Here is a 124,279-nt window from a genome sequence, read left to right on the forward strand (position 1 = left end):
CACACCAAAGGCACCAAACGTGGTCTAGACCACACCAACTGTTGTGGTCAAAATGACACCCATTTGACCACACCAGTTGGTGCTGTCCAGACCACGTTTGATTTTTCAGTGCAGAAACATGCCTGATATCCTGATCAAATTTCACGCACCTCTACATGCTGAAATTCTGAAATTTGATTCTTAAATTGATGGTTAGAGTTCTGCAGAATGTCAGAATACGTTTTCAGCTTTCAGAGGTGTGCGAACTTTGATCAGGTGTTCAGACAGTTTCTGAGATTGTGACAAAATTTACACGAGTGATACGACTGCGAGGCGACTGAGGGAAAAACGCGTAAAATAATGGCATAAAAACTGGGCTCTTACCGGGCGTGCATTTTCTACGCTCTTGGAAAGGCATGAATGGGCTGATGCCCTTGGAGGGGGCTGGGCGAATGAGTAAGGGACCTGCTTGGCAAAATTGAAATCCCTTTTAATGGCATTATGTCGTTTAAGTGCGCGAAAGACTTGTTGTGCCCCTCGGGGCGTAGGTTTGATGCCGTTGTTTTACCACTGGAAGAGGGGAAAAGTACGGACTAGGTGTGGTCAACACTTTGCTTGGACCGTCTGTATTTACCAACAACCAAATATGCGTAGTTGTTTTCTGTACCGGTTTACTTGAGTTCGAACGGAGCAAGTACGGACGTACTCCACTTTTTCTTTCCGTACACTGTACAAATGAATCTCTGGAATATAGGAAGGTTCCTCTAGCAACAATATTGCTGAAGGCACCTTCGTTAATTCACGAAGAATCTTGGTAATTGGCGAAGGTTCTCAAAAACTTACAAGGATTCTCACTTGGATTTATCCAAGAACACTCATCGTGAATTCAGGAAACTTTTACCAGAGGTGCATTCGTTCATTTCCAATTTATTTCTTGTAGTGTTCTTTCGTACTCCCTTCTTTTGTATATTTTCCGCACCAAAGTAAGGCATAATTTTACAAAGTAAAATGTGATCGCTGCGAATGCCTGAGTCGTGCTGATCGCAACATTTTAGAGTGGGGCATGCTTTGATTTTTTGTGAGGAGGATTTATCCGGGCAATATCTTTCTCTCACCCATATTATGGGCGATTGTGGAGGAAAGCCACAATTTTTGACGTCCCCTCCTATCTCTGTCTCTGTGTCTCTCTCTCTCTCTCTCTCTCTCTCTCTCTCTCTCTCTCTCTCTCTCTCTCTCTCTCTCTCTCTCTCTTTCTCCCCCTAATTATGACCGAAATTCGGCCGTGGAGAAAAAAATCACGGCTCCAAAATGCACGCGAGATAAAGTCTAGCTCGACCAAATTTGAGCGATAAAAAGATGCCGCACTGAAAACTGAATGATGATCATGACTCCTTCATTCACTTGTATATGAGACTGGAAAAGCAGAGGATCAGCTTTGGTCCCAAGCTATATCAACAAATTAAGTCATACCTATTGAAAGGAACTTTTATGTTCACAAAAATGTGTTGTGAATGTGTAGCCTAATTAAGTGTTTCAGAAACGTCGGTTTACCTAAGTTCATTGTGTATTTTTGTAATCAATATAACATTATGATTGATTGATAAAGGGAGTCGCTTAACGTATTTCCCCTGCCTTAAGATACGATTGACTTCAGTTCATTTGTGATATAATTTATTCTGGTGTATGGTTCCAAGTTGTGTTTAAGTGATGCTCGGTTTTTCGAGCCAAATTGATTTGTTTTATTCATTGGCTGTGCCGTCTTTCCGTCAATTCACGCACATTTTATTTTAGGTTTTCTAAAATTGATGTATCTTGTCTTGGTAATTTGTCTCCCAATTATTGTTTCCTTCCTCATTCTTCGATTGTTTCAATGTATGACTATGAGGACAATGCCATCTTTCAGGATTCCATAACAGAACGGAAATTGTACTTGTGTTTCATTTTGTGACTGGTGTGTTAATTATCTGCGTGCAGAGCCGTGTGCTAAGCCTATCCTATATTTGTGTGTGTATGCTAATTTTAAGTCTTAAGTCTTAAGCTAAATGTTCAATGTTAGTTTTAACAGTCGAAAAATTAAGTGTGCCAAAGAAAATGAGGAGCATATAGAGTTGCAACTCGTTTACAATGCTGTGATGGGCCTGTGAAATTCGCCCTGCTTAGAGGGGTGAAATCGAAGGCAAAAAAGTGATCAACCTACTCGCTCTGACCAAATACCTCGTTTCGAACATACCTTACCAGTGTAAGCCCCTACTAAAAAAAAAGTGGCGGCTGTCGAGGAAGAAACAACTGGAAGTTCGGCGCACGATTGTGCTTGGAATAACATAATATAACGTAGAAACAACCTAGAAAGACGTGAAAAAAAGTTTAAAAACGTAGAAATCTCGTGAAATAATTTGAATTTAAATTTAACGGGTTACAAAATATTTCGAAGTTGTTTGCCCCTCGGTGGCTGCCGATTCTGATGTTCAAGGGAGACTGTTCCTTGGGTACACTGCGACTGTGCCCGGGCATTAAGTGTAGCGACCACACGGGTGCCCGCCCCCTGAATCCGCACTCCAAAACAGGAAAGCCACTATAGTCAAAACAGTAAATTTATTATTGCACGGATTTGTGGGTGGCCTTGCACAAGTTTGAACATGTGAAATTTTTCGTTCTAATTCCTGCGAAATAAGACGACGTGAAAAGAATTATTGAGCAAAGGAATTTAGTGTTCAGGAGGGGAAACACCAGTAAGGGACCAGTGTGGCAAAGAGTGACTTAAGAATTTAGCAGCACTAGTCTTTGGCATTTTTGGCGGTGTGGCGAGACGGGCCAAGGGACCATCTTTCCCCTAGCTCCTCTCACCGAACGGACATTGCGGTGTCCAGTTTTGTGTTATGTGTTTGTCTTAGTTAGGCAATATAGTACTTTAACGAAAACACTCCAGATCCATTGGCGGTACCCGTGGTGTGGCTTTGGCGGTAAAGTCTGAACCGACTTTTTATTGGCGATAAAAGCTGGAGCCTACCAATGGCATACAGGACATGAGCCCCGTCCCGTTTGAGCCCCGATGGTCTGAGCCCCGACCTGAGCCCCAACCTGAGCCCGGGTTGAGCCCCGACTTGAGCCCCGACCCAAGCCCCAATTTTCAGAGCCCGGATTGAGCCCCGACCTGAGCCCCGTTTGAGCACCATTTGAGCCCCACTTGAGCCTCGGGGCAATAAATCATGCAAAAATGCGTGGTTTCAGGTCGCGGGGCTCAAATGGGGCTCAAATGGGGCTCAAACGGGGCTCAGGTCGGGGCTCAGTCCGGGCTCTGAAAATTGGGGCTTGGGTCGGGGCTCAAGTCGGGGCTCAACCCGGGCTCAGGTTGGGGCTCAGGTCGGGGCTCAAACCATCGGGGCTCAAACGGGACGGGGCTCATGTCCTGTATGCCCTACCAATCACGCACCCTGCAAGCCATACGAAAGAGTGGGAATATTGCCGTCTTTGAATTTAGAGTGTATGGCATGTTTTTACAACGAAATGCGGTCATTCTTGAGCTGCAAGTGATTTACTATGAAGCTCGCGAACTAGAGCGAGCACGCACGCCTTACAAAGAAATTCTTTGTACGGTTCGTAAGAACTTCTCCGTACGACAGACTAAATTCATCGAAGCTTATTTCTGCTCACATTTCATTATGAAGTTTGTGCATTGAGTGTTTCTGTGTTTACCTTAATGTGAAGTTTAGTCTCTAGACAGAAAGTTGAAGCAAGGGAAGTGGATAACTCGGTGGAAAAAAAACCGTATTTAATGTTGTGAATTCGATCGGATTGCTTGGTTGGTTCGTGGTATGGTTGGTGAGGTGGGATTGATGTTGGTGTGTCTTAATGTTACTTGATGTGTCTTCTTCTTTTATTATCTTGGTAAAAAAATACAGTACTTAATGTTGTGCAATCGGTCGGAATGCAATTAGTTAATTCGTGGTATGGTTCGTGAGGTGAGGATGGTGTTGGTTTGTCTTAATGATACTTGATGTGTCCTTCTTCTTTGATGTACTAGATAAGAAAAAAAAATAGAATTAAATGTGATGAATTTGATTGGAATGCAATTGGTTGATTCGTGGTTCGGTTGGTGTGGTGGGGTTGATGTTGCTTTGTCTAAATGTTTCTTGATGTGTCTTTTCCTTTGATATCTGTCAAATAAAAGAGTTTAAAAAAGTACGCAACATTGCAACATTTTTGTCCTGTTAAAAAGACAGTGTTTCTAGAGGTGGTTGGGGGAATCAAGGGAACCTGGCATTGCCTAGCACCTAACGAGGCCGATGCAATTTTGGCAAGCTGGGGAGTATTTTCGGGCGAAGCTTGCCAATTTTTGGCATTCAAATGGCTTGCCAAATTTGTGGCAAGTAAACTTACCACTGGCTTTGCAGTGAGTTCATCGTGTATTTCTGAGACCTTTACATACTAAATGGCAAAGCAAAGCAAATAGTAAAATTCTCAAAAAGCAATAATATTCCTACGTTCCTATAACTACGTTGAGCACACACAAGATTGAACGGAGAAAATATTCGTGCATACACTGAAAAACCAAACGTGGTCTAGACCACACCCAACGTGGCCAAACGTGGTCTAGACCACACCAAAAGTTCCCAAACAAGGTGTAGACCACACCAACTGATGCGGTCAAAATGGCACCCATTTGACCACACCAGTGGTGTGGTCTAGACCACGTTGGTTTTTCAGTGTAAATACGGGCAAAAAGTATACACAAGCATTTCGTGCGTACAGCCATCGCTTGCGCTCGAAGTACGTTTTCCGACCTCAAAGGCTGGCAAGAGCGCTTTGCTCGGCGTCTTTCCCGACCCGAGTCGCGACCCCACACACAATGCACCGCGCTGCAGCGGCCAACAAAAAGCGGGCGAAGCCAGAGGACGGAGCCCGAGACGTTTCCGTCGCTCTGTCTCTCTCGCACTCATGGGGGGTCCGGTACGGGCGCGGGAGGGACGCAGCTGCGAAAGCGACTCTCGGAATCGGTCTGTTGTGTGAAAGAAACGAAACTTGGCCGCAACACTGGTGTAAATCAACTCAGAAATTTTCTGATACTTTTGCATATCAGAACATTTCTCATGTCTCAGTTCTGATGTTTTTTCGGACACCTATTTCTGATGTTTGTGTTTCTGATGCCTCAATTTTCTGATGACTTTAGTTCTGATAACATCGGCTGGACTCAAAGACATATATCAGAACAATCATTTTCCTTTGTAAATATATATTTTGATCTACATGAGACTCGGAAACGGGGAAAACGTCTTCAGGGGGTCGAAACCGAGTCCGATCCAAATCTGCGGTCCAAATTGAGCTAGCTCGCCATCAACTCTCAAAAAGACAGTAAATGTGATCCGATCTCATCGAGATAAAAACTGGCCTAGCCAAATCTTGCAAACAAGACACTCACCAAATTTGAAATTGAAATTACGTAAACTTTCTATTTTACAGGGATCTCATTTTTTTGAACATCAGACATCAGAAACATTTCTGACGATTATATTTCTGTTAACTAGCAGTTATCGGAAATCAGATCGACTTATCAGAAAGGCCTCTTTTTCTGATGTCTCTATTCTGATAACCTATGAAAGTATCAGAAAAAAACATTTCTGATGACCTCTTTCTGATAAATAATTGATGTTATCAGAAAATACTCGAAATCTGATGTTTTTTGTCAAGTTATCAGAAAATCCACCGTTTATCAGAAAATTTCTGAGTTGATTTACACCAGTGGGGGGGTCAAAACCGAGTCCGATCCAAATCTGCAGTCCAAATTGAGCTAGCTCGCCATCAACTCTCAAAAAGACAGTAAATGTGATCCGATCTCATTGAGATAAAAACTGGCCTAGCCAAATCTTGCAAATAAGACACTCACCAAATTTGAAACTGAAATTACGTAAACTTTCTATTTTACAGGGATCTTGTTTTTTGAACATCAGACATCTGAAACATTTCTGACGATTATATTTCTGTTAACTAGCAGTTATCAGAAATCAGATCGACTTATCAGAAAGGTCTCTTTTTCTGATGTCTCTATTCTGATAACCTATGAAAGTATCAGAAATAACCATTTCTGATGACCTCTTTCTGATAAATAATTGATGTTATCAGAAAATACTCGAAATCTGATGTTTTTTGGTCAAGTTATCAGAAAATCCACCGTTTATCAGAAAATTTCTGAGTTGATTTACACCAGTGAAGTGCAGCACGGCCAAGCCATGGCCAAGCGCAGCAGCCCGGCGTGTCGCGGCCAGATCGCAAGTTCAATCTGCGGCCCGGGCAAGAGTGGACGCGGGGCGGAGCGCGGAGCGGGGTGGAATTCACAGCACGTCTTGCGTACCGCCGCCCCCGCCCCGCCCCGCCCCGCCCTGGAGTGGCCAATGCCCCGACGGCGGTGGGTCGGCCGTGCCCCGCCGTGCCCCCACGCAGACCAGCTGATTGTTTTATCACGTCGCCTCGAGCACTTTCTTCACCCGAACCTTCCAGACTCATGTCACTCACTATACGCAGCAGGTCGGCAGCGTGATTCCGCCGCCAGGAGCTCTGTCTCTCTGTCTCTCTCTCTCTCTGTCTCTCTCTCTGTCTCCCTCTCTCTCTCTCTCTCTCTCTCTCTCTCTCTCTCTCTCTCTCTCTCTCTCTCTCTCTCTCTCTCTCTCTCTCTCTCGCAACCCCGTGAGATGCGGAGTGCGAGAGACAGACAGAGCGACAACAAGCGCGCCTCGACGGAATCAGTCTGCAGACGGCGGCGATGGCGGAGAGGAGGGGGAGGGGGCTTTCAGAGTGGATGGCGCGCCTCTTTGGCCTCAGGTGGTTGCAGTCGCAGTCTAAGAGCCGCTACCTTGTTTTCTTGGTGATTCAATCCAATCCACTCACGCCCCCCTGGTTCGCGTCACTGAGGCCTGACGACGCAAACTAATCACATCGGGATCGGCCAGCCCGGCTCGCTCCACCGCCCCGCCAGCGCCACCATTAAGAGCCTGCCCCCGAGCATCCGGACCTGGAGCTTGCTCCTTTGTCCCACGCCTCTGGCACGATTTTGGCATCCTCAGAGCCGCGCTTTCGCAGTGTGAGACTGTCTGGTTCTCTCTTTCTCTCCTCCTCTCTCTCACTCTTTGTGTACCTCTCTCCTCGCTCTCTGTGTTTTTTTATCTCTCTTCACCTCCCCCCCCCCCTCCTCTCTCTCTCTCTCTCTCTCTCTCTCTCTCTCTCTCTCTCTCGACGTTGTTGTCATCGTCATGAATACGGCACAGCCTTCCGCCGAATGGAATTTAGAGTGTGGCATTTGACTTTGGTTATTTCATTACTTCATTTCTCGTTCTGTTTGTTCCCCGTCTCTGGCTCCTGGCGTCCTGGAAAAACACTGCGATGCTGTCTCGTCGTTTTGGCGGCACGGTTTTAATCAGGGGGAAACAACAAAACTCATTGAATAAAAAGGAGGAAAAAATGTCAGTCCCATTAAATTTTTTCGAGCTGGTGAACGGCGAAGGCGCGCTTCTGGTCGAGGGACGTCGTTTGACTGTTTCGCACCAGAGGGCGGTAACACTACAAAGCAGGAGTGTGGCGAAGCTCTCGCTTCGTGCAGGGGTTACGTACTTCTTCGAGATTATTAAAACTAGGCCATTGTTTTCGAAACGCTTTGCACACAGATCGAAAGAGCATCAAATTTAGGGTGCATTAGACGCATTGACCTTCCCAAAACTCCCAATTAAACTCAGTACAAAAGAGAAAATCACGGAAATGTTTACACAAAGATGGCGCCCCCGAGGTGTTTTCCTAAATTATTAGACTTATGTATTTTTCGGTGTTTTCACTTTGTTTTTTTGAGGGCTGAAGTAGCAGTTAAGGGATTGCCAATGAGTCTAATGCACCCTTTATAAGATGCTCTTTCGATATGTGCAAAGCGATATGCAAACAATGGCCTAGTTTGAATAATCTCGAAGAAGTCCGTGACCTCTGTACGGAGCAAGATCGGAGCGACAGCTTCGCTTCACTGCCGCTTTAGGGTGTCACCGCCCGCTGCTCGCATCTAACCCCAACGAACGCGAGAGAGACCTATAGAATTGTGATGGCTGCAATAATTAAGGGATGTGCTTTCAAGTCCTCTTTTTTAGACAGCACATAACAAACGACTTCGTACAAATTTTGCACGAGACGTAACAGTATTTTGTAGAGATATCCTCTTCTTGACAATTAAATTACAATTTCCCATATTTGGAAATATGTTATTTTCCGCGTGAAATTCGTACGAAAAGTTCATCTCCACCAACGACTGTGACGTCTCGTATAAAATTGTGCCTCCACACTAAGAATGAATGGGTCACCACAATCACCCTTTAAATGGGTGATAAAACTTCATTGCCCAATCATTGCCCCAATGACGAAAAATTCATCATCCGAAATTTGGTAGCGTTACGTCACCCAAAGTTCAGGCGCGGATACAGCCCCCCCCCCCCCCCCCCCCCTACACTCTCATTCCAGGAACGTGACATCACGTTGAAACGAACGTGACAAAATGTCACGTTCATTTGAGCATTGTGTCACATTCGTTTGGGTGTGAATTGGCCAAAAATCAGCTTGTTCACATTCAAACGAACGTGACACAATGCTCAAACGAACGTGACACTTTGTCACGTTCGTTTCAACGTGATGTCACGTTCCTGGAGTGTAGATAGCCACCTGAAAGGTAGGTAAAAAGCGCTACTTTGCCCCTGTAAGTAGGCAAAAAGTGGGACTTTGCCCCCCCCCCCATAGGCCGTCTCTGGATCCGCCCTTGCCAAAGTTGGGTAACTAGAGATGCAAATTTTCCGGAAACTTTCAAAGGGTCGGAAAAAACCGGGAAAAGTTGAAAAAAAAAACCAGAAAATTTGGAAAAAAAGGAAAAATAGGAAAAATTAGTTTTTAAGCACTATGAACATGAAACCAACCACTTTTGTGCTTTTTTACAACTTTACCTATACTGACAACCCGAGATTAACAACAGCAAGCTCAAAAAACGCACGAGAAGGAGTTATAACAGGGTATAAGTAGTTTGAGTGCACTGAGAATCGTGTTCACAGTAGGGTTAAAGGTATGCTTTTAGCCTACTTTCAGGCGAAATGCCCGACTTTTTGCCTACTTTTCAGGCTGAATCTTTCCAATTTTTCCGAGGCCAGGGAAAAAAACGGAAAAAACACTGTTTTTTTCCAATGTTTCCGGAAACTTTCCGGGCATTTTCATCCCTATGGGTAACGTCGTCGGCACGCCGCCGTGAGGTCCCCGACGATGTCCTTCCGGGGCCACCACGATGACCGGAGGCCTCAACGCCACATGGCAGTCATCGCGGTGGCCCCGGAAGAACATCATCGGGGACCTCACGGCGTCGCCGACGACGTCACCCAAATTTGGGCGACGATTTTATGACTGCCCAAAATTTGGTCCCCACTGGCTCGTCACCCAAAATTGAGCGACGATGCGTGCGTCATCCAACGAAAGAGCGATAGTGGTGACTCTTTCATTCTGAGTGGCACCTGTCCCTGGCCCCCTGTGCGTCGCAGACAAGTCCTAGACCCAGGGGTGCCATGCTGGCTCCGCCGGCACCTCGCCGCTACACTGACCGGCCGTAACGTGGCGAGGGCGGAGGGCGTATCGATTGCTGGGAAATGGGTCGCGGAGGGACGCGTCCCAGGAGCAACGCGCCCCGCCGCGGCCCGCCGCCACCGAGCCCTTGGATGCCTTGGCCGGGCCGCAGGACAGTTTCCTTTTCGTGTGGCCGACCCACGGAACGCACTCGCTCTGCACACTCTAAATGTTCTACAGTGAAGATTCTCCATATTGTGGTGTGTTCCATATTATGGTGGTGCAGCTGACTTCGTAACATACCATTGAGAATTCACTGTACCTTACAGATATTTTGACGAATTTCGGTGGTATTATGGAGAAAATCTCCACCATAATTTGAAGGTGCAGCCTTTCACCGTAAGACATTTACTGTGCACACAGTCAAAAAAAAAAAAGTTCACTCTGCAAATCCAATGGTAAGTTCCCTTGCTCCTCTACTTGCACTTCCAATATTTCCTACTGACGCCGCTCTTTTACGCATATTATGCCAATTCCATGTATGCACAAATTGGCGAGCCGTCTTGAATTCCAAAAAAATTGGCAAGCCTGTCTCTAAAGTACTCCCCAGCTTGCCAACATTTGGCATTACAGGCAGCCGGGTTGCCAACTATTTGGAATCCTGATGATTTCAGAGGCTTGCTAATTTTTGGCACTCGAAACAGCTTGCCAATTTTCAGGGAGGTAAACCTGCCACCGGCTTTGCACTGGGTGTGTATTTACGCCGGACAACCCGTGCTCCCTTTTCCCATTCCGCGCAGTGGTCCGCCTCATTCAGAGAGTCTCTTGACCAGGGAACTCATATCAAGCTCGCTAGCGGCTGCGTGCGGTGTGTTTGCTTGTTTGTGTCCTGAACCCCCCACCCCCTCCCCCCCTCCCTTCCGCTCCCGCAGCCCGTCCCACTCCCACCAGTCGCCACTTAAACCTCCACACTTTAGCTTGCACTCTTCCCCCCCCCCCTTTTCCCCCGGCATCTTTCCACTTGCAGGTCCACGCCTTCCTTCTTGGGGCCAGAAACAAATACGCCTTTTCCTGGCGGCCTCCAACAGCGGGCCAGAAAACCAGTGCAGGCGGTCAAAATTCCGGACGGTTTTTGAGCCCCATAGTCGGTAAATGGGTCTCAAACTAAACGTGTTTCTCGCCAATAGATTTTGGTCTCCGAACGAGGAATCCATTGGCGGGATCACACGTTTGTTTTGAGCCCAGTGCTGGAGCTCAAAACTCGTCTAGGGTTTTGGCCATCTCCATCGGTCCTGTCCACAATGAGTCCAGGCCTTTGTTTGTGGGGGCTCCACACCGCGCTCCACACCGAGAGTTATGTAAAATTTTGTACAAGACGTTACGTTGTTTCGTGTGGATGAAATTTTGTTACAAATTTCGTCAGAAAACCTACACACATTTCTCTATTTTCGTGCAAAATCACATTCAAATCCAAAGGAAAAGTTGATCTGAATAAAAGAGAAACGGCAAGGTTGCGTACAAACTTTGTACAAAAACATTAAGTGTGAACGCCATTTCTGCAGGGATACGTCGCCCTGTCCGCAAATGAGTTACCGCTAAAGCACTCCAAAATTATTTTCCGACCTTGTGAAGTGTACCGCTCCCTGAATGGGGCTTGAATGGGCCCTCGTGGAACTGGAGCAGGGCTGGAGCAGGGCGCCGCGCCCGCGCTGGCGGCACGCAGTCTGACCCAGCCCCCCGTCAGCTGTGAGCGCCCTTCCTCCCCCTCCACCCCCTCAGGCTCTCCCCCATTCCGACCACCCCCTGAGACCCTCCCCCCCCTCCCCACGCCCCCCCTCCCCTCAGGCCCTTCCTCCACCCCCTCCGTCCCTTCCCCCACCCCTCCCCTCGGCGGCGCCACCCCCAGCGCGCCCTTCCTCTTGGCTGGGCGGCTCGGCTCCGGCTCGGCCCGCCTAATTGTTATAAAATGAATTTAATGCGTTTTCAGTTGGCGGCGCCTCGAGACACGCGACCAGCATCTCCTGTGCGCCGCTTCTCTCATTTAGGGGCTTCTCCGGGTGCCGTGCTTTGAGTGCCGAGGAGGAGGACGATGGGGAGTGGCGGAGGAGGGGAGGAGGAGGGGGAGGAGGAGGGGGAGGAGGAGGGGGAGGAGGAGGGGGAGGAGGAGGAGGAGGAGGAGAAGGAGAACACTGAAAATCTACCGGCGTGACTTCGTGCCGCTGCAGGGGCGTGAATAAAGTGTCCCGCCAATAAACGGCATGACACAAAAGTCACGCCAAAAATCGGCGTGACTCAAAAATTCACGCCAATTTTTGGTGTTAATTTCTTGTCATGCCGCTTTTTGGCATGACTTGTCTCATAAAACGCATTGTTATTCACGCCAAATGGCGGCGTGACTCACATGTCACGCCGTTCATCAGGGTGAATTTCGTGTCACGCCAATTTTGGCGTGACTTTTTGTCACGCCATAATTTGGCCATGTGTCCGACAATAACGTTTTCAGTGGAGGAGGAGAAGGAGGAGGAGGGGGGAGGGGGAGGGGGTGAAGAATGAGGTGGATGAGAGGGATGAGTGGGATGATAAGGAGGATAAGGACGAGTGGAGAGGAGTGAGTAGGAGAAAGGAGGAGAGAGGAGGAGAAAGAAGGAGGGAGGAGGGAAAAGGCGGAGAGGACGAAGGCGACGACACGGTGACGAGTGAGGAGGAGGAGACAAGGAGGTTTTTTTTTTGTTTCTATCTCAATATGGCAAGGTGTCCTCGAGATTCAGTTTAGGCTTTAGTGCTTTCCATTCAGGGGTTCTCCTGACCAGAGGTGCATAACGAACTAGAGCGGGGCGAAACGAACTGTGGGCTGGCGAAGAGGAGGCCGACTCAAAAGCAACCTGTGTCCGAGAATGTGCGGAGAACGCGCGGACGTGTGTGTGTTTGTGTGTGTGTGCGTGTGTGTGTGTGTGTAAGGGGGGGGTGTCCTTGCGAGGAATAATACTACGCGGGCGTGGCCGCGAGCACCGCCCAGACGAAAGGCGCCTGTGAAGTGGAGGGTAGGCAGTGCCGCCAAACAGGCAAGGATGGCGGGCTTGCCTACCCCGTGTTCCACAGGCGCCTGCGAAGTAGAGGGTAGGCAGTGCCGCCAAACAGGCAAGGATGGCGGGCTTGCCTACCCCGTGTTCCACAGGCGCCTGCGACGGAGGGGAGGTTTTTTTTTTTACAGCGTGCTGCAGCGCGTCTGCACCTTTCCACTGCTTGGAAAACACGAAAGGCGGCAAGGTATGGACAGTCAAGATAAATAACTGACCGGGCATGTTTCGTACTTTTTCTTTACTTTTTTTTGTACATTTTCTGTGCTTTGTCATTCTTTTTCTGCGCTGTTTCTACCTTTTCTGTCCTGTTTTATTCTTTTTCTGGACTGTTTCCTATCAGAGTGTCGTCAGCATTGCCGGCCTAGAGAGCGCGCAGCCACCCGGTGCATTTGTATAGAAGCTCTCCGCGTCGAATACTGAATCAGAGCGGACAAAGGAAATCCAATGCAACACGCAGAGGCCTACTCTTGTCTGCGCGGCTCAGTGCCCCGTCACCACTGCAGTGTAGTGTCCCCGCTTGACGTGTCCCTTTTCTCGTGTTGCAGCATGCGTCGGCCGGAGGGGCAGCGCGTGGCGTAGGCGACCACACCGCCAGGTGAGTGGAGCTGCCGCAGTCGGGCTTGTAGTGCGAAGCGCGACACCCACGCGACGAGCGCGAACCCAACGTGTGACCCCACAATGGATAGCTCTCCGAACGAGGAATCCATCGGTAGGGTCACACGTTCGGTTCGAGTCCCGTTCAGCGACTCTGGAGCTCGAAACGCGTCTGGCATTTCCGCCGCCTCCACACTCTCATTCCAGGAACGTGACATCGCGTTGAAACGATCGTGACAAAATGTCACGTTCTTTTGAGCATTGTGTCTCATTCGTTTGAAAGTGAACAAGCCAATTTATGGCCGATATCCACACTCTCATTTCAGGAACGTCACATCACGTTGAAACGAACGTGACAAAGTGTCACGTTCGTTTGAGCATTGTGTCACGTTCGTTTGAATGTGAACGAGCTGATTTTCGGCCAATTCACACCCGAACGAATGTGACACAATGCTCAAGCGAACGTGACAGTTTGTCACGTTCGTTTCTACGTGATGTCACGTTCCTGGGATGAGAGTCCGCCGGTCTTCTGGTCCACTGTTGCCCGCCCTGCCGCAGAGTCCGGGGCCGACACGCCGCGGGGCAGCACCGCCATGGCCAACACGGCGCACCTGGTGCGGCGCCAGTCGTCGCGCGACCTCAACCCGCAGCGCTCGCTGGACCGCCTCGAGATGAAGGAGATGCGGGGCCGCCTCGTCGTGGAGAACGGCGCCTCCAGCAGCCGCGCGTACGGCGCCACCAACGCCGCCTTCGACGACTCCAGCCCCGGCAGCAAGGTGGGCCACCGGCAGCGTCACACTTGACACCACTCGTGTAAATTTTGTCAGAATGTCAGAAACATGTCTGCAATCCTGGCCAAAATTCGAGCACCTCTAAAAGCTGAAATTCTGAAAAATTACTCTGAAATTGATGGTTTGAGTTCTACAGAATGTCAGGAGGTGTTTTCAGCTTTCAGTGGTGCGCGAATTTTGATCAGGTTTTCAGACAGGTTTCTGACATTCGGACAAGATTTACACGAGTGGCACACTCTACATACGATGGAATTTCCCACAATAGGAAGGAAATAGCGCAAGCAAAACGGAGGTCATTTTTCTTCGTATTACGAAGATTTTGCTTCGCACGGAAAAAAGGAATTCGTTGACCCAAGGAAAAAGTACGTTGTTGATGGTTCCGTGAGAGCCGAAAAAATTTTTTTCTGTGACGAAAAATTTGTTTGAGTTACGAAATTTTTGTTAGTAAAACTAAAACAATCTGTTAGCGCAACAAAAAAAACAGTCGAGGGAACAAATTCATGATTTTGTCTCTCCAACTAACTTTTTTGGCTCCGCCAACGGATTGTTTGTCGTAAACTTTCGTTACTCAGATAAATTTTTATTCGGTTATCACGGAACCAACGTCTTCGTTGGGTCAACGAATTCCTTTTTTCGTGCGTATCTTCCAATGAAAATCCATAAAAGATTCGCATCAAGGAGAAATTATCCTTAATATTATGCTTGCGCTGAATTCACTGTATCATATAGCTCAAATTTCATTGAGAGACACTTAGAGGTGCACTGATAGCGCGGAACAGGCGGGCTTTGGCGCCATTCTCGAACACACTAAATTCTTATGGACTTTTTAAATGCATAAAGACGCAGTTTTTATGCATAGTTATGCATGCTCAGAATCGTCCATATGTTATGTATAAAATATGCATCACTGTGTACATTTTATGCATCTTCCTGCATAAAATGTACACAGTGATGCATAATATTATGCATAACATATGGACGTTTCTGAGCATGCATAACTATGCATAAAAAAGTCCACAAGAATTTAGTGTGAAGCGTGGCAGTTGCTACGCTCGGCTTCAAGCACAAGTACAGTGTTACAAAAAGTCGTAATTTCACACCAGAAATCTCTACAAATACCATCGTAATTTTAAAAATTAAAATTCAGTAACGACAAGATCCGTGAAATTAACAAACGTCAATATTACGAGGGCCTTAACTCTTAATTTTAGAAACAAAAATAAAACGTCAATGTCCCGACAACCTAAACTCTTAATTTTAAAAACAGAATCGAAATTTTACGATAAAATTTTGCATTTCTGCTTCATATTTTACCAGTGTAGCAGTCGCAATCTCGCGCGCGATTCCTGCCCAAGCCCTGGAACGAGCGCCACCGCTAGGCGGGGCTAGGCGGAGGAGTACTCACGGCCGGATGATTCCGCACATTGGCGCTCTGTCTCTCTCGCACTCCAGGAGCATCTTTCTCCGTTGGGGTGCAAGAGTGACGGGGACCACCTGGAGTCATGACCAGGAGGGCGAGGGTGCACACTGTGGAATTCCCAGAGTGGGAGTTTTTCACCTTTTGCACAAGGCCAAGAGGGCCCTGTGGTGAGCTACTCCACTCGTCGAGGCTGCAAACTCCACTATAGCCCAAAGTGTGGAGAATCTTTTTGTACCAGGAAGTGCAGGAGTTCTCCTCTCGCCACACTTGGTTTGACAGTGCATGGTCACGGCATACAACACGTCCAGGGTTCGAGTGCGCGCCGAGGGGGTAACGACTTCGGGAATCCGGCTGACAGCAAATTGGTAATCCGTAATCCAGATGACCCGAAATTTTGAGGTAATCCGGGGTAAATCCTGCTCAATCCAAAGGTAATCCAGGATTTCTTTTTGTTGTAATCCGGAGGTAATTTGGGGGTAATCCGGGGTATTCCGCGGTAATCCGTAATCCGGCTGACACGAAATTTACCAGTCTTTACCCCCTCGGTGCACGCGCAGGCGCACACCAACGACAGCAGGCTGTTTCCAAACGGGAGCCTTTCAGGAGCTCTCGACAGCCTGTGTCGTCGCTTTGTTCTCTCTTGCACTTATGCGGGGCGCCGCACGAGTGCGAGAGAGACAGAGCGAATCGACCCTCGGAATCAGTGTGCCAGTTGACGGTACGCTCGTTGTTTTTGCATGGATCCTCAAGGTGACATCGGCCGGCAGCCGGCAGGCTGAGGCCGAGTTTGTCGCTCTGTCTCTCTCGCACCTGAGCGGGGAACCCGAGGGGGTAACGACTGCAAAATCTCGTGTCAGCAGGATTACGGATTACCCCGGATTACCCCCAACTTACCTCTGGATTACAACAAAAAAATCCCGGATTACCTTTGGATTTAGCAGGATTACCCCGGATTACCTCAAAATTTTCCCGGATTACCCCGGATTACCTCAAAATTTCGGATTATCCGGATTACGGATTTCCAATTTGCTGTCAGCCGGATTCCCGAAGTCGTTAACCCCTCGGGGTAACCCCATGAGTGCGAGAGAGATAGGCTGAGCGCGTTGTTGCAGATCGGCAAGGTGACGTCGGCCAGCAAGCTGGCGGGCTCGGCGGAGGGCAAGGCCATGTTCAAGCCGGAGGGCGGCGAGGAGGAGCGCGAGTCGTGGGACAGCAAGCTCACCTTCCTGCTGGCCACCATCGGCTACGCCGTCGGCCTCGGCAACGTCTGGCGCTTCCCCTACCTGGCGCAGAAGAACGGCGGCGGTGAGTACACCAGCAGTCGCCAATCGTCCAAGTCGACGCACAGTGGGCCAGAAGACCGGTGGAGGCGGCCAAAACCCTACTCGCGTTTTGGGCTCCAGAGTCGTTAAGCGGGACTCGAACCGGACGTGTAACCCCATCAATGGATTCCTCGTTCAGAGAGCAGTCCATTGGTGGGGTCACACGTTCGGCTCGAGTCCCATTTCAGCGACTGCGGAGCTCAAAACGCGTCCGGGATTTCGACCGCCTCCACCGGGCTTCTGGCCCACTGTGCGTAGCCTCTCGCTAAGGAGGCCATCCCCGCGGCGGCTTAGCCCTCCCCATTTTTGCCGTCGCGACACTTGGAGCGAGTTTCTCGGAAGAAAGTTGTCGTCTCGCCGTCTGGCCTGGGCAGGTCGCGACGTCTGCGTCCCGCCGGCCGAAGGAGAGCAGAGCTCCTTTTGTCCGGCGCGCTCGCCGTCCTGATATCTATAAATATATATTTTCTGCCGTCGGCCCCAATCGGGCGAGCGTCGGCGTGGCCGCCCGTAGTGAGTTTGTGTGTTCGGGGTTCCAGATCTGCCGGCGGGAGCGGACGGGGGTTGGGGGCGGCCTAGGGGGCGGCGGGGGTAACGTCGCAATATGCGCCCCATTCAGTATGAAAGGCAGCGCCAAGGGCGAGCCGGCGGGGGTAGACCCGGGGGAAGGGGGGGGAGGGGGGCTGCCCGCTGCAGCAGGCTGACTGTCGCTCTGTCTTTCTCCCACCCACGGGGCGTCTCGTGCAGGTGCGAGAGAGACGGCGCGGCGAAAACGCGGTCCTCGGACTCGGCCTGCGAACCGTATCGGCTCCGGTCGGCTTTCCCTCCCCGGCCGCGCTCAGGGCACGCCGGCAAAATGTGTAAACATGGAGATAATTATTTTTCACTTTATCGGCGCCGATGTGTCTGGAACGGCACGAGTCGAGTCAGCGCAACACTTTGAGCCCTGCTGCGAAAGCTGAGGTGAAGTAATTACGGGAAGTAATCAAAGCGCTCTTTGGGCGCAACAACAGAGAGTTAACATTGCCTCACTGTGAACCAAGGGTGGAATTTTCAGTCACCGCACTTGGAAGTGCAGAGCTTGCAGTGCACTGCACACGGCAGAAACGGTACCTGGTTTTCCCACGAAACCTGTGGTAAAGACAAAGGCGATTTCCAGGGAATTCCTGGGAAAATCAGGTACCGTTTTTACCGGGCAAACTCGAGAGTGTACTCAGTACACTCTCTTTAGCGTGCACTCACGAGAACACTAGCTTCAGCATGTGCTCACGAGCACTCTCCCACGAGCGTGTACTCTGCATGTATTTCCAGGATCTGAGCTCACCTCGTGAGAGTGTACGCATCCACCAGGCACACTCCCATCAGAGTGTACTCATCTAAGCACACTCTCGTTGGAGTGTACTCATCTGAGTACACTCTTGTCGGAGTGTACTTGTGAGTACACGCTGAACAGAGTGTGCTGAGCACACTGTTGAGTTTGCAGAGTAGCCACACCTTGAAGCGTGGACACTGCAAGCTCCACCACACGTCCAAGAGTGGAGAATTGCTCCGCACCAGTGGGTGTGGATCTCTCCACACTTGCTTTGACAGTGATGACAATAAAGTATTTTGAGCAGTACGCAAGCGTTCAAAGAGAAATTCTTCGGAAAGGTCTTAAGCGTGCGGAGAATTCCCCTCTCTTCCCCTCTCCTGACGCCGCAGCGCACAGGGGACGCGGGCACAGTGTACAAAGCACAAAGCAGGCATGGATCAGAGCCGAGAGCCGAGCCCTCCAGACCGAGGACGCTTATTTCCAGCAAGCCGGCTAGGCCGTCCTGCAGGGAAGTTCCGCCGTCCCCGCCGGGCCGCCGCCAAGCCCGACGACTCTCAAGGACTCATCGACGGACACATCAAGGGTCCCGTTTGTTGCTGCACGGACGGTGCAGCCTGGCGACGCAAGGCGAAAAGGCGAAGCATGGCGAAGCCCCGATCCCCGATCAGACGGTCTCGAAACGGCGGCGCTTTCTCTATCTCTCTTCTCTCTGTCTGTCTGTCAGTCTATCTGTCTGTCTGTCTGTCTATCTGTCTGTCTGTCTGTCAGTGCGTCTGTCGGTCTGTCTTTCTGTCCGTCCGTCTGTCCGTCCGTCTGTCTGTCTGTCAGTCTGTCAGTCTGTCTTTCTGTCCGTCCGTCTGTCTGTCTGCCTGTCTGTCAGTCTGTCAGTCTACCTGTCTGTCTGTCTGTCTGTCTGTTTGTCTGTCAGTCTGTCAGTCTGTCAGTCTGTCTGTCTGTTTGTCTGTCTGTCTGTCTGTCTGTCTGTTTGTCTGTCCGTCTGTCTGTGTCTCTGTCTGTCCACACTAAATGTTATGCACAATTTTGTACGAGACATCACAGTTTTTGGTGCACACGAAATTTTCGTACAATTTTTCAATGTAAAACTGCACATTTTTCGCAATTTTTGCACAAAATTTTACAAAATTTTGTACAAATTTGTACGAAAAGTGCGTGTGCACAAAAAAAAACTGTGATGTCTCGATCAAAATTTGTACAAAAATATTTAGTGTGTCTGTCTGTCTGCCTGTCTGTCTGTCTGTCTGTCTGTCTGTCTGTCTGTTTGTCTGTCTGTCTGTCTGTCTGTCTGTCTGTCTGCCTGTCTGTCTCTCTCTCTCTCTCTCTCTCTCTCTCTCTCTCTCTCTCTCTCTCTCTCTCTCTCTCTCTCTCTCTCTCTCTCTCTCTCTCTCTCTCTCCCATAGGTGGGGTCACACGTTCGGTTCGAGTTCCGCCGGTCTTCTTGCCCACTGTAAGGCCAGTCTTGCAGAGCGCTCAACGGGTGCCAGACGGGCCGGCCTGTTTCATACTCTCACTCCAGAAACGAGACATCGTCGGACATCGTGTTGAAACGAACGTGACAAGATGTCACGTGCCTTATTAAGCATCACGTCTCATTTGTTGGAGTGTGGCACAACGCTATAACTCATCGCTGTTTTACTTTAAAACGAATGTGGCATCCGTGGAAAGGACAGGTGACATTTCGCTACTTTCGTTTTAACGTGTTGTCACGTTTCTGAAATGAGAGTGCCCGGCCTGCAGCAGGCCCCCGCCGTCGGCCCGTCGGCCTGTCCGGCCGGCCGGGGGAAACGTCGGCCTCCACCGCTGGGCCGTCAGACGCAGTGCAGAGAACGTCATCTGCGCCTCCCCCGCCCTGCCGTTCAAAGAGTCCGGAAGACTGACAGGCCTCGCGAGGCGCCCCCGCCCGTCGGCCTGGCCAGGCATTCCTGCAGACTGATCAGTGGCGGATCCAGAGTCGGCCCAAAGGGGGGCGTCAAAGTAGCACTTTTTGCCTACTTACAGGGGCAATGTGGTGCTTTTTTCCTACCTTTCAGGCGGCTATCTAGGGGGGAGGGCAATTGTTCTTTCTCTCTCTCTCTCTCTCTTTCTCTCTCTCTCTCTCTCTCTCTCTCTCTCTCTCTCTCTCCTCTCTCTCTCTCTCTCTCTCTCTCTCTCTCTCTCTCTCCCCTCTCTCTTCTTATATATATATATAATCATATATATATATATATATTTTATATTATATATAATATATATATATATATATATATATATATATATATATATCCCCCCCCCCCGGACCCGCGCTTGAGACTGATTCCGAGAGGCGTTTTCGTCGGTCCGTACCTCTCACACTCGCGGGGCGTCCCGTGCAGGTGCAAGAGAGACAGGGCGGCGAAAACGACATCCGGAGTCCGTCCTGCCCGCACTGTCGAGGACCCCACACTTCCTGATGCACTGTTATTCAACGAATGTGACGTCACATTCGTTGAATAACAGTGAGCGCAATAATTCTCGACACTTAGGCGCGTGGAGTTCACAGCCTCCACTTCAAGTGTGGAGTGGCCAACAGAGCCCCTGTCTCTAGGCAAGGTGCAGACGCGGAGAACTCCCACACTGGAAGTGTGGAGACTGCAAAACTCTGCACTTCCAAGTGCGGCGACTGCGAAGTCCCCACTTTCGCATTTCACACTTCACAGTGCACACGGTAAAAAGGGTTTCCGGTTCCCTCAACGGATGTCGAAAGTAGAGCCGTACGTGATTTTTAGGAAGATCCTGGAAAAACCATTTGAGTGATCATCTGACAGGACAACGTATCTTCACAGGCTTCACAAGCAATCCCATGCTGTTGTGTACGAATGTCACAACTTTTTTACCCTGCATTCTTTCTGTTCCCAGGGGCCTTCCTCATCCCCTACTTCATCATGCTGTGCATCGAGGGCATCCCCATCTTCTACCTGGAGCTGGCCATCGGGCAGCGCCTCCGCAAGGGCGCCATCGGCGTGTGGAACCAGGTGAGCGATCATCTAACAGAACATAACCTATCTCCATTGGGAATCCCCACACTAACTGTTATGTACAATTTTGTACGAGACATCATAGTTTTTTGTGCACACGAAATTTTCGTACAATTTTCGTACGAAAATATGCACATTTTTCGCCATTTTTGTACAAAATTGTACAAAATTTTGTACAAATTTGTACGAAAAGTTCGTGTGCACAAAAAACTGTGATGTCTCGTACAAAATTTGTACAAAAATGTTTAGTGTGCCACGGTAGATACACTGTTACGAATGCCACACAGGTGTCTCCGCGCCTGGGCGGCATCGGCATCGCCTCGGCCGTCGTGTCCTTCAACGTGGCGTTGTACTACAACACCATCATCGCCTGGTGCCTCTTCTACTTCGCCCAGGTGACTGCACTGAGAAACCTAGGGCTCCGAGCTTATACGGCGCCAGTCGGTGTAATCGTTTTCCGTAAAAAGTTTTCGCAATCCATCCTTCAAAGTATCCCGACAATGAATAATTCCTTTTGTGTTTGTTTCCGCCAGAGTTTCCAATCCCAACTGCCGTGGGCAGAGTGCCCTCAAAAGTACTTCCCGAATGGATCCTACGTTCTGGAGCCGGAATGCGTGGTAAGTCCTGGCAGCCGATATGCCTTTCTCCCTCTCTCTCTGTTTGTCTGTCTGTCTCTGTCTGTCCGTCCGTCCGTCTCTCTCTTTCTCTACACTGAGAATGAAAGAGTCACCACCATCACCCTTTCATTGGGTAACGCACGCACCGTTGCCCAAATTTGGGTGACGAGCCCGCGGTGACCAAATTTTGGGCAGTCATAAAATCGTCGCCCAAATTTGGGTAACGCCGTCGGCGACGCCGTTAGGTCCCCGATGACGCTCTTCCGGGGCCACCACGATGACCCAATGTGGCGTTGAGGCCTCCGGCCATCGTGGTGGCCCCGGAAGGACGCCATCGGGAACCTCACGGCGTCGCCGACGGCGTTACCCAAATTTGGGCGACCAAACGCCTGTTACCAAATTTCGGGTGATGAATTTTTCGTCACCAAAATTTGGGCAACGAAGTTGCATCACCCATTTAAAGGGTGATGGTGGTGACCAATTCATTCTCAGTGTATCTATCTATCTCCCTCTCTCTCTCTCTCTCTCTCTCTCTCTCTCTCTCTCTCTCTCTTTCTCTCTCTCTCTCTCTCTCTCTCTCTCTCTCTCTCTCTCTCTCTCTCTCTCTCTCTCTCTCTCTCTCCTCCTCGCCGGCAACGAGTGGCGTGGCGTATTGGGACTGGTCGAGAGCAGACAGACTTGCTTGGCTCGTCGAGAGCAGACAGATTCCGAGAGTCGTCTTCGTCGCTACGTCTCTCTCGCACTCAGGGGGGCGTCGCGTGTAGGTGCGAGAGAGACAGAGCAGGCCGGCACGGACGCGACGGCCTGCCAGTTCATCGACACTAAAGCTTGCGATGGAAGCCCACGCGGCGGCGCCGCGTGCCGGGGGCCACCGGCGGCGAGCCGGCGAGCCTAGCCGGGGGCGTGCGCACGGGCAGGCGCGGGGAATGTGACTTCACATTGGTTTCAACGTGTATAGGGTGGGCTGAAAGGGAGTTGGAGGTGTCTATCTCGCTCTCGTGGGGCATCCCGTCTGGGCACCCCGTGAGAGAGACCAGGAGAGACAGACCCGGCGAGACCTCGCTCTGGACGTCAGGCTGCAGGGACTCCAATCGGCCAACGACGGGCAAGTGAATGGGCCGCTTGCGGTTTCGGGGGAAAGGGAGGTGGGGAGAGGTCTGGGCCGCGAGTTGAGCCCTGAAAGCAGCGTGTTCGCAGAGTGCTAGCTTTACCCGAAACCATCAATCCATTCTCCGACCATTGCGGTACGGGGCGGGCTCTCTAAGAAATGAACCATGATTGCCACCAGAATCCATGTTGGTCTTTTCACCGCATACTGCAAAAATAAATCTATGGCATTTACGAAGGTACCTCTGAAAAATATATTGCCGAGGGAACCTTCGTCCATTCGCAACGAATCTCGCCCTCTCTCTCTCTCTCTGTCTCTCTCTCTGTCTCTCTCTCTGTCTCTCTCTCTCTCTCTCCGCTCTCTCTCTCTCTCTCCCTCTCTCTCTCTCTCTCTCTCTCTCTCTCTCTCTCTCTCTCTCTCTCTCTCTCTCTCTCTCTCTCTCCGCTCTCTCTCTGTCTCTCTCTCTGTCTCTCTCTCTCTCCTCTCTCTCTCCTCCTCTCTCTCTCTCTCTCTCTCTCTCTCTCTCACTCACTCTCACACACCCTCTGTCCAACAGACGTCCACCCCCACGCAGTACTTCTGGTACCGCACGACGCTCATGGTGTCGGAGGACATCAACAGCCCCAACGCCTTCAACTGGAAGATCGGCATCGCACTGGTCATCGCCTGGATCCTGGTCTACATGTGCATGATCAAGGGCATCGCCTCGTCCGGGAAGGTGAGCTGCCCCGCCAAACAACCAAGAACGCCACACTTGAAATGCGGAGGTGTGGAATTTGTAGACTCTCCGCCTTTGGAAGATCTTCCAAGTGCGGAGTCCGCGAATTCTTCGCCTCCGTGTTTCGAGTGTGCTAGTCCGCCACACCTTGTTTCACAGTGAGGGTGCGCCAGAGTTTCGGCGCCAGAGATGCGAGCTCGCGTTGGCTCCGCGCCATTTTCAATACTGCCACGACAAACAGAGTCATATTTACTTTCAATCCGATGTAAACAAAGCGCATTGTCGCGGCCTGGCTCGTGCTCTGTGAAACGAGCTGCGGAGAGCTCCGCACTCCAAAATCTGCTCGAACGAGAACATAGTTTGCGGTCTCCACGTTTTCACCATGTCCAGAGACCGGGGCTTCATGACCTACTCCCAGTGGCGTGCGCAGAAATTTTGAAAAGAGGAGGGGGTGGGTCAGGCCATGCTTTTTGCCTACTTACTGGGGGAATGTGACGCGATTTGCCTACCTTCCAGGTGGCTGTCTAGTGGCCAAAGGGAACCCCATTTTCACACGCCACTGCCTACTCCTGACTCCAAGTCGTGGAGACTGCAAACGCCACACGTCCAGTGTAGAGAAAAACTCCGCAACAGGAAGTGCGGACTCCGCAACAGGAAGTGTGGAGTTGTCCAAACTTGGCTTCACAATAAAAGAACTGGCCGCCGCGGCGCGCCAATGGAAAATCCTTTCGTTCCAAAAAGACGGATTGCTAATTATTCGTGTTATGTCCGGGGCGCGGTGGCGGCGGTGCGGCGACGCCGCACAGTGGGTCAGAAGACCGGTGGAGGCGGCCAAAATCCCGGACACGTTTTGAGCTACAGTCACTAAATGGGGCTCCAACCGAACGTGTGACCCCACCAATGGATTGCTCTCCGCACGAGGAATCCATTGGTGGGGTCACACGTTTGGTTCGAGTCCCATTTAGCGACTCTGGAGCTCAAAACGCGTCTAGAATTTTGGCCGCCTCCACCAGTCTTCTGGCCCACTGTGCGCCGTTCTCTGTCTCTGTCCGCCCCCACACCCTCCCATTGGGCCTCTGTTTTTCCCGAGGGGGTAACGACTGGTAAATTTCGTGTCAGCTGGATTACGGATTACCCCGGATTACCCCGGACTATCCCCAAATTACCTCCGGATTACAACCAAAAAATTCCTGGATTACCCCGGATTACCCCGGATTATCCCCAAATTACCTCCGGATTACAACCAAAAAATTCCTGGATTACCCCGGATTACCCCGGACTACCTCCCACTTTGCTGTCAGCCGGATTCCCGAAGTCGTTATCCCCTCGGTTTTTCCCCGTCTCATCCCCGCGGGACGATTGAATCGCCGTCTGCGCGTTCCGCAAACAGGCGACGTGCCGACATGGCGCGGGTCCACGGTGACAGGGGGACGGCGGCGGCGCGGGAAATCCCCTCGCCCCTTTCCCCATGCCCCTCAGTGCCCCTCCCCTTCCCCCTCCCTCTTTTCTCTCTCCTTTTGCCCCTAGAGGCGAGCGCCGATGCTAGTCGTCGTCGAGTCTCGGTCATTCACATACTTTGCGACCGTACAAAGGCATTTTTTCACTATTTTGCACCCCCCCTGTCACCTCTCCCCTCTCTCCTCGTCGCCACGGGCTGATCTGGATACCGAAAGCGACAAGCATTCTTTCCTCCACGCGTGTGACATGTCCCAGGTGTGGTCTATAAGCTCGTGCGACGGTGATCTCCCTTTCCCTTCCCACGGAAAAAATATGTAAATAATCGACTAAACTCTAATTGATTCGCTTAAGTCGTTGGCTGTAACCGAAAGTGCGCCTCACTTCAACCAAAACTGGTAGCCACGACCGTAACACTGGTAAAAGGAAGGCACTGAAACAGGCCGTCAACGATTTACGCTTTTGGAACGGCGTGAATCGGCTCATGCCCTTGCGAGCGGGCGTGAGTAAGTAAGTATAGGACCTTCAGGCAAAGGCAAAATTTTAAAGCCCATCCGGAGGCATTCAGTCATTAAGCCCTTGGAGAGCGCCAAAGTCTGTTTAGTAAAGTTCTTTTTTTTTGTCATTAGAGTGTCTGGTCGTAGCAACCCACCTTCCAGTTGTTGCAGGCATCGAACTTTTCGATTCGAACGGATTCGATCCGCTCGACAAAGTCTTTCCCCAGAGTGCTCACCCTCCCCTCCTTTGCAGGTGGTGTACGTGACGGCGACCTTCCCCTACCTGGTGCTTATTATCTTCTTCTTCCGGGGCATCACGCTCAAGGGCTGCACGGACGGGCTGCGACACTTGTTCACCCCCAAGGTGAGAGGATACACTACAAACCTAACTGTCTACTAAGTACACACTTACAAATGCGTGCTTGCAAGTACACACTTACAAACGCATGCTTGGCCAAGTACACACTTACAAATGCATGCTTGCAAGTACACACTTACAAACGCATGCTTGACGCATGGAGTTATACGGCGTCAAGCATGCGTTTGTAAGTGTGTACTTGCAAGCATGCATTTGTAAGTGTGTACTTGGCCAAGCATGCGTTTGTAAGTGTGTACTTGCAAGCACGCATTTGTAAGTGTGTACTAAGTAGACAGTTAGGTTTGCAGTGTAAACAGCCTGCCTCCTCTTCTCGGTCCGGGAAGGTGAAACCGTGCCCACAAGATTTTTTGTTGACTTCGGTGTTGTTTAGTCGACTTTGATTTTAGTGTTTGGCTAATTTTGATAGTCTTGCATTAATTTTGACAGTTTTTAGTTGAATTTCAATAGTTTTTCGATGCTAATGGTAGTTCTTCAGTAATTTTGATGATAGTTCTTGTTTCATCTAGAAAAGTTTGTAGTTGATTAGGACAATTTCCTAGTTGATTTTGATGAAAGTTTTCAGTTGATTTTGATGAAAGTTTTCAGTCGATTTAAATGGTTTCTGGTAGGTTTTTATCATATTATTTCTTGATTTTGATGACAGTCTTTCCCTGGTCTTGATGACAGTTTGTAGTTGATTTTCATGATAGGTTTAAACCTTGATAACAATAACTTTGATAACAATGTTTGGGTGACTTTGATGACAGTTTTTAAATGACTTTCTTTCTACTTTTGAGTGAATTGTGGTGATGGTTTTAGTTGACTTTGATAGTTGGTGAAGTGAAACGACGTCTTCTCGGCTCGCAGTGGCACACGCTCTCGGACCCGGTGGTGTGGCTGGAGGCGGGCACTCAGATCTTCTTCTCGCTGGGGCTGGCCTTCGGCGGCCTCATCGCCTTCTCCTCCTACAACCCCGTCAACAACAACTGCTCGCGCGACGCCATCATGGTGTCGCTCACCAACTGCCTTACGTCCATGTTCGCCGGCATCGTCGTCTTCTCCGTCATCGGCTTCAAGGTATGCAGTGGATTTGCCAGAAGACCGGTGGAGGTGGTCAAAATCCCGGACGCGTTTTGAGCTCCAGAGTCGCCAAATGGGACTTGGACCGGACCGAACGTGTGACCCCACCAATGGATTGTGCTCTGAAAGGGGAATCCATTGGTGGGGTCACAAGCTCGGTCCGAGTCCTGTTTAGCGACTCTGGAGCTCAAAACGCGTCTAGAGTATCAGTCACCTGCCTCCACCGCTGGCAATGTAAAACCAAGTGTAGGGTAAACTATACAGTTACCGTCAGTTTAAGAGCATCGCTTTCTTTTCAAGGGCCTCTAGGGTAGGTTATGAAACTAAGACCCGTGCGACTTGTTTCAGACACCTCAGAAGGATCTAGACAACGAAGTGGCTGACAAAGATTTCACCAAAAACTTTTTGTGACGCTCTTATTTAACGTGAGAAAAAGGTTACCAAAAACACAGTTACCGGAAGCCAAAATACAGTTATCGGCACCCTTTAAGACAGTTATCGGCACCCCTTGTTAACTAGGGGTACGCGCCGTTTTGTTTGGGCGCGTAGTAGGCGAGCGATGCGTCTGTATTCTTGTAGAAGATGGTGAAGAATATATATGCAAAGTAAGGCCAATACAGGGTCAATGTGAAACTCAATTTTAAAAGTTTGGTCACAAATTGGTAAATTTTGGGGAAAGTAAAGGCCTGGGATGAAATTGGAAGTCATTTTCGTGATCAGCACACCAAAAACTGCAGGAAACTACTCTACAAATCAAAGAGTGTACATGGTATGCTCTAACTGGAGCATGCCTGCAAGCACGCTCTAGCTAGCGCATGCCTGCCAAGCATGCACTAACTAGTGCATACATGCCATGTACACGCTTCCTGATGCAGAAAACTCCCTATCCCTTATGCAGTAAATGTACGGTTCAGTTATCGTGTACATGGCATGTATGCACTAGTTAGTGCATGCTTGGCAGGCATGCGCTAGTTAGAGCGTGCTTGCAGGCATGCTCCAGTTAGAGCGTACCATGTACACTCTTTGATTTGTAGAGTATGTAAAACTCGATGTAAAAATTTTGGTCGGAAATTGGTAAATATTTGGAAAAGTAAAGGTCTGAGATGAAATTGGAAGTCATTTTCGTGATCAGCACACCAAAAACTGCAGGAAACTATGTAAAACTCGATGTAAAAATTTTGGTCCGAAATTGGTAAATATTTGGAAAAGTAAAGGTCTGAGATGAAATTGGAAGTCATTTTCGTGATCAGCACACCAAAAACTGCAGGAAACTATGTAAAACTCGATGCAAAAATTTTGGTCCAAAATTGGTAAATATTTGGAAAAGTAAAGGTCTGGGATGAAATTGGAAGTCATTTTTGTGATCAGCACACCAAATACTGCAGGAAGCAATGAAACACCGAGGAAATTTTGGTCCTAAATCATGTAATTCTAGTTGAAAGTATGGGTCTTCAGTTGTTAGGTTTTTTAAGAGCGTTTCCTGTTCATGGTGTCATGCCATGAACCCTGACCCTGTTACTCAGTCGAGTAACATTTAACAGCCAGCATTGAATTGCTTAATACGATTCACAAATATTTCATTTACCATTCGATATCTCCTTGTTACTGAACTTATGAATACGCAATAATATTAGTAATACCTAAAAAGCCTTTCTCCCTTTTAGTTTAAACTAGTGGATTAAACTATATTGATTTATCTGCATTAATTAAAAAGAGACATATTTACAGGCAGGCTGATTTCAACTACTTTACGGAGAAGACCTTCTGTCAGATCCAATGAATCGTTTCATAGAATCCAATGTCGAGGCCACTTATTGCTAAACGCAAGTTTAGCTTATTCATAATGATAGTCATGGTGTGTTATTTAATCTTTGAAACAGTTTAGCAAAAGTATTTACCTAACATTCTGAGTAAATAAAAAAAAAAGCCAACTCAAACCATGACCAACACAAATTACCAGTTGTCGCAGACAATGTATGATTAAGTTAAAAGAATCGTCACATGAAATCATATGACCAAGTCAGTGAATCGTCTCATTGAATCTGATGTCAATGTCAAACCTTGAATGCGCTACACTCACTCATCATATGGTTTTCTTTAAGGTTAGTACTATAGTAAACTCACAGCATTGCAATGAAGCCTTTTCCCAGAATCAGTGCCAGGAGTCAGCAAAGACTATTTATTTTGGCAAGATTAGCATCTGGTTTGTACTCATAGAATGTATTAATATATTTTCTAACTTGTAATTGAGGAAAGCAAACAACTAAAAAATATAGTGTCTGAGAATATAAATGGAAATACACTCACAAAGGTTAAAAAGACCAAATCATTCTTGCAATTATCAAACACACTCCACTGACTAAAACATTTCCCCTGTAGCTGGGGAGGGGAGGGGGTGGATGGACGGACGAAACGCGTAATAATTGTCACTTTCATTTTCCGTATTTCACTGAGTTGACACTCCGGAGGGGTTTCAATCATTCTAAAATATCGAAAAACTATGACCGTACTCACTTCTAAGCCCTTCTGCTCTTTAGTTTGTTTTATTTGCCAATGTTTTGCCAGGTCCCGTATTTGAGAGTCGCGGCCGCAAGTATGAAAAATTGCTACGAGCTGCCAACCACTGCCAACCTAACCACGCTAAGAACCTAATTCAAAAAGATGTTTTGAATATTTCAAACAATAGTAATCGTGAATATAAGATAAACTCCCCCTGGGGGAGATTTAGGAGCCTTCCGGTGCGAAATTTTGAAACTATTTGTGCGGTAGTTGCTGAGAAACGTGAGTGAGTTACAGACAGACAGACAGACAGACAGACGCACGACCAGTCACTTTTTGGTACCCCCAAACACGGCATGGGCTCGCCGAGGGGGAAATCACTCCTAAAACCTGCGACCCGACTATTACGCCTATAACGCTCCATTACGCCTCCAAATATAGCGATTTAGCTGAAAACAGACCAAAAAACCCCTAAAATAAATCAAATTTTGAGAATTTCAGCTATTACGCTACTATTACGCACACTATTACGCGTGCTATTACGGACAGAGTGACCCGACTATTACGCGAGTGCTTTCCCCCTCGGGGCTCGCTATCGCTCGCCAAAAAGGCAAAACATGACCGAAAGTGACGAAAATTTCTAACAGTCGTCACAGACACTCTATATCACCCCTCAGCATGTCACGAACCCCCTCTCCCTTCTGTTATGCCTCTTGCGCCCTTCATTTTAGACGAACGGACAACTAGCACCATGAGCTGCGAAAAAGACAACCTTTCAAAGCGCCGAGGAGGACATTTCCTAAATCACGTAGATCACTGGGAAAAAGTGGTCCGATTTCATTCAAATTTGGCAGGGGTCTTCCTACGGTCATAATGCATCAGAATATTAACTCCCGGACGACGCCGGAAACACCAGTGAAGTTTGAGGCCACCCTGACGATAACCGTGTTTGCGGTGATTTCTCTGGTGCAGTTATCGGCACCCCCCGAATGAGGGCAAGCAAGAGGAATTTCTGTGCACCAAGCACAGTATGCCCTCTTCAATAGATGAGGAGAAGGAACCTGGCAAAGAGAATAGTTTCTGCCGGCCCACATTCACGAATTTAACGAAAGATTGAACCCCTGTTCTTATCATAGAAGATAGGAACGGGTGGCCGAAGCGGCCTCATTCTGCACTTGACTAGAAACGTGGCTCTGTTGGCTGACATGCTCAATCAAACGCGATGCTGTCTCGGTCCTGCATGCTCAAAAGGTGTCTCTAGCGACCTGCATTGGCCGCATCACTAACGGACGCGTACTTGCAGAGCAGGACCCAATCATTCGCCGAGATGACGATAACTGTACCCCTGCCGATAACTGTATAGTTTACCCTACGGAGCTCCACGCTTGATATTCGGAGGCATAGAATGTGCAGTCCGCACCCTTGGAAGTGCAGAGTTTGCAAATCCCCACAAGAGCAGAGTTCTGCGCGTGTGCCTGATGCGTGGAGAGGCCGAGTGCCCTCGGGCCTCATCCTCCACTCCGCCGCGATTCCGCCGCTATCCAGACGGGGGTCCGTAGCGCTGCGAGATAAGCGGATTCGGATGTTGACGTAAGGGGCCACCGAGACATGGCCCGGCCAGGCAGAGGGAGGACACTGTCAAACTGGAGGGGTCCTGTTCAAAAGATCTTATCTGGGCGTTCCCCCCAAGAGAATCTTATCTTAAATTCAGGCGAGTTTCTCTCAGTTTGATTGTTGAGGATGGATACGAGAGGAAGCAGAATATATTTCTACATGCACTATTGGTTTCTTTGGTCTTTTATCTTCAGGTTTAAGTGCATTAAATCACAAATTACATTGATTGGTAGCCGTTGGTAGCTGTATCAAGTGATCAAACTGAGTGAAATTCACCTGCGTTTAAGATAAGATTCTCTTGGGGGGAACGCCCAGATAAGATCTTTTGAAGGGGACCCCTCGAACCCAAGTGTGGAGACCTCACTTCCTGGTGCGGATTACTTTTCCACTCCTGTACGCGTGGAGTTTGCAGTCTCCACACTCCAGGTGTGGAGCTCCTATCTCTTGGCATGTTGATAACGTGGAGAACTCCACACTTGAAGTGTTGATTGAGACTGCAAACTGCACTTCCAAGTGCGGAGACTGCAACTTCCACACCGGTGCATTTCAAGTGTGGAGTGTGGAGTGCACACTGCACAGTGTGTGTCCAGCAAGACCGCTAACTGAGCGTGTCCCCCAGGCCACCATGAGCTACGAGAAGTGCCTGGAGCTGCGCAACGCGACGGTGGCGGCGTGGAACGCGGCCTCCAGCGCGGCCTCCAGCGCGTCCTCCAGCTTCACCACCGCCATGAGCGCCGTGCTGCCGGACATGCCGGAGTGCGACCTGCAGAAGGAGCTGGACAACGTGAGGCTCTCCGTTCATACGTTACACTTCCCAGCCCTAGGCCCTAGCGGCTAGGGCCTAGCAAGGGATGGCTAGGGCCTAGCCTTCCAGTGGACCGACAATAATTCTGGGAGTCGTTTTGCTCTCTCTCTCTCTCTCTCTCTCTCTCTCTCTCTCTCTCCTCCTCTCCTCTCTCCTCTCTCTCTCCGCTCTCTCTCTCTCTCTCTCTCTCTCTCTCTCTCTCTCTCTCTCTCTCTCTCTCTCTCTCGCCCTCTCATACCTTTACGGGACACTCAATGATGAGTCTCAATCAGTGTGAGCGAGACAGAGTGACGAAAACGACTCTCGGAATCTGTCTGCACGCGAGGATTCGTGCATCAGTTATTCAATTGGCTTCACTGAGAATCGATGGCGTCGATTGGTCAGCGCCATGCTTTGTACCCCGTTTGCATCGCAACGATGATTGGTGCATTGCTTTTGCACCTTCCACCTGATGTGCGATGCCTTCCCATGCATCGGCATTGGAGTTATTCGGGACGCGTCGCACGTCAGGTGCGATGTCTCAAAGCATCGCACTGTACTCGAGACCGTACTGCATTGTTTTGAGCGCTTGGAATCACGGTTTTTGGAGCAGCGAACAAAAAGTTTCTCCAAAATACCACTTGTTTGCCATACCGTCGAAAGTTGACGAAGCTTCCGCTACGTAACGACGAAAAAAAGGCGGGCATTGTGGAACTGCTTCGTTTTGCGAAGGATTTTGCTTCATTATATGAAGTATGTTCACGCCTTCGTTTTTTTCATATTCCGAAGCGATCGCTTCGTTGTCTTTTTACCGCGTGCAACTCAACTTGATGTCGGATAAACAGCGCCCGGACAACAGCGACACGACCATCACGACAGCAAAGTCTTTTAAAACGAGAAAATCACAGCAGGGAGCAAAATTTTTTTTTTTTTTTTGCTTTTGTTTTGTCTTTTTGCTCCTCCGGAAGCAAAATCAATTCCCCCCGGCGACCGGAGGTTGTATTTTTGGCGGTGTTTCCGCCGCGTCTCGGGCGCCGCCACTGTTTCCCCGGCGAAGTCTTCCAACACGAGCAAAATGCCTTGCTTATACAGCGCAATCACTCTGGCGCGACAAGTTTGGCGAGTGCCGGTGAAACTTGCCGTGGCGACAGCAGCTGTGGGCGACGCGCCTTCAGACGCTGCGACCTTGGCGAGCAAAAAGTTGCGCCGCCGCCCGGGGGGCGGGTGCCGCACAGTGGGCCAGAAGCCCGGTGGAGGCGGCCGAAATGGTAGACGCGTTTTGAGCTGCAGAGTCCCTAAGTGGGACTCGAACCGAACGTGTGACCCCACCAACGGATTGCTCTCCGAACGAGTCATCCATTGGGTGGCGGTCACACGCTCAGTTTCCAAGTCCTGGCTAGCGATCCTGGGCTTAAAAACGCGACTAGAGTTTTGGCCGCCCCCTCCGGGCTTCTGGCCCACTGGGCGGCCGAAGAGCAGCGATCGCTGCCTCCTCAGGGTGCCCCTCGCGCGCAGGCAACCCAACGTACTGCACGACCCTCTCACTCTCGTTCCCGCCTACTTTCACTCAGCACGCTGTAGGTTGGGTTGCCTGCCTCGGAGGCGCGGCACTGCACTGGCGAGTAGGGCGTACAGACTGTACGCTTGATGGGCGTCGTGTTCGGCCCTCGTTTTACCATTGGAACTGCTCTGTAGCGCCTGCGAGGTAGGCCACGGACTCGTCCCGTAACACACCCGTGTGTTGCGGGACGGGTCTCGGCATACCAATCTGGCTTCGCTCACACTGGTGAAACTGAAGAGCTTAAGGGGCCAACCACGCGCAGTTTATACCACACGCTTAAAACCTGACGAAGTGTTGGAAACATTTATCAGGTACAAACTGTTTAGTTTAAAAGCACAATGTATGCTCAAAATACTTTGCCATAACAAGCTTCTGTTGTTTTTAAGGTTTTAAGAGTGCAATTATGCCGGTACCTCCTATCTACAAAAGCTCATCATGCAGGACTCGGCATGCTGAGCGTTTGTAGAGTGGAGGTACCGATGCATTTGTTAGTGCGTGGTAAGCATACATTTAGATTCGCAGTGTAGTGCAAAATCCATGAACGGTGGTCGATTTGTTTGCAGTCGGCCGCGGGCACGGGCCTGGCCTTCATCATCTTCACCGAGGCCATCAACCAGTTCCCCGGGGCGCAGTTCTGGTCCGTGCTCTTCTTCCTGATGCTCTTCACGCTCGGCATCGACTCGCAGTTCGGCACACTGGAAGGCGTCGTCACGTCCATCGTGGACATGAAGCTGTTCCCGAACCTGCGCAAGGAGGTTCTGACCGGTGAGTCGCGGGTTCGGGTACCGACTGACGTCATTTTCGCTATATTGTAAATTTTGTTACGTTCTTTCGATTTCGACGTGTCCTACATGAACTCACGTATCTCCACCAGACTGATAGAACTATCGTATCTCCCGGACGTCGGTAGAACTACCGTACTCCGGCGGCACCGATAGAAAAGACGTAATTCGGGAGATCTGGGAAGACTATTGCATCGCTTTTTCGGCCTGTTTTTAAGAGATTGAATTGAAAGGTTAAGTGTCACTAAAATTCGGAAAATGAAATGAGTTTGACGTCACTGTCAACTTATAATATTTCCTTTCATTTTTCAAAATTGTAACACACAGTTAACCTTTCAATTCAATCTCCTTGAAACATGCCTAAAAAGCGATACAATAGCCTTGCCAGATCTCCCGAATTACGTCTTTTCTATCGGCGCCGGCCGAGTACGGTAGTTCTACTGGCGCCCGGGAGATACGATAGTTCTATCAGTCTGGTGGAAATACGTGAGTTCATGTAAGACACGTCAATTTTGATGTGAGAGGTTGGCAACACTTGTAAATTTTGTCAGAATGTCAGAAACATGTCTGAAATCCTGATCAAAATTAATTCGCGCACCTCTGAAAAATGAAATTCTGAAAACTTGCTCTGATATTGACGGTTTGAGTTCTAGCGACTTTCGGGAGATGTGTTCAGCTTTCAGATGTGCGCGAATTTTGATCAGGTTTTCAGACAGGTTTTTGACATTCTGACCAGATTTACACGAGTGAACCCTTCTCTGTCAAACTAAGTGCAGGGATTTCGCACTGTCCTTCACAAACACTCCACTGAACAGTGGCGTTTCTCTGCTAAAACGCCACGGATCCATATTCCCTGTCGATGTCTGCGGTTTGGAGTCACAGAGCACCACGGACACGGATATTGCCATTTCAATTTTGGTCTGGCTTGATGGCGGTTGACAGATCGAACCACCTACACACGACAGGTCAGGGAGGTCAGCCCATGCGGTCAGTCTACGTCGCTGTAAAAGCGGAAAAGTGGAAAGCCGGAGAGACAGACAGACAGAAGCAATTATTATGCCTGACAGCATGCACGAGACGTGTCGTGTTTGTCTTTGGTGACATCTGGGGATTCCCACCCAATCAAATCTTCAATTATACATAGAGGTTGCACCGGCGTGCCACGAACGGTCTCTTTGTGTGTCCCTATGACGACTGTAACTACTATGCCGTCCTCGCGGGCCGCTTGGTACACTCTCAGGCTTGAATTGACATTTTACCTATTGCCAAAAAGTTTTTTGTGCCAACGTCACTGTTTCCTCTTTAGCTATGCACTGTTTTGTTCATTGTATAATGTATTTAGTTCATGAAACCTGAATTTTTGTCATTCGCTATCTACTTTTCATTTTCTACGTGATCTATTGACAATTTTACCTTTAAAGCGATCAAAATTCGAGGGGTCTTATTCAAAAGATCTTATCTAGGCGTTCCCCTAAAGACAATCTTATCCTAAACGCAGGCGAATTTCACTCAGTTTGACCATTAGGGACGGGTACGAGAGTAAGTAAGCGGAATATTTTTCCACATGCACTTTTGGTTTCTTTGATCTTTCATCTTCACACTTCAGTGAATTAATCAGAAATTATATTGATGTGTAGCTGTATCAAATAAACAAACAGAATGGAATTCACCTGCGTTTAAGATAAGATTGTCTTAGGGGGAACGCCCAGATAAGATCTTTTGATTAGGACCCCTCGAATTGTGCATACACTGGTGAAAGAAAGGCATTAAAATTATGCCCTTAAAGGGCGTAAACGATTTACGCCCTTAAAGGGCATAAATCGTTAATGCCTTTGGGAAGGGCATTAAAATTTTGCTTGAAATTCCTATACCATTTACGCCCTTCACAAGGGCATAAACGATTTATGCCCTTGCAAGGGCGTAAAAGAGTATTTATGCCCTTAAGGGCGTAATTTTTATGCCTTTGTTTTACCAGTGTAGTTAAAGAGATAATAGTACATTTTGCGTTTTTTCAAAAAACTTTATAAGCAAGAGAGAAAAATGTCCGTACAGGTCTGAAAGTGTACGCTGTAAAAATTTGTTGATACTTTGTAACAACAAGGTAGTGGAAGACAAATTCGCCACAGTCAATATAGTGACAATTGGTGACGACATTTTCAACACAGCTCCTAAACGTAGCCCATGGGGCATAACTTGCTTTGATGACACTCTCGTAGGGAAAATCGGCTTGGAAATTGTCGTCGACTGGGTGACCGAAAATTTTCCAGTGCACGACCATCCGTAAAACGGTCCATGGCGTGCAGCGCTGCGACCGGCGCGGCGGCGCCCTTTTCGTGCTGTTGAAACCACAAACTCGGCGCTGCAGCAGCAATCCACCTGCCTTGGACGCGGCCTCAGAAATGCTGTTTGAGGAGTGACTTGGTTCCGTTTCGGAATCAGTTATTCTTAAAGGGGGTAATTTTCCGGCCGAGGGGTTGGCAGCCCACTCCGAACACGCGGATGTAACCACTCTACAATCTCAAGTGTGTACATACGTAGTACACTCCGCCTGCAGTGTACATGCATGTACACTCCTACTATGTACACACTTGAGTTTGTAGAGCAGGGCGTGCTAACTTAACATTTATTGAGATTTTGAGTCCCGATATCTCGTAAACGACTAGAGACAAAAAAGTTATGCACAGGATAACTTAAATTTAAAATTTCATTTTGAATTGTAGTTATTCTATGCATAACTTTTTTATTTCCAGCCAATAGCGAAATAAATTGTCGAAAATCGCAAATAAATTTTAAGTAGCACGCCCTGGATGTAACCTTCTGCGCTGTGCAGTCAAAGGCACACGAAGAGAAGAAATATTTCGGGGAAATAACTTCAAATTCGTCATCAAAACATTTTATTGAAACCGAGGCGACCAAGCACCCCATGAAAAGCCTACGAAGCATTCGCTTCGTTGCTGCGAAGAAAATGAAGGCATTGTAGAATTGCTTCGTATTACGAAGACATGTTTCGTATTATGAAGGATTTTGCTTCATAATACGAAGCATACCTTCGCAGATTTTAAATTGCCTTCATTTTCTTCGTATTACAATGCGATTCTTCAAAGAGTTTTTACTGTGAGGACGTGGGGTTCCAAAAGACCTCAAAGGCCCTTGGCGACTGCACTTTGGACGCAAGTTTGCACCCCGGAGATGGTTTCCGCGTCGAGGATCTTGGCGCAGTGCTGGATGCTGAGGCAGGCTGCCACGGCGGCGGGGTCGTCGGCCGCCTTGCAGGCCAGGGCGTTCTGGAAGCTGTTGACTTCCGCCTTGGTGCAGTCGTACTGCGGGCACTTCGGGTAGGGGAAGCGGGTGGTTGGCAGATGTGCCACGCAAGCCCACAGCGACTTTTGCAGAGAAGCCACCTGGTCTTGCTCGCAATTGTATTGGTTGTTGGAAGCCTGTGGAGCAAAAGCATATTCAAATAATCACTCTCAGACTCATAGTGAGTTTTTGTTTGATAACATGTTGACGTTTGTGCGCATTAATAAGCGTATTAACCTTTTTGTTTGTTTTACAAACATTGTTATCAATTTCATCTTAATATATTCCAAAATGAATGCGCACAAACGTCAATGAATAACGATAAAATGAATTTCATCGTAAGCCACAGCAACGGTTTCTAACGGTTTCTACACTCTTTAGGGAAAATTTTTGGCTCAGCCGTAGCAAAGCTAGTAATGGGGAAGAAAAGTTGTGTCTGCCTGTGTGGGCGTGTGTATCAATTCTCCGAAAGGACTCGGTCTATCTGGCCGAAGTTTGCAGGGTTATTAAGTATGAGGTATGTCGACCTTATTAAAGTAGGTAAGGAAAGGGCTAGAAGGTTGCCAAAGGACCTCTATTGTTTTCGGTCTCAAACTTCTTTTGATGTTCAGTTTCCTGATAGCACGACGGTAACAACAGGAACAAGGTAGGATTACGCCAGACCGCGTCTTGTCGTAACAGGCTTCGCGATGTCTCGCTGCCTGTTCCTACAATCCGCGCCTGGCGTACCTACCTTGGCCTGCGGCGCTAGCCTGCCTTCGGCAGGCAATGGCTTGTCTGTCGTCGGTTACTTCTAACTTGTTTCTTTCTGGGGGGCTGGACCCCCCTTCATTCTAGATAGACTTGCTTCATCTTCAAATAACACGATCTTGACCCTTGGAACTTTTTAACTTGTTGGGGCTGGGGGGCTCCGCCCCCCAGGCCCCCCTTTTTTTAAGACAGAAGAGATCTGCCTACGGAAAACTCGATTTTTCGCCGTTTTTTATGTGTTTTTTGGCTATAAAAACTGAACCAGTTGAGCTAGGGTGGTGAAATTTCGCGTGTGCCGAGCCAAGGACATACCCAAAAAGTGTGCAAAATCTCACCGAGATCGGCCGAGCCGTTCAGGAGGAGTAGTGCGGACACACACGCACGCACGCACACACGCAGACAGGAAAAACTTTTCAAACCCACCTGAGTAACGGGCTTCGCTATCGCTCAGCCAATAATTGTAATAACTCTACACTGTCCGATATCCCCCAAATTTAAGTGGATATTATGGTTTGATGGCAAATTAGGTGACATTTTCGTGATCAGCAGGTTAAAACACCGGAAGCTTCAGGAAAAATTTTCAGACATTACGACGCCTCCTGTCAATAAGGCTCTATCTTTTCCGTACGTCTCTAAAAGGCTCTATCTTTTTCGTACGTCTCTAAAAGGCTCTATCTTTTTCGCACGTCTCTAAAAGGCTCTATCTTTTTCGTACGCCCAAAAGGTTCTATCTTTTCAGGCAGTCTTTTGAGATATTGAGAGTTAAAGATTTGATTAGTTATCAACATGATGGTTTATTTCGGTTCATGACGGTATGTGCTTTCACTCTCAACCATCAAAAGGTAGTAATATCCCAAACAGAGTTATAATAACTAATCAAATCCTGAATAAGATAGAACCTTTTAGGCGTACGAAAAAGATAGAGCCTTTTAGAGACGTGCGGAAAAGATAGAGCCTTTTAGAGACGTACGAAAAAGATAGAGAGCAACTCCACCCCAAGGTGGACCGAGATCTGGGATTGGGTCACGGATTCAGTTCAAACTTTGTGGGTTCAATAGGTAGCACTAGGACCTATTAACCCTAAAAGGAAAGTTGGCTAGCTCAAATAGAACCTGAGATATTTGCATTTTTCTAAATTGGACTAATTTAGCGGAAAAATGTCGCTTTCTGATTTTTTATTGGTAAAAGTTGTTCGCTTAGTTCTGGCTCATGTTTCTTCTTTCTAGTCATAAAAAAAGAAGAAAAATGGTGGTAGGCCAAGATTTGTACGATGCTTGGTTTGTCCTATTCGAGCAATTTTGTCGAATTCATCGAAACTCTCATGCCCAAAATACTCCACCTTGGATTTGACCCTGGTACGTCTCATTTCACTTCTTTTACTCTAATAAACAATTGCTATATAGTTCCTAGTACCAACAATTCCATATGAGCCAGAAAAATCCAAACACACATTTTTCAATTTTCTACTTTGACCTATTTTTGGCGCTTTTGTCAAGATTGGGGCTTCTACATGAGCTAGGGTCATAAGAAAGATCCTGCCTGCCCTCAATTAAGATAGTATCGACACAAACAAAGAGACCCAAACACAAGGTGCACTAAAAATTTATAATGAAATTGTTTCGAGCAAATTTTTAAAGTTTACGAGGGGTGTGAGGAATTTAAATCGGAGGAAAATGTAATGCTTCAGCCAAAAGTGGATTTGTGGTGCATTTGTTAGCTTTCTCTAGTAGGTATGGTTCCCTTTTAACCATGTGAGTGTTCCTCCTTGATAACCAGTGTTAAAACCCTGATATGGTATGGGGTTGTTGGACTTACGATTTCAACGTATTAACAAAGTAATGATCCATTTATTTAGGTTGTTTGCAACGTGTAAGCTGAGCCCCCTTAGTCTTAAGTCATCCGGTTGGTCTCAAATTTACAAACCAAATGGAACCAGGCTCAGTTATTGAGGCTAAGCGGTTGAAGTTATATATGTTGCAAACCTAAATAAATGGATCATTACTTTGCTTATGCGTTGAAATTGGAAGTCCAACAACCCCATACCAAATCAGGGTTGTAACACTGATTATCAAGGAGGAACACTCACATGGTTAAAAAGGGGGCCACACCCACTGGAGAAAGCTAACAAATGCACCACAAATCCACTTTTGGCTGAAGCATTACATTTTCCTCCGATTTAAACTCCTCACACCCCTCGTAAACTTTAAAAATTTGCTCGAAACAATTTCATTATAAAATTTTTTGTGCACCTTGTGTTTGGGTCTCTTTGTTTGTGTCGATACTATCTTAATTGAGGGCAGGCAGGATCTTTCTTATCACCCTAGCTCATGTAGAAGCCCCAATCTTGACAAAAGCGCCAAAAATAGGTCAAAGTAGAAAATTGAAAAATGTTTGTTTGATTTTTCTGGCTTATATGGAATTGTTGGTGCTAGGGACTATATAGCAATTGTTTACTAGAGTAAAAGAAGTGAAATGAGACGTACCAGGGTCAAATCCAAGGTGGAGTATTTTGGGGATGAGAGTTTCGATGAATTCGGAAAATTGCTCGAATAGGACAAAACCCAAACAACGTACAAATCTTGGCCTACCACCATTTTTCTTCTTTCTTTATGACTAGAAAGAAGAAACATAAGCCAGAACTAAGCGAACAACTTTTACCAATAAAAAATCAGAAAGCGACATTTTTCCGCTAAATTAGTCAAATTTAGAAAAATGCAAATATCTCAAGATCTAATTGAGCTAGCCAACTTTCCTTTTAGGGTTGATAGGTCCTAGTGGTACCTATTGAACCCACAAAGTTTGAACCGAATCCGTGACCCAATCCCAGATCTCGGTCCACCTTGGGGTGGAGTTACTCTAGAGCCTTATTGCCGGGAGGCGTCGATATCTTTATTTTAGCTGACCTTTGTAATGTCGGTTATGTAGAAGAGGTTATACCGAAAAAATGGCATTACAGAGCAGTCACGCCGAAAATTGGCGAGACTTCTTAGTCACGATTTGACATGACATTCATTCATAATTCGTCGCACGGATGACATCACGATGTACCGTTATCATTAACTCATTCAAGACTGTGTGGGGAATGGCATAGAGTTAAATTTATAAAGTAATGTTTTTTTTGTTGCTTTTTTTTTGTTGCTTTTTAAAATTTATGTCAAGTGCGAGTAGTTTTCTCCCTAAAAAACCAAGTGTCGACAACTCCACACGTGAAGGTACTGTGGAGTAGCTCACAGAGCCCCTGTCTCTGGGCACGTTGCAAATGTGGAGAACTCCACACATAAAGTGTCCAGACTGCAAACTCTGCACTTGCAAGTGCGGATACTGTAAATTCCACACCTCCGCAGTTCAAGTGTGCAGTCCTCCACACTTACACTGCAAAGCCAGTAGTAAGTTTGCTTGCCACAAATTTGGCCAGCCGTTTTGAATGCCAAAATTTGGCAAGCTTTGGCAATCTTCATAAGCTTGCCAAATTTTGGCAAGCTGGGTGGTATTTAGAGGCCAAGCGTGCCAATTTTTGGCATTCAAAACGGCTTGCCAAATCTGTGGCAAGTAAACTTACCACCGGCTTTGCAGTGTATGGTTTCACAGTGACGTCACTCCGTTCCATGACGCCTGTCGATTGGTTCGCAGGCGTGCTGTGCCTCACCTGCTGCATCATCTCCATGGCGTTCGCGCACGGCGCGGGCAGCTACGTGTTCGTGCTCTTCGACAACTTCAGCGGCAACTTCCCGCTGCTCATCATCGCCTTCTTCGAGTGCATCGCCGTGTCCTACGTGTACGGCCTCAAGAGGTAGGCGTGGTGCCTATGGTTTGTTTTTTGGTAACCGTACTAGACACAGATCGACTAGCCAGTCTGGTATTTCTGACTAGATACCTGGTTGGTTCCTATTCAATTAGACTGTCTGGTAATTGGCACCAAAATCCTGGTTGCTGTAACTAGACTTTTTTTTCACTGTGGGCGCTAAGGGGCGGGGGGATAAAGTAGCCCTTTTAGCAGCTGAAACATGATGCATATATAGAAAAATAAAAAACAACAAGAGTAGTATAGGTACCATGTCAGCATGCTAGTACTCTCAGGGAGTTAGAAGAATCTCTGGGAGGGGACCCGATTTCACTGCGTGCGCGTTCGCTCCGCTCGCTAGCGTTCCGTCGCTGCAACTGCAAGCCTGGCTGGCCGCCCGCCGCGGCTTGGCTTCGGCGACAATTTCTCTCCCCCCCCTCCCCCGCAACCCTCCCCGCTCTGCCCTACGCCGCAAGCAGGGTGCGTCGGCCGACTTGACTCACGCCCACCCCCTTCGTTGCGGTAACTTGGGCAATATAACAGTGGCAGACAACGAAACTTTTTGTTCATTTTTAATTACCTTGAAGTGCTCTTTAAGAACGGAACATTCTGCTTTGACGTCCTGGTCTTCCCTGAACTTTTTTGCCTACTTACAGGGGCAAAGTGTTGTTGTTTTTTTTTTCCTGCCTTTCAGACGGATATGGTGGGCGGTCCATTCGCAGTGTTTAATTAATAATTTGTCCTGGTGCACTAAAAAAATCTACGAATCATTTTTGCTTTATAACTTCGAAAAAGTTGAATGCGTTGTACAGTATAATTGCTTCGTATGGTGAAAAAAACGCTTCGCACTACGAAAGATTTTGCTTCAAAATACGCAGCATGTCTTCGTAGATTTTACAAAGCCAAAGCCTTCATTTTCTTCCTATCACGAAGCGGTTCTTCGTCGAGTTTTCACTGGTAGCCAAGGAATGTGTCGTCACGTTCGTTTTCACGTGAAAACAGCGATGTTAGTCTGAGCGTGACAAACGCTGAAAATTTACAATCAAACGACCGTACATGGATGTCACATTCGTTTGGATGTGACACGACAGGTGTACTTCGGTACAATGTGTCACATTCGTTTTAATGTGACAGTTCGACAACTGATTGCGTGTCACACCCGAAGTAGTGTGACAAAGCGGTGCGGTGTGTCACATTTGTTTGACTAAATTTTCACCGTTTGTCACGCTCAAACTAACATCGCCGTTTTCACGTGAAAACAAACGTGACGTCACAATCCTTGGCTACAAGTGTTCACTGTGTAAAAGGTTCTGCTAACAGTGTATCTTTGCTGTCTGCAGGTTCGCCGACGACATCGAGCTGATGACGGGCTCGCGGCCGCACCTGTACTGGCTCATCTGCTGGAAGTACCTGTCGCCGCTGGCCATGCTGTGCATCCTGGTGGCGTCCATCGTGCAGATCGTGGTGGACGGCTCCGGCTACGCGGCCTGGGTGGCCGAGAAGGGCGTGACGGAGCGCCACGAGTGGCCAGTGTGGGCGCTGGTGCTCATCGCCATCCTGATCCTCGTGTCCGTGCTCTGGATCCCCGTGGTGTGCGTCGCCAGGATGTTCGACCTGCACATCATCGAGGACAGCGAGAAGGCCTGGTTCCCGGCCGCCGACCTGCGCGAGTTCCACGGCATCCTGCCGCACGAGGTGACCACCGCCGAGACGCTGCTGTTCTGCATCCGCGAGGACGGCAGCGAGGGCCTGTGCTGCCCCACTGGCGGCGCCGCGTCCAGCGACGAGGAGGACGACGACGCCTAAGCGCGCTTCCCGCGTGACCGCCCTGCCCTGTCCCCGCCGCCCTGCACCGTCGAACCGAGTGTGGAGAACTCCTCGCTCCCTGGTGCGGAGTACTGCTCCTCTTTTGGACGTGAAGAGTACGGGTCACAGTTGAGTGGTCATCTGACAGAACAACGTATCTTCATAGGGAATCCCACGGTAAATGCGCTGTCATGTACGAATGCCAGACAGTTGAAGTGTGGAGACTGCAAACTCTGCACTTCCAGGTGCGGAGACCTCCGCATTCCGAGTTCTCCACACTCGGTTTCACGGTGTAGACGTGTGGCGTTGCAATGGCGGTAACATCTGAATCGCCGTTCAATTAGGGGTAGAACCCGAACACGGCCGAAACCAAATTACCACCAGTACAGGGTGCGAACAGTACCGTCTTTCGATTCGGAGTGACAAGAAGACCCGGGAAGATCAAGAAAGTCGTTTGCACGCAGCTCTGCCCCCGCTTCCTCTTGGAAACTCGAGACAATGCCGGAAACTTGGCAGCGCAGCGTGCGGGAGAAGGGCCTTCCCGGCAGTGAGGCGGCGACGTCTTTGTTTTGGTGCACTGCGAAAACGAGTTTGGAGACTGGGGGCGACTGGCGACCCTTGCGGGCGAGGGTTGCAACGTGATTGAACACATCCTAACCTACGGTAGAGATACGCACACCATCCGGTCCACCCGTGCCGAAAAGGGCACCGGGGGGGACTCGGGACTGAACTTGTCCATCGCGTAATATTTTTTTGGCACACCTCCCCCTCTTGTCTCTTCCCATTATGCCTCGGGGTTAAGCACACTGTTATTCATTTTGCGATACATTCAGTTCTACACTTTTTTTGCGAGACGCGAGATTGCGATTTCCTCAATTTCCTCGATTTGTCCCACCCCGAGGTGAAACACTTTTAGTGCTTGCAGTATCACTGAGAATGAAAAAGTCATGATCAATACCCAATTTTGGGCGAGGTTTACTTTCTCACCCAAATTTGGGCGAGGAACGTTTCCTCGCCCAATTTGGGCGAGAAAAGGTTCTTCGCCCAATTTTGGGTGAGGAAGGGTGTATCAGCTCCCTATCTAGCTCCATAGTATTATGACCCAAATTTGGGTGAGGAAACTTTCCTCACTCAAATTTGGGCGAGGAAAATTTCCTCACCCAAATTTGGGTAATAAAGAATTCCTCACCCAAAATTTTAGTCATGATCATGACTCTTTCATTCTCAGTGATCTGGCGAATTTTGGCGAGCCTTAAAAATTGGTGACAGAAAGGTCTTGGAAAGATGGTGGAAAATTTGACGTGCATGGGGACCCATCGAGTTTACTATATCAAAATTCTATTGGGCGGTAAAATAAAAAGCAACACTAAATTTGTATATTGCAAAAAAAAAGTATTGCAACTGAAATAACAGTGTCCATCGCAGGGCTGTTTTTATCAACCCGTTCCAGGCGTCACGTTGTGAAGGTAGCGCCTGTCGTGATCTGAAGGCGGTCAATGTTTCGGAGGCGATTGCAGCACATTGTCTAACGAGTGTGACGTCACACTAATACAAGGAGATGCTTGATTCAATGTACTCATCGACTAGTCATTGTGTGCGATGGTGTGCTTCATCAGATGAAAACGTTTGTGCGCCTCCCCAAGAAGACCAACGCAGGGTTGCAAACTGAAGCCTGCAAAAAAAAAACATTTTTAGAATGTACCCCCTAACGTAGAGGTTCTCTAGCGAGGTGCTTATGTTTCCACTCCCTTGACAAGTGCTGTCCTTTTTTATGATTGACGGTGGGTGCTAACGCGGAGTGTCCCTTTTCTGTCGCTTCAGTGAGACCATTAGAATGATGAAAGATCCATTCTCTGTAAAGAAAAAAAAAGAATCGTATCGAAGTAGGAATTTAGTCATTGTAAGACAATTGTGTCGTTGTTCTTGTTGTTGAATCTTTGTTCTTTTAGTTGAGTGTCGTTGCACGCACAAGGCTGAGTTGACTCTCGGGCTAGCTGGCTTCCCTGCAAGGCAGGATGCCTGCACCTCACTTCACTGGTAAAGCTGAGGCGTAGTTTTGCACTTGCCACGTTTGATGACTTTACACTTAAAGTCAAGCGTATAGAAGAAATTTTTAAATATGGATGGTCGGGCGGACCGGAGTGAGGAGCTAAGCGTAGCAACGACTATACGCTCGGAGATTGGCCTAAACTTATGCTTCAATTCCACCAGTGTGGGCGGTTCCCTGTCTGCCAAATTGTCTAAGCTGGATAGTGAAAGAAAGTATCACGGTTTTTTGAGAATCGCGTGGCAGCGGCGCGGCAATGTCGCTTTTGCACTGAGTGGGCCTTTACGTCAATTGAGTAACTTCGGTCAAGGGAGCCAGGGTGACCAACTATGTGCATCAATACGAGAGAAGGCACATGAAAGCAAAGACGTGTTTTGCAAAAAAAAAATGAGATTAGGTGAGCGGGTAGAAGCGAATTCGCACTTTAGATTCCTACAAGCCTCGGGAAAATAAATTTGATTCATCACATTTGCGATCGAGCACTGCCAAAGTAACACGTTCGATGACGTTCGGCAATTTTATTCCTTAACTGGTTCCACATGTACAAATAAACACCCGAGGACTTTCTCTCATGGAAGGGACTCTTAATCGGAGCTACACAGATTGAAATATTTTCGTGAGATTTTAAAGAATGACACGTAACTAAAATACTTAAATCTAAAGTTTATTATACTATCTGTGATACTTTTCATATAAACAAGAACTAAAGTGCAAATTCGTCTTATGAGAAAAACAAACAATTTACAGGTGCCAGTTCGTCGAGTTACTTGAGGTGACCTACAGTTGCGCATTATTATGTGGTTGAGGCGGATTAAAAGAAAATTGATCGGCGTGTGTGTTGGTTACATGCTAATTTGGGATACTGATTAGTTCCTCGATGCCGTCTGTTTGCAACTGAAATGTATATGTTGTTAGAGTTGTTTTTCTTCGAATATTCTATGTGCAGGACATGTGTTGTTCTTGTGCAATTATTTATATGTTAACCTATTGTATAATGTATACTTGTACCGTGAAATCGTTTTGCCTCGATGAGTACAATTCCATATTAGAAAGTGTTGTAGGGCAGTTGTTTGTTGTTATTGTATTAATAATGTTGAACAACAGAATGAGATTTTAATTTTGAAAGCATATCACGAGGCAATCTGAAGCAAGTGAAATGGGCCCGTTCTTTCACTGCGAATGGCCAGAGTACATAGAAACAGGGCATCAAAAGGTAAAGGGCCACCTTCTTTCAAAAATGTTACGTCAAATCAACAGAAAAATAGTTTTAGTCGTTTTGGCTGATGATTTAAAAGGTGCATATCAGGTCAATATAACAAAATACCATTAACTCTATTTGTTTAGGCTCTTTTATCAGTGTGCAGTCGCAGTACTAACATCTGCCTAACATGCCAGATGCCTTCATTCGTAGTAAAAGGACATACCCTTAAGCATTTAGACTTGCAATGAATCGAGATTATCATATTGTTATTGATGCTATTTGTGTGTAGATATATTGAATCTTCTATATAATGAAACGATTATTAAAACATGTTAATGGTTGTCCCTATTTTCTGAGATTAGTGGATTTTGTGGGTTTAAAGTTCTGAATGACAATAACTTGTTATTTTAAGATGGTTTCGATGAAGCGTTAGAATAAATTAGTTAGAATTCACCAGCTAGTCACCTCAGCAATATCCGCCAAGACTGTGTAGAAGTGCGCTTGCTGCCCTAGGGCGGGTCTAACAAGAGTCCAATAGATGAAGTGTGAAGAAGCACCATAGTCGCCCCGTGGTAAACTGATTTTCAAGACGAAGCTATGCGCGTTTGGAGAGTCCAATGCCCGCGCGTCGAATGGCGTGTTCGGTGTTGCTGCTTTGCTGTAGAAAATTTATTATCGTAACTGCGTATCTGGTTTGGCAACTAAACGGATTTCCCTCCGTGCCTATTTTACCCATTAGTGGCATATCACTTGCATCGAGCCATGTGGTGCTTCGCTGTGTAAATCATATCCCAGAATTACATCCCTCCATATCAGCAGCACGGAGACTCCGTACCATTTATCGGATACAAGAGACTTTCAAGTGCTTAGGGTCTGAACGCTGTTAATACGAATCCCTTGACAATAAGTTGGCTTAAAAATTTATTTCTACGCGTAGGAAGAAAATCGACTTCTATTTTCCCTCTCTTTTTGTGGGTTCCTTATCTCTGTACTTCCACGGAGCTGTTGCACGCCTAATTAATTGTTGACCCGCGAGAGCACGTTTTTCCCGGGCTGTTTAGAGCCCAGCAGCTTTGTTGTGAACACAGGTTAGTCGACAATACCCATCAACGCTTTCGCGTATGTGTTTCGTGTTAATTGTTTTAAGTGGACAATAAGTTGTGTGTGTGATATATTTGTTGTTTTCTCCTTAGTAATAATTAAGAACGATTTTGTTGATTTTTGTTGCGAATCAGTTGCCTATTGAGACAATAATATTGACCTTATGCGTTGCGCATCATTGCTTAAGACCCCATATATTGTTGATCTAGTATTTGAAATCGTTAAGACATTGTGTACTGAAAGTTAAATTTAATGTGATAATATTTCAAAGATACACATTTTTCTTTACCACTTGATGTTTTATTTTTGTTCACAGATGATCTCCCTTCAGAATATTTTATTTGTTCTCTATGCCTATTGGTAGAATATGTATGTCTTTCAATATTATTGTACAGTTTTGAATGTAATGAACTGTCAGTCCCAAAGAGAATCTACTGGTAGGAAAAGGAATTTTTAAACCGTGGTTATCCAGAAGGACGTAGCCAATTCCTAAGTAAATTACCTAAGTTCAAGAGTTAATTTGTTGGGTGTCCTTGGAGCATAAAAGCCGATGAGTCCTACGAACAAGGTTCGGTGTCCTCGAATGTCAATTAATATAGTCATCAGTCTCTTTTCAGGGCCACCACGTTTCTTTCCCTTAGTAAATGTTTACCGATAAAATGCTTGAAGACGTGTACGTTAGGCTCGAAAAACATGGAGTAATAGTGACAAAATACCAAAGTTGAGTCCTCAATTTGCTCCTAAAAATGCATTAAAGCGTTTACAGTTTCAAAGGGATCGTCTGCCCTAAATAGACTTAGGATTTTGTGAATTGGCTGCAAATGACATCGGGCTTTGTTCGTGGGACCTATCGAAGCACATTAAATCATAAAGAGTTGTTCTTTTGAGCGGGCGTGATGGTCTGATTGACTACGATGTCTTTTTTGGGTAAGTTTTCCTTCCCAGAAAACTGTATGGCATGCTGTTGCTGAGGGCATAAGAGAGTTTCAAAATGTAATTGGTGTATGTTTATGTCCAACGTGTGTTTGTTTTTTGTGTGTTTGTTTTAATTCACTGTGGGCTATACCAATAAACCGATAAACGAAATCCTTTTCGCCTTATCACATGAACGAGTATTAGTGTACTTTACTCCTATGGGGTTGGGTAAGGGTCTTCAGTCAAAGATAACAGTTGTGAAATACCGTTTAATTACACGATACACACGTACAAATTGTGGCAGTACAAAAAAATATAAATACATTTTACAGTTTCAATCGAGCTTACTTCGGTAATGCACATTATTCGGGCATATTTACAAACATGAGGTGGAAAGCCCAAATCATTCCCCTCCAACTATGATGATTCACAAACTGTACATATTTAACATCTTAATCTGAGTTCCAGCGGATACGCCATGAGATCCCTGGGTTTCCTAGGTCTGAAACCCGACAGCGTCAGCTGTGCAAACGTGTAAATCGATCTCCCAAAGACAACACCGACCACCTACGACGATTTTTGCATGAATATGCAGTACATTCGTTCCGGGCCTCGTGGTCAGGGCATTCTGACGAATGGTGTCACCGCGAGACCCGAATATTATTAAAACATTTATTTGGCACACGCCAAAAGGACATTTGCGACAACGTTGCCGGCAACGTATCAACTAAAAATACAAAAGAGAACAAGAAGATGAAGCTTTCACATGTAAACGTTTTCATAAGGAAATTCAGAGCGAGAAGAAATGATTTCATAATTAAATAAAAGATGAAATTAATAAATTAAATTAAATAAATCACCGAATGGGTAGCACATCACATATTTGTACTCTATTTAAGTAGAGTGTCGAATGAGGAAAAAATTAAACTAAAAAAGCGAGTATCGTCGATGAACGCCAGTATAAAAGATACAAGTGAGGAAGGAATGGCAACAGGCGGGAGGTGAAAGGGGAAGAAATCGGAAAAAGCGTTCGAAGGAGCTGGCGCTCTATCATTGCGATCTGTTGAGTCGGTTCGATGTCGAACCGGCGACACGGAGACCGTGGTTCGATCCCCGCTCGCGGCAGTCTTCTCGATGGCGGTCTAGTAGCGGTTCGTGACCTGCCGGATCCAGTCCAAGTAGTGCGCCACCTTGACGTAGACGCCGGGCACGCCGCTCTGGCCGCACCCCACTCCCCAGCTGACCACGCCGACGACGTGCCAGGAGCCGCCGCGCTCGCACACCATGGGGCCGCCGCCGTCGCCCTTGCAGGCGTCCTTGCCCTCCTCGCCGCCCGCGCACACGAATCCCTGGTGCAGCTTGAAGTCGTAGCCCAGGCGCGTCTGCTGCAGCTGGCGCTCGCACTGCTGGTGCGACTGCACGGGCACGTCCACCTCCTTGAGGATGTTCTGGTACTTGCCGAAGTCGCCGAACGCGTCCTTGCCCCAGCCGGTGGTCCAGCAGCGGCTGCCCGCGTACTCGGTGTACTGGTCGGGCAGGCAGGCGGGGGAGATGTGCGGCGACTGCGTCAGGTCCACGGCAGACGCGAGGCGGATGATGGCCAGGTCGTTGTACAGCGTGCCGGCGTAGAACTCGGGGTGCACCACCAGCGCGGCCACGTCGCGCTCCACGTGCGGGTAGAACTCCACGTCGTGGTTCACGTCCCACTCGCCCAGGCGCACGCGCAGGTCCTGCGCCGCGTAGCTGCAGCGAGAACGGAAGTTAGAACACGTGCAGACAAGCCGAGGGCCCAGTTCTCAAGGCCAAGTTCCAAGGAACAAGGGGGACTAAGTTACAAGGACCTAGTTCAAAGGGACTAAGTTACAAGGAGATAAGTTGTTAGGGACTAAGTTGTTAGGGACTAAGTTGTTAGGGACTAAGTTCAAGGGACTAAGTTCAAAGGGACTAAGTTCAAAGGGACTAAGTTCAAAGGGACTAAGTTCAAAGGGACTAAGTTCAAAGGGACTCAGTTCCAAGGGACTAATTTCAAAGGGACAAATTTCAAGGAGACTCAGTTCAAGAAAGGGACTAAGGTCCAAGGGCCAAGCTTAAGGGACAGATCCACAGGCAAGTTTAAGGGACATGAGTCTAAGAAGGAAAGGTCCAAGGGTAAGTTAGAGCCAAGATCCCCAGGGCAGTTAAGGGACAAGATTGAAGTGCAAAGGGCAAGTCCCAAGGGACAAGTTGAAAGGGCGGAGTGTCTCACCTCTTGACGCAGTGGGCCGCGGTGATGATGTGCACGCTGTCGATGAGGGTGCCTCCGCACACGTAGACGCTCTCGTTGGGGTCCTTCTTGAGGATGGCCACCTGCCAGGGGTACTCGCCGAACTCGGAGTCGCCGTCCACGTACACGGGGTTCTTGATGCGCCCGTTGATGCCCTGGGCTTGGCGGCGTCCACACTGCGCGCGCTGGGGCTGCGGCCGGTACACGGGGCTCTGGCGGGCGGGGCGGCGGCAGCACACGTGGCGCGGGCCGCACCGGGGGCCCTGCTGGCCGCCGTAGTACGCCTGGCGCTGCGGGAAGGAGAAGGAGAGCATTAGCACGCTGCCGGGCTGCCGAGCCGGAGTAAGAGAGACAGAGGGAGAGAGGCAGTGTGGTGGTGTCGGGTCGTCGTGGTGGTCAGTCCGTCAACGCGCTGCGGCTGGGCCTCGGGGACTCGGCCTCGGACACGCGGCCTCCGCCTTACCTTCTCGGGCTGCACCCCGGAGGCGCTCCTGCCCTCCTCACCGCCCTCATGCACTTCGTCTTGCGCTTCAACGGCCTCCCTGCGCCGGCGGTCGCTGCGGCGGTCGCTGGGGAAGACGACGGGCTTGTTGGCGGCGCTGGCGTCGCTCTTGGCCAGCGGCAGTGGCGGGTACAGTGGCGGCCGCGGGGGGTCGCTGGCGGAGCCGTCGCCGGGGAAGGACAGCGAGCGGTTGTAGTTGCTGCGGTAGATGCCGGCGTACTGGTCGTCGGCGTCTGACACGTAGCCGCCACTGGGGGGCCGGTAGGGCGCTGGTCCGACGGGGGGCTCGCCGAAGCCGCCGTAGCTGGGCGCGTACGTGTTGGGGTAGCCGCCGTCGTAGCTGGGGCCGACCAGCGGGCCGGGGCCGTGCGAGGGGTGCTCGGGGCCGTGGTAGTCCGGGCCCACCAGCGGGCCGGGGCCGTGGTAGTCCGGGCCGACGAGGGGCCCGTGGTGGTCGTGGTGGTCGTGCGGGTGGTAGTCGGGGGCCGGGCCGTTGCCGGGGTAGCCAGGTCCCACCAGGAGGCCGGGGCCGCCGGGGCCGCCGGGCCCGACCAGGATGTCATCGGTGCGGTAGCCGTGGTAGTCAGGCGCGTAGCCGGGGCCGTAACCAGGGCCGTGCACGAAGGGCGGCGGGTGTCCGAAGCCCGGCTTGTAGTAGTAGGGCCGCTGGTTGATTTTGTAGAAGTGCTTGTGGTAGTGGTTGATCTTGTTGTGCTTGTCGTGCAGGCTGTGCAGGAACTTGGTCACGAGGTACGGGTTGGGCGTGACGTGCAGGTTGACGAAGGGCTTGACCACCTTGCCGCCGTACTGGTCCTTGGTGACCTGCACGGACACGAGCGGGTTGACGGCGATGGGGCCGAGGTCGATGCCGCCGCCCTGCACAGCAGGGTTGCCGAGCGGGAAGGGACCGTGGCCGGCCAGCGGGTACAGCCCCGCGGCGCCCTGGTTGGGCAGCCCGAAGGACAGGCCGAACGTCGGCTGCACCTGGGCGTTCTGCATCACGCCGTTGACGCCTTGGAAGTTGTTCACCCCGAACAGGCGCTGCAAAGCAAGAGCATGGCCCACTGGCGTACTCGTCGCACTGGTCGTCGCCGCGCTGCGTCGCACAGGGCGCCTCCAGTGCCGGCGCGCGGGGAGGGAGGGGGTGGCTGGCGCGACTTTGAATGGCCCTTCATCGCTCCGTCTCTCTCCCACGTCGAGTGGCATTCCACAGTGGCGTGAGAGAGACGGAGCGAGAGCGACGGCCCTCTGCCGAACTTTGAATCTCAGGTGGCGGCGCCAGACACTCCCCCTCCGCGCGCCGCCGCCGTCGGCGCCGCGTTGTTACAGCGTTAGTTGCGCCACCCGACGACGGCCGCCGCGCCGGCATGGCCTGGCACTCGCTCTGGTTAGGGTTAGCCGTCGCCCCAAGTTGCAACTAGATGGTCCCACCAAGCCCACCGCGGCCACGCACCAGCTTCCACAGTTTTCCGCTTCCAGCTTCCAGTGTTTCCAGCTTTCCAGCTCCCAGCGTTTCCAGGGGTCCGGGATGGGTGGGCAGCCTCCCCGGCTGCAGCGGGTGGGGGAGGCGAGGGCGGGTGGTCTTCGGCCGCAGCCAGTCTTCGGGCAACGCCCCCGCGGCCGTCAAGTCGTCCAACGTGTGTGTGTGTGTGTGTGTGTCTGTGTGCGTGCGTGAGTGTCTGTGCGTGTGTGTGAGAGTGTGTGAGTCTGTGCGAGTGAGTTTGTCTGTCTGTGAGTGTTTGTGTGTGCGCGAGTGTCAGTCAGTGTGTGTGTCTGTGTCTGTCTGTGCGAGTGTGTCTGTCTGTGAGTGTGTGTGCGCGCGCTCGTGCAAGCGTATCGGGCGAATGTCTCGGCACCTGCCGACAGCGTCCGTCCGTGTCCGTCGGAGTGTGGAGAGGACGAAGAAAGAAAGCAAGAGAACGCGGAGAAAACCGGAAGAAGGCCAATCTACGCTACAGAGTCGTACAAGAAGAGGGCGGCGTGGCGCCAGAGAGGGCCGCGCGGTATCGCACAGCCCGGGGCTAGGCAGGGCCGCAGAGGCCGCACAGTGGGCCAGAAGACCGGTGGAGGCGGCCAAAACGCTTGGCACGTTTTGAGCTCCAGAGTCGCTAAATGGGACTCGAATCGACCGTGTGACCCCACCAATGGATCGCTCTCCGAACGAGGAATCCATTGGTGGGGTCACACGTTCGATTCGAGTCCTTTTTAGCGACTCTGGAGCTCAAAACGCGTCAAGAGTTTAGGCCGCCGGCGCACAGTGGGCCAGAAGACTAGGTGGAGGCGGCCAAAACTCTACAGGCGTTTTTGGCTCCAGAGTCGCTGAATGGGACTCGAATCGACCGTGTGACCCCACCAATGGATCGCTCTCCGAACGAGGAATCCATTGGTGGGGTCACACGTTCGATTCGAGTCCTGTTTAGTGACTCTGGGGCTCAAAACGCGTCTAGAGTTCAGGCCGCCTCCGCCGGTCTTCCGGCCACGGTTTGTGGGGCCTGCACTGCAAGGGGTGGCACTTACTCCGGAGACCTCGTCGTCGGACTCGTTGATGGCTCTGGGGCTAGCCGCGTGGTTCGCGTCGTCGCCGGACGCGGCCGGGCGCGAGTCGCTCTCGGCGTCCCCCTTGGTCCCCTGGGGCTACAAACCAAAGTGCACGGTGAGGGTGAGGCAAGCGGGGCGGTGAGAGGAGCGGGTGTTAGCACCTGGACCGTTCGGGTGCACCGGAACGCAACGGCGCCGGTCGTTAAAAAAGGATGCACTGTGAAACCAATAGTGGGAGAACTCCATCTACTTGAAATGCGGAGGAGTGGTATTTGCAGTCTCCGCATTTTGGAAGCGCAGAGTTTTGCAGTCTGTACACATAAAGTATGAAGTTCTCCACGTCAAGAGGCTCTGTGAGCAGCTCTACACACATGTAGACTGAATCTCCACTCGTCCAAATGAGGAGAAATCGAGGGGAATACGACTTGGTATTTCAGCATTGGTTATTATGGATACCGAATTTCGAAGTAATCGGTAATCGCGGAAATTCTGAGAATCTGGGGTAACTCGGCGTGAATCCAATGTTTATTGAATTTTTCGATAACCGAGTAATCGGGTACCGGAATCCATCTGTAACAAAATTTCTATGTTCTCGGAGAAATGCCCAAAGAGGAGACCACTTGGTTTGACATGATTTCGGGCGAAAAATATTAACGTAGGTTTCAATTAATGAAACAATTCCCTTTTAAATGACAGATGCCTGTCGAAAATTAAAACAAGGTTTTCATGGGCAATTTTGTTTTTAAATCAAAGGAGGTGAGCAATTTTGAATGGTTAGATGTTGCTGTTAAAGTGACCCGCGGAACGGAGGCACTATTAAGAAGCAATTTACGCTCCAAAATATTAAGCATTAAGCATAGCTATCATTAAATAGAAATACAGTTATGATTCAACCAATGACTTTGCCAATCACGCACAGAACATTGCTTCAATGCATCCCTTGTTTCTGTTGCTTTTTTGCTTGCTTTTAGTTCTGCTTTGACATTTTAGCATAATTCTAGTACATAACTGTTAGATCTGGATGTAAAGATTATACATGAGAGTTGATGCTGATAATTGGGCGGTCATCTGACATAACAACGTATGTCCATAGGGAATCCTATGGTAGATACGCTGTTATGTCCGATAGCTACAGAATTAATCATTTCACTTCCAGTGTGGTGATTGGCGCCGCCATTGTCTCGGCTTGTAACTACACTGTCTGACGGGAGAGGCCGGGAAAGCCGGGAAAGCGACTTACCCCGCTGTCGCTGCCGCTGTTGGTCTGCCTCTTCCTGCGCTCCTTCTTCTCCTCCTCCTTCTTCTCGTCGTCCTTCTTCTCCTCGGCCTGCTTCTCGTCCTTGCTGTCGTCGGCCTTCTCGCCCTGCGGTGGGGTGACCAGTGATGGAGTTAGTGAGTGACTACGGTGCGCTTGCCTAGGAAGCTAGTGGGGTGCGCACAGTGGGCCAGAAGACCGGTGGGGACGGCCAAACATCCCGGGCGCGTTTTGAGCTCCAGAGTCTCTAAATGGGACTCGAACTGAACGTGTGACCCCACCAATGGATTCCTCGTTCAGAGAGCATTCCATTGGTGGGGTCACACGGTCGATTCGAGGCCTGTTTAGCGACTCTGAGCTCTAAACGCTTCTAGAGTTTCAGCCGCCGGCGCCAGTCTTCTGGCCCACTGTGGTGCGTGTCCTCTTTGCGGACTCTCGAGATCGAAGCGCGCCGAGAGTTGTTGTGCCCAGCGAATCAGAACTTCCCAGACGACTACAGTGCGGGGTGCCGTGGCGTGCCGTGGCGTGTCAATGGCAACAACAAGCAGTGCGCGCTTACCTCTCTTAGAGAAGACTCCTCCCCCCTCCCCCTCCCCTCCCAGCCAAATTGGCGGCGCGATCGCCATTAGCATACAGTGGAGGTCCCAGAGAGAGCGGCGCCTTGTGGGAAGCCTTTGCCTAGGCATTGTGCCGCAACGGAGCAGCCGAGTGATTCGGAAGAGCGGTCCGTCGCTCCGTCTCTCTCGCACCCTTCCGGGGAGCGCCACGAGTGCGAGAGAGAGAGGGCGCACAGTGGGCCAGAAGACCGGCGGAGCGGCCAAAATTCTACACGCGTTTTGAGCTCCAGAGTCGCTAAACAGGACTCGAACCGAACGTGTGACCCTACCGATGGATTCCTCGTTCGGAGAGTATCCATTGGTGGGGTCACACGTTCGGTTCGAGTCCTGTTTAGCGACTCTGGAACTCAAAACGCGTGTAGAATTTTGGCCGCCCCACCGGTCTCCTGGCCCACTGTGCGGCGTCATGAGACACTCACCGCTTGTGCGACGGCGGACTCGGCGACGGGGGCGTTGACGATGGTGCCGTTCTCGTCGGTGACGACCACGTCGTCGGCCAGGATGTCGCTGCCGGGCGCGTTGCGGGGGTCGATGAAGCCGTTGCCGTCCTCCTTGCGCAGGATCTCGTGCGCGGGGCACTGCTCGACGGGCACGCAGAAGCAGTCCAGGCCGCCCTCGGCGCGCCCGGTCTCGTAGCCGGGCAGGCCGGCGTAGCGGTTGCCGTACGCGCCACCGCCGTTCAGGCTGTTGGCTGCAAAGTGAGGGGCGTCGTCAGGACCCTCGCACAGTGGGCCAGACGACCGGTGGAGGCGGCCGAAACTCTATGCGTTTTGAGCTCCAGAATCGCTGAACAGGGTTCAAACCGAGCGTGTGACCCCACCAACGAACTCCTTGTTCGGAGAGCAATCCATTGGTGGGGTCGCACGTTCCGTTCGAGTCCCATTTAGCGACTCTGGAGCTCAAAACGCGTCGAGCTGAGAGCTCTGCAACTCACCCACGGGCTGCTTGAGGTTGAGCTCCTTCTTGTAGAAGGCCTGGTTGGGCGGGTACGCGGGGCCGGGGGTGAAGCCGGTGGTGGTGGGGTTGTAGGAGCTGGCGGCGGGCGCGTACGAGCTGCCGTAGCCGCCGAGGCCGGCCTCGTACACGGGCCTGGCGCCGGCCACGCCGTTGACGCCGAGGCCGGAGGCGCCGGAGTTGACGCCGCCGATGCCGGCGGAGGCGCCGGCCAGGGAGGCGACGGTGTTGTCGGCGTGGTGGAAGTGGTGGTGGATGTGCTGCTGCGCGCCGGCCGCCTGCACGCCGCTGGCGGGCACGTGCTCAGGCACACTGTAAGAGCTCTTCTTCTTGTTGAAGCCGTGCGCGCCGTGGACGGACTCGAAGGCGTAGGGGCTGTCGACGGGGCCGTTGGCCTCGAAGGACGGCGGCGGCACCTTGTGGCCGGGGTAGTAGGGGCCGGGGGCGACGGGGCCGGGGGGCGGGGGCGGGGGGCCGTAGTGGGGGCGGGAGTGCGGCGCCGGGGGGCGGCCGTAGATGGGGCCGGGGGGCGGCGGGCCGTGGGGGCGGGGCGGCCCGTAGGGGCGGATGGCGTGCGGGTTGCGCACGGGCAGGGCGGCGATGGGTGCGCCCACGGGCTTGATGTGCACGGGCTGCGCGTAGATCAGGTCCTGGGGCTCCACCGCGCCGCGTGCAGGGTCCTCGTCGCACTGGGACACAGAGCAAGGCGTTGACTCGACACCGTCACGCGCACAAAGCAATACACTGCGAAACTAAGTGTGAGGAACGACACTTCAGGTGTGGATCTTGAAGTCCCCACACTTGGAAGTGCAGAGTTCTCCACGTCCGCACCATGCCAAGAGATGTGGGCAGTGTGAGCTACTCCACCGTACTCCACACTTGAAGTGTGAAGACTTCAAACTCCCCAAGTCCAGGTGCGGAGAATCACCAGGAAATGTAGAGTTCCCCGTCACTCGGTTTGACAGTGCACTCGCACCCGCACTCACCGAGCTGAGGCCCAGGTTGCACAGCCTGTCCTTGATGTAGTGCCTGGCCGAGGTCTCGTTGCCGTTCTCCAGGGCGTCGCGCACGTTGGGGTCGGCGTACACCTCGTCGTAGCCCTCCAGGTTGCGGCCCTGGCGCCCGGACCGCAGGATGTCGTCGATGACGTCGGCGTGGAGGTCGGTGGCGGCCGCGGACGGCCCGGCCACCTCCAGGATGCCGTCAGCGCCGGGCTGGGCCTCGGCCGCGGGGCCCTGGTCGGCGGTGGCCTCGGACACGGGGGCCGCACCGTCCTTGTCGCCCCAGGACCAGTCGGCCGAGGCCGCGGGCAGCAGGGCGGCGAGGAGCAGCGCCGCCAGGCCGGCCAGCACCACCACGCGCATGGCTGCAACGGAAGGAGGACTGGGTTAGACCAGGCAACGTTCAACAAGCGCGAAACGACACCGTAAAACCAAACGTGGACAACTCCACATTTGAAATGCAGAGGTGTGGAATTTGCAGTCTCCACACTTGGATGTGCAGAGTTTGCAGCCTCCACACTTCAAACGTGGAGTTGTCCACGTTTGCACCATGCTAAGAGACAGGCGACGATCTGACCTGATGGCCCACGAGGAGGGTCGTTTCGCCGCTCTGTCTCTCTCGCACCTCAGTGGGGAGCGAGGGGCGCCCCGTGAGTGGGAAAGAGTCAGAGCGACGGAGCGTTAATTGGGAATCGGTCGGGCTGCGTGGTGTTTCCGTACAAGCCCACGCCTCGTCCGCTCGCGGCACGCGACCGCCCGGCCGGCCGAGCGATTCAGAGAAGCCAGCGCGGTTCGTCGCTCCGTCTCTCTCGCACCCTCACGGAGAGCCCATTGAGTGCGACAGAGACAGAGCGACGACTCTAGACGCCAGTCCGGCGGCGGTGCCAACGCGGCGTGCCCAATCGGCAATGCTGCCAACGCGACGACATGACAGCGCGACATGCACGGACGGCATAATGTTGGCCACACTTTTCGCAACGCGCGGGCTTTGTGCCCAGTGGTGTCGGCAACGCCGTGGGGGAGAGAGAGAGAGAGAGAGAGAGAGAGAGAGAGAGAGAGAGAGAGAGAGAGAGAGAGAGACAGAGAGAGAGAGAGACAGAGACAGAGACAGACAGACAGACACAGAGAGAGACTGAGAGACAGAGACAGTGACAGAGAGAGAGAGAGAGAGAGAGAGAGAGAGAGAGAGAGAGAGAGAGAGAGAGAGAGAGAGAGAGAGAGAGAGAGAGAGAGAGAGACGGAAGTTCCGCCGAGGATGCGCCGAAAGGTCCCCCTTCAAGTTCGAGGGGACCTTTGCCTTCGTGACTGCGGCAGCAAGCGCCGCACTCGGAGTTTGGAGTGTCTTTGGCGCCGCGAAGAAAGCAGCAGGCTGCCTCCGCACAGCGCTCTCTGTCTCTCTCGCACTCCTGGGGCGTGCCGCCTCGGTGCGAGAGAGACAGAGCGACGGGGGGCACAGCGCCGGCGGTCGTTGCACAACGCTCGCCGTGTCACCCGGCCGGTCCGCGTCCGCGACACTGGCGACACCCACAGCGCCGCGGCGCCGCCGCGCCTCGCCGTGTAGGAGACTCGCCGATTTCGGGAAGCGCTTCGCCTTCTGGAGCGACAGGGTGGAGAAAGCGCTATGCCGCCTGACCCAACCCTCGGCACCTCGCTTTGGGGCCACCAGTCGCTGCCATCATTTCGGAACGCACTGTCAAAATTTGTTGTCACTTTTATGACCAAAATCATGGATGGCCGCTTTTCATCACTTTCGAACGATGACAATCACTAACTGATGACATTTTCATCAAAGCTCCTATACTTATTGCAATCGGAGTGACAATAACAATGTCATCAATTGTTTTCATGACACCCTTGTACACTGAGAATGAAAAAGTCATGATCAATACCCAATTTTGGGCGAGGTTTACTTTCTCACCCAAATTTGGGCGAGGAACGTTTCCTCGCCCAATTTGGGCGAGAAAAGGTTCCTCGCCCAATTTTGGGTGAGGAAGGGTGTATCAGCTCCCTATCTAGCTCCATAGTATTATGACCCAAATTTGGGTGAGGAAACTTTCCTCACTCAAATTTGGGCGAGGAAAATTTCCTCACCCAAATTTGGGTAATAAAGAACTCCTCACCCAAAATTTTAGTCATGATCATGACTCTTTCATTCTCAGTGTACGGAAAATTATCCTTGAAATCGCTAGCGGCAACTCCAATTTTCACAGAACCCTCGTGTTTGCGACGCTTGCCCAGTGGGTGAAGGTGAAGGCGCCGACCTGCTGCTCTCATGAGACGGACAGACAAGCAGACAGCCTCTTGCACCCACCCAGGCAGCGGATCGGCCTAATAGAGTTGTCGCGGGGAAAGAGTCGCGTGGGAACGACAAGCGAAGCCACTACACGACGCCGGTGTTCACTCAGCGTCTCTCTCTCTCTCTCTCTCTCTCTCTCTCTCTCTCTCTCTCTCTCTCTCTCTCTCTCGCGAAGAGGGGCACCGGATCCGGAGAAGGCGCCGGAACTGGTTCGCTTGGAGAGGGACGACACCGGAAGGCCCTGTCACGTGTGCGCAAGCATAGAAAGCGCAAGCATCTGAAGCGCTGCCCAGACGGACAATACTCTATGTCCGAATCTCGAGGCACGGTGCGAACACACTCGTGTTAATCTTTGTCAGAATGTCAGAAACCTGTCTGAAAACCTGATCAAAGTTCGCGCATCTCTGAAAGCTGAAAACACCTCTTGACTTTCCGAAGAACTCAAACCATCAATATCAGAGTAATTTTTCAGACTTTCAGCTTTTAGGGGTGCGCGAATTTTAATTTAGGATTTCAGACATGTTTCTGACATTCTGACCAAAGTTACACGAGTGCGTGAGGAACTCCGCATTGAAGTGTGAAGACAGTGCAAGCAAACTCTGCTTTTTTCGAAGAGCGGAGACTGCAAATTTCCACACATCCGAATTTCAAGAGTGCGGAGCTCCCCACACTTGTTTCCGCAAAAAGCGCACGGTGCTCCGAACACTCGGTTGGTTTTTTCACAGAGTGCAGTGTTTGTCCGGGTGAGCCGACGCGCTCCCAATACCACCACACCGCGAACCGAGGAGGGGCTCCTTTATGGCGGCCAGACGGCCGAGACGCGCCCAGGCCCGGTAATAGTCGGGTAATAGTTATGGGAAGAAGGGCGGCCGAGTTATGGCAGAGAGAAAGTGGCCTGCATTACCATAACAACAACAAAAAACAACAACATAGCCCCATGCACGCACCGTTTCCGCCAGCGAGAGCCAAATGTAATTGGAGTGGACAGTGAGCTTCGGTTTGACAGTGGGCGTCTCCGCTCGCGACGCGACGGCCCCGACGGTTTGAGGGCAGTCGGGCACTCCGGCGAGTGGGAGGACACAAGAAGAAGGCGAGAGTGGTGCCTCTAGAAATAATGAATAGTCGCTACGCTCACTGCGCCCCCAAGGGTCCCTCTAACTACTGGTAATCCAGGATAATGAAGTCGCATAATTCATTAGTTCGTGAATGGTGCCGCATATTTGTTGGAAAACTGTGCCAAGTTCGTTTCAACGTGTGAATCGTGCGTCTTGTGGGCCTTCGGACCGAACCACCGCACAGTGGGGCAGAAGACCGTGGGCTCGAACCGAACGTGTGACTCCACCAACAGATTCCTCGTTCGAACACTCATAAAACCTTACGAAGTATTTTGAGCATACATATAACAAACTAAAATACTTTGTTATACGAAGAAATAGTTCGTAAATTACGAAGTATTTTCTTTGTAAGCTTATGTATGCTCAAAATATTTTGTTGTACAAACTTCTTTTCTTTGTAAGGCTCAAAATAGTTTGTAAAGGTTTTCTCAGTGAAGAGCAACTCATTGCTGGGGTCACACGTTCGGTTCGAGTCCCGTTTAGTGACGTTGGAGCTCAAAATGCGTCTGGGATTTCGGCCACCTCCACCAGTTTTCTGGCCCACTGTGCGCCGATTCGCATTGAAATGAATATGGCCCAGTATTCCAACGAGGGAGGCACGATTCACGATCAATCAAATGTGACGTCACGTTCCCGGAATACCAGTGGCAGGTTGCACGTACACTGCGAATCTAATTGGCAGTAAAACACGGTGTTGCAAAAGCGGTAATGTCTGTACCGCCTTTCTACCGTGTGCAAAAGAGTCCGACCGTCGCTACCCCGCGCGCAAGAGACCATCCATAAGGCTAGCGTTGTAAATCTCTGACGCGTGGAGTAGTGACGGTCGAATTCTTTTTCACACGGTAGTACAATCTGGTCACCGCGAATACAATTTAAATTACCGCGAGCGAAATGTGGTAATGTTACCGCCTCTCGATTTGGAGTGTACCGGTACTGCTAGCTGCGTGGAGGCCAAGGACGCCGGCGGTACTCGTTCGGGCGGCCGGCGGCGCGGCCCTCCCGTGGCCGAGCTGCGGCGGTGGCTGTGATGTCAGAGGCTCGCCGACGCACAGTGTAGTAACGACACCCACGCCGCGGCGGATGCGGTAACCAGTCGTGTCAACGAAAGCAGTGCGATGTGTATCACCGCCACGACAAAGACGCGACGACAAACTCCCGAATGTTTCCGAACCGCTTCGGCTCTCGGGTCCGTTTACTTTCTCCTGGCGAGAGGACCGGCGCGCCGCGCCACGCCACGCCACGGCACGGCGTCACGGTCGCTGCCCCGGCCGCGCTTTGTTTACATGCAGCAGACTCATTCCGAGAGTCGTCGCTCCGTCTCCCTCGCACTCATGGGGCGTCCCGTGCAGGTGCGAGAGAGACAGAGCGACGAAAGCGACTCGCGGAATCAGTCTGCTGGGCAGCCGATCCGACGGTCAGTCGAGCCGCTCGGCTTTGCGGTTGCACAGAGAACGCACGTTCAAAGGGCGAAATGGCCGCGGCACGCGTGGGGCAGTGGGACACTGTCAGTGGACCGGCACACGGCATGGCACGGCACGGCAAGGTGGGCCAGCGGATCAGTTCAGGACAACGGCTCTGAACCCCTTTTGACCCTTGCTCTCCAATCGGGGCTCGTGCCCTACACACTCGAACACGGGTTCGTTCTCGTCGCACCGTGGTAGAATGCTCTCAGCCCGAGAATTATCCAGTCACAAAAACAAATCAATGTTCTTGGCTGAAGATTTCTAGAACCGTGCAGTACTACGGTCTAGCTTGGTCAAAAAGCAATGTGTTGGCATTTTCATGCGATTTATTTGAATCCCATTTTAAGAGTGCGCAGAGCTCAAAGCCAGACTTGAGTTGCACCAGCTCTACAGCTTTCGTGGTCCACTTACGGCCCTCTGAATCTTTGTAAATTAAGATCACACCCTGTTGAAAATCCACGTACTTCGTTCGAATGTTATTCTTTTCTAAAACCGACTATTGGAGTTCACCCCCTTTTCTATTATGAATTTCAATTCTACGTAATTGGTTCACACAAAATAATCTACGCAGCATCACGAGGACGAAAATGAAGGCATTGCAGAATTGCTTTAGAATGCTTCATAAAAACGAATCATTTCATCGTAGACTTTACAATGCATTCGCTTTCAAAGAAAAAGCATCGTGCACTCTTAAAAGCCTACGAAGCATTTGCTTCATAACTACAAAGAAAATGAAGGCAGTGTAGAATTCAAGGGGTCCCCAACCGGCGAAAATCGGTGTACACGGGTGAAAAAGTCATTAAAAAAGTCACTAAAAGTCAAAAAAGTCAAAAAGTCACAAAAGTGAAAAAGTAACAGAAAAACCACTATAAAGTATCCAAAAAGTCACGAAACAGCCTTTAAAAATACCAAATTTCAATGAACGCTGGTGGAAAAGTAACTTTTTAAGTCAAAAAAGTCATTTAAAGGTCAAAAAGTCATTTAAAAGTCAAAAAGTCATTAAAACGTGTGAAAGTGAAAATAGTTCCAAGGCAAAACAGTCGCAAAAAGTCAGAAAAGATGCTCAAAAAAGTCACAAAAAAGTCAAAAACCAATCAAAAAGTCACAAAAAAGTCAAAAAAGTCAGTTTTGACTTTAAGTCAGTGTACGCTCGCCGGCTCGGTTGGGGACCCCTTGGTAGAATTGCTTCGTATTATGAAGAAATGCTTCATACAACGAAGGATTGTGCTTCACAAAACGAAACATTTCTTCTGGGAGTTTACAATACCTTAATTTTCTTCGTATTACAAAGTGATTCTTCGTAGAGTTTTTTTTTCTGTGCGGATTGTGTGTTGATTCTGAACCCTCCTTACCTGTTAGTGTGTTGACTCCACGGGTAAATGCTCTTCCCTGTTCACTGCACTCACTCACTCACTGCACTGGTAGTGCTCACTCGCGACTTGCTCCACACTTCACGTTCGGTGCCTTGTGGGACACCCGGGCGCTCTGAGGCGGCGTGCTCGACTGTGCATCCCTGGCGACCCCAGAGCGTTAAATACGACCGCCGCGGCCGCCGCCCCCTCCGCCCCCCTCCACCCCCCTCCACTCCGCCCCCACCACCCCCCCCCTCCCCCTCCCCCAGGCCGGTGCACCGCAGCCCCCCCGGCCGGCCGGCCAGGCCCCCGCGACCCCCACCGTTCCGTTCCGGGCCGCCGTGGCGTGCGCCGTGGTCGCGCCGCAGACTGCGAGTCCGCTTCGTCGCTCCGTCTCTCTCGCACCCACATGGGACGCCCCGCGAGTGCGAGAGGGACGGAGCGACGAAGCGGACTCTGCTGCTTCTTGTGCTTGCGCAGCGCGGCCGCGCGGCCGGCTGCAGTTTGGCTTTCCCCGAAGGTCCTTTGCTCGCTTTGCTCAACGCGGAGGCCGGAGGGCCGCTGGGAACGGGCATCCCTGGGGAGCCTGCGCAGCCTGGGGAACCCCGCCTAGGAGTAGAGGTCGCTGCTCCCGCGAGCCGGCTCTGTGGTGGAATCAAGGCGTATCACAGCGCCGTTCACGAAGCGTACGGTCCCATACGCGTGTCTTGAAACGAACAGGAGCTCACTGTCAAACTAAGTGTGGAGAACTCCGCACTTCCTGGTGTGGAGTAAATCTCCGCTTTTGGACGTATGGCGTTCGCAGTCTCCACACTTCAAGTTTGGAGTAGCTCGACGGATCCCCTATCTGGCATGGTGCAAGCGTGCAGAACTCTATACTTGCAGTGTGGAGTCTGCGTGCAACTCTTGCACTGCTAATTGCGTATAATGCATATTCCACACGTTCGCATCTCAAGTGTGGAGTTGTCAGTGTGTAGCGCCTGCGAGGTAGGCCACAGGTTCGTCCTGCGACACACCGGTGTGGAGACGGTGGCCTACTTCGCCCCTGTCGTATTCACAGGGGTGAGGTAGGCCACCGTCTCCACACCGGTGTGTTGCGGGACGAACCCGTGGCCTACCTCGCAGGCGCTTCCGGCTCCAACGTCTGCAGTGGCTATTCCAGCGTGGCCTCACACTGATAAACCTGAACGCTTCATTTGAAGAAACTTGGTTTCACAGTGTGCTGTAGCACCCTTCGTGAAGCGTACGGTCTCGTGGGCCCTCCTTGAAGCGTAAGAGAGCTCATGTGCTCTTTTCCTACTATCTAAATTCATGGGGGAAATTGCGTTGAAGCGTACACTGAGAAAACCCAACAAATTATTATTTTACGCCTTACAAAAAAAAGCAGTTTATTGTCACAAAGTATTTTCCAAAGAAAATACTTCGTAATTTACGATTTATTTTCGCAAAACAAAGTAAATAAGTTTCTACTATGTGTGCTCAATATACTTCGTAAGGTTTTAAGCGTCTAGTTGTACACTCTAACAAAGGTCAGTTGCTTGATTTGAGGCGTAGAACCAGACTTTAGTGTTACCTCAAGGGATTTAAGAACTTACACACTTCCTTAGACTGCCTCTTGGTCTCCCGTACGACCGTGCGTCGAAGTCACCATCGCCTTTTAGCCTTTCAAGCCAACGACGGATGGAGTCAGTCGTTTTTTTTTAAATGTAGCCAACGGCGTACTTAAACTTTGTGCCGGCCGTTCATGTGGTCGCCCAACGTAATACGCTCCTTTTAAAGGCATAGAGTAGTTTCTATAAGGTTTTTGAGGGTGTCACTACAAATCCAAAGGTCAGACTTCTCGCCACTCCAGAGGCAAGACATAAAAGTGTCGCCAAGATTTGGTCAGACCTGAAAGTCTCGCCAAAATTTGGTCAGACAAGAAAGTCTCGCCAAAAAACGGTCATACACAAAAGTCTGACCCCAAAATGGCGAGACTTTTGTGTCTGACCGCTACCTAAAGGCCGAAACGCGCCGGACGGTTACGGCCTAAAGGCTGTGGTCAGACACAAAAGTCTCGCCATTTTGGGGTCAGACTTTTGTGTATGACCGTTTTGTGGCGAGACTTTTTTGTCTGGCCAAATTTTGGCGAGACTTTCAGGTCTGACCAAATCTTGGCGAGACTTTAATGTCTCGCCATATTTTGGCGTGAAGTCTTTCCATCCAAATTGCAGTGGTGGCAGTGACAGTAGTGAGGGGGCAACCACTCAAGAAATCTTGTGTTCCATTGAGCGCTAGAACTCTCTGGAAATCTGAAATCTTCACACTGAATGTTTTTGTACAAATTTTGTACGAGACATCACAGTTTTTCGTGCACACGAACTTCTCGTACAAATTTGTACAAAATTTTGTACAATTTTGTACAAAAATGGAGAAAAATGTGCAGTTTTTCGTACGAAAATTGTACGAAAATTTCGTGTGTACATAAAACTGAGATGTCTCGTAACATTTAGTGTGTTGCTCCCAAAAAGGTTAAACAAGCAAATGTCGGGCGTATTATCGGTCAAAATCTTGCGAAACTTAAGCCTTAAGAAATCTTGTGTCCCCGCAAACATCCAATGTGGTTGCCCCCTCTGACAGTAGTCTTCGGAAGTCTTGTGGCTTCCAGGGGACGGTATCCATTCTAATGTGTTATATCCCATTTACGAGCATGACTTGTCTCTCAGACTTCCTCCCCCTCCTCCTGGTCTTCTCTTATCCGGCTGCGATGGACGTCACGGCGCCCTTTTGCAACCCACTGGGCAGGCCTAGGTACCGGCGCGGCGCGCGGCAACCCCAACAGGACACGAGCTTCGTGGCGTGACTCGAGGTGGGGAGGGGTCCGCACTCATTCACAAGTACCCGGACCTAGAGTTGTAACATCGGCTGCACTCGAAGCGGAGCGGAGGGAGGGGAGGGGGTTACGGGATCCGCTTGCTGCGCTTCCTATACTCGAGGGAAGGGGGAATCTATTCGTGTGCGCGTATTTTTTAAATTATTTTTTTCAGTGTTCCTTCGTAACGAAGCCTGCCTGCTGCTGACTCCGGGGCTCCGGGTTCAACACGCACCCAAAACAGTGGTTTCTTCAAGCCAAGAGAATTTACTTGCCGCGGGCGTCTTTACGTGATTGCAAGTAAATTTTTTTGGTTCAATAAACTACCTTTGTTCTGGCGTGTGCATCGTCACTCCATCGGTAAAATATCCTCCCGAAAATGCCCATTGGTAATGCATGTGAAGGCATTGCACTTCACGTGCGATGCAAAAGCATTGCACCAATTTCGGTGGGATGAAAACGGGTTCAAACGCATCGCACACAATGACGCTCTATGCTCTCCTGTGGATTCTCAAAGTGCACCCTTAAAACCTTATGAAGTATTTTGAGCATACATACGTACAAACTAATTTATTTTGTTATACCAAGAAATAGTTCGTAAATTACGAAGTATTTTCTTTGTAATCTTACGTATGCTCAAAATACTTTGTTCTAACAAACTGCTTTGCTTTGTAAGGCCTAAAATAGTTTGTCAGGTTTTCACACTTGTTTTCACAGTGTCAGACTGTTTTTTTAATGTGGTTCTCGGTACGCTGCACCGCGTGGAGCCGCGGAGCCAGGGCCGATGCGGGGGAAATCCACTCGGCGACTCGCGGGGTGGTGCGACGTCCGCGCTCCGCGGCGTGCATGGCCGTGCAGGGCGCTTGGGGGGAGGGGCGGGGGAGGGGGGACGCACCGCCGAACTGGGTCGATCCAAGGCTCCGCGCGTCTTAGCGCGACCTTTGGGTATTCTGACGCCGGCCGCGCCGAACCCGCCGCCGCTTCCAGGAACGACGCACTGGGCCGCACGCTTGTTGTTGTGTTTCCAGTTTGTTGGTCCTGTTTGCGGGTTCCAGGTAGAACGGCCGCCGGGCTGGCACTCGCGTTTTGGCAATGCTGAGTTATGATCAACACCGTTGTCACCGTCATTTCGCTACAAGTCTCGAAATCTTACACACACTACTGTATTTTGGACATTACCACCAAAAGTAGCTGGTCATAACAAAGTATTTCAAGCATACATAAGCTTTCAAAGAAAATACACACTAAATTCTTATGGACTTTTTAAATGCATAAGGACGCATTTTTTATGCATAGTTATGCATGCGCAGAAACGTCCATAAGGTATGTAAAAAAATTATGCTTCACTGTGTACATTTTATGCGTCTTCCTGCATAAAATGTACACTATACATAACATATGGACGTTTCTGCGCATGCATAACTATGCATAAAAAAGTCCATAAGAATTTAGTGTGTACTTCATAATTTACAAACCATTTCTTTAAATTTTTTGCACCTCACATGTGCTCAAATTAATCCGCAAGGTTTCAAGCCAGCAGTAGTACCCCTTCAGGCGTCCAGGTAACCGGCCCGCATACTCTAGAAACTGAAGAGACACTCTACCAAAAATGTCCTGTAAATGCCGTTAATTTATTACCAGTTTTCACTGTAGGCCAATTTACAGCGTTTACTGTGATCTGCTCACGGGATTCACTGTGATCTTGTTCGCGGTGTTCACTGTGATCTGGTCCCCAGTAAACACTGTGAGTTTGACGCCGCTGAGCACCGAAGTACTGCAAATCAGGCTCCAATTCACGGGGTTTACTGTGGCCAGATCACAGTGAACACTGTAACCGAGATAACAGTGAACGCCGTGAACTAGTTCACAGCAAACACCGTGAATTGAATAACTGCAAACATTGGTAATAAATTAACGGCGTTGACAGGACATTTTTTGTAGAGTGGAGTGCATGGCATGCTCCTCCTAGGAGTCAACCACAAAGCACACTCTTCCCAAGAGCATGCTTGCAAGCACACTCTTCCCAAGAGCATGCTTGCAAGCACACTCTTCCCAGGAGCATGCTTTCAAGCACTCTCCTTGCTTGCAAGCATGCTCCCAGGAAGAGCGTGCTTGTCAAGCATGCTCCTGGGAAGAGTGTGCTTGCCAAGCATGCTCTTGGGAAGAGTGTGCTTGCAAGCATGCTCTTGGTAAGAGTGTGCTTTGTGGTTGACTCCTAGGAGGAGCATGCCATGCACTCTCTTCAGTTTCTAGAGTACGTGCGCTCAGGCCGACAGTTACCCACGGTCTATTGCTATTTGCTATTGAAAAGCGGACTGTTCAGTTATCGTCTGCCTCGCTCCCGGCGCACAGTGGGCCAGAATACTGGTGGAATTGGTCAAAATTCTAGACGCATTTTGAGCTCCGGAGTCACTAAGTGGGACTCGAACCGAACGTGTGACCCCATAGGCACACGGTAAAAACGGCCGTTTTCCCAGGAACCCCCTGGAAATCTACTATGTCTTTAACATAGTCTCCCTGAGAAAACCAGGTACCGTTTTTACCGTGTACCTCGTTAGGAGAGCAATCCACTGGCGGTGTCACACGTTCGGCTCGAGTCCTGTTTCGCGACTCTGGAGCTCAAAACGCGTCTAGAATTTCGGCCGCCTCCACCGGTCTTCTGGCCCGGGCCTGTCTCATCCAACGCATCGCCTCGCATTGCCTCTTGCAGTGGAGGCGTGCGTTTGCGGTGCATCTAGTGACCTCAGCGGTGACGGCTGCGCGGGGCGCCGAGCCGAGCCGAGTGGATTCTGCAAGCGAGTCGAGAATTCCCCGTTACATAATAGCCGCCCGGCCGGCTTGGCGTGGGTCCGGCTGGAGGAGGGGGAGATGGGTGGGGGGTCTGTGTTGTGACTAACCGTTCAGTGAACCGTCTCTGCACGGAAGGCTGGCGGAGATGGAAGGGGGGGGGGGATTTTGCACGCGCACGATCGGGGGCGGCCGGCTCTAGCATGCGATACAGTACAGCGATTCCCCACTAAGGCGTTGAAACGCCAATAAATACTTTCCCACGGCAAGTTAAAGGAAAAAACACCAAGATGTGATAATAATCGCAACCAGCTGGTGGTCTTCTAGAGGATAAATCAACAACAGCAAACTCAACAGCCGGCAACGGCCACAGTCATGGCGTCCCGCCTGCTCGAGCTCAACAACAACTATCGATATAACCCCACCGACCACCACCGAGTGTACTTTAGAAAGACGTCTGATTTTTAGCAGATGATTGTTAAATCAGCTAGCTTTGACTCTAGATCCCAGGATCCGCAGGACTACCAAATCCGCGCAGTAGTGGCAAATAGACGTCAGCACACTTAAGGGGGGACATCACTCCAAAAACAGTGCTTTTGTAAAAACGTCATAAAAACCAAACGGAAAGAGAAAAATAGCTCATATTTTAACAGATAAAGTATAAAACAACACTAAGTCAATCCGCCAGGGCAGTACAGCGCTTTCGTTGAAAACACATTTTTTAGTGTTAGGTTAGACCATTTCGCACTGTTGCAGCGCTGGACGCCAAACGGTTTGACCTAGAACATTGAAATTTGGTGACAGCCTTCCTGAGATGTCTGGCTATGGTGGGTACCTCAATCACATTTAAAAATCATTCTAAGTTCTGTTTGTTACATACCAAAAAATATTGTTCAATTTTTTTGGTCAAAATTGTTTAATTTTAAACGTTAAAAAAATAATAAAAATTGACCAATGCAAAATATTTTGCTACCCACCATGCATGTCGTAGGAGCCTCCATGCTAAATCTCCCCGCTATAGCTCAAAAACTGCGCCCTATAGGCCTGCAACCGTTTGCAATTTCATGTTCCGAGAAAAACGCGATCAAAGTTGGGGAAACTGGGCTTTTCCCCTATGCATGTTTGCGGCGCACAACCTACTAAAACTGCAATTTTTTGAATTCCGGAATGCGGTTTTCACCATTCGACGCAGAAAGGAATGGTCTATAATATAAACTAATAAAAAAAAGTTGCAATTTTTGATCATTTTGGAGTGATGTTCCCCCTTAATGTTTTTGTACAATTTTTTTACGAGACGTCACAGTTTTTTGTGCTCACGAACATTTCGTACAGAATTGTGTAAAATTTTGTACAATTTTGTACAAAAATGGCGAAAAATGTGCAGTTTTTCGTACGAAAATTGTACGAAAATTTCGTTCGCACAAAAAGCTGTGATGTCTCGCACAAAATTGTACATAACATTTTGGGTGTTCACATTTTCAAAATTCAAAATATTAACGCCGATTTTGCGGTTTTAGCCTCTAGCGGTTGAACGATTGATTTTACACAATAGCCGGTGGTAGCCAGAAATTTGGCAAGCCGTTTTGAATGCCAAAAATTGGCAAGCTTCGCCCGAAAATACTCCCAAGCTTGCCAAAATTTGGCAAGCTTAGGTTAGGTTTGCTTGGCCTGGAAATACTCCGCAGCTTGCCAAAATTTGGCAAGCTTATGAAGATTGCTGACCAAAGCTTGCCAAATTTTGGCATTCAAAACGGCTTGCCAAATTTGTGGCAAGCAAACTTACCACTAGCTTTGCAGTGAAGTTGGCTGTCGTAGCGTGGCTTCTGTTGCTGCATTTCGCGTTTCCACCTTTCAGCACAATGCGGGAATCAACTTGATAGAGTGGCTGGTCGGGTCTAGCATATGAGAAACTTGTTCGAATAAAACCTTTAATAGTTAAATCAAAATTAACGTTTTCGTCAATTAAACCATGCACGTGTTAATCGTGAATTGCGATACGTAAATCAACATTCCCATTCCCATCATCTGCTGTTAGCGTTAACGTTTTATTTTTCATTTTTCGTTCTTTTGTCCCACTGTGCACCCGTTGGCCCAAATGTGCAATCAGAATCCTCCCAATAAGCACTTTTCAAAACTTAAAAAAAAACTCTCACTCTCTCTCTTTGTCTATCTCTGTCTCTCTCTCTCTGTCTCTCTCTCTCTGTCTCTCTCTGTCTGTCTGTCCGTCTGTCTCTCTCTCCTCTCTCTCTCTCTCTCTCTCTCTCTCTCCCTCTCTCTCTCTGTCTGTCTCTCTCTCTCTGTCTCTCTCTCAGTCTGTCTGTCTGTCTGTCTGTCTGTCTGTCTGTCCTGTCTGTCTGTCTTTCTCTCTCTCTCTCTTTCTCAGAGGACTGGGGATATGGCAGGGCGTTGCGCAACGCCCCAGTGACGTCCGAAGGGCTCGAAGGGCGTCATCATCGCTGCCCCGCCCGCTGCGGCAGGCCGAGGGCCAGGCCCTCCGCACTTCGCGCCCTGAAGGAGCCGCCTCGGCTCGTGTGCTGCCGAGCGACTGCCCGGGGAGTAGATACGTCGCTCTGTCTCTCTCGCACTCACAGGGCGCGTGCCGTGAGCGCGAGAGAGACAGAGCGCACAGTTAATAAGGTCCATGCAGCACTGAGATTCTAAACACGTATGGTGCCATGCACTGAGATATCGCACCATGCGTGCAATGCCATAGCCGTGTTGCACCTTACGTGCAATGCGCCCCGAAAATGCCCCGTTGCCAATGCACGGCACTTCATGTGAAATGCTAAAGCATTGCACCAGGTGGCTCTATATTCATAGCGTTTAGATTTTTTAGTGATGTACCATGGGCAGACAAAAATAAAGTCTTACATTTTTGTCTGACCGAAATTTTGCGTGACTTTCTGGTCCGACCAAAACTTGGTACGACTTTTCGTCCCGTCATATTTTGGCAGCAAGTCTTTCCATTTAATTTTCAGTGTTTGCTGTACCCTACACACTAAATGTTTTTGTACAAATTTTGTCCGAGACATTACCGTTTTTTGTGCGCACGAACTTTTCGTACAAATTTGTACAAAATTTTGTACAATTTTGTACAAAAATGGCTAAAAATGTAGAGTTTTTCGTACGAAAATTTCGTGGGCACAAAAAACTGCGATGCCTCGTACAAAATTGTACATAACATTTAGTGTGTGTATACATATTCTCAAAAGAACTAAGGTGAATGTGGACATAAACCACTACTGGTATCACCTATCAACGAGTGATCCTTTTCAGGTACGTACGAAAGGTGTCGTGTCGAGTATCTCATTTTCGGTGATGCCATCTCGTAGTGTCCATCGCTGTTTCGCTATCCCGAATGGTATTATTGGGCTCGGGCAGCAAGTGCTCATCGCAGTGCATCACCATGTTCAGGGTGAGTTCATGCCTTCGGCAACGTTCCAGGCCGCGCTGAAACCTATACAGCAAAAACGGGTCCTAGCTTTCTCTAGCTTTCTCTGTAAGAAAAGGGTACCCGGTTTTCGCCGTTCACCGTTCATTTTCATACGGGATTTGCCGTACTTTGGAAGTGCGGCGTTTACCGTACCTGAAAGTGTTCACCGTGGTTTGTACCCGCCGTGTTGTGAAGGTGAGGCCATAGATTCCATTCTGAGGTGTTATGATGGAGAGTAATTTTCCATGCTTTGTCGCAGAATTGGTGCTTCGTCGTCTGGGTGGGCACGCTGCTGCTGGGCTGCAATCACATTCAAAGCAAATACATCAATTCGTTTGCTGTACGTACACGGGCTGACAGCACTGAAATTCCATCAACAATTTTGTGAGCAGGATTGGCAACCATAAACGAAATTCTTCAAAACGCGTGGTCCGACTTAAAGTACAACAGGATTTTCCGAAATTTGTTGTCAATATTGCCTACATTGCGTATGTGAACCCCTTCACTGCTTTTTTCTCCTATTCATGACAAGGGGTGGGTGCCTTTATCTCGTAAACAATAAAAGTTATGCACAGGATAACTTAAATTTAAAATTTCATTTTGGATTTAAGTTATTCTATGCATAACTCTTTTATTTCCAGCCATTTACGAAATTAAATGTCAAAAATCGCAAATAATTGTTAAGTTAGCACGCCCTGACGTCACCCTGTGAAGATCATTTTGAGCGCTACAGGATGTGATAGGCCACATATCATATCAGTGCACAAATTGAGCCAGCTCCAGCCACTCTAGCACGCAAGCCCCCTGACGCCAATCGCCAACACTGCTCCATCTCGAAGTGCCCTACCTACCCCGTCTCCATTTCTAACAAGTCGAAATCAACAACGCCTATCCATCACGGAGAGGTTAAAAATTGCGGTGTTTGAGCAGCAAAGAAACAGGCGTCAAGGTCATCGTAATTTGTCGCCGGCTTGCAGTGTTTTCTCCATCGCTCTGCAAGCTCAACACTGAAAACGTAATGGTCGGCAAATTATGGCGTGACAAAAAGTCACGCCAAAAACTGGCGTGATACGAAATTTACGCCGATATACGGCATGACATTGTGAGTCACGCAATCATTTGGCGTGAATAAAAACGCGTTTTATGACAAAAATGATGCCAAAAACCGGCATGACAAGAAATTCACAACAAATATTGGCGTGAATTTTTGAGTCACGCCGATTGCGTGACTTTTCTGTCATGCCGCTTTTTGGCGTGACACTTTATTCACGCCCCTGCAGCGGCACGAAGTCACGCCGATAGATTTTCAGTGTTAAGGGGGGACATCACTCCGAAAACAGTGCTTTTGTAAAATCGTCATAAAAACCAAACGGAAAGAGAAAAATTGTTCATATTTTGACAGATAAAGTATAAAACCACACTAAGTCAATCAGCCAGGGCAGTACAGCGCTTTCGTTGAAAACGCATTTTTGAGTGTTAGGTTAGACCATTTCGCACGGTTGCAGCGCTGGACGCCAAACGGTTTGACCTAGAACAACGAAATTTGGTGACAGCCTTCCTGAGATGTCTGGCTATGGTGGGTACCTCAATCACATTTAAAAAATCATTTAAAGTGGTATTTCTTACATGCCAAAAAATATTGTTCAATTTTTTGGTCAAAATTGTTCAATTTTAAACGTTAAAAAAATAATAAAAATTGACCAATGCAAATTATTTTGCTACCCACCATAGCGGCATGTTGTAGGAGCTTCCATGCTAAATCTCCCCGCTGTAGCTCAAAAACTGCGCCCTAGAGGCCTGCAACCGTTTGGAATTTTATGTCCCGAGAAAAACGCGATCAAAGTTGTGGAAACTGGGCTTTTCCCCTATGCATGTTTGCGGCCCACAACCTCCCAAAACTGCAATTTTTTGAATTTCGGAATGCGGTTTTCGCCATTCGCCGCAGAAAAGAATGGTCTGTAGTATAAACTCATAAAAAAAAGTTGCGATTTTTTATCATTTTGGAGTGATGTCCCCCTTAAGATATATCTTGTGTCATGTGTTAAAGATTCATAACCGACAATAGATTTTCAGTTGGTAGCCAAACAGGAGTAAAATTTATTATCCTAGGTTGGCAAAAATAAAAGCTCGGCGTGAAAGAGAAAATTTAAACATAATTTTTGTCAATGGTTGCCAACCCTGGGCAGCACAATGAAACGTGGGGTTTTGTTTTTAGGGTTGATACATTATCTTCCTGTGCTCGGTAAACGTCGTGTCCCTCAGACGGCACAGCAGTAATGCACATTCGTACTACGCATTTCAATCCCTCAAGACCTTTCGACCTGCAGATCGCTACAACTAATTTGTCACTGAAAGTAGACGTTGCGGACCACTTTTGGGTGAGTGTAATTTTTACAATGCTTTCTAAAATATAATATATGACTTTTTTGTGTGTCTATTTTGATTCGAAAAGCTTGTTAGCTTTTCGGTGACGGGGCCAAGAGAGCGGAAAGAGAACGCCTTCCATTTTAAGTTCCCCAACGTCGGATGTTCAGTGATTCGTGCCCATGCCCCAGGCATCTTCAGTATCATTTCAAAACATACCGGGGCGTCTATGGACAAGAATGAACCGTGCTTCATTCCAAAGGTACGCTTAAACTCAACGAAGATTACGTTTATCCGTTGACACTTGACTTGACACTTGACTTGAAAGGGTTTGAAAAAATGAGTATTTTCACAATTTTTTGCGGGCAGTGGAAGGTAGGTACGCCAAAACTGATTAAGCGCCATTATTTCTTTTCTTTTTTTTTTTCATTTTGGACCAAAATTACATTCAGCAGAGTGAAGTTGGAGGCAGCAGTCATAACTTCCACAAATTTCTCGAATCCGCTGCAAAAAAAAGCACGGTTTTCCAATCCGACTCCGAAGCGAATCTTGCCTGATCCTATTGGATCCAGTACCAAACTATTGGCACACCCATACGAACTCGTTCCCACTCTTTCAGGGAGAGTACTACATGACCGAGCCGGTGAACATGACCTTCCCATACTTTCCAATGATGGTTTACGGGCGTTACCGTCTACACCTCCAATGTCGAGATGCACCAAAATTACCAGTAAAGTTCTGTGGGTACATGGACTTCGAAATCATCCCGAGGCCGGGCTAGGAATGCACTGCGGCCACCGCCAACGCTCTGTACACTCTAATAAAAAAAGCGCCAATTTTAACGTTTTGAAGAAAATGCAACATGAACTGTTTTGTAAAATCACGAGCCTATTAAAAAGACTTTTTTTACAGCCTATCGTCCTTTTTCCGTACTTTACATTTTCCGTGCAAAAATGCGGCTTCTTTTTCAGTGCATCTTTCACGAATTGTTTTGTACTGTACGGTCCGTTACTGGCGTTGAGCCAAAGAATAGACAAAAGTCATTCCGAGGCAAACCTTTTAAGTTCGGTGTAAACGTTTTATTTTCGTTCCTGCGGTCATTGGCTGATGTCTCCCGTCGACTAGTGTCCATATGTCTCAAAGCTAACCAGTTTCCATTTTAAAGGTGGAGATATATATCCACTATTTTGAACACCGCAGTAAAATTATGTAGGAAATTGAAGAAAACAACACACTTCTTGTCCCGATTTACCCCACAGGTAGTGAAAACCTTTAACGTCCAATTGTAAGAAAACGTCGCGCCATGCGACCACTCGCGAAACGTCAAAGTATAGTCCAAGGAACATATAATATGATTTAATTTTAGTCATGGGACTTACGTTGACGTCAAGGTACAATACGATATAATCATGGAAATACGAAGTAGAGATGTAGCTTTTGCCTATTTTTGATGGTACTCAAATTTTTGCATCTCACAGCCAGCAAAACGACAGCCAGGAACAAGGCGAGGATGGCGAGCTTCGTGACGACGAATACGCTGTGCTTTGCCCAAAAAATGACCCAAAACTTAAATTGTTCACAGTTCTTCTAATAATTGCCTGACATGGCTGAAATTTTGTGGGGGTGTTTACCTATGGGTAGGCACCTTTTAAGACAAAGAGGAGCGAAATCGCCGATGGTCTACTTCAAACGGCCCTGATATGATAATCTTCAGTAAAAATAGTGAAATTGAGCAACTTTGAGAGCCCGTAGCATCCAAACCCGACGTCGTAGAGCCTCGTTCGACACGGCATTCAAAAGAGCGCATTTTTTTGAGTATCTGAGACCCATTTGGGTACTTTTTTGGATCTTGGTTTGCGAGAACCCATCTAGTCCCAAACCCTCGAAAACAGCTGTTTTTGGGGTGTTTAGACCCGTACCAAAGCCACAGGGGGTGTCGGATTTCGTCCAAGTGTCTTTTCGGCAGTTCGTATGCATACAAGGAACCGATAAAACACCACAAGCGCCCGCTCCTAGGATGTCGCCGACCAAGTGTTTTTTTTTTTGTCTGGAGCTTCTCAAAGCGAAATTCACCAGCGTTTAAAAAAAGATTCTCTTGGGAGGAACGCTCAGATAAGATTTTTTGACAAGGGCCGCTCGATATGTCGTGTGAGTGTGAGCAAAGTGTTCGTTCTGACAAGTTGGTAGTACGCCTAAAACGTTTTTGTGCCATCCCAAAATAAACAAACATGATCGTTGCCACATAAAATCTTCTTTTTTTTCCGCGGGCTGCGTATGCTTTTAGACGTGTGTACTTGCTGCAAAGTGAGTCCATTGTTGCCAAACAATTCGGGTAGGGCAAGTCGCGGGACAAGTACAACCCTCCAGGCGAGGGCTTGTAAGAGTGCGTCTCCAGGAGTGCAACTTAGTTCTCACATAAGTGCTCTTCTGATGCCGCTAGGAATGTGGTAAAATAGGAGAATTAAAATAGCAATTCAAAATTTATTGATGTTTATTCAAGATATGCCTGACACGGTGACTTCGAAAACACGTCGGTCATAAGTCGGGACTTCATCTACCTCCGTCTCCAAGAAGATGCCCCAACCCACTGCAAGCGGAAAGACGATTTCAATTTACAAATGGCAAAAACGTTTTTCGTAGGGATTCAGTAGTGCGGGGTGCAATGAATGTCGTTGGTTAATGTACATGTTACGTAACATCTTCTGTCTTTCTCGCACTCGCTGACAGTTCATAAGGATTGAGAAGAAAAGAGCTGCAGGAAAACGTTTGGTAATAAATGGACGTTTTGCTACGTACTTCTTCCTCAGGTCGGTGTGCAACACTGGCTTGGGAGCGTAGATCTTCGGTTGGGGCTTGGGCTTAGGCTTTGGTGGCCTGCCAATGCCAGAGGGGGAGCGCTTGTGCAGGTGGTTGGGCTTGTGGTTTGGTTCGGGGGGATGATGAGGGCCATGGGGAGAGCGCTTGTGCAGGGAGTGGGGCTTGTGGTGGGGTTCTGGGGGATGATGAGGGCCATGGGGAGAGCGCTTGTGCAGGTGGTTGGGCTTGGGGTTGGGTTTATGAGGCTCCCCTGCGGCTTGCTGGCAAATCTGGAACAAATTAGCGACACAAATAATGATCAATTCTTGAATTTAAAAGCCTTATTATATTCCGACGAGCAGTAAGCTCTTCAAGCGTACACCCACAGAGGAGCAAGCAAAGGTACAAATATGCTTCAATAGGTCGCGTTCAATGTGCTCGTTTGAGTTAACAAAGAACACTGTCAAAGAAGAAATCCACACTTCCTGAAGCGGAGTAATTTTCCTCACTTGGACGTGTGGCGTTTGCTGTCTCCACTCTTCATGAGTGTTGTAGCTCACGGAGCCTTTCTCCTATGGCATGGTGCAAACGTGGAGAAGTCCACACTTGAAGTGTGGAGACTGCAAAGTCTGCACGTTGTCTAAGTGTGGAGACTGCAATATCCACGCCTCCGCATTGAAAGTGTAGAGTTTCCCCCCACTTCGTCTCAGTTAAGAAACTTCTGGTTTAGCCTTCAAATAAGGAGCGTCCTTTATGATCTACTTAACAGCTGAATCGTGGCGAAGCAACATAAAAACTGCGGTCAATTGTCTGCATTGGCCGCACAATCACGTGTAAGAGACGAACGCACGTCCTAGCACTGCACTGGCAAACCCAGTGTAGAGAATACTCCGCACTTCACAGAAAAACCAAACGTGGTTTAGACCGCACCACTACTGTGGTCAAATGACTGCCATTTTGGCGCATCAGTTGCTTAGGTCTAGACCCAAGACCGCGTTTCGTTTTTCAGTGTTCCTGGTGCAGAGTTATTCTTTACACTTGGACGGGTTTGTTCGCAGTCTCAGGAGTGCTATTGCGCAGAAAATGACCACAATGCTCTGCGCAGTCGGGAAGCGAGACGAGATTTCAACTTACGCCAACACCCCAAAAAGCGCCCAGGAACAAGGCGAGGACGGTGAGCTTCATGTTGGTGAATATGCTGTGCCTTGCGATGTCGAGGCTTAAATAGGGCCGTGCTCTTGAAAGCAGCGCACGGTTTTGTCATTTCTTTTAATGTGCTGAGCACGATCGTACGGGTGGTGCACCGCGCAGGTGCTTCGGCGCCCAAATTCAACGACCATGCCTATAAATCGTGTTGCCCAACCAGATAAAACTGAAGTCAACGAACGTGGCGTCATGTTCGCGCTAAGCTTTGGATTTTGTCACGTTCGTTTTACTACAATTCCACCTTCGTTGGAGCGTGACCGAGCGTGACTCGACCGTTTCATAAATTTGTCTCATTTGTTTGAACGTGGATCAACATTTAAAATGAATGTGGTGACATTGTATCTAAACGAGCGCGACAAAATCCACGCTCTAACTAATGCGAGGGGGCAACCACTCGAGAAATCCTGGGTCCCCTGGAGCCCCAGAAATCTCTGGAAAATCCGAAATCTTTCCCCATAAAAACCGAAAAACAGGCAGATTTTAGGCTTAAAAATGGACGAAATCCGACGAAATTTCCTGACCCAAGAAATCTTGTGCCCCCAAATATCGTACGTGGTTGCCCCCTCGAACGAATGTGAGGTTCGTAGAATAACTCGTCACAACCGTGCAACAAGCACCTATCTACACTTGGTATCGTCAACAAGAATCTATCTAAACATGCTGCCATCAACATCAGTCTTCTCTGCAAACTCAACAGTCTGCTCAGTACACTCTATTTGGCGTGTACTCACAAGTACACTCCAGTAAGAGCGTGCTCAGCTGAGTACACTCCAACGAGAGTGTGCTCAGATCACTACACACCTTAGTTCACATGCAGCTGAGTACACGTTCGTGGGAGTGTCCTCGTGAATATACTTTGAACAGATTGTACTGAGTAAACTGTTGAGTTTGCAGAGTATCTCTATGCCCTACCATCAACAACAACTTATCTGAATGCGCTTAGGGTAGGAGATAGTTTGTTGTTGACGGTAGCTCCTAGAGATAGGTTGTTGCTGACGATACCAAGTAAAGATGTGAGCTTGTTGCACGGATGCGACGAATAGGCAGTGAAGAGTCGTAAAATCGATCCGTCTCAGCCCCCGCTCCCTGGTACTGTATGCCCTCCATTTTGAAATCTGTGTTTGCAAAGTGAATTAAAGTCAAAGAGACCTTTTCGTTTTGCGTTGACGTGAGCGTCACTGAACACAAGCTGGTCAGTCACGACCGAGGGGCAAACAACTTCGTCAAAATTTGTACACCGTTATTTCCGAGGGGGTAACGACTTCGGGAATCCGGCTGACAGCAAAGTGGTAATCCGTAATCCGGATAACCCGAAATTTTGAGGTAATCCGGGGTAATCCGGGAAAATTTTGAGGTAATCCGGGGTAATCCAGGAATTTTTTTGTTGTAATCCGGAGGTAATTTGGGGGTAATCCGGGGTAATCCGGGGTAATCCGTAATCCGGCTGACACGAAATTTACCAGTCGTTACCCCCTCGGTTATTTCAAATTCACGTTATTTCACGTTATTTCATTGTTATTTCGCCGTTATTTCAAGGGTATTTCAACGTTATTTCGCGTCATTTCACGTTATTTCGCGTCTTTTCACGTTACTTCACCGTTATTTCAACGTTATTTCACCGTTAATTCAACGTTATTTCACTGTTATTTCACGTTATTTCACCGTTATTTCACGTTATTTCAAGGAAAATGTACACCAAAATTCAAGTTGTTTGCCCGAGGGGTACCTCACTTCGTCTAGTCAGTGTACACCCCTGACTCCAGTCACTGCCTTGTTTCAGTCTAGTCACTGAAAAAGTCGGCAAAACCACGTACACTAAAAAATAATATAGGATTTTGTAACGATCTTGATACAAAATTCTATAACACGTCAGTCGGATACAAAAATTTGTATCCTTGATCCTAAATTTTGCATCACGTCAAGAATGTTACGAATTTACGAATCAGTGCATCAAAATTCTAAAACTGATACAAAATTCTGTACTTTTCGTTTCAATATTCACAATCAGTGATATAGTTCCATGTAAAAATGCGATCTTTATGCAAATAACTGTAACTGATACAGAAAACCGTAACATATCGTTACAAGTTTACATATCGTCTGATGCAAAAATTAATAACGCAAATTTAAAGTAAAATTACGAGCTTAATTTTAACATCACAGTTGATCGGGTGAAAAGTCCTAACGTGGGGCATGGTACTTTAGAAGCTTCGGGCCAGGAACTCTAACTGTCGCGCCGCAGGGCTCGTTTCCCGCCACTACCTGGGCATGCAGCGTGCCCGCTCGGTGTCATCGACAGTCTGAGGCGTGCCTCCCCATACGGCGCTGTGGCGCAAGCGGTAGCATGCCGAGCTGGCAATCCAGGGGACCGGGGTTCGGTTCCGAAGAACGCAGTTCGGTTTCTCCGGGTATTCGGGAGTACAGGGGCGACGGAGCGAATGTGTAGGAACGAACGATCGTTGAGGTTCAGATTTTGTTTATAAAAACGACAAATTTTTATGATTTTTGCATTGCAGATTTCTGTAACCGGGAAACAGTTTACCGTAACGCGTGATACAAAATTTTTGTATCAGTGCTGATACAAAATTCTGTAACATTTGTAGTGGAAATTACTGCGTAACCATGTTACAGAATTTTGTATTGAAATTTTTTGGAGTGTAAATTTGTCCCAATTTTAGTATTTTTGCAACGCATTTCGTGATATTTTCAGTCTAGTCAAAGTGGAAATTGAGTATAGTCACCAGTCAGTGTACACCTGTTTTTGAAGTGAGGTACCCCTCGTGTTTGCCCCTCGGTCACGACGGCTAGTGCGTCATTAGAACTGATCACCAGATGGTCTGCGAGTAAAAAAACACACTACAACAAATCAGGGGTCAATTAAGTCATCATTGTCCCTAATTTCGCTGTGTTTGGTGATTTTGGGACAGCTACCAATCGAAAGGTTTCAAAATGGAAGGCGTACAGTACTAGGGAGCGGTGGCTGAGAGGGATCGAATTAACGATTCTTCTCTGCATGTTCGTCGCATCCGTGCAACAAGCTCTGTTCAGCTCAGTTTTATCTGGTTGGGCAACACTGCCAAAAACGTAGGGAAAAATCTGTATTTTTTTGCCAGGATTCTCCGTAGCCCTCTTAACAATATTCTTCGGGTGATCTTATAGTCTTCTCCGTAGGACCATACAGTATTCTCCGTGCGACCGTACAGCCTTCCCAGTAGGGTCTGGAAGACGGTAGTCCTACGGAGAAGACTGAACGGTCCTACAGACAATACTGTAAGGCCCTACGGAGAATATTGACAAGGGGGCTACGGAGAACTACTACAAGAGGCTGACTCTCCTGAAAAGTGTACGAAGTGTTATACATTCTAGGTGTTGTAGAGTATTAAAGGTATTATTTCGGGTATTACATTTCGATGAATGTGTGATTATTCGTGCCGAAGCATCGGCGCATTGCACCACCCGTACGATCGTGCTCAGCACATTAAAAGAAATGACAAAACCGTGCGCTGCTTTCAAGGGCACGGCCCTATTCAAGCCTCGACATCGCAAGGCACAGCATATTCACCAACATGAAGCTCACCGTCCTCGCCTTGTTCCTGGGCGTCGTTGTGCTGGCTGTAAGTTGAAATCTCGTCTCGCTTCCCGACTGCGCAGAGCATTGTGGTCATTTTCTGCACCTTAGCACCTCCTGAGACTGCGAACAAACCCGTCCAAGTGTAAAGAATAACTCTGCACCAGGAACACTGAAAAACCAAACGCGGACTTGGGTCTAGACCTAAGCAACCGATGCACCAAGATGGCATTCATTTGACCGCACTAGCGGTGCGGTCTAAACCTCGTTTGGTTTTTCAGCGAAGTGAGGAGTGTTCTCTACACTGGGTTTGCTAGTGCAGTGCTAGGACGTGCGTTCGTCTCTTGCACATGATTGAACGGCCAATGCACAATTGGGCGAAGTTTTTATGTTACTTCGCCACGATTCAGCAGTTCAGTGGATCATGAAGGATGCTCCTTATTCGAAGGCTAAACCAGAAGTTCCTTCACTGAGAGAACCTTTGGGGAGACCTCCACACTCTAAATGTGGAGTGTCGTAGATATTGCAGTCTCCCCTCTTGGACAACGAGCACGGCTTGCAGTCTCCACACTTCAAGTGTGGACTTCTCCACGTTTGCACCATGCCATAAGAGAAAGAGGCTCCGTGAGCTACAACACTCATGAAGAGTGAAGACTGCAAACGCTACACGTCGAAGTGAGAAAAATGACTCCGCTTCAGGAAGTGTGCACACTAAATGTTTATGTACAATTTTGTCCGTGGTGATGCATAATTTTAAACTTGTGTGCCGTCGTGCATAAAATTGTGCGTGAATTTGCATAAATTTATGCATTTTCACGCACAATATAATGCAAATTCCCCGCATGCACAAAATCGTGCAAGTGGCTCGTACAAAATTCTACATAAACATTTAGTGTGTGGAGTTCTCATTTGACAGTGTTCTTTTGTAAACACAAACGAGCACATTTAACGCGACCTGTGGAAGCATTTGTACCTTTGCTCCTCTGTGGGTGTACGCTTGAAGAGCTCACAGCTCGTAGGAATATAACAAGCTAGGGCCCACTAGGGCCCGCCCTTACGTCGAACCGAGTTGCCAGCTCCGCTTCGCTGCGCCGGCAACTCGGTTCGACAGGGGGCCGGCCCAGCTTGGCCTGCCGGCGGCCTTTTCTCGGGCCTTCGGCCCTCGCATCAGACCCAACTTGGCCAGTCGAAGGCCCGGGCCTTCGGCCCGCTCGCATCACACACACCGTGAGCGGGTAAAGCAAAGTTATCGATGTACCATCGTGACTTAGGCCCGCCCTTCTATTCACAATATGCAATAGTCCTTACACTTTTTACTCCAACTGTCCTTGGAATATGGAATATGCCCATTTCATTTGTCTCTTCGCCCTCATTCCGAAAATACCCGTATTTGCCATGCTACTGCAACTCCTTGCAATAGAGGCACAGCAGGAGCTCAAAACGAGTCCGTCGCGCTTTTTCCCATAACTCATGAAGGCGGGCTCCTGGCCCCCCCTTCTGACCCCTCGTTGAAGAGGTCTTGCCAAGACCTATCGAAAACTTAAGTAAAAATTTTCAGTCGGTCGACCCCCTTTTTTCAAGATCCTGATGTGACTAATAGACGAAGTCGGGCTCCTGGACCCCCTTTCCGACCCCTCGTTGAAAAGGTCTTGCTGAGACCAATCGAAATCTGCAATAATTTTTTTTAGTCGGTCGACCCCGATTTTTGAAGATCCTGATCTGGCCAACCGGTAAAAGCGGCCGATGGGGTCGGGAGCAGGTCCATTCATCTTGTCTCGTCGCCCCGATTCCAAAAATACCCCTATGTGCCCTGCTAGCACCAATAATGGCGGAAATCCCCCTCCCGCTCATGTAAACCATGATGCACCTGCAGCAGCCCTTGTGCGACCCGGACGGGATTTGCACCACCGGATTATTTGTTTGGACGGTACTCCTGAAGTACCCTCCAAATCTGGTTACTCTAGCTCTACTCCTTCCTTGTACACAGACGCCAACAACAACAACAACAACAACAACAACACCAACAACAACACCAACAACAACAACACACAGACACAAAGGCAAATGCATAGGCCCTCCCCCTATTTTTTGAATAGAAGGGCGGGCCAAAAAGGCTTTCAGATTCAAAAATCTCATTCAACGAACGTTAATGAAAGCAGATGATACTCGTTTGGTTTTTTCTTCTACGGGATAGTATGGGCTCATTCCAAATATAGTATTTAAAATTCAGTTAAAACTCAGTTTAAACTGAGTCTTTTGTTCCCTGGCCTGCACCGCCGCGCCGTGCCCGTTGGATTGCGAGCACCCGGTGCCTCTGGGCTGAATCGGGGAGGGATTGTCAATGTTGCGCGCAGGCCGTCGCGCGCGAGGAGGGGGTGCCATTGTCGAATTCCCCGCAGGCTGCGCCGCATTCAGCCAGCCACAGCCAGCAAGCCACAGCCCGCCCCGGCAGACAGCCCCTATTATATTGTTAGGATACGCACTTGGTTTTTGGACTCTCGAGTAAAAGCTAGCTGACACCTTTATGTATCTTTTAGTTGTAGTTTGAGGTATGTTTTGAGTAAAGGTATCATCTGCTAAAAATTGATAATTATTTGTGTCGCCAATTTGTTCCAGATTTGCCAGCAAGCCGCAGGGGAGCCTCATAAACCCAACCCCAAGCCCAACCACCTGCACAAGCGCTCTCCCCATGGCCCTCATCATCCCCCCGAACCCAACCACAAGCCCCACTCCCTGCACAAGCGCTCTCCCCATGGCCCTCATCATCCCCCCGAACCCAACCACAAGCCCCACCACCTGCCCAAGCGCTCCCCCTCTGGCAGTCCACCAAAGCCCAAGCCCGCCCCCGCGCCGAAGATCCTCGCCCCAAAGCCAGTGTTGCACCCCGACCTGAAGAAGAAGTACGTAGCAAAACGTCCACTTATTACGTAACGCTTTTCTAGAGCTCTGCTCTTCTCACTCCTTACGGACTGCCAGTGAGTGCGAGAATGACAGAAGACGTTACGTAACATGTCGATTAACCAACGACATTCATTGCACCCCGCACTACTGAATTCCTACTAAAAACGTTTTTTGCAATTTGTAAATTAAATTGTCTTTTCCGCTTGCAGGGGGTTGGGGGGGCTTCTGGGAAACGGAGGTCGATGAAGTCCCGAGTTATGAGCGACGTGTTTTCGAAGTCACCGCGTCAGGCATATCTTGAATAAACATGAATACATTTTGAAACGCTGTTTTAATTCTCCTACTCTACCACATTCCTAGCGGCATCAGAAGAGCACACAAAACTAATGTGAGAACTAAGTAAGTTACACTCCTGGAGACACACTCTTACAAGCCCTCACCTCGAGGTTTGTACTTGCCCCGCGACTTGCATTTTGGGGGACCCTCCTACAGTACAGCACCAGAGAGGCCTCTGATTGGCCCGTGGGATGTGGGCGGTCCGGCACAGATAAGCGCGTACTGTTTGAATTCAGAGGAGACGAGCTGGTTTCAAGGAAATTAAAAAAAAAAAACATCTGCCTTGAAGGCAAATCAGATCACAGACAAAGTAAGGGTTAGGGGAAATTTGAATTGTGCTTAAAATGCAGGAGTTCGTTCAGCGGCCTAGTTAATGGTGTATCCAGTTTTATTTCAAAAACCATTCTCTTTGTGTAATTTACAGTCAAGGCCAAGCGACAAGTTCCTTTTATTAATTCGTTTAACACAGGACACTCCAAGAGTGATGGGAGTTGATTCAGTTTACAGATCATGCAGGGGTATTAACTAAATTAATTTGAAATATTATTGTATGGATTAAGATCATTGCATCGTAAATCATCCGGTAGCATGGAATATGGCAGGCAAAAAAGTTGTTGGAGTTTATTTGTTTGTTCTCTTGACCTCAAAAATTCTGATTACGTATATTGCATGTGTAACCGCAGCGCTGGTCATAAGTTCATTTTTTTTTAAAGGAAATCGGCAGGAAATTATTTGTCATTGGCATGAGCTCTACACTGTTCGAAATTCTGTCGTAAATTAGCGACAAAAAAGTCGCTAATTTTCATAGCGACGGAAATCGTTCTTAAACTACTTCGTCGTAACTGAACGACTAAAAAATCATTTCTCTGCGACAATGTCGTAATCACGATTACATATTTTGACACCTGAAATCCCCGAAAAGTTGGTGAAAAGTTACAATTTGGTCACTTATTTACGATTTGTGTCGTTCATTTACGATTCATATCACACATTTACGACAAGAGTCGTTAATGTACGACTGAAGTCATAACTGAACGACATATGCGAAAGACAATTTACGATTGTTCGTAGACTTACGATTAAGTCGTAAATTTACGACTTAATTCGTTATAAAACGAAACGTGTCGCTATCAAAATTAGCGACAAATATGTCGTAAATTTACGATTCAAGTCGTATATTTACGACTTGAGTCGTAACAAAATATGTCGTTTAAAAACGACATAATTGTTCTACAAAATGTCGTAGATTTACGATTATTTTTAACAGTGTAGAAAATGAAGGAAATTTTAACCACTAAGGATTGAAAGATGTGGGGGATCCACAGCAGAATTTTAAGGTGGAAGGTTGCGTTAGAGAAATAATTTTTGTACAACGACTGAAGCTTTGTCTATCCCTCTTCATAGTTAATTTGCCATCAGCTAGCTCTCCCTAGCTCTTCCTCCTTTTCTTCAACTTCGTTGTTTCTCCTTTCCAAGGGGGGCTGACTCCTATAATACTTCGTACACAGCCCTATAATACAGGTATAATATATAATAGTGAAGTTATTTTCACGCAGCGTGTCTGCAAGGTTCAGTTTTATTATTTTCACGCAGGAAAAGCTTTGCTACATGCAAATATTATTTAGGCTCTTATTTAAATGCTGCGATGTCCCCAAGTCAACGGTATAGTGGCTTCAAAATTTAAAACGACATTTAATAATTTTTTTTTTTTTTTTTTGAGCCACAAGGACCCCCAATTCTGGCAACTTCCCTTATACGACATTCTGAGTGTATGCACAAACATAGCAAAGGTTATTGTGGCCCATGGAAGTACATGTGCAGTATGTCAATTTTTGGACCGAGGTCCGTCTCATGTGTTTCGCGTAGCATTCCTCCGCCCGCGTGGGGCGTCCCCGCGGAAGCAGGAACTGGCGGCCCAGCGGCGCTGAGTCGCTGCGTGCGCATCACGCGACCCTCAAAGTCCCCGGGGCCCAGCGGCCTAAGCCACCGCACCGCCCCGCCCCGCTCCACCACGCCACGCCACGCCCAGGGTCAGCCGAGGCCGTGCGGCCGGACCGGCGGAGTGCCCCAACGGCTGCAGTGGCCACAGTGTGGGCCCGGCGACAATGGGGCTTTTCCCTGGCCAAGGGCAGGCGAGCCGCGTCCAGCGCGGATCCAGGCAATGGAGGGAAAGGGGGTGGGGGACTTGGTGTCGAAGGGTTCGCCCCTCCTCTCTGTGGAACCGTACAGGCAAAACGTTGATCGGGCAGTGTCGCTGGAAGCAGGCACTTGCAAGGGCAATTGTTTGCAATTATTGCCATTGTGCCCGCCTGCGCAGCCCACTTCTAGATCAAGGGGCTAGTCTCTTGTCTGGATCCGCCGGTCTGTCGTGCCTCCTGAAACCTCCGCCCGAGTTCCACCGAATCACGGAGTCAATGGACGCTGCCCCCTCCCCCTCTTTACTCCATACACAGTGCTCTGCTCTGGCTGAGTAATCGAAACTTTGATCGCTTTGGAGGTCGGAGCGCTTTCGTCGCTGTCTCTCTCGCACTCATGGATACTGCGAGAGAGACAGAGCGACGAAAGCGCTTTTCTGTTATAGGCCTGGAGTAGTCTAGGGATCCTAGTCCCTTTTCCGCCTGGCGCGAGTCGAACTTTCCCGCGCACTCATTCAGCCGGAAGAGCAAACTTTCGGCGAACCTGGTCCGGCCTTGGCGGCAACGCATGGCCCGTGTATCCATGGCGAACTGACTCTGTTCTCTCAGTAATTTGCGCTTGATTTGACTGTTTTCGGAGACCAAAATCGAGGGATTCCTCCTTCGGGGAGCAAGCCATTGGTGCACTGAAAAACCAAACGTGGTCTAGACCGCACCAACTGGTGTGGTCAAATAGGTGCCATTTTGACCACATCAGTTCACGGTGAAAACGGAAACTGGTTTTCCCAGGAAGCCAATGGTGAAGGCATGGGCAATTTCCAGGGAGTTCCTGGGAAAACCAGGAACCGTTTTTACCGTGTTGGTGTGGTCCAGACCACGTTTGGTATGTTTGGTGCGGCGTCTAGACCACACCAAACGTGGCCAAACGTGGTCTAGACCGCACCAAACGTGGCCAAACGTGGTCCAGACCGCAACAAACGTGGTCTAGACCGCACCAAACGTGGCCTAGGGATGTGCGAATCAAGGATTTTCAGTTCGAATCGAATCGAATCGAATCTCAAGAAAAAGTTTCGAATCGAACTCGAATCGAATCTGGAAAAAGTTGTCGAATCGAATCAAACTTTTAGAGATTCAGAATCGAATCGAATTCGAACTGAAACTGAAAAAGATTAGTTAGTTTCAAAACACATTTTCTGTAAGGGCATAGAGCATGCCCAAGGGAAAAAATCCCTAACGTCCCTAACCAAAGGGATATTTCGCGGCCCCTTGGTATAGGGACGGTCCCCATGGAAGGGCCAGCCCCTATGGATAGGGACAGTCCCCTTGTCAAAGGGCCGCGAAATATCCCTTTGGAAAGGGACGTGCCGCGGAGTGTTCAAGTGTTCAAAACATCTGCCTCTTGAACATCAATGTACAATATAAGGAACGCTTCCTGAGTAAACTTTTGAAGCTGATAACAATGGTAGTGTCGCCGACACTCTATCTAAAGCCGTTTACAAGATACCCTTAATAGGTGTGTAGCGGGTTTGCCTACCTAAATCACCCACATTTTGCCTAACTGGCAGGCTGATTTATAGGGCCTTGTGGTCTGGAGGGCGGATCCCCAAGTCCATAGGGCTGATCCCTAAGCTCAAAGGGCCGGTCCCCAAGTCCATAGGGCCGGTCCCTAACTTGATAGGGCCCGGCCCTATGGCAGATAGGGCTGAGCCCTTCCCAAGGGGCCAAGCCCTTTCTCGGATGGGGCTTGGCCCCTTCGGAAAGGGACCGTCCATTTAAAATCATAGGGATTTTTTCCCTTGGGAGGAATACAAAAAGAAGTAAAAATTAAGTATCTGATCTTGCTTTGGCATAAATACAACGCTATGCGCGCGAAATTCAACGGTTGCGGAGCAACCGATTCGAAGACGAACCACTGTCGATTCGAAAATTTCGAATATTCGGGGTCGAAGCAAAGAGATCCGGCCGTCCCCGAATCGAATCGAATCGGGGGTGATTCCATTCGATTCGATACCGAACTATACGCACATCCCTAGGCCAAACGTGGTCTAGACCGCACCAAACGTGGCCAAACGTGGTCTACACCGCACCAAGCGTGGCCAAACGTGGCCAAACGTGGTCTAGACCACACCAAACGTGGCCAAACGCGGTCTAGACCACACCAACTGATGCGATCAAAATGGCACCCATCTGACCACACCACACTGGCAAAACTAAAGAGTAGTATTATCCTCTGTTTTCAAGCGTAATCAGGTTACGCTTGAAATCAAGCGTAACAGGCCCAACCGCCAAGATTCCACCTATCTAAATGCATGGGGGAATTTCTAGAGTATGCTTCATTTCATGCGTAACGTCTTCAAGCGTAACTTTATGCTTGACTCAAGCATAGAGTTACGCTTTAGTTTTACCAGTGCAGTGGTGCGGTCTGGACCACGTTTGGTTTTTCAGTGCGGGGTAACACGATCGGCGCGAAACCTTTTTAGCGACTCGGGAGCTCAAAACGCGTCCGGCACGTAAAAAAAGAATTTGTTGTGACAACGAAAATGTATGTTGATTTTGGGATAGCAAAAAAAAAGTTGTTAGACGTACTATAAATTTGTTGTGAGAACGAACACTTTGCTCTCACGACAAATTATTCGTTAGGAGTACAAACATTCATTTTTATTGTGTTTAGTACTCCTGACGATATAGTTCGTTGTCAGAACGAAATGTTCGTTCTGACAACAAATTGGTAGTACGCCCAACAACTTTTTTTAGCTATCCCAAAATCAACATACATTTTCGTTGTCACAACAAATTCTTTTTTTCCGTGGGGATTGTGGCCGCCCCCACCGATGATGCTGGTGACCGGTCCTCTGGCGCACTGTGCGGCGTGGCGGCGCGTCGTCGGCGAGCCCGTCCACAAGGCGCGGCGGCCCGCCTCACGTCCGCCTCGGCCCGGCAGCCCTCCGCACAACAAGTAGGCCAGGTTCAAGGTCTCGCTTGGAGCGCCTCGCCGCGCCTCGCCGGCCGGCGCGTCGGGTCGTGCGCGCCTCGAGGCGTGCCTCCAGCCATGGACCGACTGCTCCCGCGTATTTTGGCGCTGCGGCGGCGGCTTGTTTTTACTTCACCGCGTGCGGCAATATTGCAGTGAAATCCTGCTCACCGCCTTGCACTGTAAATGTCTTACGGTGAAAGGCTGCACCAACATATTATGGTGGAGATTTTCTCCATAATACCAACGAAATTTGTCAAAATATCTGTGTAAGGTACAGTGAATTCTCAATGGTATGTTACGAAGTCAGCTGCACCACCATAATATGGAACATTCTCACCATAATATGGAGAATCTTCACTGTACAACATTTAGAGTGTGGCAGATTTTAAAGATGTGTGCCCCGAGGTGAGTGTCACTTGAGCCTAAAGATCACTACACCACAAGTGGGCCAGAAGACCGCTGGAGGCGGTCGAAATCCCGGACGCGTTTTGAGTTCTAAGAGTCGCTAAGTGCACTACAGGAAATAACCACAACAAAAGTACACAAATTTCCTGGCAAACTTTTTATCAGGAATTTAGTGTACTTTTCAAGTACAACAATAATTGTTGTACAAAGTACAATGGAACCGGCATGACGAGTGCTGTGCAGTCCAGGGCTCGTTGTCGTTTGTACAATTCTCGTTGTACTTTCTACAATCCCTGTCGTACTTTTATTGTACAGTTTTTGTTGCACTTTTGTTGTACTATCCACACTTTTTCTTGCAGTGTGAAACTCAAACCGAACCTGTAACCCCAACAATGGATTGCGCTCCTAACAAGGAATTCATTGGTGGTGTCACTCGTTCAGTTCCAGTCCCAAGGGACTCTGGAGCTCAAAACGCGTCTTGAGTTTTTTGGCTGCCGGCGCCGTTCCTCTGGCCCTCTGTGCCCACTGTCCTGCACTGAATATGCCCGGTGAAAATGATCAGATCCACGCAGAGTGAAAGGAGGGAATAATAATGTGACATATATCTCTAAAATTAGTTATTATTTTATTACACACTACATGTTTATGTAGAATTTTGTACGTCGTGATGCACGATTTTATACCTGCGTGACTCTCTGCATAAAATTGTGCAGAAATTCACATTTTTCTGTCCTTTCCAAATAGCATGACCAGTGTCGAATTCGCGGGGGTATGCACTCGCGAAATAGTTGGGTCACTCTAATTAGAAATTATTTTAATAATGAGGTAACATTTTTGTAAATTCGGGTGTGCCGTGCTAACACGCCTCCCAAAAACACACTCTGAAAACACACATTTTTTTTTAAGAATGTAAGATTCTGACCCAAGTCCAAGACAGCCGAAACAAGGTAAGATTAGGTGCACCGTTTCCACATCATGCTTCCCTTTACTCCTGAAAGGACAATGATTCAGAAATCGGCACAAAGATTTAATCGAGGGGGCCACCACTCTCATTTCAGGCGTACACAAGATTACGGAATTACGGGATATTTACCAGGGATTACGCGTGAAATTTTCGAAAATTGGTTCGAAAACGTTGAAAAATAGCTCGAAAACGTTGAAAAATAGCTCGAAAACGTTGGAAAATGACTCAAAACGTTGAAAAATGACAGAATTTTGTCAAGGATTACGTGATTACGCCATGGATTACCAGAGATTACCAGCAAACTTGTACACAGGATTACGGGGGTGGTGGCCCCCTCGGATTTAATCACGCAAAGCGAAGGGAATCACAACGTTGAAGTCCGTCCTCAGCTTATGAGATGTCCGTAAGTGTCACCAAACTGCGCACAAGCGCTGCTGGGGTCGAGACGCATGGCAGTGTCAAAGTGCTTTTGAGCTTGAGCCCGCGCACGTACGCATGCAGCGGAGCGGCGAAGTCGTGGGCATGGTCCTCCTAAGGACCCAACCCGCCTAAGTTATGGACGTGAAGCCACCCCAAGGCTGCTAGTTGAACCCCTAACTAGAAACTTATCCCCGGTCGACAAGCACACGGTGCCGGAGCTTCATCTGGATGTGAGTTTTCCTCACTCGGTTTGGCAGTGCTAGAAGGTTGTAGACTGCAGCAGGAGACTTGCGTCCTAAGCGTGGCTCCGCGTTTTGTTGCGTCCGATTCGTTTAACGGGCTATCATTTTTACGAGGACTCAACAGGCGTTTGGCGTCCCCGCTGTCTGTCTGTCTGTCTGTCTGTCTGTCTGTCTGTCTCTCTCTCTCTCTCTCTCTCTCTCTCTCTCTCTCTCTCTCTCTCTCTCTCTCTCTCTCTCTCTCTCTCTCTCTCTCTCGGACTCTCTGACCCCCGAGACCGATTCCGCGTTTCCGCGATGTGCACTGGTAAAACTAAAGCGTAGCACTATGCTTGAGTCAAGCATAAAGTTACGCTTGAAGACGTTACGCTTGAAATCAAGCATAGGCTAGAAATTCCCCCATGCATTTAGATAGGGGAAATCTTGGCGGATGAGCCTGTTACGCTTGATTTCAAGCGTAAACTGATTACGCTTGAAAACAGTGGGTAATGCTACGCTTTAGTTTTACCAGTGTGGGGCGAGCCGAGCCGAGGCGGGCCAAAGGCGGGCCCACTCCACTGGGACCTCAAGACGCAGGGGCGGGCGGTATGGCGCGGTGTGGTTGACTGAGGTTGTGTCTGAAAGAAAGAGAAAGTTGTCTTGCCGGCGAAGCGCGCGGGGCAGAGGGGGGGGGGGGGGGGCTGCAGCGGTCGGCCCCGTCGGCTGACTCACACACCGGAGTGCTGCTCATCCTCTTCGGTAAGTGTAATATGCAGCGGACGATTCCGAGAGGCGTTTTCGTCGCCCAGTCTCTTTCGCTCCTATGGGGCGTCTCCTACAGGTGCGAGAGAGACAGGGCGACGATCCGGCCCTTTGGGGGCCGACAAAGAGGTCCCCGAAAGCCTCACGCGTCGACGTGAGCCCTCCGAACCAAAGGCGGCACTCCGCGGCCACGGCCGGAGGAGAGAGCTCGCGTCTATTAGATTTTCGAAGCGCGTGGCGCGGCGGCAGTCTGATTCCGAAAGCCGTTTTCGTGGCTCTTCTGTCTCTCTCGCACTCACGGGACCTCCCGGAAAGGTGCGAGAGAGACAGAACGACGAAAACGACTCTCGGAATCAGTCTTGCTGCACGATTACAATAACAATGGAGATGACGCACGCGCGCCGCGGCACTGGCGTGGTCATTCCCTGCGCCGGCCGGCTCGCTCTGTCTCTGTCGCACTTATCACTGCAAAGCCGGTGGTAAATTTACTTGCCACAAATTCGGCAAGCCGTTTTGGATGTCAAAAATTGGCCAGCTTCGCCCGGAAATACTCCCTAGCTGGCAGAAATTCGGCAAACTTGTGAACATTTCCGACCAAAGCTTGCCAAAATTTGGCATTCAACGCGGCTTGCCAAATTTGTGGCAAGCAAACTTACGAATGGCTTTACGGTGATCTGATGTGGTGCCCTGGAGGTGTGCCAGAGAGACAGCTGTTGGGCACTGTTCGTACCATAGACATAATAGTACTCGCGCGATGAGACTGCTGGCTGCGGTGTCGGTGCTGGCGTCTGCAAGGGCTTCAGGCTGATTCCGAGAAACGTGTTGCCTCTCTCGCACTCACGAAGGCGTCCCGTGCGGGTGCAAGAGAGACGGAGCCGACGGAACCGACTCACGGAATCAGTTCCGCTGCATGACGCGGCGCGAGGGTGGCGATGTGACCTTGACGCGTCATCCGTTACCGCACTGGCCGCCCTGCCGGCTTGCCCATCCCGACCGGTTCCCTTTCTGCCGCCCCGCCCCGCCCCGCCTCGCCTCGCCCCGCCCCGCCCTGCGCGTCACGCAGCCACGCCGTTATGCGATGATACCGACCCAGGGCCGGCCGCCGGCTGCTTCCGAACGCTGTACGTTCGTCGCTCTGTCTCTCTCGCACTCACGGAGTGGCTCGTCAGGGTGCGAGGGAGACAGAGCGGCGGATGGAGCACACTGTTCGGAAGCAGCCGGCTGGCGCTTTGTTGGCGGACAATGGAGGAGTGCGAGTCGAGGGACGATCGACGCGACAGTGGCGTGCCGCAATCGTGCGAGCGCGATACCGCGGGACGAGGCGGGGCGGGGCGCGGCGGGGGGGGCGGGGCGGGGCGGGGCGGGGCGGGGGGGGGGGGCGGGGCGGGGCGCGGCGGGGCGGGGCCTGTGCTCAGGGTGGCGACGGCACCGCCGGTGGGCCGAACCAAGAAAAACACACGCGGCGAGTGCGAGCGCGCGCCGCGGGGCGTGTGTCTGGAGCGGACATGCAACACGGACTCCAATAAGCTCAAGCTGTGCGGCACTGCCCCGACCGCACCGCACCGTGCTGGTCGTGCAGACTGATTCCGAGAGTCGTTTTTCATCGCTCTGTCTCTCTCGCACCTGTACGGGACGACCCATGAGTGCGAGAGAGACAGAGCGACGAAAAAGGACTCTCGGAGTCAATCTGTTGGCCATGCAGAGCACGAGTCCGGCTCGCCCACGCGGCCGCCCCGCCGCGCCACTTCGCCGCGGTGAGATAATACTTGCCAGCCGGGCGCACCGCACACGACACAGCGTCTCTCTCTCTCCTCTCTCTCTCTCTCTCTCTCTCTCTCTCTCTCTCTCTCTCTCTCTCTCTCTCTCTCTCTCTCTGTCTCTCCCTCTCGGAACTGGATCCGGACACCCCGCGCCAAAAGCACAGAGGCGGACAGGACACAGCCGATGCCGTCGAAGGAGAGCACGAGCCCCGGAAACGGCCGCGCGGATAACCACAAGCAGACTGACTCCGAGAGTCGTTTACGTCGCTCTGTCTCTCTCACACCTATACGGGACGCCCCATGAGTACGAGAGAGACAGAGCGATGAAGCGACTCCTGAGTCGCCCGGCGGATAACCACCCGGCGTGAGCGATTGATGGCGGAGGACCGTTGCACTCGTGGGGCGCCTCGAAGCGTTGCGACAGCAGGGCGACGAAATGGTCTCCCTCGGAATGGATCGGATGTAGAGTTGGCTGGGACCGTTTCCTACCATCCCATACCAAGTGGAATGTTTTCATTGTGGATATGATAGCATTGGTTTGGCATGAGTTCTTAAATGTCATGTGATCATGCCCAGCACGCTTAAAACCTTACGAAGTATTTTGAGCATACATAGTACAAATTAATTTACTTTGTTATCCGAAGAAATAGCTTGTAAGTTACGAAGTATTTCCTTTGTTATGTATGTTCCTTTGTTATGTTACGTATGTATGCTCAAAATACTATGTTATAAGTAGCTGCTTTTCTTTGTAAGGCCTAAGATAGTTTGTAAGGTTTTCAGGGTGAGGAAACAACTACTGTCCCTTTTTCACCTCGTCTCCCACATGTCTCCTACTGACCCTGCGTGTCTGTGTGGTGCAACGCTGCAAGCGGCTGTCTGACTGAGCGTCGGGCTGGTGGCGAGATTGACTCACTGCGGAGGGCCGTTTTGGATCATACTGTCATGACCGTATCTTGGAACTTCGTTCTTTCATCCCTGGTTGGTCCTAAAAACGGGAACGCTTAGTCCCAAGACGTTTAGAATCGTCAAACGACACGTAATTTTAGCAGACGCTCGTCACTGATGCACCCGTAGCGCCTGCGAGGTAGGCCACTGTATCGTCCTGCGACGCACCGCTGTGGAGACGGTGGCCTACACAGTAAATGCCTTACGGTGAAAGGCTGCACCAACATAATATGGTGGAGATTTTCTCCATAATACCAACGAAATTCGTCAAAATCTCTATAAGGTACAGTGAATTGTCTATGGTATGTTACGAAGTCAGCTGCACCACCATAATATGGAACATTTTCACCATAATATGGAGAATCTTCACTGTAGAACATTTAGAGTGTACCTCAGCCCCGTGAAGACGACAGGGGCGAGGTAGGCCAGCGTCTCCACAGCGGTGCGTCGCAGGACGATACAGTGGCCTACCTCGCAGGCGCTGGGTGATTCCGCGCGTAGAGGGCGTTTTCGTGTCCACACCCTCCCCAGAGCGAACTTATTCGAGTGCAGTCCATTCATACACTTAAGAATCTTGTTTGGCACTAGAATAGCTTGTTCCCTTTGGATACGGACTTTCAAAGCTAACATGTGACGCGGGAGAGGGGCCAAAAGGGGCGATTTTGTAAGTTCCGTCATGTCCATTCGCACCTTACACCAACTTTGCGGCTCTATAACCCTGCGTTCCATTCAAATCTTCGAATTCCACACACACCCATCAAATCTTTAACTAATAGTGACTATCTTGCTTGAATTTGAAGATCGTATATTGATTGGAACTGTACTTTCAGAACGCGTACTAAATGTCCACCGTACTCCGACTTTTACCTTAGCGGTTTCAAAGTAAGCACCAAAAAAACTACTAGGAGTGCTTCCTGCTCAAAACCACCACCGTATTCAGAATCAGCACGGTCTGTTTACCACATGAACGAATTTCGGTGGTGAAAAAGTGAGGGGGCTGAGTGTGCGAGTGGAAGTTGTGTGTGAAATCGGTGGGTTGTAACAATTGGTGTAATTTCCGTATGCCCCTCTCGCTCATCGTCTATTGGGTTTTGAAAGACATCCTACACGTGAAAAGATGTGTCTTGACGTCGAACTAGTGTGCCAAACTTATGGCATATTTCTGTGGCGATATGCAGTTGCAGTGAGCCAGAAACATCTGTTTGTAATTTCCGTGAAGCGTAATTTCCGTCATATTTTCAGTTAATTTCTTCATATTTTATAGGGGGAGGAAACGAAAGTCAACTTTTAGCTCGCCCACGCTCAGAGTGTCTTCCTGGGGTTCAATTGATGCCATCTAGGCCAAATTCCGGCCGAACAAGCAGGATTGATTACTTGACTTTCTTAGGTGGCTAAAACGGCCCCTACGCACGGAATCACCCCGCTACAACTCTCAAAGTCGGAAAATAGTAGTAGTGAGTGATTGGTAGCGGTGCCTTGGGTTTTTGTTTGCTGTAAACCGTCTGTCTGTCTGTCTCGGTCTGTCTGCACTGAGAATGAAAGAGTCATGATCATGACTAAAATTTTGGGTGAGGAATTCTTTATTACCCAAATTTGGGTGAGGAACTTTTCCTCGCCCAAATTTGAGTGAGGAAAGTTTCCTCACCCAAATTTGGGTCATAATACTATGGAGCTAGATAGGGAGCTGATACACCCTTCCTCACCCAAAATTGGGCGAGGAACCTTTTCTCGCCCAAATTGGGCGAGGAAACGTTCCTCGCCCAAATTTGGGTGAGAAAGTAAACCTCGCCCAAAATTGGGTATTGATCATGACTTTTTCATTCTCAGTGTGCCTGTCTTCCAGTTTACGATTGCTATGTTAATGTTTCTATCTGTAAGTGCCTTGTTAAAGTTTTTCTCAAGAAATACAAATTGAATTGAATCTGTCTGTCTGTCTGTCTGTCCATCCGTCTGTCTGTCCGTCCGTACGTGTGTCTGTCTGTCCATCTGTCCGTCTGTCTGCTTGACTGTCTGTCTCGAGGGGGTAAACACTCCGGTGAACCTTGTACAGACTACTCCCTATTACGGGGTATTACACTTGTATTACGCATGTATTACGCCTCGATTTCATTGAAAAATGACATTTTTTGATACTTTTGGTCCCAAAATGTATTACTATTACGCGTATTACGGCGTAATACCCGGCTTTTTCGTACAGGGTATTACGCAAGTGTTTACCCCCTCGGTCTGTCTGTCCGTCCGTCCGTCCGTCCGACAGTCCCTGCGCTGTGCGTGGGAGTGGCGTCTGGCGTCCATCCCGCCGCGACTCGCCTCGCAACGCCTTGCCGCCTTGCCCCGGATCCGGAAAGCAAAAGTGGCCGCTGGTCCGTCGCAGCCTTTTCCGACCTGACACAATTACACGTTTCGTAAGGCCGCGAGGGAGAAAGAGAGAGAAAGAGGGAAAGAAGGGAGAGAAAGAGAGAAAGGCGCGGCGCGCGGAATCGTCAACCGAGAAGTGGCCGACGGCCCACGCCTCGGATTTGCATCCCGCATGCGTCAGGCGCCAGGCGGACTCCAAACAGAACCCTCGCTCTGTCTCTCTCTCACCACCACGGATGGACCGCGCGTCCCACGAGTGCGAGAGAGACAGAGCGACGGGTGATCACTGTTCGGAGTCAGCCCCGACAGCAGACCGATTCCGAGAGCCGTTTTCGTCGCTCTGTCTCTCTCGCACCCATACGGGACGCCCCCATGAGTGCGAGAGAAACAGAGCGACGAAAACGACTCTCGGAATCAGTCTGCAGGCGCCGCCGCCGGTCCCGCCGCGGAGGTTGGCGTGCCCCTTGCGTCAACGACACTGTAACTGTGACGCACGCCGCCGTGCGCCTCGGCCACCCATCGCACAGCTGTGCGCGACTGGCTGCCTATCGCTCGGGCTGCCGCTGGCTTCCCTCTGGCGTCACAGTGTGCACGCTGCGGGCTGATCCCGAGGGTCGTTTCCGTCGCTCTGTCTCTCTCGCACTCATAAGGGCGTCGCGCACGGGTGCGAGAGAGGCAAAGCGACGAAAACGACTCTCGGAATCAGCCAGAGGCACGGCAGGCCGAGCGATTCAGAAAGAGCGGTTCGTCGCTCTGTCTCTCTCCCACCCTTACGGAGGGCCCCATGAGTGCGACAGAGACTTTTCTGTATCGCCTGTATGCATCGACAGATTAGCCCTAATCTCACGGCTGCGTGTTAATCCGGACGCTCCCAGACACGTCGATTGATTCCGCCGGGTGGCGACATGTGGTGGTTTGCACTGCACTCTCGACTTGAAAAGGCTACATCAAGTTATGGAAATTCACTCTTCGCAATTCACACTTCTCAGATAGGGCCAGGGGCGAGGGAGTTCCCCGCCTCACCCCTCACACTATCTGCGAAATGTGGACTTGTGAAGTGCGTATTTCCTTGACTAGAAATAGCCCAAATTATTTTATGCCTTTCAAAGAAAAGCTTATTGTGACAAAATATTTTGAGTGTACATAAGCTATCAAAAGAAAATACTCCATAACTTACTAACGATTTCCTTGCACTACAAACTATAAATAATAACAGTTACAATTTGAAGCGTGTAAAACTCATACAATTTTATTCAGTCTGTGCAACGATTTGTATAAAAATCAGCACTCAAATGAAAAATATTTAAAAGGTATCACAGGTTTCACTGGGAACAGAAAATAAATTTCATACATCAACTAATTAATTCATTTCTGAATTGTGAATTACCATTCAAAGTAGTACATTTGCTCATTAAAGTAATTCTTCTCTCTGCCTTTGTACTGAGGTGAAAAATTGTAGATCAGGGCTTTTGTTTCTTCTGCTATGGACGGGAATGCATGTGTACTTTTGCGAGCTAGAAAGCCAAGTTGAGAAATATTTGTTTAAAACCTGAGTAATGAACGGTACCCCAACTATGTGCAGATAACTCACCTTCGTTTACAAAAAAGTTTGCAAAATACTGAGCTGCCTTCACAGCATTAGAACTATGTGCTGTCTTTTGGACAGGATTCCATTCAAAGATGCTCTTCTCTGGATGGAATTGTACGCCATAGGCTGGGAAGTTCCTAGACTCTATTGTCGACACAAACTTTAGACCGTTGGAATCTTTATTTGTACTCATTATTCTCCAATTAATGTCACCCATGAACTGTGTCACATTCTGCAATATTAACCATGAATTAAATTCTAATTTTGTCTAGGGTGATTGTAAACTTACAATGAAGGCACAAATAAAAGAAGATGTTGGCGTTTGTTGTCAACTCCTTACCTCTTGGGTCAAGCAGTAGCGGTGAAAGTTAATTAAAACTTTTTCATTTGATAAGATATTAATTATTTCTTTAGAAGCAGACCCAAATAGTTTACTTCTATTGTAGCCTGAAACAACAAATGTCGCTTTTCTAATTTAAGAAACAGAAATTTGTACAAATGATAGGGTCTGTATGGCATTTCTCCAAGAGATTAAAAAAATATATGTTGTTAATTTTAAGAAAACCTTATTATCTTTTCTCACCAGAAAGAAGGTCCAAATTTAAGTTCACATTTCCGGATTGGCAAAGTGTCAACGGGTTTGTTTTGTTTGCTCCCAAGTATGCTAGAAGTTCTAAACCCAGACATGTTCCCCACAACGGAAAGTAATCTCCTTTGGCATTCAATTTTTTAGCTATGTCGTAAATTATAGCTCCTGCATCTGCATAACCATTTTTAGCATTGAAGTCTGAGCTTCCTCCTGGAAACAGAACTCTGAAAATGAAATTTCAAAATTAACATAGATTAATAAATAAAAGGTCGACTTTCATGACATGACTTTCAACACTTGTTCTAACCCGTTTATGTGGCTTGTTATGTACTCATAGTAAGGCCTTGTCCGGTTAATCCTGGAAAGAAAGAGTAAATATTTTAATACGATTGTTTTTGAGCAGGTAGAACAGAGCGAGGCCTTGGAGCTTACCAAATCGGAACTACTCGAGCACCTGCTCCTTCCAGGAACTTGACGTACGAAGCAGATATGAAGCTCTTGTATTGTTTCTGCACGGTACTTGTGTTTTGAATTTCTTGGGAGAGGATTCCTGTGACAAATATTTAGCAGTGTGTGGTATAAGTACAGAGGAGCTGGTGCATTTAAAATTTTACAATGTGTCAAGTTTGATTAAAAAAGGATGATTGACACTGAGGGTTGGATGAAATAATTTTGGGAGACATGCACATGCACAACATACCCACGATCGGTCGGTTGTTCGCCACGGCGACTTCGACTTCGTTGTCGTCTGCTGAAGACAATACCGACTTTGAGAATAGAGCGAGGAACATAACCAAAGCAATGGCAATATTGAATTTCGGTGTCGTATACATGGCTAGTTTTTTACCGAGGCTTTGGGTAGAAATAACTACTTCGCGGTAAATTTGCAAAGCCGAAGTGGCCACTGATAAGCGATGAGACGAGAGACCGCCAGCAGACGATGAACTCAGCTTTGTTTTCATTCCTGCGAAAGGGGAGGGGAAGGGGGAGGAGGAGTATGAGACATCTAGCCGTTGAATATGAGAATATTTTGAGGACTAAGAGAAGGGAATGCAAAGAAGATGCATCGTGTACTACTTCATGTTGAAGTCAGAAAGAACACCCGGGGAAGAAGCAGAAGTGTCTATTTTCGTTCCGATGTCTGTAGGTGTAATGGATGGAGCTGTGGCTCAGACGGATTACACGGATTACATTCGGGTTGAAAAAGCGTGCCCTGTGACGTTGCCCCTACCCTGCGTTGCCACCTGCGGCGATTAATTGGATGCAGGACGGCACGTGACATCGTTTCATTAATTATGACGGCTGTTCGCAATCGGCCATGTCCGACGTAATGAATTGATGAATCGATAGCTGCTGCGACTGGGCGGGGGCACCTGGGGCATGCGAGGGGATAGGTGAGGGCAAGGGTCGATCCAACACGGGTTCCCGATGTCGCAAAAGTTACTTCCCTTCAGGGGCAAAGAGAGACTTGTTGCCTGCCTTTCAGGCGGCTTGGCTGCCTTCATGGGCAGAACGAATTCCCCCCCCCCTGCATCCGCACAGGGGGGGGGGGAATCCGCGATTGACTCCCTGCAGACTGATTCCGAGAATCGTTTTCGTCGCTCTGTCTCTACCGCACCCATACGGAACGCTTTATGAGAGCGAAAGGGACGACAGAGCGAACGAAAACGACTCTCGGAATGAGTCTTGCTGCCGCACTGCTGGCCCGAATGTTTTCCCCCTTGTTTTGCCACTCGAGAGACAAGTGCTCTCTGCATCGAAAACACTTATCGCACCGCGGCGGTGCGGCAAAACTGGCGAATAACCGTCGCCAGTCGAGGCAGTGGGTCGCGAGCGATACCGAGTTGGATCGGGAGTGCGCCTATCCCAGAAGATGGCGCCAGTAAGGGTGTACACTGTGCGAAGAAATCACAGTGGATCCTGGTTATTTTTTTGCCATGATCTCACAGTATACTGCCCAACCAAGTGTGGAGACTCCACACTTCCTGATGGGGAGTAGGGTAAACTATACAGTTACCGTCAGTTTAAGAGCATCGCTTTCTTTTCAAGGGCCTCTGGGGTAGGTTATGACACTTAGACCCATGCGACTTGTTCCAGACACCTCAGAAGGATCTAGACAACGAAGTGGCTGACAAAGATTTCACTAAAAAAAATTTGTGACGCTCTTATTTAACGTGAGAAAAAGGTTACCAAAAACACAGTAATCGGCAGCCAAAATACAGTTATCGGCACCCTTTATGACAGTTATCGGCACCCCTTGTTAAAAAGGCAAAACATGACCGAAAGTGACGAAAATTTCTAACAGTCGTCACAGACACTCTATATCACCCCTTGACATGTCACGAACCCTCTCTCTCTCCTGTTATGCCTCTTGCGCCCTCCATTTTAGACTCAGGACAACTAGCACCCGAGCGCAAAAGACTTCCTCGGGGAAAGCGTCGAGGAGGACATTTCGGAAATCACGTAGGTCACGTGAAATAGCAATCCGAAAAACCAAAAACAAATTCGGCAGGGTCACCACGGCAAATCATCGAAAAATTTTAACACTCACACCCCGAAACACCGGTGCGTTAAGGCCACCATGAAATCATTGCGTTTTGTCATTTCACTGATCCAGTTTGGCACCCCCGGACTTGTCCCTGCCTTTCAGGCGGCTTGGCTGCCTTCAAGGGCAGAACGAATCCCCCCCCCCCCTCTTGCATCCGCACCGGGGAGGGGGGGGAATCCGCGATTGACTCCCTGCAGACTGATTCCGAGAATCGTTTCGTCGCTCTGTCTCTACCGCACCTATCACGAACGCTCTATGGAAGCGAAAGGGACAGAGCGAACGAAAACGACTCTCGGAATCAGTCTTGCTGCCGCACTGCTGGCCCGAATGTTTTCCCCCTTGTTTTGCCACTCGAGAGACAAGTGCTCTCTGCATCGAAAACACTCATCGCACCGCGGCGGTGCGGCGAAACTTGCGAATAACCGTCGCCAGTCGAGGCAGTGGGTCGCGAGCGATACCGAGTTGGATCGGGATAGTGCGACTATCCCAGAGGATGGCGCCAGTAAGGGTGTACACTGTGCGAAAAAATCACAGTGGATCCTGGTTATTTTTTTTTTTGCCATGATCTCACAGTGTACTGTCCAACCAAGTGTGGAGACTCCACACTTCCTGATGCGGAGTAATTCTCCACACTTGGACGTGTTGATTTAATTTAACAGGCTCCACACATCAAGTGTGCAAGTGTGGAGCAGCAGCTCACAGAGCCCCTATCTTGCTACGGTTGCAAACGTGGAAAACTTCACACTTGAAGTGTGGATGCTGCAATCTCTGCGCTTCCAAGTGCGGGGACTGAAAATTCCTCACCTTAGGCATCAAAGCGATATCAAGTGTGGAGTTCTCCACACTTGTTTTCACAGTGGATCTGCAGGGGCAAAGTGCGACTTTTTGCCTACCTTGCCGCGGGAGAGCGACCCCCCCCCCCCTTTCCCTTCCCCTCTCTGACACCAGCGATAGCCCCGCCAACGCCCCGACGCACGTGACTGCAATTAAATGGCTAAAAATAAAGAAATTTAAAAAAAAACATAATACGCTTCGGTGGACAGATTGGGGTCGCGACGCGATATCTCAATGAGAGAGGGGAAAGGCTCCGCTGCTCGCTCCGTTCCTCTCCGTTCCCACACTGCTTAAATTTTTAAAAGTCTGACTGACGGAACTGCAGAAAATGCCTCCGGATAAAGGGGCACGGGATATCGTCGGGAAATTTCCCCACAGTGGTAAAGTCGAGAAAAGTGGTTTTGGTGCTCGTGGGGGCCGCACAGTGCAGCACAGTAGGCCAGAAGACCGGTGGAGGTGGCCAAAATTCTAAAGGCGTTTTGAACTCCAGAGTCGAACGTGTGACCCCACCAATGGATTCCTCGTTCGGAGAGCAATCCATCGGTAGGGTCACACGTTCGGCTCGAGTCATTTCGCGACTCTGGAGCTAAAAACGCCTCTAGAATTTTGGCCGCCTCCACCGGTCTTCTGGCCCACTGTGGGACGGCATGCCACGCCCGCCACTGAATACTTGATTGTGTACTCAGTACACACTGTAGTGCCCTATGTGTGTACTCAGTGCACACTTAAGTTTTCAGTGCAACAGGTTTGACAAATGTGGGAGGAATCTCCGAGCGTACACTGTGCGAAGATACGCCCTTTACAGTGCAGGGGCGGGCCGGATTCTCCAACCGCCCTCAGAGGAAGTCACCGCGGCCTGCCTTGGAAGCCCTGCAGGTGCACTGCCCACCTGCGCATTTATTAGACGCCCCCTTTCGGCGCCACTCGCCCATTCGGCGGCCCAGCGGGCTGACTCCGATGAACTGTTTAGAACTTTGCTCTGTCTCCGTCACCCGCCTGCCTGGTGCAGTGCGTGAGAGAGAGAGAGAGAGAGAGAGAGAGAGAGAGAGAGAGAGAGAGAGAGAGAGAGAGAGAGAGAGAGAGAGAGAGCGACGAGGCGGTCTGCGCTGGGCCCTTACCAGCGGCCCTCGTGGGCCAAAGGCCGGGCCACCTCGGGCCAACACTGTGAAACCAAGTGTGGAGAACTGCTCACTTGAAATTCAGAGGTGTGGAATTTTCAGTCTCCACACTTAGACGTTTGCAGCAAAGAGATAGGGGCTCTGTGAGCTACTCCGCACAAGGAGTGTGGAGACTACAAACTCCACACGTCCGAGTGCGGAGAATACTCCTCACCAGGAAGTGTGGAAGTTCTCCGCACTTAGTTTAACAGTGGGGGCCGAGGTGTCAAAGTGAGACGGCGCGGAAAAGTCGGAAAGACTTCCGGACCGAACGCCATGCCGGCGTCATCGTCATGTGAGTCGGGATGTCGGCCGCGTTGCCCAACGCTGACGCCGGCATCGTCGAGGCGTTTATGGTTTCACTGCCGCCGCCGGCTTTCAGCGTGCATAACATTGCTGTTTTTGTTGTTCGGAGCGAAATTGCGAAAGATGTATTGTTGGGTGGCCCACGCGAACGCCGTCAACGGCAATAGCATTGTGGTGAGCACCCTCGGGTTCTTTGGGTACACTGAAATTCGAAGGGTGAGACATCTGACCGATTTTCGGTGATACAAAAAGTACGTATGACGGAAAAACGGTCATACACAAATGAAATGTATGACCGAAAAAACGGTCATACTTAAATGTATGACCAAAAAAAGGTCAGAGACATCAGCGAGACTGGCTATTGTTTAGCTTGGGGATATATCAGCCTCCTGTGGTAAAAGTATGACCGTTTTTCGGTCATACATCGAAGTATGACCCTTTTTCGGTCTTTTCCGAGGGGGTAACCACACGCGTAATACCCTGTACACAAAAACCGTGTATTACGCGTAATACACGTGATCGTAATACCATTTTTGGGTCAAATGTGCCAAATTTGGGCATTTTAGGGCCGTAATACACGTGTAATACACCCGTAATACAGCGTAATACCGAGTAGTCTGTACACAATTTCTTGAAGTGTTTACCCCCTCGGTCTTTTCAGTAAGACTAGTCTTGGTGTTGGTCAGAAGTCTGACCTTTCTATTTTCAGTGTAGGCCGCGCCGTAACGACAAGACTGTCTCCTAGACTGCCTACCCTCCATTACCATTACAATTACGGGCTAGACCATCGTACGCCGTTTCGGGTCCGACACAAGCTCGCCTGCACTGCAAAACGAGACATGACCGTCCTTCCAGGCGCCATGCCGGGCGGCCAGCCCAGCCAAGAGAGCCTGCAGGCTGCTCCAAACTCGGCTCTCGCGTCGCTCTGTCTCTCTCGCACTCATGGGGCGTCCCGGAGCGAGAGAGACAGCAACAACGACTCAAGATCATGCTCCATGGCCGATATCCTGCGGATTCTGAAGTTTGTTTGGCCGCTCTGGCAGCCCTTGGCAGCCGCCTCGCTCGTCCTCCACGTGGCCCTCTGCTTGCTCTGACTCTGACTCTCTCACACCCCATCGGGGTGCCCCTCGAGTCCGAGAGAGACAGAGCGACGAACGCGGAGTGGAATCAGTCCGGCAGAGCCGAGTGGACCGCGAGGCAGTGTGGCGGCGGTTCGTAGCGGACCCTATCAATCGACTGCTTCCGAATCGCCTCTTCGCTCTGTCTCTCTCTCACACGGCGTCCCGTCGAGGCGCAAGAGAGACAGAGCGACAGCACACTGGGAGGAATCGCTCTGCAGCTCGGAGTGGGATTTGCGCTCGTTATCTCCGCCCCGTGTCCGCGGCCACCGCGGCCGAGGAGCCACACTGTAAATGTCTTACGGTGAAAGGCTGCACCAACATATTGTGGTGGAGATTTTCTCCGTAGTACCAACGAAATTCGTCAAAATGTCTATAAGGTACAGTGAATTCTCAATGGTATGTTACACGAAGTCAGCTAATATGGAACATTTTCACCATAATATGGAGAATCTTCACTGTACAACATTTAGAGTGCACATAGCCGAGTACTGTAGCGGAGTCTGCTGCCGACTATGGACTATGAGCAGTAGTGGGCTAGAGGACCGGTGGAGGCGGCCAAAACACTAGACGTTTTTTTGAGCTCCACAGTCGCTAGGATTCGAACCGAAAGTGTGACCCCCCACCACTGGATACCCCGTTCGGAGAGCAATCCATTGGTGGTGTCACACGTTCAGTTCGAGTCCCATTTAGCGACTCTGGAGCTCAAAATGCGTCTAGTATTTTGGTCGCCTCCACCGGTCTTCTAGCCCACTGTGCTGTGGTTTCCCTCTCCGCTGTCGAGCGAAGCACCATCGCGATGGCGGCTCCACATCGCGCTGCAGGGCGCTGCGGGGTTCAAGCGATTGCACTAATTGATGGCGGCATGGGGCACTACACTAGCAGTGCCACTACACTCGGTGGAGAGGGACGCGGCGACACCGCCGCCAATTGAACTCGCCATAGTGCGAAGCGAGTGGCATCGCGGCCCCACAGTGGGCCAGAAGACCGGTGGAGGCGGCCAAAACTCTAGACGCGTTTTGAGCTCCAGAGTCGCTAAATCGAGGGGTCCTATTCAAAAGATCTTATCTGGGCGTTCCCCCGAAGACAATCTTATCTTACACGCATGTGGATTTTACATAGTTTGATCATTTGGTACAGCTACTTATCAACATAATTTGAGAGTTTGATCGCGTGAATCTAAAGATGGAAGTGCACGCTCATCATCTTACGTTGGTTTTCGTGCGTAATACGATGATTTTCCATCGTAAGGTACGACCAATTTCCAACCTGCATAATACGCACGAATGTGAACGTAAGGTACGCAGGATTTTCAACGTAATACGCATGTTTTCAACGTATTACGCACGTTGTCAACGTAAGGTACGTTAGTTGCGATTGTAGTACGATGACATTTCAGCGTAATACGCATGTTTTGATTTCAGCGTATGTTACGTTCGCGTCACCATCGTAAGATGATAAGTGTGTGCAAAGAAACCAAAAGTGCATGTAGAAATGTGTTTCGCTTGTCGTCCTATTCATTCTGGTTGATCAAAATGTGCGAAATCTGCAGGCGTTTAAGATAAGATTGTCTTCGGGGGAACGCCCAGATAAGATTCTTTGAATAGGACCCCTCGAAATGGGACTGGAACCGAACGTGTGACCCCACCAATGGATTGCTCTCCGAACGGGGTATCCATTGGTGGGGTCACATGTTCGGTTCGAGTCCGATATAGTGACTCTAAAGGTCTACAATTTTGGCCGCCTCCGCCCTCTGTGTGGCCCTCAGCTCAGGCATTACAAGGCAAGGCCACTGAGAATACAACTTGGGCGTTGCGCAGGGGTGCGAGGGCGGGTGCGATAGAGACAGGGCGACGAACACTCCTCGGAAATCGCTCAGGGACATAAGAAGCTCCTCCCTGTGAGTGCTGCAGGTAAAATGCTCGCTCGCCCACCGTCGCCGCATCCCAGCAGACTGCTTCCGAGAGTCTTTTTCGTCGCTCTGTCACTATCGCACCTATACGGGACGCCCCGTGAGTGCGAGAGAGACAGAGCGACGAAAACGACTCTCGGAATCAGTCTGCAGGCACTATAGTGTATACCGCACGCACGATGACGCTGCCGGCGGATGTGCACATGAAGAGGCGGGACGGGCCAAACTGTGGACTGGGCGCCTCGCCTCTCCTCAGTGACGTGCGCCCCCCCCCCCCCCAAGCCTCAGAGGCCCTAAAAATTACGCTTGAGGAAAATATTTACCGTCTCGTCGAGCCGGAAAGGAGTTAGGCGCAGGGGCGTATCAACAACCCCTCCCCTCTCCCCCCCCCCCCCCCGCAGTGATTGGCTAATTGGCTAATTGATTGGCACATACAGTGGGGCGGTCTGCTCGCGCCCTTCTCGCCCTGCGACCTTCCGACCGGAAAATGCCGTCATATCGCACACCGCTATGACGTCATGACGTCGGCCTGCAGACTGATTCCGAGAGTCGTTTTCGTCGCTCTGCCTCTCTCGCACTCATGGGCGTCCGGTGTCGGTGTGAGACATAGACAGCGCGACGAATAAACGACTCTCGGAATCAGTCTGCCGATCTTGACCGCCAACCGCCAAACAGGCAGGCCTTTCGTTTTCCCGCCGAAGGCACGAGCCCGCATGCCATGTCCCCTTAGTGCCCGCCTCGTCCCAGCATCACTCCAAATCGAAAGGCGGTAATTTCCACCCTTTACACTGAAAATCAAATAGTGATACATCTCACTCTCTGAGGGATGAGACATAACTGTCTCACCGAAAAAATGGTGATACTAAAATGTATCACCGAAAAAATAGTCGTACACGCATGTATCACCGAAAAATTGGTCGTACACGCATGTATCACCGAAAAAAAGGTCGTACACAAATGTATCACCGAAAAAAGGGTGATACTTCCCCAGGAAAACAAGGGCCAATCTCGCTGATGTCTCACCGTTTTTTCGGTGATACATTTGTGTACGACCCTTTTTTCGGTGATACATGCGTGTACGACCATTTTTTCGGTGATACATGCGTGTACGACCATTTTTTCGGTGATACATTTTGTATCGCCGAAAATTGGTGAGATGTCTCACCCTTCGAATTTCAGTGTACTGGCGGTAATTGGCTATTGGCGGGCTCCAGGTTTTACCGCCAATACGAAGGCGGTACAGAAATTACCGCCCTTACAGAATCGTTTGTACCGCCTTTGGAGAGCTTTACCGCCGATTCGAGGGGGTATGCGCTCTCTGAACCTGTGTACCGACTATTACGCTATTACGCTCTATTGCGCCACAAATTAATCGGAATTTAGCTAAAAACGGCCTAAAACACACCAAAATTGATAAAATTTTGACAATTTCGGCTATTACCTGACTATTACGCGTATTATTACGCGTGCTATTACAGATAGAGTGAACCGACTATTACGCGAGTGCATACCCCCTCGCGCCGATTTCTTGGCGCACTGAGAGAACGTAAAAGGCGGTAATATTTTGTACCTCCTTTTTCGCACCATCTAAATGGCATGCAATGGGCGGTAATACTTTGTACCGCCTTTTTCGTTCAATTTGTAGGGTGCGTAATTGGCGGGCTCCAGATTTTACCGCCAATAGAAAGGCGGTACAGGTTTTACCGCCTTTTCCACACCATGTGTACCGCCAATAGATTTGTAGTGAGTGTGCAGCCGACGACGGACCGGACATTGCAACTTTGTGGCTGACAAAGAAATTTGCCGCCTGGTTGCCGCGGGTTTTTGTCCTGCGCTAAAAGTTCCGTTTCCCCGCTCGGCCGCAGCCGCAGAGGCGAGGGGAAGGGAGGGGGGGTGGGGGGCGGCTGCGCTTCGGCCGCCTTTTCAAACTCGCCCTTTCACTGTAAAAAAAAATTTCTGAAATTTCAGACAAAATTTGACTGAAGTTAATTAACAGTAAGGGGTTCTGAAATTTTAGACCATTTCGGCGGTCTGAAAATTTAGAGTAGGGTGGTCTCAAAGTTTAGAATTGGGTCGTCTGAAAATTAAGATTTAGGTGGTCTGAATTATCAGACACGGCCAGTCTGAAGAAAATTGAGACAAAACCACAAAATTGTAACGTTGAACCTTCACTCCATTGCGAGAGAGGTCTTCGATAGAACTTGCGCGTTACTTATCGGCCGTGCTCTTTACTCGGAAACTCCGAATATCTTGGTATTCGAACCATCGAATCCTCGCTCGTCGGCCTTGCGGGCTATCCATTACACCACGGGACCGCTCTGAGAGCTCGGCTGCAGGATGCCGATGACTCCAAGCGCGCTCGCTGGACGCTGGGAGGCCTCAAATGAACAAACCAAGGGCGTGTTGCGGGAGTTTAACTGCGGACAACTTGGGCTGTTTGTGAATATTTAAGATTTTGTATCGAGCGCTCAAATATTGCTGTTAAATTTGGTCAAGTGAGGCAACCAGTCTGACATTACAGAAGAATACGTCTCCCGTTTCAGACCCATGGTCTGAAAATACACAACCAGTTTGAAATTTAAGATCAATCGGCCTTCCTTTTCAGGACAATAGTCTGAAAAAGCGATTCAGACCACATGGTCTTGTACTTAGTCAGAATTTTCAGTCACCCCTGTCAGACTTTTTGTCTGGATGGTCTGAAATTGCTTTTAAGACTGCGAAAGTCTAAAATTTCATCCGAGGATTCTTCTTTTGCATACTTCTGGTCTTAATTCAGAAATCAGACCACTAGGTCTTTCAAAATTGGTCTGAATTTTAAGATTTTTTTAAACAGTGTTTGTCTTTCGATAGGTCGATACGTCGCTGGAATCGCCTCGTTATCACTTCCTTCCGCTCTCCGCCCACAAAGGGCCATGCATGAATTAACGTTGCGCGCAAAGCGAGGCGCAAAGGGGAAGGGGGTGGGCAGGACGCGCTTCTTTTGATCAAAGGGACAACTTGATGATGCTTCCTAAAGCAAATAAGTGTACGCAAACTGAAGCCTTTTCATTCCATCAATCACAGATCAATCAATTCGATCAGTACGAGAGAGACCGAGCGACGAAAACGACTCTCGGAATCAGTCTGCACTGAAAAACCAAACGTGGTCCAGACCGCACCACTGGAGTGGTCAGATGGGTGCCATTTTGACCACATCAGTTGGTGTGATCTAGACCACGTTTAGGCACGTTTGGTGTGGTCTAGACCACGTTTGGGCACGTTTAGTGTGGTCTAGACAACACCAAAATTTTAAATGCACCAAACGTGGTCTAGACCACACCGACTGGTGTGGTCAAAATGGCATCCATTTGACCACACCTGTTGGTGCGGTCTAGATCACGTTTGGTTTTTCAGTGTGCTGTCGGTGTGGTGTCTGGTCATTCCCCGAGGCTCCGTGTCCGCGTCCACTCATCGGCACTCCGACACGCTCGCCGAGCGACAAAACGACACTGTGCAAGCAAGAGCGAGCGAGACAGAGCGACGACATCGGCTCCCGGAATCAGTCCGCGCTGTTTGTGTGTGTGGTCATTCCCCGGGGCTCCGTGTCCGTGTACACCAGTGTACACGCCGTGTCAACAACTCGGCGGCACTCCGACACGCTCGCTGAGCGGGGCACAGTGGGCCGGTGGAGGCGGCCAAAACTCCAGACGCGTTTTGAGCTCCAGAGCCGCTAAACGGGACTCGAACCGACCGTGTGACCCCACGAATGGATTGCTCTCCGAACGAGGAACCCATTGGTGGGGTCACACGTTCGGTTCGAGTCCCATTTAGCGACTCTGGAGCTCAAAACGCGTCTAAGAGTTTTGGCCGCCTCCACCGGTCTTCTGGCCCACTGTGCGGGGTACCACCGTCGCACTCGTCTCTCTCGCACTCACGGGTGTGTCCCGCACGGGTGCGAGAGAGACGGAGCGACAGAGCGCCGTTCGGAATCGGTAAACTGCTGCCTCGCTGCCGCTGCATAATGCATGCCCGGTGTGAGATCGTCGCGCCGCGGCCCACAGCTGTCTGGCTGATTCAGCTGATTCCGAAGGGCGCCGCCGTCGCTCCGTCTCTCTCGCACTCATCAGGCGGCCCGTGCGGCCCGCAGGGGTGCGAGAGAGAGGGAGCGATTATAAACCGCTGTTCTGATTCTGAAGCGGCCTCCGCAGACAAGCGCCACCGCGCCCCGGGGCGCGCACAGCACAGCACACAGGTAACGCGATGTAACAAGTGGAGGGAGAGGGGAAGGGGGACATGGAGGGGGGAGGGGGAGGGGAAGACAATCGGCGGCCATCTGTCGCGCCGGTTATTTTCGGCGGCGAAATTTTGGTCCGTGCCGGGGCACTGCTTCACGGCTTGGGCTGGGCCCTGCAAGACGCCTGCAGTTGTTGCGCGGGTCTCGACGGAGTGCCCCTCGGAGTGCTCTCAGTGCACTCGCAGTGCAACGCAGAGCAGCGGGCGGGGCGAGGGCAGGCTAGAGTCCTAGAGTCCTAGAGTCCTAGGGTCCTAGAGTCCTAGAGTCCTAGGGTCCTAGGGTCCTAGAGTCCTAGAGTCCTAGGGTCCTAGAGTCCTAGGGTCCTAGAGTCCTAGAGTCCTAGAGTCCTAGAGTCCTAGGGTCCTAGAGTCCTAGAGTCCTAGGGTCCTAGAGTCAGAGTCCTAGAGTCCTAGAGTCCTAGGGTTCCAGGACCCTAGGGTCGGCGAGGGCTGTGCCGCTGCGCCTTGGCTGCGCCCCGGTCGGGTCGCGGAGTCGCGGGCGTCCGACGTGGACCTGCACTTTGACTCGCCGCCCGCCGCGATTGTGTGCGTTATTATGTATTTATTATTATAGCGGTCCGAAACGAAACGAACGGAGCCGGCTCTTCGGGCTCTTCTGATACGGAAGCGACCCGACGAAAGCGGGAAAATTATAAAGTCCATCCAGTCCAGGCCGTTATCACCGCCCGCTGCAGCAGCAGCAGAGGGGCTGGCCGGCGGGTTGTGCTCCGACAACTCGTCTTCGACTTGGTCTCAGTGAAGGCCCCGACCGCCGACCGCCACCACGCGCGGCCTCCGCCCTCAAGAAGAGCTAAGTCAAGTCGAGTGAAGCTAAGTCAAGTCAAGCTAAGTCTAGTGAAGCTAAGTCAAGTGAAGTTACGTCAAGTGAAGCTAAGTCAAGAAGCTAAGTCAAGTGAAGCTGAGTCTAGTGAAGCCAAGTCAAGTCAAGTGAAGCTAAGTCAAGTGAAGCTAAGTCAAGTCGAGTGAAGCTAAGTCAAGTCAAGTGAAGCTAAGTCAAGCCAAGTAAAGCTAAGCCAAAGCCAAGTCAAGCTAAGTTGAAACAAAGTCAGGCCAAAAGAAAGTCAAGTCAAAACAAGTTAAGACAAGTCAAGAAGTTAAGTCCAGTTAAGTCCAGCAAGTCAAGAAGTCAAGCCGTCAAACCAGGGGCTCCTACTTGCAGGCTGTGGTGCAACCAACCCCGAACCAACCCCCCTGGCGCTGCCCCTTGGCCGGCCGGCGCGCGAAAGTGTGTGGAAATTGGAGACCTCGCGGCGCCAACTCCGCGACGACGCCCTCTGCCGGCGGTAGCGCCACCGTAAGGCCCCAGCACCCGAAGCTAGGCCCTCTGCCAGATAGCAGCCGTGTAGTGTCGTGTGTTTGCACAGTGGTGGGCTCCTTCGGTACCTCTCGGTACCTCTCGGGGCGCCTTTCGGTGCCTCTCGAGTCCCGACGGACGGTGCTGCCTGTGTCTGACTGTCTGTGCGTCGACCGCCGAAGCGAGAGTGTGCCCGCCCCGCCGTGCCAGGCGGAGTCAAGCAAGGTCACACCGCGTCGCCGCGCGTTGCCGGGCCCCGAAGAGCGGCTTCTTTCTGGTTTCTGGTTTGGTTATCGAGCGCGGAGCGGAGCGGCGACGTCCAGGTTTGCCCGGGTTTGACCTTGCCGCGAACCGCGACCCAGTGGAGTCAGCGGCCAACAGCGACCAGTGCCCGTCTAGCAGTGTAGCAGTCTAGCAGGCCGTGATTGTGTGGCCGGCCTAACCATAACCAAGAAGCCAGTGGAACGAGTGGACGACGACCGCGGGACGCGGCCACTCCGATATCTTTAGCCATCGCGATACGCAACGCGCGCTACGCTTTGGTGGCCCGCCCCCCGCCGCCCCGCCCCCTGCTGCGCCAGCGCCGCCCCCGCCACCCCCCGCCCCCCCGCCCGCCGCGACGCCGCGCCCCGCGCCCGCACCACTGCAGTCGCCGAGCTTGAGCTGCTGCAGCGCTTTGTCGCGGTGACGCGTCGCGTGTCGCGTTCGGGATTTGGAGGTGCGGTTCGTGCCGCCAGAGCGAGCAGCAGCAGCGCGTCGGGGAGTGCGAGTGGTCCGAGTCCGCCGGCCGGCCAGCTGATCGCCGTCGCCGCCAACATGTCGGCGTCGTCGAGGATTATCATCGGCGGCAGCGGCCCGATTAGCCGTGAGATGCTAAGCGCCGGGGCCCCCGCGCTGTCCGCCGAGGCGGGGCGGCTGCGGGGGGCATGGCGGTGGCAGTGGCGGCGTTTTGGAGCCGGCCAGGCCTGCGGCCCCTGCGGCCGCGCGATGGGCCTAGCGACCGCAAGCCCGCGGCCTCTCGCGGCTCTGGCGGCCATCAGTCCGCCGTCGGCCGTCACGACCGCCGTGACCAGCAGCACCAGGAGCATGGCCACCACCAGCAGCTGCAAGCGGCAGAAATGCCTCAACATCGACAACATGAACCCCTGCGTCAAGGTGATGGAGTACGCCGTCAGAGGCCCGCTCGTCATCCGCGCCGCCGAGATCGAGAAGGAACTGGAGCAGGTACGTCATGGTGGAGGCCTAGGCCTTGGGGCTGAGCTGTCAAACCCGGCCGCTGGCCGCGCCCCGCCCACCCGGGCGCAGCACCCGGGGGCTGTCACACTGCAAGGGGGCGTTGGCGGGCTGCCCGGCCGGCCGTCCCGATCACCTGGCCGTCGAACGGCCTGGAGGCTCCAGCGGGGACCTGGAACGCGGCCAGGCCGACAGCCGCCCGGCCGGCCATAACCTGTACGACCTGTACACTGTAGGCTGGGCTGCTTTTTAGCCAGCGGACTGATTCCGAGAGTCGTTTTCGTCGCTCTGTCTCTGTCGCACCGATTTGGGACGCCCCGTGAGTGCGAGAGAGACAGAGCGATTAGAGTGACTCTTGGAATCCGTCTGCTGGTAAGGGAGGTTATGCAACCTGTCATTGCGGAGCCGAAAAGTGAGGGATTTTCAATTTTTCGCAGACTAGGTGTAGGAAGACTGTGGGAATGTCGTCATGTAGGTGTGGAGGAAGGTTGTTGCCCTCAGGTCGTAGTTTAAAAAAATTTGATAGGGCTTGCCAAGACATATACCAAGGCACACTCAAGGGTTAATTCATAGATTCCTTTCCAAAATCAATGCTTTATATCTTGCGAATTGATTTATTTCATTCATTTATTCATTTCCACCCACGACAGTGGTCTCTGTGCTTGACACATGCCGCCAATTGATTTGACGCTGAAATGTGATAGCTTTGACAGTAGTGTCTCTATGTTCCAGGGCCAGAAGAAGCCATTCAACTCTGTGCTGAAGGCTAATATTGGTGATTGTCATGCTATGGGACAGGTTCCAATCACATTCATCAGACAGGTAAACTATTGATATTTCTCTCTTAAACTATTTTTTTTGTTATTATCCATCATTCATTTCAATTTAAATAGTTTTCTTTCTGTAACTGTTAACAAAAATTGCAATTTTCTCATGTTACAGGTATTGGCTTTGATATCATACACACCTCTCCTTGATGATCCCAAGTTCCCTGAGGATGCTAAACAGCGAGCACGAGAGATTCTTAAAGGTTGCAGAGGTGGAAGTGTTGGTATGTTTTCGTGTGAATGTGCATATGCCATTAAGAAAGTGACGGAATAGAAAATTGATTTTTGAATTTGTTCTTTTAGGATCCTACACGGACTCCCCTGGTATTGAATACATCAGGAAACATGTCGCTGAGTACATTCAGCGTAGAGACGGCGGAGTGCCCTGCGACTGGCAAGATGTTACGCTGTGTGCTGGTGCCTCTGATGGAATTAAGGTCAGTTTCCACTCTTCATTAAAATAGATTTTCTACACGGAAACAGTTTATGATGCTGATATACTTTCTTATTTACTCAGGCTGTCCTAAAACTTATGATTCATGAAGAAAATGGTAAAAAACCTGGTGTGATGGTTCCTATTCCACAATATCCTCTGTACTCAGCATCGATTGCAGAATTTAACATGGGCTTGGTAAGTCTCAATATTCTGTTTTCCCACTTTTTCCATGGCTCCAACTTCTTCTGTTTCAACCTCAAAATCATTTTTGTAATTAAATTTCTGTACTTATTGCAGGTGAGTTATTATCTTAATGAAGAAAAGAACTGGGGCTTGGACGTTCAAGAACTTGAACGGTCCATTAATGAGGCAAGGAAAACCTACAACCCCAGGGCCATTGTTGTCATCAACCCTGGTAACCCCACAGGTAAGTTGTTACTCCCAAACAATTGTTAAGTCTGTGTAACATTGAAAATTTTAAGGAAGTGAAGTAATTTCTTTTCCCATAAATTTACTTTACAGGTCAAGTTTTATCACGGGAAAATATTGAGGAAATTATCAAATTTGCTTACAAGGAAAATCTGTTTATTTTTGCTGATGAGGTGTATCAGGATAATGTTTATGCGGAAGGAAGCAAGTTCCACTCATTTAAGAAAGTCCTTACGGAAATGGGAGAACCTTACAGCAAGGTGGAATTGGCCTCATTCATGTCATGTTCCAAAGGTCAGTTTTTGTTGTTTCTGAATTCCATGTATTTTCTTTTAACTGAACTTTTAGCTTAAGTGTGATAAGGAAATTAATCGATAATAGTAATTATTACTCTGTCTCTTCCATATCAGGCTACATGGGTGAGTGCGGCTTGCGTGGAGGCTACTCCGAAGTTATTAACTTGTGCCCTCAGGTTAAGGCTATGTATATGAAATCAATCTCTGCCATGCTTTGCCCTACTGTCCTAGGACAGGTAAGCATTCTCTGACTAAAGATTTATTTTTCAGAAGTTTTATTTTGCAATATTTGACCGTGAACTTTTCCGTCTTTTCCTCTCAGGCTGTGATGGATTGTGTTGTGGCTCCGCCAACGGAAGGGGATCCATCCTATGCTTTATGGCGCAAGGAGAAGGATGCTGTGCTGGCATCATTGAACCAGAGAGCCAAGATGGTAGCTGACACTTTTAACAGTGTTCCTGGCATGTCTTGCAACACTGTCCAGGGTGCCATGTATGCTTTCCCACAGGTTGGTACCACCTTACGTGTCGCATAAGTTGCTCTCTTGCCTCTGGTATGATTCCTCCAAATTTTACATTGTGTGTCTTCTTTTCTAGATTAAGCTACCACCCAAAGCTATTGAGAAAGCTAAAGCCAAGGGCCAGGCTCCGGATGCTTACTATGCATTCCAGTTGTTGGAGAAAACTGGTATCTGTATTGTTCCTGGATCCGGCTTCGGTCAGAAGCCTGGCACATATCATTTCAGGTAATTTAAGTGTTTGAGCTTTAGGAGCTCATCCGTATCCTTGTTTTATTTTTGGCAAATCTATGATCTTATTGGACTGCAACTCTATTTTTGTCTTTTTTCCCTTTAGGACCACCATTCTTCCTATGCCAGATAAACTGAAGGAAATGCTGGAAAGTTTCAAGAAGTTCCATATTGAATTTGTGAAAGAAAATCAATAAGCTGTTAGGAATTTAATATGTCTGCTTTCAAACTGGTGCATGAAAGCACGTTAAAGTGCCTCCTTTAAAAATGCTTATGATAGTGTGATTGAATTCAGTACAAAAAAAAGTCATTATAGTACATTTTCCTCTTACCAAAACAAGGAATGACCTCTATTACAAGCTAGTGATATTTGTGTTTGTCTCTGTGTGCGACTTTGTTGGAGGCTACTTTTACCTTTTTAATCACTGAATGGGTACAGTATTATATCATTGGTTCCCAAAAGAAGCTGTATTTTTTAAAGTAGTTGTGTTGCCGATGCCTGAATGGCTTTTTCATTGTGATAATCTAAACTATGAAATTTTATCACTCTCTGGGAAACCCATGAAGATACTCACTTTAAGTTACATGACAATTGCTTCATTGACTCATTAAATGGTTTAGTATGTGATGCTGTAACATTTTTAAGTTCAACTGTGTTTTATTTTTTGTTTTCTTTTTGTAATACTTTAGGATGATAATCATTTATCTCATCTGTGTGATATTCAAAAGTCATTTTGTCCTACAATCCAATTATTTTTATTATTATAATGATTATGTTCGTGTAGATATTTCTTTTCCGTCATTTAGAATCTTAAGACTGGTACGCTTTGCATTGGGTAAAAAGTCTGCTCTAAGCAAAAACATTACTTTTTTGTTGTTCTCACTTCTGTCAGCCTCCAGTAGATCGTGTATCAGATAAAGCCTTCAGCTCACAGTCCACAAGGATGTTGCCATGTCATCACTCTTATAGTCAAATATTTCCTGGACTGGAATGAAAGTATTGAATCTTTATCTGGCCCAGATTAAAAGTATCTTACCTTTAGTGGGGCGATAAATTAAAGCAAAAACTGGAATGCATTTTTTGATTATTTTTGGTCAGTTCCAAAAGCTTATAGGAGGACTACACTTTTTCAGCTGGTATGGAAAAATTGGGTGGTTACATTATAGTGTATCATCAATGTACTGTAAGCTTATTTTTGTTTAGTGCGGACTTCTTTTGCTGTTTAGGTGTAAGTGTTGCCCTGTAACTGTTATGAAGTAAGATTCTGACAATATTATGCATCTTTGCTTTCAGTTATCTAGCTCCTTGTATAATCTCGTGTACAGAGTGAAATCATTGTGTTAAGTTGGTCTTATTATATATTTCAGCCATCATTCTACATTTATTTTTGAATCAGGTCCTGATTTGCCTTTCTATAAATAGCCTTTGTGGTGACATTTTTATCTTTATTCAAGTGTAGGATGTTCATAATTTAAAATAATAATAATGAACATTTATCAAGCATGGCATGGCCTCTTGAGTAGTCCTTGTTTCACTGTAACCTTTGTTTTTCTCCTGAGTTTTTTGAAGCAACGTGAGGCTCTATTTCATTTAAGTTTCTATGTGATGAGTTGTATATAATGTATAGTGCATTTTGTAGTTCACCATGTGATTGCTTATTTGAACAAAGAAATATGAGTATGATGTCGAGTGATATAAGTTTAATTTTGTTGTTAACACTTCACTCCTTTTGTTATTTCAGTTTTTGTTTTGGAAAGACCATTTAAAATTTGAGTTTCCTTAACTTTAGTTGAGATTGTTAACTATTTGTCGCAATGCCATATGGACTTAATACTATTAAAGATTTGGTCCTATTTTAATCATCAATTCCGTCTATTTTGATTTTGCAACCCAGCACTCATGTGAGTTTGAGATGGGGGAGTGGAGTCTAAAATGTTTTTCTAGCTTTTGAGTAGTATCTTGCTAAACAATACAATGCTTCACGAAATGAGTGCTCATAACTGTGTGCAGATAACAGGCTTTTGCTTGTTTTTACATCAGTGATTGCTGTCAATTCTTGACCTTTTATGTCAACTAAAAACTTGGTCGACAAATTCCTCTCGCATCTGTCCAATCCACAAAGTTGTGGCAGGCGAACCCTCCCATTCAAGCCTTCCCGGGTGGGGTACTCAAGGAATCTGCCTGGCGATCGAAAATTTGGTCTCGTGACGAGTCTCGTGACCAGTCCCGACCAATCAGAGACCTCCATTTCTCCCCAAAGTGCCCTTTTTGCTGTTTTCGCTGATTTTTCGGCCGCCAGCCAGTCATCCTCCCAGCCGCGCCGACGGCGGGAACTCTTTTGCATCTTAGAGGGGTGTGTAAAGCTAGACCTAGAGTCCTAGGCCCAGACCTAGACCGCGCCACCAAGGTAGGCCACCCATTTGACACGCTGAGGTGGGTGGGGGCCGACGCCAGGCACTCTTCTGCGCACCTTTAGAGAAAGGAATAGAAATGGACGAGTGTTTGCTCCGCGTCTATTATAGCCAGGATTGTCTGGAAATGCTCTGCAAACTCAAGTGTTGACATAGTACACTCCACCTGGAGTCAACCTAGCATCAGGGGCGGACTGGCGGTGCTAGGGCCCCTCCGGGAATGAGTCTGAAGGGCCCCACTATCACCGTATCATAAACGAAACTTTCTAATTCAGGAAAGTGCCTGTTTTCTCTTTAAATGTAATTTTATTTCGAGTTTTGATTTGACAGAATTGTGTAGGTAAAACGTCAAGGGGAGATGTGAGATGCAAGAAATTTCTAGAAGGTAATGGAAAAACCTCGAAGTGCGAGCGAAGCGAGCTTCGCGCCCACGACGTTTCGGCTTGTCCCACGGATTCTACTAAAAACGAATGTAACTGTTCAAAAGTCAATTAACCAGCAATAATGGTGCTGACGAAGCTAGGGCATTTGAGCTGTCCTCGGCGGGTCCTTCCAAAGTGTACGAAATGATCATTTGTGCGAGCGAAGCGAGCTAGGAGCCAGGGCTTTTCATCGCTTTAAGCCTGTTCAAATGACTGATTTGGCAGTTTTGTGGCGCTCTGACTTTAGTCCTTGGCACCTGGGGCCGCAGACATGGTCTTTGGGGGCCCCGGCCGGGCTAGGGCCCACCCGGGAATCCCCGGGCGCCCGGGCGGGCCAGTCCGCCCCTGCCTAGCATGTACACTCTACCTGGAGTCAATCTGGCGTGTACACTCCACCTGGAGTCAACCTAGCATGTACACTCCACCTGGCGCCAACCCCGCATGTACACTCTACATGGCGTCAACCCACCTGGCATGTACACTGTTGCTGAAGTCCCCTACCATTGGCACGTAAAGCAGAGCAACAATGTACTTGCAGGCACATTGGAGGTAAACGCCACCTGGCGTGTACTTGGCAAGCATGCTCCAGCCTGGAGTGTACATGCAAGGTTGACTCCAGGTGGAGTGTGCATGCAAGGTTGACTCCAGGTGGAGTGTACATGCAAGGTTGACTCCAGGTGAAGTGTCAACACTTGAGTGTGTAGAGTGGTTGCCCTTTTACAGAGTCGCGCCGTCAAGGTAGGCCAACCATTTGACACGCTGTTACAAAAGCAGCGTGGCGGCAGAAAAATTCAAGCCACACCGAACCGAGATTTGAACCCGAGAACCTCTGACCACGGCTGACGCTTCAACCCACTGAGCCCACCGAGGCGACCATAAAAAGACGGGAGTCCCCTAGATAGGGCCCTCAAAGAGACATCGTGTCTCTCTAAAACTGAAGACGACGAGTCTCTCTGAAACTCAGAACACCGAGCGACACGGACTCTCTCTAGCACTGACACAGTGAGTCTCTGACACCGAGTCTCCAGGCGCGGATACAGGGGGGGGGGGGGGGGGGGGGGGGTTGCCCCCCTGCCCCTAGATAGCCGCCTGAAAGATAGGCAAAAAGTGCGACTTTGCCCCCCCCCTCCCCCCCATAGGCCGCCTCTGGATCCGCCACGGCGAGTCTCTCTAAACCTCAAGACACCGAGTCTCTCTAAACCTCAAGACACCGAGTCTCTCTCGGTCTCTCTAGAACTGAGGACGCCAAGGCTCTCTAGCACTGGAAACACCGAGTCTCTCCAGAAGAGACACAATTGGTCTCAGCGCTGCGCGGGGCGCATCATCAATATTCCTTGGCGGCCTTGGCGACGGGTGGCGAATCCTCCGCATCCGCGGGCAGAGCCGCTACCCGTTCGGCCTGCTCCGGCTGCCCTGGCGCCGTGCTGTGCCGTGCCTTGCTGTGCCGTGCCCTGCCGTGCTGTGCTGTGCCGTGCCCTGCCGTGCTGTGCGTGCCGTGCCTTGCTGTGCCGTGCCCTGCCGTGCTGTGCTGTGCCGTGCCCTGCCGTGCTGTGCCGTGCCTTGCTGTGCCGTGCCCTGCCGTGCTGTGCTGTGCTGTGCCGTGCCCTGCCGTGCTGTGCTGTGCTGTGCCGTGCCCTGCCGTGCTGTGCTGTGCTGTGCCGTGCCCTGCCGTGCTGTGCTGTGCTGTGCCGTGCCCTGCCGTGCTGTGCTGTGCCGTGCCGTGCCATGCCAGGTCAGGTCGCGCCAAAACGTCAAAACGGCCGCCTCTCTTTTTACTCCACTCCAGTTGAAACGACCGCCTCTTTTTTCCATCGAGATATCGGGAGTATGTCCTCGCCTTGGCGGATCGTGTCGCCGGGCGAAATGCGGAATCAGGCGCGGATACTACAGAGGGGGAAGGGGGGGGGATGCAAGTGATATCCCCCTTGATCACTATATGGCCGTCTAAAAGGTACGCAAGGTGTTGCACTTCACCCCGAAAGTACACTGTCAAACCATGTATGTGGAGAACTCCATACTTCCTGGTGCGGAGTGACTCTCCCTCCATACTTCAAGTGTGGAGTTTGCGGTCTCCATACTTCAAGTGTGGAGAAGCTAACACAGCCCCTTTCCCTTGGCATGCTGCAAACGTGGAGAAGTCATACACTTGAAGTGTGGAGACTGCAAACTCTGCACTTCCGAAGTGCGGGTGACTCCAAATCCCACACCACCGCATTTCAGGTGTGGAGTTCTCCGCTCTTGGTTTCACAGTCAGAAA

At 49.4% G+C, this 124,279-nt stretch overlaps 9 protein-coding genes across 10 annotated transcripts; 4 read left to right on the top strand and 5 right to left on the bottom strand.

The window, feature by feature from the left end:
* Positions 1–13,787: 13,787 nt before the first annotated feature.
* LOC117651396 (sodium-dependent neutral amino acid transporter B(0)AT3) lies at positions 13,788–44,475 on the top strand. The gene is made up of 12 exons (XM_034395415.1): positions 13,788–13,990; positions 16,538–16,730; positions 20,949–21,064; positions 21,355–21,462; positions 21,601–21,684; positions 23,349–23,510; positions 25,716–25,826; positions 26,688–26,897; positions 31,633–31,797; positions 33,922–34,123; positions 41,821–41,980; positions 43,312–44,475. The coding sequence occupies exons 1-12, from the start codon at positions 13,808–13,810 to the stop codon at positions 43,775–43,777; spliced, it is 2,160 nt and encodes a 719-aa protein (XP_034251306.1). The 5' UTR covers positions 13,788–13,807; the 3' UTR covers positions 43,778–44,475.
* Positions 37,123–41,900, bottom strand: LOC117651424. The gene is made up of 2 exons (XM_034395468.1): positions 41,837–41,900; positions 37,123–37,577 (listed from the first exon to the last, which is right to left on the bottom strand). The coding sequence occupies exons 1-2, from the start codon at positions 41,852–41,854 to the stop codon at positions 37,281–37,283; spliced, it is 315 nt and encodes a 104-aa protein (XP_034251359.1). The 5' UTR covers positions 41,855–41,900; the 3' UTR covers positions 37,123–37,280.
* A 4,815-nt stretch (positions 44,476–49,290) lies between the features above and the next one.
* On the bottom strand, positions 49,291–58,399 carry LOC117650769 (the record flags this gene model as incomplete). The annotated part of the gene is made up of 9 exons (XM_034394370.1): positions 49,291–50,784; positions 51,287–51,520; positions 51,940–53,125; positions 54,284–54,440; positions 55,585–55,707; positions 56,636–56,907; positions 57,151–57,586; positions 57,716–57,859; positions 58,157–58,399. Coding segments are annotated over 9 exons (3,396 nt in total), but the record flags the coding sequence as incomplete, so codon positions are not given.
* Positions 58,400–73,268: 14,869 nt separating this feature from the next.
* On the bottom strand, positions 73,269–73,873 carry LOC117650770. Its single transcript, XM_034394371.1, has 3 exons — positions 73,827–73,873; positions 73,622–73,768; positions 73,269–73,492 (listed from the first exon to the last, which is right to left on the bottom strand). The coding sequence occupies exons 1-3, from the start codon at positions 73,871–73,873 to the stop codon at positions 73,342–73,344; spliced, it is 345 nt and encodes a 114-aa protein (XP_034250262.1). The 3' UTR covers positions 73,269–73,341.
* LOC117650771 lies at positions 73,429–76,613 on the top strand. Its single transcript, XM_034394372.1, has 5 exons — positions 73,429–73,450; positions 73,728–73,808; positions 75,684–75,846; positions 75,921–76,094; positions 76,452–76,613. The coding sequence occupies exons 3-5, from the start codon at positions 75,745–75,747 to the stop codon at positions 76,611–76,613; spliced, it is 438 nt and encodes a 145-aa protein (XP_034250263.1). The 5' UTR covers positions 73,429–73,450; positions 73,728–73,808; positions 75,684–75,744.
* A 1,692-nt stretch (positions 76,614–78,305) lies between these two features.
* Positions 78,306–95,271, bottom strand: LOC117651423 (uncharacterized histidine-rich protein DDB_G0274557-like). Its single transcript, XM_034395467.1, has 3 exons — positions 95,248–95,271; positions 78,629–78,918; positions 78,306–78,419 (listed from the first exon to the last, which is right to left on the bottom strand). The coding sequence occupies exons 1-3, from the start codon at positions 95,254–95,256 to the stop codon at positions 78,383–78,385; spliced, it is 336 nt and encodes a 111-aa protein (XP_034251358.1). The 5' UTR covers positions 95,257–95,271; the 3' UTR covers positions 78,306–78,382.
* On the top strand, positions 83,293–86,627 carry LOC117651421 (early nodulin-75-like). Its single transcript, XM_034395465.1, has 3 exons — positions 83,293–83,448; positions 86,019–86,302; positions 86,513–86,627. Exons 1-3 carry the CDS (start codon positions 83,401–83,403, stop codon positions 86,547–86,549), a joined length of 369 nt encoding a protein of 122 aa, XP_034251356.1. The 5' UTR covers positions 83,293–83,400; the 3' UTR covers positions 86,550–86,627.
* A 5,531-nt stretch (positions 95,272–100,802) lies between the features above and the next one.
* On the bottom strand, positions 100,803–102,747 carry LOC117651407 (gamma-glutamyl hydrolase A-like). Of its 2 annotated transcripts, XM_034395443.1 has the most exons (8): positions 102,605–102,747; positions 102,458–102,508; positions 102,190–102,307; positions 102,065–102,115; positions 101,752–101,981; positions 101,509–101,615; positions 101,172–101,400; positions 100,803–101,094 (listed from the first exon to the last, which is right to left on the bottom strand). In XM_034395443.1, the coding sequence occupies exons 1-8, from the start codon at positions 102,717–102,719 to the stop codon at positions 100,964–100,966; spliced, it is 1,032 nt and encodes a 343-aa protein (XP_034251334.1). In that variant the 5' UTR covers positions 102,720–102,747; the 3' UTR covers positions 100,803–100,963. The 2 variants fall into 2 exon arrangements, with proteins under 2 accessions (XP_034251334.1, XP_034251333.1); XM_034395442.1 differs by having other exon boundaries at positions 102,458–102,739.
* Positions 102,748–115,910: 13,163 nt separating this feature from the next.
* Positions 115,911–121,055, top strand: LOC117651400 (alanine aminotransferase 1). Its single transcript, XM_034395420.1, has 11 exons — positions 115,911–116,443; positions 117,185–117,274; positions 117,395–117,503; positions 117,583–117,716; positions 117,797–117,910; positions 118,013–118,142; positions 118,238–118,438; positions 118,555–118,676; positions 118,763–118,948; positions 119,037–119,185; positions 119,295–121,055. Exons 1-11 carry the CDS (start codon positions 116,036–116,038, stop codon positions 119,383–119,385), a joined length of 1,734 nt encoding a protein of 577 aa, XP_034251311.1. The 5' UTR covers positions 115,911–116,035; the 3' UTR covers positions 119,386–121,055.
* The last annotated feature ends 3,224 nt before the right edge of the window (positions 121,056–124,279 follow it).

The sequence above is a fragment of the Thrips palmi genome, unplaced genomic scaffold, assembly GCF_012932325.1.
Source record: "Thrips palmi isolate BJ-2018 unplaced genomic scaffold, TpBJ-2018v1 HiC_scaffold_5, whole genome shotgun sequence".
In the NCBI taxonomy this organism is placed as follows: Eukaryota; Metazoa; Arthropoda; class Insecta; order Thysanoptera; family Thripidae; genus Thrips; species Thrips palmi.

Excerpts from the sequence above, each read along its gene's own strand:
- LOC117651396 (XM_034395415.1), top strand. The coding sequence starts at position 13,808 with ATGGCCAACACGGCGCACCTGGTGCGGCGCCAGTCGTCGCGCGACCTC. Across the intron at positions 23,511-25,715 it reads GCATCGCCTCGTCCGGGAAG|GTGGTGTACGTGACGGCGAC; the intron begins GTGAGCTGCCCC and ends CCTCCTTTGCAG. Across the intron at positions 41,981-43,311 it reads TACGTGTACGGCCTCAAGAG|GTTCGCCGACGACATCGAGC; the intron begins GTAGGCGTGGTG and ends TGCTGTCTGCAG.
- LOC117650770 (XM_034394371.1), bottom strand. The coding sequence starts at position 73,873 with ATGGTTGCCAATCCTGCTCACAAAATTGTTGATGGAATTTCAGTGCT. Across the intron at positions 73,769-73,826 it reads GTTGATGGAATTTCAGTGCT|CCCAGCAGCAGCGTGCCCAC; the intron begins GTCAGCCCGTGT and ends ATGTGATTGCAG. Across the intron at positions 73,493-73,621 it reads ACCACGGTGAACACTTTCAG|GTTTCAGCGCGGCCTGGAAC; the intron begins GTACGGTAAACG and ends TTTGCTGTATAG.
- LOC117650771 (XM_034394372.1), top strand. The coding sequence starts at position 75,745 with ATGCACATTCGTACTACGCATTTCAATCCCTCAAGACCTTTCGACCTG. Across the intron at positions 75,847-75,920 it reads ACGTTGCGGACCACTTTTGG|CTTGTTAGCTTTTCGGTGAC; the intron begins GTGAGTGTAATT and ends TGATTCGAAAAG. Across the intron at positions 76,095-76,451 it reads AACCGTGCTTCATTCCAAAG|GGAGAGTACTACATGACCGA; the intron begins GTACGCTTAAAC and ends CCACTCTTTCAG.
- LOC117651421 (XM_034395465.1), top strand. The coding sequence starts at position 83,401 with ATGAAGCTCACCGTCCTCGCCTTGTTCCTGGGCGTCGTTGTGCTGGCT. Across the intron at positions 83,449-86,018 it reads TGGGCGTCGTTGTGCTGGCT|ATTTGCCAGCAAGCCGCAGG; the intron begins GTAAGTTGAAAT and ends AATTTGTTCCAG. Across the intron at positions 86,303-86,512 it reads CACCCCGACCTGAAGAAGAA|GGGGTTGGGGGGGCTTCTGG; the intron begins GTACGTAGCAAA and ends TTCCGCTTGCAG.
- LOC117651423 (XM_034395467.1), bottom strand. Across the intron at positions 78,420-78,628 it reads CACACCGACCTGAGGAAGAA|TGGGTTGGGGCATCTTCTTG; the intron begins GTACGTAGCAAA and ends TTCCGCTTGCAG.
- LOC117651407 (XM_034395442.1), bottom strand. The coding sequence starts at position 102,719 with ATGAAAACAAAGCTGAGTTCATCGTCTGCTGGCGGTCTCTCGTCTCAT. Across the intron at positions 102,308-102,457 it reads GAACAACCGACCGATCGTGG|GAATCCTCTCCCAAGAAATT; the intron begins GTATGTTGTGCA and ends TATTTGTCACAG. Across the intron at positions 102,116-102,189 it reads GCTCGAGTAGTTCCGATTTG|GATTAACCGGACAAGGCCTT; the intron begins GTAAGCTCCAAG and ends CTTTCTTTCCAG.
- LOC117651400 (XM_034395420.1), top strand. The coding sequence starts at position 116,036 with ATGTCGGCGTCGTCGAGGATTATCATCGGCGGCAGCGGCCCGATTAGC. Across the intron at positions 116,444-117,184 it reads TCGAGAAGGAACTGGAGCAG|GGCCAGAAGAAGCCATTCAA; the intron begins GTACGTCATGGT and ends TCTATGTTCCAG. Across the intron at positions 117,717-117,796 it reads GTGCCTCTGATGGAATTAAG|GCTGTCCTAAAACTTATGAT; the intron begins GTCAGTTTCCAC and ends TTATTTACTCAG.